General features: G+C 37.2%; 3 protein-coding genes and 3 long non-coding RNA genes across 8 annotated transcripts; 4 read left to right on the top strand and 2 right to left on the bottom strand.

Moving 5' to 3' along the window:
• The first annotated feature begins 15,670 nt into the window (after window positions 1–15,670).
• Window positions 15,671–18,572, top strand: LOC121406084. Its single transcript, XM_041597093.1, has 2 exons — window positions 15,671–17,354; window positions 17,833–18,572. The coding sequence occupies exons 1-2, from the start codon at window positions 15,780–15,782 to the stop codon at window positions 18,478–18,480; spliced, it is 2,223 nt and encodes a 740-aa protein (XP_041453027.1). The 5' UTR covers window positions 15,671–15,779; the 3' UTR covers window positions 18,481–18,572.
• Window positions 18,573–28,912: 10,340 nt separating this feature from the next.
• On the bottom strand, window positions 28,913–59,139 carry LOC121405880 (protein CIP2A homolog). 2 transcript variants are annotated; one of them, XM_041596867.1, is made up of 21 exons: window positions 59,053–59,139; window positions 55,661–55,781; window positions 53,549–53,708; window positions 51,952–52,064; window positions 50,972–51,066; window positions 50,164–50,260; window positions 48,327–48,449; window positions 47,459–47,604; window positions 47,024–47,099; window positions 45,721–45,918; window positions 44,356–44,512; window positions 40,364–40,508; window positions 38,201–38,300; window positions 36,721–36,839; window positions 35,764–35,986; window positions 34,868–34,930; window positions 34,261–34,371; window positions 33,427–33,623; window positions 32,588–32,701; window positions 30,921–31,143; window positions 28,913–29,828 (listed from the first exon to the last, which is right to left on the bottom strand). In XM_041596867.1, the coding sequence occupies exons 2-21, from the start codon at window positions 55,760–55,762 to the stop codon at window positions 29,679–29,681; spliced, it is 2,712 nt and encodes a 903-aa protein (XP_041452801.1). In that variant the 5' UTR covers window positions 55,763–55,781; window positions 59,053–59,139; the 3' UTR covers window positions 28,913–29,678. The 2 variants fall into 2 exon arrangements, with proteins under 2 accessions (XP_041452801.1, XP_041452800.1); XM_041596866.1 differs by lacking the exon at window positions 59,053–59,139 and adding an exon at window positions 56,030–56,079.
• Window positions 59,140–62,824: 3,685 nt separating this feature from the next.
• LOC121406160 lies at window positions 62,825–81,141 on the top strand. 2 transcript variants are annotated; one of them, XM_041597178.1, is made up of 3 exons: window positions 62,825–63,044; window positions 72,039–72,158; window positions 79,358–81,141. In XM_041597178.1, exons 2-3 carry the CDS (start codon window positions 72,080–72,082, stop codon window positions 79,747–79,749), a joined length of 471 nt encoding a protein of 156 aa, XP_041453112.1. In that variant the 5' UTR covers window positions 62,825–63,044; window positions 72,039–72,079; the 3' UTR covers window positions 79,750–81,141. The 2 variants fall into 2 exon arrangements, with proteins under 2 accessions (XP_041453112.1, XP_041453111.1); XM_041597177.1 differs by having other exon boundaries at window positions 62,826–63,044; window positions 72,036–72,158.
• Window positions 81,142–92,925: 11,784 nt separating this feature from the next.
• On the bottom strand, window positions 92,926–137,007 carry LOC121405929. Its single transcript, XR_005968727.1, has 3 exons — window positions 136,218–137,007; window positions 106,877–106,999; window positions 92,926–93,131 (listed from the first exon to the last, which is right to left on the bottom strand). It is a non-coding gene; the product is annotated as an uncharacterized LOC121405929 (long non-coding RNA).
• Window positions 118,441–129,859, top strand: LOC121405930. Its single transcript, XR_005968728.1, has 2 exons — window positions 118,441–118,682; window positions 127,779–129,859. It is a non-coding gene; the product is annotated as an uncharacterized LOC121405930 (long non-coding RNA).
• LOC121405928 lies at window positions 131,708–134,616 on the top strand. Its single transcript, XR_005968726.1, has 2 exons — window positions 131,708–134,161; window positions 134,525–134,616. It is a non-coding gene; the product is annotated as an uncharacterized LOC121405928 (long non-coding RNA).
• Window positions 137,008–144,179: the final 7,172 nt, after the last annotated feature.

Genomic DNA, 144,179 nt, shown 5'->3' with positions numbered 1-144,179 from the left:
GTGAACAGTTTAATTGGTCAGTACTCTGAGATTACTCGGTCAATTTGGCGCGAGCCTCTTCTGACTTATTTTTTCGTGTCGCTATCTTTTTGACATGTATGAAAAGCGGGAACCGTCCATTTCTGTTCGGTTTATCTAAACGACGTTTGCACCGAGTCCATTCGCCATCGGGCATCGGGCTGCGGCCGGCGGCTTGCCTTTCCATAAGCGCTAAAACTGCAGACTTCGCTTACAGGAATTTGACGGGGAGTTTTTACTTGATGACAGGTTATCAAGTCTCGGCCGTGATGAGGCACGAACGTAAGTTTGTTAATGCAACAATGGGACGACGACTGGTTATTATGCGCTGAAGAGTGATCGTGTTTCACAGATTTATAAGATACAAAGCTTAAATTATGCTTTTTAGTTTACCTACGGTGGTATTAATTTTCGTACCCCTCTCTTATTTACATAATCATAATGCATCACCGGCTTTCTGAAACAAAAGGTCTCTAGCCTTGACAATCAAAGAATACGTTTCAATGAATAAGGGCTAGGTTGAGAGGCTGTCTATAGATATTGTAGAATATTAGAATATCAATAAAGATTTATGGTGTTCATATGGGTGTGAAAATGACGTATACAGAGCGGACAGATACATGGGCCCCGTTTCATCATCATTTTTGTCCGACAAGCTGTCAGACCTGACATCTTTTCTTGATATTGATTGGCTAAGAAGCATTGTGACTATGGTTACTGTCGGATAAACATCCGACAACTCCTTACATGAAATGCTCCCACGTACGGACTCTATTCTATGGTAACTCCCGTAAGAACCAGGCAGGACAACTTTTTGCTGGTAAACGCCAAGCTGATACAAGTCAGACATAGCATGCATATAGAGGCTGACCTTAAAGACGACAGTATTATGCACTCTCGGGTCTTTTTATCAAAGTGGGGATCATGGCAGGCCGGGGATTCGAACTCACAACCTTGCGATTGTGAGTCCAATGCTCTAACCACTCGGACAACACGGCCCGGATGTGGGGACACAGAGGATGACGTATAGATAGATGGGTTAACATAGGACGACATGCTGGCAACTGAAGAAAAGTGTACCATGAAAGAATGAGTGAGAGAGAGAAAGAGATACAACCGAGGTTGGGGGGATGGAGAGAATGATAGGACCTTTTCTCTAACTCTCTATCTCCATCTCGTGAAAGTCATCATCATCATCATCGCCACCGCCGTTATCATCATCGCCACCGCCGTTATCATCATCACCATCGTTATCGTTATCATCGTTATCATCATCATCTTCATCATCATCATCATCATCATCATCTTCATCATCATCATCATCACCACCAGCTATCCATCACCAACATTGTCCTCATAACAAAACAATCATTATCATTAAAACCTTGCTTCTTTCCTTCCTTCGCTTCCTCTCCTCTCACCATCATCCCATTCTAAATTATAGATATTTTATTCAATAGTTAAATAAGAGCTAAAGGCCTGGTCACACCGCCCGAGCGTTGTTGGAGCGGTCGTGGAGCGCCGGGGAGAGTGTCGAATTTCGCTCACAAAATTTGGGGAAAAAATCGAAAACAAAATTCGAAAACAAAAAACAAACAATCGAAATCGAAAATGGTGAACGGTAGCGAGCGGTGATGATTTTTTTCTCTCCGCTCCACGATCGCTCCAACAACGCTCGGGCGGTGTGACCAGCCTTAAAACACAATGAATGATTGGATAGACGGTTTGTCTTATAACTACCACATTTTTTTCAAATAATGCAAATGCAGAGGCGTGATTCGTAATAAAAAATGATCAAAATGGCAATATAGCCTAGTCTGCAGGCACAAACCCTGATTGGAACTTTAATTAACAAGTGTGCCTCCACACAAAGACTAGCAAATACAAAACTTGCTGGCCTTCAGTACACAAGGCATGAGTAGGCTGCAATTCAGACCTTTGCTCGAGTGAAGGGTTTGCCCAGCAGACCAACTATCGTGCAGCGTGGTAACAACCTTTACTTTCATGAGTAATTCTTTAATATTGTCTACTTACTCAATCAGTGGCATAATGAGCCAAAAAATTTGATGGGACCGGATAGGCGTATCCAGTTGAATTTATTGAAAAAAAATTGCGAGCGAACGAAGCGAAATTTTTCACATTTTTATTACAAAAATAAAAATTTGTGATAGATTTTGACATAATATTCGGAAAATAAAAATCATAATTCACCCTTCTCTCTTTCCTATTCTATCGTCGTGATTTTTTTTTAATTCTTGGTCGGGATTTTTTTTTTCGGGGGGGGGGCGCCCCCATGTTTACTCCTCTGTTCTAAAATAGATGTACATGTATATCAATGAATGTTCCAGGAATATTTTCCAAACGGATGTACGCATTAAAATGGTAAAGCAATTGAACTACAATGTATAATTCTCCCACATTATTTTTTTTTCGCATTTACTGCTTTGATAACAGCCAACTGACGGCGGGATAAATTCACCTAACAGGCGAGGGGTCTGAGAGAGAAAAGCTTGAATTGACAAGTATCAGTCGAGCTTAACCTGAGCGGTGTCTCACATCTCCTCTCCCCCGACACTTCGGCGCACTCTATGTGGTAACGTGGGAACCATAACAAATCACAATGATATGCAAACAAAGCAAGATATAGATACCTACTTAGCTGGCCAAATGACAACTTGTTGTAGCGACAATGAAGAAATCATTTTTTTTTGCTTTGCTACAGCCACCAGCCACACTAGCCGACTCCACATCGACCGATGATGATACGCCGTCATGGAGATATAAATCGCTATGTACGCCATTCAAAACTTAAAGGGTACTTCGAGCTGATAATAATCATATCTGAATAAATATTAGAGTAAAATTCATTGAGAAAGAACGCTGACTATTTCATCAAAATCTGATTACAAAGTTAATGAATTTGAAAGATTAGCAATATTGTGTGAATAATAAGTTACATTAAATATTTCTCTGAACTAATGCAAAATTTCAAAATACTACAACTTTGTTATTCCCTGTTCGACTTTGATGAAATGTTCATTGTTTTGTTTGCCTGATTTTACCTTATCCGTTTTAATGATAACATTTTTATTTTAGCTGGAGAGCATCTTTAATATATCATTAGAAATAGTGTGCTCGGTCTGGAGTAGGTTTCGTTGGTGTGGCTGTAACCGAAACCGATTCCAAATCGAGCGATAATGTGCCAGTTAAAATAATGTATTATATTTGATCAGTCTGGAGTCGGTTTGGTTGGTGTAACTGTAACCGAAACCGATTCCCAACCGATCGATGATAAGTCAGTTTAAATAACGTAATTTTGATCGGTCTGGATTCGGATTCTTTTTATGTGACTATAACCGAAACCGACTCCGAACCAACCAATGATGTGCCATTGGTAATAATGTAATAGCTTTGATCGGTCTGGAGTCGGATTCGTTGGTTTGACTGTAACCGAAACTGATTCCGAACCGACTGATGAACTGACATTGGTAATAATGTAATAGCTTTGATCGGTCTAGAGTCGGTTTCGGTGGTATATGACTGTAACAAAACCGATGTGCAAACTGTCACTGAAGAATGTTTAACAGGTAGATTGTTTTCACAACGTTGACTAATTTGTGATATTGCCTTCCTTGGGAATTAAGTGTCGGTCTGTGATCGGAAACAGCTCCAGTGCATCGTCCTACACAGAGAGGTATAGTATTTCTCAATTTGCAGGGCATCTAAAATAAATATAATTCTGTAAATTTTATACTCGCCCTAAATCTATTCCTTTTATCACAATCCTGATTTTTCGTTGTAGTACTAATATATCCTTATGCACCACACGGTAAAAACGCTGTTTAAAATTCTATACAACGCCGTTTACTATATTATGAAAATTTATAGTTGTTTAACAGTTCAAATAACCATGCTTAAAGGACAAGTCCACCCCAACAAAAACTTGATTTGAATAAAAACTGAAAAATTCAACAAGTATAACACTGAAAATTTCATCAAAATCGGATGTAAAATAAGAAAGTTATGGCATTTTAAAGTTTCGCTACATTTCACAAAACAGTTATATGCACATCTCGGTCTGTATGCAAATGAGGAACTGATGACATCACTCACTCACTATTTCTTTTGTATTTTATTATATGAAATATGAAATATTTTCATTTTCTCGTCATTGTCATGTAAAATGAAGTTTCATTCCCCCTGAACACATGGAATTCCATTATTTTAACATTTTGTGCTTCAAGCAAGGAGGTCCTACATTGAATCGTCAAATTCGTAAAAAAAGTTGAAATATTGTATAATTCAAACACTATAAAACAAAAGAAACAGTGAGTGAGTGACATCATCGACTCTCTCATTTGGATGTAACTGGCTCGTTCATATAACTATTTTGAAATGTCATAACTTTCTTATTTTACATCCGATTTTGATAAAATGTTCAGCATTGTGCTTGTCTGATTTTTCTCTATTGATTCAAATCAACATTTTTTCGGAGGTGGACTTGACCTTTAATTTGATGAGTATTGAATGTAAAAATAGACTTTCTTGTTTTAAACTGTTTGGACAAATACTGTAAGATTCACGTAATAAATATCTTTGGATAAAAATTTGAAACTGCGTTTTTACTGTGCATAATGCTGGATCATATTGTTTTTGTAAAGCGTAAAGCTTTATAGCATTTTAGGAGGGGCGTCGTGATCACGTGGTTATGACTCTCGTCTTCCAATCTGAGGGACGTGTGTTCCATTTCTATAGCCATGGCGTGGTTTCCGTCATCGAGAAATGTACCCACATTGTGCTGCACTCAACCCAGGTGAGGTGAATGGGAACCCGGGAGGAAGAAATTCCTTGAATGCTTGAGCGCCTATAGGCATGATAGGTAGCCGAGCTAATAGTAGTAGCAGGGCCCGCTGGGAGAACAGTTTTCAGGGGAGCGTTCCATCAATTTTTTTATCGACAAGTTGTCAGATGTGACAGCTTTCCTTGATTATGATTATGGGTAATAATCAAATACTTGTAAGACTTCGTTCCTATGTATTAAAGGAAAAGTCTACCCAACAAAAAATCACCATCATTTACCCTTTATTTTTACCTCTTTCGCCTTTGTGATTTTTATAGAGTGGCAATATACTGCATTGACAAATCATCATCCCTATACTTTATCGTCATAATCTTTTCATTACCGCGCGATTCCATTAAAACACGTAAGGGGGGAAATTCAAGAATAATGAGAAGACGACTCGAGCACGTTGACGGCCCCTATTTTCTGACTCACATTTTCAGTTTGACATGTTTGAGTATGTTTCAAATTTACCCTCATTCAGTTCAAGAGGGGTTGCGCTATGCGAACGTCTATATCATAATGTGCCGCTTTTTAAGCGAGGCAAGGCGCCGAGGTTAGAATGGGATGCCAACGTGCCTCATGAGGAGGAGAGAGTGAAAGAAAGAGAGATGCTTTGGTTGTCATTTTTATCCAAGTCAAAGTACCCCCACCCCCCCAAAAAAAATATTGGGACTGAACATCTTTATATAGAAATATAGTATTTCTATATAAGTGTAAGCTACTTACAAAATCACAGTGTTTGCCCAAGGGTTGAGCGGTGTTGGGTAGACTGGCCAGGCGCGCTTCAACTTACTGTTCAATGTCCTTTTTGTAGGCTAACACCGGTTAAGCTCCGGGGAATTTCTTGCCTCACTTGTCAAATTTTCTCCAGGGGCCCGTTGCAGAAAGAGTTGCAATCAATCGCAACTCTAAAAATCACGCGCAACTTGACTTTCAACCAATTAACAGCACGCATTTGGGACTTGCGATTGATTTTTTTTAATTGCGTTTAAACGCAACTCTTCCTGCAACGACCCCCAGGAGGTGTAAAAATATTGAGAGGGGAAAGATAAACGGGATAGAAAGAAGAAGAAAATCAACTGTGGAATCCTAGTACTGAAAGAGACAAACTGCTTCCTCGCTAACAGTGTTATGAGAGGAATATTTTGACTATCATCGACAGAATTGAAATTGCCCCATTTTCTTGGCATTCTCTAACACTGAGTTTTCATCTTAACATAATCATAACAGTCGTTTGTGAAACACATTAATTTTTTTGTGGGTTACTTCCTTGTTTCATTTGTTTGCAGTGAGATTGTATTTATTTCTTCTCATTATATTAGATGTATTCAGATTTCCTGATTTCTTTTATTGAATGTCGGTGTAGGATCATGCAATCAGCTTTCCAATACCATTTCATAAATACCATACCTCTTTTTCGCAATGACCACTGCTAACGGCAAAAAGATTAGAATATGAACTACATTTCTCAATTAAATCCCGTTAATGTATACCTTAAAGGTATTGTTTAACTTTGTGAGCAGCTGATTTAAAAAAATCTCAAACCAAGATGAAACATGTGTACAAGTGCATGTATTAGAACTAATAAACCCTGAAAACAACCATTATTGAGAATGAAAAGCTAAAACTACAAGGCAAACACCGATTTTGTAAATAGGCGTCTTATAGACTCCTAAATAGTACACATAAATGTATGGGATGAAATTAAGATGGTGTTTCCGGTCACTTTATATTTCAATTTTTGAAGCACTAAATAATTATTTTCGAACGCAATTTTTTCTGGGCTTCATTTTTGTAACATATCACAGACACAGGTGACAAGTGTGACCTTCTAGCTCAAATTTTTTAAAAGTCAAACCAATGTTAACCAATCACTTGAAAGGTCAAGTCCACCTCTAGAAATGTTGATTTTAATCAATGGAGGGCAATCAAACAAGCTCGATGCTTAGAATTTCATCAAACTTAAATGTAAAATAAGAAAGTTATTTAAAGTTTCGCTTATTTTTACATAACAGTTATATGCACCTTTCAGTGATATGCAAATGAGAAAGTTGTTCCTCACTATAGCTATTTCTTTCGTTTATTAAAATTGTTTTAATTATATACAATATCTCAATTTTTACTTAAATGACAATAATGGCCAACTTGACAGAACCTCAAAATGTTAAAACAATGGTAGTTCGATATGCAGGAAGGGAAAAATATTGGTTTCACATGATAATGGAGAGAAAGAGAGAAAAACTATTTCATATGAATGAAATACAACAAAAATTGTGAGTGGATAACAGCGGGGATATGACATCATCAGTTTGTCCTATGAATATTCATGAAGACATGCCTAGAACTGCTTTAGTGGAGTAATATATTAATCCTTTTCCGATTTAGTTCAAATTTTAAGGTCTTTGCTTGTCTGATTTGCATGTCTTTATCTGTTCCAATCATATTATTTTCACCCTGGATTACCCCTTTAATTCTGAAAGTTTAATTTTTGTAACGTCACTTAATATTGCGAGCTAGTGAATTGCGTAAACGTTACCGAATACCTTAATATAAACGTGTGATTTATTTATCCAAGTGTTTCAGAAAAGAGTTTATTATGTTTAAAGTGTTAAAGTATATCGTTTTGTTTCCCCCTCTCTGTATATACCTTTTTCATATTTTTTTTTAGATCATTCAAATTATACGTTTCCTTTCTTTAGAAAAAAATTCAACTGAAATAATGATCGATTGATATCTAAATTTATTTCATTTTTCATTTCATTTATTTTTTCCATTTCCAACAATCATTTACATTTACAATAGTTTTGTTACATACATCTTGATATAATTATAATCAATAAAACAAAGAAACTTATGTATAATAATCAAGATAACAGGTCGGAAACGGAGGAGGCTGCTAAAAAGCGAAGCTTGTAGGATGCAGCCTCCTATAACATACGCATGAAGAATATAAACAAAACACAAACACAACATGGTAGAAATTTGAACGTAAAACTATCTGAATGAATAGTTTAAAAGAATAAAAAGAAAGAAATAGAAATGAGAGAAAATAGCAAGATCAGTGGTCTCCAGATTCTTGCCCCAACACTCACAGCGAATTTACGGATCAACAGGAAAACGAAAAATATCATATTTCACAGCTCGTAGTGCTGAGTATATAATAATAAATAAATTTATTCATTCATATTCTCACAAATATTTTCCTCTTTACCCTTACTTTATATGTATTGGATGGAAAATGGGTACCGTAAAGTCTCATACATGATAATAAACAGTACGAGGCTCTTTCAATGGATTTAATGATGTCCCAAATATTAGCTTTTTAATCTGTATATCGTTTAATTATTTCATTATTTAACGTCATTTTCTTACTATATCTTTGAATGTCAGTGTCAGACATGAGTTATTAATTAAAGTATTGAATAAATACCCCTAGTCGGAATTCCTAATTTACAAAGTTATCTTTGGATTTTCGTCCTTACTTAAACACAGACACACAAACATTTTTTTTCAACATAAGGATTTCATTCAAATGATTTACATGAACTCAATAGATTAGAAATATCCCCAAAATTACAAATCTTCATTTTATAAACTGAAGCAATTATGGATGGAATGAAAACAACAACAACACCCCCACACACGCATCACTCTCTCCGGCGTTTGCTACTTCGTTTTTCATAACTCAAACCTTACTCATTTTATTCAGCTTATCCCGATTCATGCAATGAACCTAACACTACGCTGTATGTCCATTCTAATAATACCAACACTGTCACATCAAGTGTCAAATTCCATTAGCATATCTCACCCCAACCCCACTCACCATCTACCCCCGATAGCCTCCGTTATAAAACTCCCTCCGTTCCGCTCATCTCCCCCGTATTGTAATCCCCCAGATCCCTTTACCCCCGTCGAGCTCTATAACGCCACCTCCTTCGCCCCGGTCCCCCGCGACGGCCCGTACAGGTGGCACAGGTGTACTCACATAGCTAATGAGTTTGCATCGATCGGTTGGGCAGAGGATGGCGACGCGGCGACTTGGCCGGCGCTTGAGTGGATGACGACCGCTCGAGTTTATTGAATCGTGGCTCGCATCGCCTTTAGTTCGCGCCACTAATAACATCGTAACGGTGTTTTAAAGGGAAAGCGTCTCTTTCGGCACTAATGATTTCAGGCCTATTTTCACTCATTCAGCGATGAAAATCTTATGATTTCTGAGGATATATCAAATTTTTTCTCTCTTCCTTTTTCCCCTTCTATCTTTCTGGCGTCCTTATTAATCAACAATTGCAAAGGTTCTTTCAATCTCGTAGAACATACACCAAACTTGTTTAAAGTGTTTATCTGTTTATTTTGACCATGGTAACTGTATTTTTACGATTTCATCGGTTTATATATATTTCGTGTTAAGCTAGTATAGCCAGTGGAAGCATAGTTTAGTGGGAAGAGCATTTATGAAGCATATACACGTAAGATAATAAATACATACAATATCTGGACAAGGAAGGAATATGAAAGTCGTTTTTATTTGTAGCAAATTTCTAACTTATCACTAAAATAATACAAATTAATTCCTTCTCAATCATAATATCAATCTCTGTTTTTAATACAGAAACCTTGAATGAAAGAAAAAATACAGTTATAATTAAAGAAACATACTACAGCTGCGAATTTCAATTCTGATAAAAGTAAGGCTTCAAAACGATATTTGATTCTCATAATATTTTCATTGATATGTTTAAGTGAGTAAATGAAAACTTGAATAATGAAGGACATTGCATATTGCGGTGAAAGATGAAAATAATGATCCATTCGTCTCGGCTATACGCCTCTTTAACCGGATCCGCATACATTCGTAATTCCGACGCTTCGTTATTCCGAAGGTTTGATATTCCGAAGGTTCGTTAATCCCAAACGAAATGGGGTTCGTAATTCCGAAGGTTCGTTAATCCCAAACGAAATGGGGTTCGTAATTCCGAAGGTTCGTTAATCCGAAAAAGAAATGAGGTTCGTAATTCCGAAGGTTCGTTAATCCGAAAAAGAAATGAGGTTCGTAATTCCGAAAACTAAATGATCAAACAACCTTATTTCGTTTTCGGACTAACGAACCTCCGTTACAACGAACCTTATTTCGTTTTCGGATTAACGAACCTTCGGAACAACGAACCTTATTTCGTTTTCGGAATTCAAATCTTCATTGGTGTCATGTGAATGGATTTGAATGGATAATCCATGGTGGGGGATAATGAAAGTCACATGATTTGAATATATTAAGTAAAGCCCCCCCCAAAAAAAAAAATACTTTGATATCCGATGAAAAATAAGGAAATTATGGAGTTCCTAAATTTTACAACATCACTGAAACAGTTCCATGCATGTCGTAACGAACCTTCGGAATAACGCCACAAATGTACGGATTAACGAACCCTTTTACGTTTTCGGATTAACGAATATCGAGGTATAGGCAATTTACGTGTTTCGGAATTACGAAGTGTAACCAATGGATCATCTTTCACCTCATGAAGTATTCTGTCCACTGCTCTCATAAACATTCATTTCTTGAATATTGACGACCGACATCTTTCCGATTAGCAGAAGCAACGTTGCATCTTATGTCGGTAACGTAAAATGACATTTCTAAAAACTTTCTGAATAAGGATTTGGATGCTTAAGGATGATGTATTTCTTATCCATTTGTATCACTGTTGTTTTTCTTTCATTATACCATTTTTTTTATTGAGGGTCGAATATAATGATCAACTTTGAGTGACCCTACACTGTTAGAAAATTTATCTTTGAAATAAAAGAAGTTCCTGCAGCAGAGTCTTGAGAACAATCTTACCAGATTGCGTAATCTTCCAGGAAAGGGTGTATGGGATCTTATAGAATTCCCTAAATAAAACACCCTTTCCCCCTTTTAAACAGACCTGTTCTGTTAAATTGCAGAAAAATTCCTTATGAATTTACAAAATAATTCTGTTATTGCTTTTTGCAAAATTTTCTTTATTTTTGTCTGTAAAATCACGGTTTCCTAAACAGTGTATCAAAATGGCTCGCCTAACTTTGCCTGATATTGGCCTAATATACGTCTATAATCTTAAATCTCATACATTCTCCTGATAGAATATGGTGGGGGGAGTTGTAGCTTTATAGGTTTGTGCCCGTGAAAGATTATGCACATCGTTTATAGTAGTTTTACATCTAATGGCGATAGTCAAGAAGTGTCTTTCTCCCTCCCCTATATAGTGTAATCAGTATTATGTCGGTTAGGTTACGTAGGCGTGTATGTGTAGGGTCGTGTGTATTCTGATGTGTGAGATTACGGGTGCGATGCAGGGTGCGCGTGCGGAAGAGGTTGCGTGCGTACGTGTATGCAAAGGGCGGTGACATTGATGTTTTGATACAAATATAGAGAACGGCGGGAACTAGGAGGGAAAAAGTTCTCCAAAGCTCCCAAGGGCGGAAATCATATCCTTCATGTCAAATATTCTCTTGAATGTGTTGTTAACAAAATGCGATTGTTTATAAATTATCAAGAAACATGACGACATGGGGGAGAAAGGATTGCCGTAGTTCCGCCGTCATGGTTAAACGAGTATAAAACATTTCCCATAGACTCGTGTGTTAACCTGGCACTTAAAAGAAATCCTAAAAACGATTGAAATTGATTGAAATTAGAGGGTCGAATGTTTATTACCAGTGGATAGGATATATCTGACATTCCATATTCTGACCAGAAAAGGGATACCTCGACCAGCTCATTTTAAAAACAAATCGGCATTAATGAATGCATCTCCAGTGGAATCAAATTCATCCCCTAAAACAGGATAATAGTCCTAATTCTTCCGCCAGTCAAAATAGTTCCAAATTCATTGATATATATATTTTTTTATTTGGGTTAAGAAAGTTCAGTAGTTACCCTCCTTAGAATCAGTGTTAGAAGGTCTATCATATTCATACACTGTTGTCAATCAGCTTTATTAAATTGAAAATTTGATGATGGGTTGGCTCGGATGAATATCTTTTGCCTTCCTGTTGTAAATAGGATCGTGCGACCAATACTGCAAAGGTTTGCTGCTCTTTACGTTCGTTGGCAATAACCGTCAAGGTCTCAAGGATGACAGGTTTTATGTTAATTGTTTTTTCCTGAATTACCTTTCGCTATACCCACAATATAATCAGCATTAATACATAGATTACAAGGACAAGCAAAAATGAATGGTGCAAAGCGTTTCGAATATTTGAATTTACTCAAGAGGACCCTTATGGATAAAAATATAATGAGGATTTAAATATGCCTACTTGTTAAAATGAATCTTAAAAAAATCTGCCTAGCGCCATCTCGCGTTTAGAAACGAATTACTCAGTGGTAAACTATGTACAGATATAGGCCTATAGTATGTCTTTTGCCCCCCCCCAGTTATGCCAGTCTTCATTGCTCAACAAAGTTGAATAGTATAAGACCTCGCAGATCAATTTCCCCCTAATAATATGACAAGTAAAGATGTATTTTGATAATGATGACGATGATGTCAATAATAATGATAATAATAATAATAATATCATAATGTTAACAATAATAATAATAATAAATATTTATCCAAGGTACCCCTTCAGTTCTGAAAACCTGTCTCCCAGAGACATATATATATTCGTATAGTTATGTAATGTTGCACATTATGCGAAGGTGAGCGCAAATTTGGTCGGTACCAGTGGAATATAGGCATAGGCCTGTTAGGCATCTTATGAAGACAAACGGTAAAAAATAATCATTACTGTCTTTTACGGTCATAGGAATTTCCCGCCCATTGACGAGGAACGAATTCAACAGCCCGGTAAATGTATTGAAAAAAATGACCGTCAAATGACAATGAACAGCTGGTAGATCATTGTCGAAAATTGTGAACAGTTTCGTCGTAAATTCCATGATCTTTGCTCCGGCGACAATTGCTCCGCTCTAAATTCCACACACTAATCCAATGACCAACTTCAACCCTAGGTTTAACACTATAACCTACCCTAAACCTAACACGAATCCCTTATTTGCAACCCTCGCCCTAACCTTACATCTTTGTAGACAAAATCAAGACCGGAGCAATTGTCGCAGGAGCAAATGTCGTGTTACCTTGTCGTAATTGATTTTCGAAGCTGGCAAAAAATTGCAATCGTTAGTCCAGAGTCCAGGTGCCCGATGCAGAAAGAGTTGCGTTTTAACGCAAGCCAAAAAAATCAATCGCAAGTCCAAAATGCGCGCTGTTGATTGGTTGAAAATCAAGTTGCGCCTAAATTTGTAGAGTTACGATTGATTGCAACTCTTTCTGCAACGGGCCCCTGGTCGAAACTGCTGTTTGGATCCACCAATTTACGACAAAGACTTCTTGGTTGTCCTTTGCCAGGAAGGGCATTTGACAATACATTTTCTATGCTCTTGAAAGCGTTTTGCTTCGAGGTGTCTCGTATATTCATCAAGCAGTCGGGACGTGTGGTCCAGTGGTTAGAGTATTGGACTCATAATCGCAAGGTTGTGAGTTCGAATCTCAACTCTGCCATTGCCTCCACTTTCATGAAAAGAACCGAGAGTGATATCTGTCGTCCATAACGTCAGCCACTAAGACTGATTAACCTAGACGTAAAACGTTTCCTATAGGTAATTGGTTGTGCACCAGATTGGCGTTTACCAGCAAGTTGCTGTCCTGCCGAGCTCTATACGGGAGTTACCTTAAATAGAAACAGAGCATTCCGGCACGATATTTCACATTAAGCAATATTTGCAAATAACCCCATGTTTTGACTGAGATCAATATTTACTTTTAACATGATTTAATGTGTATACTACGTTGCGTCACTCGAAGGGATGGGGGTATTTCTCTTCAGCATGCCACTTCAATAACATTTACATTAATTTACTATGTAATATTCATTCAATAGATTAAATGTTTTAGTATATGTTACAGTCATACCAACGAAACCGACTCCAGACCGATTAAGCTATCACATTATTACCGATGACATACCATCGGTCGGTTTGGAGTCGGTTTCGGTTACAGTCACACCAATGAAACCGACTCCAGACCGATCAAAGCTATTACATTATTACTAATGACATAGGCCTACTATCGGTCGTTTAGGAGTCGGTTATGTTGGTGTGACCGTTATTGTGCTGCAGTCACACTACGGAAACCGACTCCAGACCGATCAAAGGTAATACGTTATTACCAATGACATACTATCGGTTGGTCTGGAATCGCCTTCTCAATGTGACTGACCCTTTACACTAATTGGTTTTGACGTAATACAATCAATCTATCAAAGGAATTCGCGATAGCTTAAGAAAATAAAACATAGTCCAAGTAGGCAATTCATAGCGATTCCAAATATCATAATCAGCATTATATCAATTTATTTATGGAATCTGTTTAGCTCGAAACACATTCAGAAAAAAAGAACAATGCACTCTTTTACATCCGGCCTGTGAATGTTTGCTGTTGCACGTACGACTCGCAAAAGTGTTGCGCAAACAAAACAAAGCATTATAATAAATAAATTAACCTTTGTACGAATTATGAAGGGGAGGTGGGGGATGGGGTGGAGCAAACACCCAACCATGGTATGACGGCTAGTATACCTAAACTAAGACAAAATCTTAATAGGCTTTGGGTATTCAATTACTTGGCAATAATACTTGCGTACTTGCCAATAAAACTGATAAATTTGATTTTTGATAATGGCTAAATTTTGAGAGATTATTGATCGTTTAGTAAGCTTCTGTTTCCTTTCCCAAATCCTTATCATTTAGTATTCTAAATTTATTGTTTATCCTGTATAAGAAATAAGTAATAAGTTTTGAATATACATCTATATACTACAAAATTATTATTACCGCTCTGTACCATTTCTGTGGAAGCCTTCTCGTTGATGTTAACGAATTATTATTCATGCTATTTGTGTTGATATGCTGTAATTACATTGTATGCAATTCTTTATGTATATGGAATTGATTTTGACAATTTGATAACCATCGGGGGTCAATAAAAATATCTTTTAAAAATCTAAGAGTGTAAAAAATCACATACCTTAAAAATCGATACAGAGTGGAGTCGGAACGAGGATATTTTATGGGGGCGAGGGTGCTATATAGACGGCATGAAGTCATCAATTTCTCAATTGAATTTAGGGGTTGTACGTGTTATATATCCCAGACCCCAGTTTGTTGTCCGACAAGTTGGTCGAATCTGACAACTTTCCTTGATTATGATTCGCTAAGAAGCATTGTTATTGTGATAACAGTCGGATAAAACAAGAAAACATCTGACACGTCCTTTTATGAAACGCTCACCGGGGCCAGTTCTTACAAAGATTTGCGATTGATCGGATCAACCACAACTATGGAAAGCCAGCAACGTAAACACAAAAAATGCATGTTTGTTCAAAATATTTCCTAGCTATGCAGTATAGTCATACATTCATTTTTTTCTTGAAAATTTAGTGTGCTTCGCTTGGTTTGCAAAAGGACTATTTGCAAAATTTCTAACCCAAAAATTCTGACATTGATGGATTTCTATAAAGTTGAGATTGATCGGATCAATCGTACGTCTTTGTAAGACCATGTACCTTTTGCTATTGGACGGGACACCGGTTCCGGACTTTGCCCCCTATTCACACATCCATGACGTTTAGGGGAATCCTGAAAATGTACTTCATTTGAACGCTCCTGATAGACGAACTCTGGCGGATGTTTCCCTGGCAACAAAGTAAACAAGACGAAACCAACAGTGGGAAAGGCTCAAAATCAATGGATCAATATTATCACTCTGAAATAGGAACAATCTGCCATTAATCCCCTGTTTATTCTGTGTCGAGTGGGCGTCTCGATCGGTCTCCGCGATTTGCATTTCGAGAGTGGGACACCAAACGGATGATGATGGAGAACGATTTCAGTTCACTTTTGAGGATAGAAGTAATAGATCACGGAGAACAGGAGAGGGGTTGCACTAAAACACGATGTTCTGTGTGCTTGTTGTCTAATTCGATGAAAGCTTCCCTCCTGACATGTGGCCATAGGGTCTGTGACAGTTGTAACGCTTTGGTTAACAGCGGGGACACCACTGTCTTTTGCGTCTCTTGCCAAATTCGAAACGTGTCCCCCAACCCGAGTCAAGAGGTCACATCCTCCGAATCATCTTTTCCGCCGATAAGCTCATCGTCACCGACGTCGTTGTCGAGTGAGAAGAACGAGATCTTGAAGACACAGCTAACGAAGCTTCGCCATCTCGACGAAGCTGTCTACAAACCTCTCGGAAAGCACTTCGACAAGGTGCTTCAGATGATTAAAAACGGTCTCGACAAAAATGTTAAGCTGGTCGAGGCACACTTCGAAGAAATCGTCGACGTCATGGAGAAGAGGAAAAAGAAGATCATTAAGTCGTTGAAACAAAATACGAAGGCGAATAAGATTATGATTGAAAATAGAAAGAAGGCGATGGAGAAAGAGAGAGTGCAGTTAAAAGAGTACACAGGGCGACTACAGAACAGAGTTCGCAATCGGTTGAATGGAAAACGTTCTGAGATTATGCTCAACTCCTTTCTATCTGAGGTGGACGGCTTTCAAAGGAAAGCAAGAAAAATGAGCACGGAGAACTCTGTTACCGAACTGGATGACCTCGAGGTGATCAATAATTCCGATGTAGAGGTTACCATCAAGGGTGCAGTGGAGCAAATGACAACACTGCGTGAGAAAACCCAGCTTCTTAAATCCAGAGTAGGAACACCAACATCTTCTCTTTCTTGGTCTCTCGAAGAATCCTCTTCAAGGAACGGAAGACCCACGTCTCATCTCGTTCCAACCCCGCCTCGTAGAACGAAGAGTCTGTCACCGAAACCTCGCTCATCAAGGGTGCCGGTGACACCTCTGGACCTACGCTCAGAAGCAGATGGTTGCGAGCCCCAGATCCTCCAGAATAATCGATATCTTCCCGATATAGCATCTGTAACACCTCCAGGCACTGAGCCACCCGCCCGAAGACCAGAAAGTGGTCAAACCTTAGCGCTGCCCGCTCAAGATGCTTCTATCAGAGAACTGTACGACGGTCCTCATCGAAGCTGTCGTGGTTCCAAGTCGTGCGAAAGAAGCCTCCAGAAAACGCAAGAACGTTCTGCCAAAAGGACTTTGCCGAATATCCCTCTTCTCCAGGGAGGGAGAGCTGTAGCCAACTCACGTAGGCCTGGAGTAAAGTATCAAACACTCATCCAAGATAATGGTCAGGTAGAACGGCCCTCAGGAATCTGTCGACTTCAAAGCGGTATGGACGGTGCGGTTGCCGTGGCAGACTGCGGACGCGGTAGGATCTTGGACGTTGGATTGGATGGGAGAGTGACGTGTTCGTCATCCGTATGGGAAGATGATGGAGAGTCGGCAAAGGCCCAGGGAGTCTTTGATGTTACTCAGATAGATGGCGGTTGCCTGGTCGTATCAGATTCACAACGAAAGGAGGTAGATTTCTGATATATTATTGATTTGACTTATTCTTTTTAACATTCACACCATTTATGACTGCGATGTCTGCTGATATGGTTGTACAAACAACCTCCCAACCTACTTGAAAATATTTGATTTAAAGGGCTATGAAAATAAACGAAAAGTAATGAGAATAAGAAATAAAAGAGTCCCCGTGACATGGTTAGCTAATGAGGCAACGGCCAGCTCGTGCACGGATTAAGGAGGAGTAGGGGTAAGGGGGGGGGCTTGGTCCCCATCCCAATTTTTACTTTTCATTTTAATATTACACAAACTCATAGATAATAAACCGTTTAACAGTAGCAGTTATTATAGGCGTATGTTTTAACGCTTTAACGCTGCACAAATTGATAGAATATAGACCGCAGTTACTGTGATGCCTAGCTAACAGATGAAGACTGCACAAAGTTGAATTTTAATTCTTCTATTTTCATTATTTTCCGTGTTTCTTCAGGTCATCCTATTTGAGGAAGGACGGAGGGTTCATTCCCTACAACTTCCCGAGCAAATCGACCCTCGAGGTGTGACGTCACATGGTCACCGCGTCTTCATCTGCGACCAAGGAAACCACTGTGTTCAGATGTTAGATCTTCGTGACAAGCATGACTGCAAACCCAAATCCACGGCCATTGCTCTCAGCAAACCAAGTCAAGAGGGCATGGTATGCCCATATTACGCATCAATCGATCAAACTGGTAATCGTTTACTCGTCAGCGACTACGGCGCCGGTGCGCTTATTCTCGCGCGCACTGATAACGCGCAACCTCCGCTCCGCGTCAAACTCGTGGCTTCGCATCTGACGTCACGCCATGGACCACCGAGTACAGCTACCAATATCGAGATCAGACCGACGGGCGTGGCGTGGCTGCCGGATGGACGCGGTGCCGTGGTCGCTGACCAGATCGGGCACCGGCTCGTGGTCGTTGACGAGGAGCTTAGCGTGGTGGGTAGTTTTGGACAACAGGGTTGCGGAGACGGGCAGTTTCTTTTTCCACACGGAGTCACTTTCGTAAGCGACGATATTCTCAGCGTATGTGACATGAGCAATGCCCGAATACAGTTTATCACCTTGTCGTCAATAATGGCTGGCATAAACAAATAGTCTCATGATTGCAAACATTATTTTGTTTTCTCCCCACTAAACATGCTAAAGCAAACTGGACAAGAGAAGAGCATCTTTCATATATATCGACATTACAAACTTGCCCCCTCCTTGATGATTCTCTGAATTTATTTCTCCGTATATTTCGAATTAAGTAATATTTCTTTCTTTCTTATTTTCTTTCTTTCTTTCCTTCATTCTTTCTTTCTTTCTTTCTCTCTCTCTCTATATCTTTCTTTCTTTCTTTCTTCCTTTTTCTGTTTTCATACTTCCTTTCACATTACTTATATACCTCTTCGATATTCTTTGATTTGCTTCTCATTTCCAAATCTTCCTATCTATTCATCACACCTTTACTAAAATATAAAAGTATTGGTTTTCATCACGGAAGGATTTTCTTCTATATTTTTGTAATTTGCGCCCTTTTCATTTCATCAAAATACAATGTAATAGCAGACTGAGGTAAGGGGGGGAGGTACTTAGGCGAATCCAGGATTTTTCAAGGGGGGGGGGGCCGGGGCACACTTGTGTTTTAATCGCATTTTTACATTACAAATTTTAATTGTGCCTCTCAAATGGGGGGGGGGGTGGGCCGGCTGTGCCCTGGATCCGCCTCTAGGGGGGGGGGGGTATTCAGGGCTTGTTTCAGTTACTTCAATGACGTCCAAAGTTAATGTGCTTTGTGTCTAATAAGCCTGTTCACGGTTGAAAAATGCGCACAAGCAGTAAAAGGTCATTTGAGGTAAAGATGAAGGTGGTTTTCAAATCCACTTATACAGGCATTTGTGATTTGATGATTATTCATGTATTTCAAAATATTCTTTTCATCACATCCAAGCTGAAGAGAAACAAAGTCTTCTTAATCACTGGTATTTGACAATAGCCCAAACAGTAGTCAAAATGTGCCCGGAGCAGACAATAAAACAGATTAAAAAAACTTTACCCCTGATATTCACCTAATTTATACAATGGCTTTCATTCTTAGAATTTGAATACTTTGTCGGTCAAACTTACCCAACATCTTCATTTGAAAATGGTAGTGCTCGTCCTAAAGAGAAATCGCAAAGGTCATTTGAGAAAAGTTGATGATCAGCTAACCGTGAACTGGCTTATATTTGTTTGTTTGTTTGCATTTATTTCCGCGTTCAAAAACACAATACAAAATTATTTATAATTACAATATACAAAATAATTCACAATATAAACAATGTGGTCATATTACATAATAAATACAAATAAGGATGTGAGTATAAATTAATCTTTTATAAATGTAAACATATATATATATAATGCAATAAATGAACGCAGGAGACCGCCATCGTGAGCGGTTAGGCTTGAATTGATGGCGGCCTCAAGTTGCAATGACATGATCAGACGGTTTTCTTCACATACTACTTTTTTGTAACTAAAATCATCAAAGATGCGGATTTCACTTGCTCTTTCGGAGAAAAATATCTTCTATGTATATGTATACTCTTAGTATGAAGGCATAATCTAAAGTCACATGTCAATATTTCTATACTTTACTCCCAAGAAATTAATTTTGCTCATGTATTCATATATTTTTTTATATAGCTATATACAACAATGTATAATCGAGCATCTACATTTTAAAAATAATATGGGAGTGTTCATTTCTCCGGAGAACAAATAAATGTTAATATCACGATCTAAATCTGATGTATGAACATATGCAACATGAAACAATGTAAAAATTATGGAAATATCAATGATGCATTAGAGTATTATGGACCATTTACCATTTTGTTTTTTTGATTATCGTTAGAAAATAATGTTTGCAGCCAAATGCAAAAACTGTCTGCCAGATGCTTAGTTAATTTGTCAGAAACAAAATCTTATTTTGATATGGAAAAGTAAAAATGGTAAATGTTAACGAAAAATAACAAGACGATTGGACGTTGCTGATAATTATACAGACCACACAGCAAAAACTGTGGTGTTAACCGGTGTACATACAGGACCACACCTGTTAATTTACACCGGTGTTAAATTGGTGGTGTTAGTTTTACACCTATAAGTGTTATTACAACACCTATGGTTGTTATATTTACACTCTTTGTTATGTTCAATCTCTAGGGTGTTATTTTAGGGTGTTATTTTAACACCTCAGGGTGTGGTCCTTTATTAACACCAATTGGTGTCAGTTTTAACACACACATTTTTTACAGTGCAAAATTTAACTCAAGCTTTCGGCTTCATGACTTCTCGATAGGTTCTATGTCAACAAAATCAAATGAAACATATAAATAGTACAAAAGGCACAACAGATAGGCCTACAGATCGTCAAATCGTCTAAATACTAGTATTTGATACAAGATAACAACTCCGAAAGGAAAGAAAAGGTCACGGTCATATCTTACTCTACTGCACCAAGTGTATCTGATTACATTTTTTGTACATGTTTTAAGAATCAACCGGCATTTTGCTTGCAAATTGTGTAACACCTTTGTACTTTTTTTTTATAAAGCTTGTTTTTCCCTCATACTAGCAATTGATGTGACATGGATTATATGTATTAATTTTGTGACGTAAAAAATGTTGATTATTCAGTTACATATTGTTTAAAAAAAATAAGAACTGGGATTAGAAGAGAGACGGCCTAGAAAGAGAATGAGAGGGAGGGAGAGATGGAATTATAAAGGGGGGGGGGGGTGTTAGAGATAGACGTATAGAAGGCGAGAGTGAGTAGGAGAGAGGGGCAATAAGGGAGAGAATGGAAGAGAGAGAAAGGCGAGAAGAGAGGGGCACAAAAAGGGATAGAAACTAGAGTGAGGAAAAGGGTGAGATAGAAAGAAATAGAGACAGACAGCTCGACAGAAGAGGGGGGGGGGGGGGATTGTTGAAGTGGTGTGTGTATACCAAGATACTGACATTTTATCCCATTTTCTGAAATTGAACCATGATTTTTATCACCCTTTACCAGGGCAGGGATGATAAGTTACGTAATGTTAAACATTTTTAGATATATATACATGGAAAATTACATTAGACCTCGAACAATTCCTTAATCTTCCCACCGTCATCACGTACCCTACCCCTCCTCCAATGACCCTCTTACTCCCTTCAACATGTTCAAGCTTCCCGCTCTTCTCCCCCTCTCTCCTTCCTTCACAACTATTATCATTATTAATCATCTCGACCTTCATTTCATCTTAAAGAATCTCCCTTATTTAATCGTGTTCACACTATCACAGACCCCACTTCTCTCCCTCTTTCATCTCCGTATCAATTTTAATCGTGTTCACACTATCACAAACCCCATTTCTTTCTTTCATCTCCGTATTGATTACAATCGTGTTCACATTATCACAGACCCAGTCTCTATCTATCATCCCCGTATCAATTTTCTGTTCTAATTCTCCTTTCTTTGTCCCACATCTTTTTCCACCCCTCTCTCTTCCTTTGCTTAGTTTACCAATCAGTCCATGTCCCATCTTTTCACCTTCTCTCTCTCTCCTTATTCTTTCCATTCTGTGCCAACACTTCTCGCCAAGCCGCCATCTTTTTACCCCCCTTCTCTCTACACTGCAAAAACTCCGGTGTTGAATTAACACCAATCCGGAATCTATATATGTCCACACCAGAGAATTGTTGAAACAACACCAGTTTGGAATCAAACCAATGCTGTCTTAATAGTAATTGGTGTTAGACCAAAACGAAACTGGTCTTGTTTAACAATATCACCTCTCTGGTGTGGACATATAGGCCCGAATTCACAAAAAACCTACTAGCTCCTGGTTTTTGGTGGTTTAAACCCCAAGGGGGTTTAAACCTCCTTTGTGAATTCGGGCCATATACATTCCGGGCTGGTGTTAAATCAACACCAGAGTTTTTGCGGTGTCTCTCCGTCCTTTGCTAACCAACCTTTCTATGCTTGCGCCATTTTCAACCCTTTAAATTCCCTCTCTCTCCCTTGCCCTACACCTTCGATCAATGCCCCATTTTCTCTTCCTAATCTTCTCATTACTAAGTAATAGCCTACTCATCTGAATCCCCTCCCCCACTTTGTTTTACACACCCGGGGGCCACTTACATTGACGAGTGGATACCATGCGCGACCAAAAAAACACGTAAAAGGGATGTCTTTTTCACGATAGGGCACGTTACGTACGTAACGTGATAAGGGTGTCAAAAACACAAAAATAATGAAAAAAAGGGTATCTATTTCACTAGGAAAATTACGTGTTTAGGGTCGAATTTGAGGGGATGATAAAACAAGATTAAAATGTTTTATAAAGGATGTCCTTTTTGCCCCAACACTTCGTGTTTAGAGTCTGATTTGCGCGAGGTGTAGAAGCTAGGTGGGGTCGTACTAAACCAAAAAAGATAAAGCCGACGACCGAAGGACCCGTAACAATAAAACATTCCTGTACTTGTTTAGGGGTTCATTTCAAGGAATATTTGCTAAGAACGGTTTTGTTTCCAATACTTGTTAAGGGTAGGGTTTCACACGCCAATACTTGTTAAGGGTGCATTTTCAGACTATGGAAATTACGTGTTTAGGGTGCTTTTCGAGACCCCATGGTCGCGCATGGTATTCACTCGTGAATGGATGTGGCCCCCCGGGTTTACACACCTGCCAACCTCTGGCAATGAAAAAATGTATTCTGTGATAAAAAAGTGTATTCCCCTCTAAAAGTGTATTTGATGATAAAACGCGTGGCGCACTCGCTCATCGCGGCGCTCAAGCTGCTAGCTAAAATGCGCACTGCTCTTGCAGACGGAAATAAAAACATTTTAACATGTGTATATCTCTCCCTACATGGTTTTGACAAAATAATTGAAAAAAAGTTTCCTAAAATTACATTGATCTAATAACCATATTTGTGTAAAGTTTCATGAAATAAAGACATATATAGTAATGATATTTCACAATAAATTACGATTTCCTAAAAAAGAAAAATTTACAAAAACATAAAAAAAAACGTTGCATAACGTAATAAATAATCCAAAAACGTACTGGTTGGCAGATCTGGTTTTACCCACCCTCACTCTGTTTTATCCCTCACCATCACCTACCTGCATATATTTGATTTCCCCTCCCTCTTACTCTCCCCTGCACCCATAGGCGGCGGAAGCGGGGGGGGGGGACGTATCCCCCCTAAAATTTAGGTGGGGGGGATGTTCCCACCCATAATTTTTTTTTGATAACTTTTTTTTTTTTTTGCTTGTCAAAAATTTTTGGTTCGCAACTCCTAAAATTTAGGTTGATAACCTTTTTTGGGCACTTGTCAAATTTTTTTCAGTGTCCATCCCAAAATTTCAGGTGGACACCCCCTTAATTTATTGGCTTCCGCCGCCAATGCCTGCACCCCTCCCCATCTCTGGATTCACGCGCACCCACCCCCTCTCAATCTCCAACCAATATTTACCTTAATCCTTACAGGTGAGGTTACACCCTATTGATATATTTACCGATTCAGTCTGGTATGTCAGTATTGATAACAGAACATCGAGACAGATATCACAATCAATTGTCTTGATTGGTCAAGTCCACCCCAGGAAAATGCTGACTTGAATAAACAGAGGAAACTCAAGCAGTGCTGAAAATTTCATCAAAATCGGATGTGTTTATGGCATTTTAAAGTTTCGTCGCTTATTTTTCACAAAACAGCGATATGCACAACTAGGTGAGTCAGTCAATAATGTCCATCACTCACGATTTCTTTCGTTTTTTTATTGTTTGAATTATACAATATTTCATTTTTTATAGATTTTCCAAGGACCAACTTGACTGATCCATATAGTGTTAAACAGTGCTAATTTCACATGTTCAGGGAGGAATTAATCGTTGTATCACTTGACAATGAGGAGAAAATAGAATATTCCATATATCATATAATAAAATACAAAAGAAATAGTGAGTGGATGACATCATAGTCTAATTTGCATACCAGCCAGGATGTGCATATAACTTGTGAAATTAAGCAAAACTTTAAAAATGTCTTAAAATTCTTATTTTACATCCGATTTTGATGAAATTTTCAGTGCTATGCTTGTTGGATATTTTTTCTTTTTATTCAAATCAACTTTTTGTTGGGGTGGACTTGTCCTTTAAGTTTAATGACTCCCACTATAATGATCAAAGGTTAAGACTTATCTTGCATGAGCTACCATTAGTTGTCTTTTTTCTCTCCTATCCCAGAAAAACCCCTTTGGCTACTGTAATTGTAGAGAAATGTCATCAATGCGTATTAAACAGATAACTAATCGATGGATGATAAAGATGTGATGATCCAGTTTTATTGGAAATACTAAGGTGCACTACCCTCGATCCACATGTAAGATCGTCCCCTTTTTATCACCACCCCCCCTCGTTCTCTACCCTCCCCGTACGTACAGTCAAGGCCATCAAATTTCAAAGTGCATAGGAGATCCTTAAAAAGCCCATTTGCCAGGTGTATTTGTAGAAAATTATCGTAAAATAATTTGTCTGCCTTTATTATACTTTGTACACATCCATGTAACCATTTGTTGCTCAGTATGTTAAATTGGAAATAAAGGGGAAAAAGTTCATTGAACTGAATACAACTTTGAATGAATACAGCTTTTTCCTGATTTTTCCTCCTCCACCCAGCTCACTCTTATCTATTTGGCTGCATTGAATTTTAGCATCTGTCCCCTACATATCCCATAAAATTTTTACCCACCTAACCTCCCTCTCCCATTCCTGTAAGGCACGCCCAAACAATAAAGTTAAAACACAACACAAATCAAATACGGACTATCATGACATTGAAATAAGCTTTATTCCTTTATAATACAATAAGAATATGAAAAAGTATTATGTACAAATGAAATCCACAAATTAAATTCTAAGAATCAAAATACAAAATAGAAATTTGACATGTCCGAAGGACACAGATGCCCCCGCTTAACGCCATCAGAAAAAAAAACAATATGCGTAATAATGAACAATTTTAGACCTTTGACCTAAAGACTCAATCTTTCCATAATAATCTTTGACAGGAGATATGACAGTCAGGTCATTTGATGTGACCTGACTATAGCTACCCAGACACCAAACATTTAATATCTGGTGAATATTTCCAAAGTTATCATGCGGAAACCAACTCGCATATATAATGAGCTGTGACCTTTGACCTGCGGACTCCGAATTAGAACCTAGCCTGTATTTTGGTGTCATCTACCTACACACCAAATTTTTTAAAAATCCATTATATATTTTTCAAGTTGTTGCGCGGAAGCCAAGGGGGGGGGGATGGACGGAAGGACAGGGGCAACGCTTAACCCTAAATCTCCCGGGGTATTTTGATTCTTGTCATTCCCGGGGGGGGGGGGGGCCATTATGGCCCCCCCTTAAGATCTCGGCCGCCGATCACGCGAGCGACGCAAAAATTTGCACGCTGGTAGTGTGCGATGTAATCTACAAGGCTGTATGGTAAAATTTTCCAAAATAATGAGATTTTATTTTATATGAATTAATTATGCTAATTTATGCATAAATCATACTTTTTGCTCTAATTCACTAAATAAAGCTCCTAGAATGCTAATTTTTGGTAAAAATTTTCTTTGTAGCATTCTTAACAATCGTAATTCAAAAAAACTTTGGTTTGGAAATAAATTTCTTATGTATTTTATTGTTTTATGAATTTCTTATGTATTTCTTTGTTTTTTACTTTTTGTTTTTTATTGTTTTTTCAATGGAAATTGTTCCAGATATAATTCTGATCATAAACAAGGCAAAATTGATTAAGTTTAATCAGTAAAAGTAGAAATAATGATACATTTATGAATTTTGGCTAAATACGCAATTTGCATTGGATTTGTACATGAAATCACGTTTATGAGCAATTTTGGGTCTGACATGCACTTGCATAATGTTGCGTAATGTCGTAACTGCGTACCCGGGGCCCGGGCTTCACAACTTTGGTCTCAAAATTTGCGCGAGACTTGAATGTAAAAAGTCAGTGAGCTGCGAGGTGAAAAAATTTCGCGCAGCAGATATATCGCGAAAATTGTTGAGGGGGGGGCCATTATGGCCCCCCCCGGGAGAATTAGGGTTAATGCCCCCTCTGGACTTCGACTGTGGGGGCATAAAAACTTGTTTGCCTTGAAGTGGTGATGAGTGTCTTGGTAAGGCAGTGTGAATGGTGGGGTATGGCACTGGATCGATATCAGGTCTGAAAGACGAGACTAGCTTTGGAATCATCATCATGGACCTTGCGAATGCATTGGTGTTTATCCTCCAGGCATGTAATCAAGGCTGTCCTCGAGACCACAGTTTGATGGCCTTGGCCTCGGCCCGAGACACACATATAAATTCTATAGGAAGAGCTTTTCTCCACCTGCCTTGAGACTCTGAAGTACCGACCTTGACTATCCCTTTTATCCTCATCATCGATGATTAATAAAACTTCTCACAGTTATAATCTGGGTTGGGCTCAATCACTTTCGTCAATTACAATTACGTAATTGATGAAATGTTCTATTACAATTACTTTTCAATTAAAATTACACTTTTTTTGCAATTACAATTATTACTTATGTCAATTACAATTGCAACAATATCAGATACTTTCTAGAAAAGTCATGAATGAAACCAATTTGTATTCTGTACATAGTCCCACCTATTTCAACATAATTCTGATTTACAGAGAAACTGACAAAATAAAGGGTACAGGTTATAAAGCAGATTCTGCCTGTTACTCTCTTTGATGTTGAAGCAGTTGACATGAAAAGGACATGGAATGAAATCACAAATTAAGAGGCTGTTCTCACTACGTTCCTAAAACTAGTTTACTGGAAACTAGTTTAGTGGAAACTAGTTTAACGCATAGTGAGAACGGTCAAAGCGGTCTTGGAAGCGATCTTCCAAACCAGTTTGGAAAACCACCTCGCGATGTAGTTTTCAAGATCGCTTTGCCTCGTTAAAGTGGTTTTAGCGTGAGGACACAACCGCTCTTCGGGAAGCGATCTTGAGCGCGCTACTCAACACCACAGGTGTAGAATACCTATGCTGCGGTTTCGAATTTCGCGCGAAACGTGTCACCCTACTGAGAGCGTTTCCACAGCAACAAGAGCGCTTTACGTGAAGTGATTTTGAAAACCACTTTCGTGTGATCAAGTGGGAACGCTAGCAAAGCGATCTTCCAAACTGGTTTCCTGAATCGGTTTCCAGTAAACTAGTTTTAGAAAGCATAATGAGAATGGCCTCTAAGGAAGTTTATTGTATAAATATTGAATGTAATTTATAGTAAATGACAGAAAGTAGTTGAAAAGAATTATTTTTTTGTCAATACTTTCCGTTTTAAAACTTAAATTACCTTGTACATGTGCCAAACCCTGGTTATAATCCATTTGACTCAAGTCTCCCATGTCAAGCACCAAACAACATGAATGGTGTGAACTTGTGCACCAAGACTAATCTAAATCATTTTGTAGATTAATAAGGGGCATTATTGTAAAACCATTTAAATTCATCAATGCATTTATTTTCAGATATTTACATATCCCTTTGCCCCATTTCTTCATTACTATTTTCTCTGTCTCCTTTTTTCCTCCTTCCATCCTTTTCAAAATCTTGAGTGGGTATTAAGTGGTAAAACAAGACATGGGAGTCAGATAAACTTGGGTGTTCTTCTGACTTTGAAACAGAAGGTCGTGGGTTCAAACCCCCCAGCCACGGCATAGCTTCCTTCAGCAAGAGATTGATCCACATTGCGCCACACTCGATCCAGGTGAGGTAAATGGGTACCTGGTAGGAATTAATTTCTTGAAATGCATGTGCGCTGTAGTCATTATGGTCACCAAGCTAAAGCTGGGGTACACTGCAAAAACTCTGGTGTTGATTTAACATCAGCAAGATATCTATATGTCCACATAAGAGAAGTGTTAAACAACACCAGTATGGTTTGGGTCTAACACCAGATAGGTGTTTATACAACACCAATTAGTTTTAAAACAGCACCAGCTTGATTCCAAACTGGTGTTGTTTCAATACTTCTCTGGTGTGGACATATATAGATTCCGGTCTGGTGTTAAATCAACACCGGAGTTTTTGAAGTGTACTAGTATCCAGTTCTTGAAGGCGCAGAGACGTTATAATCATAATGTGATATGCGCTATAAAATAACTGTCTCTTATTATTCTTATTATCAAGCCAAAAATAATTTGAAAATGGTATATTACTAATTCACGGACAGCTGAAGGTTGTTATTCCCATGTTCTTATTCCTATTTTCTGTAGACAACTCGTTAAACGAGAATGAAACCTTTGGAACAAGATAGCTTGTGTGAAAACAGCAAAATCAAAGAAACAGTCCATCAAAGGGAAAGTTGTTCACATGTGACATCACAAATCCTTGTCGCATTGCCATGGGAAGATCTCCATAGCATTAGTGATTGCAATATTCAAATGCTCATAACTTTCTCATTATTTGTCCAATTTTTCTCAAACTTTCTTTGTTCGTATTCTTTTGATTTTTCTGCTTCGACACAAGCTTAATTGTTCCAAAGGTTTCATTTCTAAAGGACAAATATATTTACAGGTAATCTGGTTTCTTGCTTTTTACAATTCATATGGTACAGAATAGGCAGGACAATTCAATGATGTCAATAGTATAACATATAAATAAATATATTACAATTAGCATAATATCTATGTATAAAATTAATCTCTCACTCCTCTCCTCTCCCTTGTTCTGTTTCCATCTCTTTTCCCAGCTCCTCCATTCTTCTGTTGATCCCCATCCTTCTCTGTATAATTCATCCCCAGGAAAAGTGTTATCATGGAGAGCTATCTCTGACATAGCAACAAGCAATGTATGAAGACTTAATCCAGGAATCAATGACCTTCAACTCACACCATGTTAATGGCATAGGCATATCGCTTTATGAGCACACAGCAATGAACATGAACCAAAATTTGAATAGGCCAGATGTCAGTCCTCCCTTCAGGGAACCATTTCATGAAACAAATAGTCAGTGATTTTCACCAACTATTGCTACAAGCTACTGAAATCCTTGCATCTGATTGGCCGAGAGCAAACTAGTGAGTGAAAATCACAATCAAAACTTTTCCTGAAATGCATTCCACTTACCAAGAACTCCCATGAACTTTATACTTATGAGTGAGTCAGGCGTACAGCTAAGGTGGGAGAAATGGGCAAATATCAAAACAATTATGGCCCAAGAGAGCCTTTGTTTGATGATCTATCATTTCTCTTGTTGTTTACTCGTTAAACTGTGTATCATCAGGGTCAATTGCTGCTGTTTATTCAGTTCTTCCTTCTGCTGACTGATGAGGGCGTCCTTCTCCCGGATGGTGCTCTTCTGCTGCCGGCAATCGGTCTCAAGCTTCGACACCTGAAACAAAAAAGATAGCAAATATAGGAATCAAAGCATCCAATGGTTGATTACAGATAGGTGTCCTTTCCAAACAAAGTGTGATATTTTCATACAATTAAACCCAAATCAAGACTAAACAATACTTTTAGTCCTTACTTCTACTTTTCCTTATTCAATTTAATATCAACCAAAGGGTTTACTGAATGCACCAAGAGTGAACAATGAATTGATGCTCAATGGCACTCCAATTCATGCATGCACCTTTAAGCTACGTGCACCTAGCAACAAGCTACTCTTTTAAACGGTGATGTGTCATTTTCTCCTGCGACGATTGCTCCGAGCTTTATTTTGCAAAGATTAAGGGTCACGGTTTGCATTGCAATAGGGTTACATTTTAGGGTTAGTGTGAGGAAAGGGTATAGTGTTAAATCCAGAGTTGCAGTTAGTCTTCTGATTAGTGTGTGGAATGTATAGCGGAGCAATTGTCGCCGCAGCAAATGTCATGGAAACCCTTTTAGTGATCCTGATCAATGAAGGCAGGTGTTTGTCATCCACTTTATAAAATGAGTGTTGCTATATCAGGAAATCCTTTTGGAGTTTTCATGGCGGAGGGCTAAAGATTTTGGTACAAATGGCCTTTATCTGCACATGTCAGTCATCATAAGGGGCCCGCCTTACAAAGATTTACGATTGATCCAATCAATCGCAACTACTCTGTATGGAAAGCCAGCAACGTCAACGTCTAAAATACGTGTTTATACAAAACACTTTCGTGAAATGATGTGTATTCATACATTCAACATTTTCCTGACAATTAAATATCCTTCTGTTTCTTTTCAAAGGACATTGAGCAAATTTCATAAAGAAAATATTATGACACCGATGGATTTCCATATACTTGAGATTGAGCAGATCAATTGTAACTCTTTGTAAGACGGGGGCCCAGGTTTTAAATCCAGTCCCCGAGACTACAATAGTAGCCGGATTCACCTCGCACTCACAGAGATCACCCTCACCTCCTCCCTCTACCTTACTCCTCTTCCCTCATGCTCAGATAATACTTACAAACTCGCTTCAACCATCAAAAGACAATCTAAAATTCTTACTCACCTGCTGCGACAGTTTCTTTTTGGCCTGTTCGGCCTTCGCCAGCTCGCCTCTCAGTTTATCGATGGCCGCTTCAAGTTCTTCTCTCTCCCGCTCCGTCTTCCTCAGCGTTCTCTCCGTCTCTTTCAGCTCTTCCTGGACCTCACCAAGCCGACCCTCCGTCAGGTGGAGCTGCTTTACCGTATTCTTGTGCTGGCTCTCAAGATCTTCGAGTTGACCAAGCGTCCTAGGAAAGAATTAAGATGGTGTTTACGGAAAGTTGTTAGTTTTGGCATTTTATGTCAAATTCTTGGTTAAATTGTCTTAGGCAACTTGTCAAAAGTCACTTGTCTCCACCGGGAGATATCCTGCTATAATGATATTATGCGTCTTTTCATTGCAGATTTCTGACAGTCCCCATTGTATTGTCTACATTGTGACTATGATGACTCGTAAAGAAAAGCTGCTCGCAGGATTCCTGGCAGGAAAGATGCAGCTGTGACTTTAGACAAGGTGACAGAAGAACAGGGGGGCGTTTCATGAAAGGACTTGTCAGACGTTTTATCTGACAAGTACCAGTTTATCCGACAGTTACCATAGGAACAGTGCCTCTCAGCCAATCAGACTCAAGGAAAGATGTCAGATCTGACAACTTGTCGGATGAAAATATTGATGAAACGCTCCCCAGTAATTATCAGAGTCCTCACCTAGCTGTCCCAACGTCAGGTGGAGTTGCTTAAGCATACTCTTGTACTGGATCTCAAGGTTTTCAAGCAACCTTAAAACCATGTAAAAGAATAAAAATTTGTTAATAGTCCCCAAGGTTGGTATTCTCATTAGCTTACTGTGCAAACCCTTCACTCGGGTTAAGGGGTCTAAAATTGAAACAGCAAGTTGTAATTGTGCTAGTGTTATGTGAGGGCCTCCTATTTGATCAAAGTTTCAATCAGGGTCTGTGCCTGCAGACTATGTTCTCATAGGCATAGTGTATTTACCCAAGGTCAACTTAGACGAAAATCATTTCTGGAGTGCCAGATACCTTCCCATTCACCGAGCACACATATTTTTCAATCCTGCTGGGAAACATACTACACATTTAAATTCTATAACAACAATGACCATAATCTGATTATTCATAATGTGCTAAAGACATACATCGTATCGTGCTCACACATTATCATTACCCAGGTTATTGGTTTGAATCAGTCAATGCAGTACACAATGTATACACACATCCTCCACTCCCTGGGGAATATCACAGCCAGTCACCATTGCGGCACGCACAGGATTGTACAGTTTGGTAATGAAATGATAAGAATATGATAATACGAGACCACAATGAAGTCTAGTGGATACATTTTTGTAAGTTCAACAGATCTCTGTGGTAACAAAAAATGTTAGATATTTGATCACAACATACAGAGAAATCTCAAAGAGTTGCCTCAAATTTCCGGCTACTGACTGCAGCCATCCTCAGCGATTTGAGGACTGAGAGCGATACAAGCTTCTGAATGTCAATGACCCGATCATCGATCACTAAGGTCAAATCAAGTCACATGGCAGAGGAAGGTTGCAGTCAGTTAAGGAAAATTCCAAGGTAACTCTTTGAGTTTTCTTTGTGTTTTGTGAACAAAAGTTAAACATTTTGTTATTTTTAACCAACAAAGATGAACTTTCATGATCGTACTTACGTTTCATGTTTGTTTTTTAATGCCTCGCTGTGTTTAGTTAGCATTTCATGAAGCTCCAAGAGACTAGCTCTTTCCCTCTTCTCAGACTCCAGACTCTCTTTCAAAGTCTCTAACCTGTACAGTAAACAGATAATCATCATGTCAAATACATTATTTCAAAAATAAAAACCCCCAAGAAATGTCTGAAAAAATGAAAATCCATATATTATTGTTCGAAATAGACATGAAATGAAATAATGAATAGATGAAAATTTACTTTGCCCAAATGATCGTGCAGCACCAGATCGACGCGGCTCTATCCCTTCAATAGTGTGGCAGCAACTCCAATCTTTTAACATCTTTTGGTCTGACGCGGCCGGGTTTGAACCCCCGACCTCCCGGTTATGAGACAGACGCGCTACCAACTGAGCCAACAAGTTTGGTGTAGCTTATAAAAACATCTTTGTGTGTTAAATCAATTCTGAGGGATGTCTCTCTTTTTTGATAGCCCATATGACATCCACCATTTTCATTCTGTTTTGATTATTAAAGGCGGCATTCAGTTACAGCATTGCCTACAAATAAAGCAGACGCCATCTAAAAGCAAATATGTAGGTGAAAATCATTGGCTTTATTGTTATAAGCTACTGAAATGCTTGCCTCTGATTGGCTCAGATCAAATTTGTCAGTGAAAATCGCTGGCTATTGTTATAAGCTTGTGAAATCCTAGCATCTGATTGGCTCAGATCAAATTTGTCAGTGAAAATCACTGGCTATTGTTACAAGCTACTGAAATGCTTGCATCTAATTGGCTCAGAGCAAATACATCAGTGAAAATCACTCCCCAAAAGAAGCCTCACCTTTGACCCAGGTCAGCATGGGCGGCTGTTAACCTCTCGTGTTCCCTAGCAACCGCCTCCAATCTCTCAATCTGAGCCATCATGGTCTTCATCTCACCCATCATCCTCTCCTTCTCCACCGTCTTCTCGCTGAGCTCATCTCGATATTCCTCACTCCTCTTCTCCGATTCTTGGATCATGGAACGAAGCTTGCGGGCCTGGAAGACAAACATATATACGGTAGATGGGTATGGGATTGCGACATATAAACTGCAAGTGCCATATGTAGGAATTAAGATGATATCATGGAAACGAATGCAAGGAGAGAATTTTATGTAAAAAAAAAAGACAGTGATTTTCACTTTTTTTCAATGATTGTGATGATGATGATAGTGATGATGATGATTGTGATGATGATGGTGATGATGATAGTGATGATGATGATAATGATGACAACAGTGATGATGATGATGTTGAGAATGATGATGGTGGTGATGACGACAATAGTGACAATGATGATGATGGTAATGATGATGATCACGATGATGTTGAGGAGGATGATGATGATTGTGATGATGATGATGATTCTAATGAGATGATGATGGAGATGATAATCACTATAATAATGATGATGGTGATGACAGAGATGATGTTGAATATAGTAAATAAGATGTCGATGATGACAATGATGTTAATAATAAGCATTAATCAAACATATGATTCACTCCAATAATTTCCATAAGATGTTTATGTCAAAGACATACACCTGGAAACACAAATACACATTCACTTGCCCCCTTCTTCTACCGCTTCCCCACCCCTCACAACCTCCATCACAAGAAAGCTATCCATTACCTCGTTATCTGCCTGAGCCTTCCTGCACCTGTACTGGGCTAGCAGTCTGTCTGCTTGAGCCAGGGCCAAGGCTTTGGCCTCCAGGAGATCTTGTAGGTGACTCTCTTTTGTCTGGAAGATAAAGAAAAAAAAACCAAGACAATAATTCTTCAGATAGCAAGTATATGCAGTCTCATAAATAGATACAACTAAATTTTCAACATTCATATTACACATACGATGACCCACAGCATTTATATTGCGCCATATATCTGTTTAAAAACATTCATTTGCATAATGTCATTGGTAAACAAAGAGAAGCACACTGAATTTAAGAAAAATATAAATATACAAATATACATAACTAGAAAATATTTTAGACAAACATGTATTAAGATGTTGATGTTGCTGGCCTCCATAGTTGTAGTTGATTTGATCAATCGTAATTCTTTGTTAAGACGGGGCCCAGGAGCCCTTTACATAAAAACTTAGCATTGATTGTTGGGCTGTTTCTTACAACTGATCATAAACAAAAGTCAATGCAATCAATCGTAGAAATCATCCCCAAGATTTATCACTAAGTTTTGTGATACCTGGCCCAGTGTAAATTAGCATACAATGTACTTACAGCAAGTGCTGAGAGTTTGTGCTCATATACATCCATAATCTCTGATGCTTTGACGTCTTTCAGCTGTGATGGGAGGAAATGAAAAAATTGTAAACTTCGTACAGTCTATTTGATAAACAACAGAGGAAGCCGTACATCCAGACCTCTTTGTAGATTTGTTTAAACCAGCATTGTCTACCTTGGTAACCTTTGACCTTGTGACCTCTTCGTTAGAAACAAAACAAAATGAAAGGAAGTTTTGGATCCAGTAAGCTTGCATGAACCAGCAATGTCTGTCTCAATGACCTTTGACCTTAATCTCTAGGTTTGAAACAAAACTTAGAAAACAATAAATCCAGCCATCTTTGCATTCTAACTATAAGACAGTATAAACCAGCAGTGATGGCTTTTGGTGACGTTTGACCTTATGACCTCTAGGTAAAAAAAAATAAATGGATAATTACATCCAGACTTGTCTGCACTTGACTATGGTGACCTTTGGCCTCATGACCTCTAGGTTAAAAACAAAACAATGGATAGCAACATCCAGATTTGTCTGCATTTTGCTATGGTGACCTTTGGCTAAAACAAAACAAATGATTACTACATCCAGACTTGACTGCATTTGACTATGGTGACCTTTGACCTCATGACCTCTAGGTTAAAAACAAAACAATGGATCACTACCTCCAAACTTGTCTGCATTTGGCTATAGTGACCTTTGAACTCATGACCTCTAGGTTAAAAACAAAACAATGGATAACTACATCCAGGTATGTCTGCATTTGACTATGGTGACCTTTGACCTCATGACCGCTAGGTTAAAAACAAAACAATGGTTGATTACATCCAGACTTGTCTGCATTTGACTATGGTGACCTAGGTAAGAAACAATACAATAACAAAGAAAATCTTACATCCAAGCCTGTCTGCATTCTATCAATAAGCTTGTCTAGACCAGCGTTGTCTGTCTTGGTGACCTTTGACCTTGTGACCTCTAGGTTGGCTGCCATCATGGACATCTCATAGTTGTTGGTTTGTGACTGGTTGAGGTTATGGGGTGCTGCTGAGTCTATCTGATGGTCCTGGTGTGAAGTCTGGATATTGTAGGAGTTGTTAGAGGCGATGCATTCACCAAGACTGAAATTCAAAACAGGAATAAGAGAAGCAAAAGGTAAATAATAATGATGATGGTGATGATGAAGATGATGAGGATAATGAATAAGAGGATGATGATGTTGAAGATTATGTTGATATTAATAATAATAAAACTGCTACTACTGCTGCTACTACTACTACTTCTACTACTACTTCTACTACTACTACTACTACTACTACTACTACTACTACTACTACTACTACTTCTACTACTACTTCTACTACTACTACTACTACTACTACTACTACTACTACTACTACTCTACTACTACTACTACTACTACTACTACTACTACTACTACTACTACTACTACTACTACTACTACTACTACTACTACTACTACTACTACTTCTACTACTACTTCTACTACTACTACTACTACTACTACTACTACTGCTACTACCACCTCTACTACTACTACTACTACTTCTACTACTACTACTACTACTACTACTACTACTACTACTACTACTACTACTACTACTACTACTACTACTACTACTACTACTACTACTACTACTACTACTACTACTACTACTTCTTCTACTACTACTACTACTACAACCTCTACTGCTACCACTACTTTTACTATTTTTTACTATACTATTACATAAACTCATACACAGGTCACAAGGAAGTACACATAATTGAATATGGTGTCAACACCAAAGCTTGTTCAATTAGATAACAGGTCAATGGCTCCATTGGTACTCACATTATCGTGGGGAATTCTTGAAGCGTTGAAGCAGCCCTGATGAGCCTGAGACTAACATGGACTCTCTCCCTGTCCCTCGAACTAAGGCCATGTGCCATAAAAGGAACCAATCGATGATCCTAGGATAAGATCATATAATATAATAATAATCACAATCAGGGTTTCCACAGAAATTTGAAAACAGAATTCCATGACTTTTCCATGACTAAATTGCTGCTTTCCATGACTTCCCGTGAGTTATGTAGAATTTGGGATGTCACAAAGCTGGGACAAATGGAAATCATGAACACCAATTATAATAGCAGAGTATGAGAATTGCGAGACATGGCAAACTGGAAAGCTGCCACAGCCAAGAGATAAATGCAATTCCATGACCTTTCTGTGACTTTTTGCAAATTTCCCAAATTCCCTGACTTTCCATGACCACAAATTTTTCCAGGATTTTCCATGACTGTGGAAACCCTGACAATATAAATGATTACCCATACAAGGCATTTTGGAGACGATAAGTGACGAGTCACCCCAAAACCAACAATTACTTATCAAAAATGAATTATGTGATTCTGATTCAGCTTGAAAAATATATTCTTAGCTTTGCCGTGTTATACAGGGGTGTGAGCAAGAACAAATTAAAATAGCTGAAATTGCAAAAGCTCCTATACTTTTGTACTGACAAAAAACAAAGAATGCTGAAATAAGCTGACAATTAAGAACAAATATAGCTGAAATCAGCTAAATAGCTGAACTCTCACACCCCTGGTTATATAACTTGTCAAAATCAATCAACACACAAGTACTGGACTGAATGAAGAAGAAATTCAGCTAGAGCTTACAAAAGAATAGGGAGTAAACAAGGTTTGAAGTTTGCAGTTCACTCAAGAGTGAGATATACACACTGTACAATTTTGATGAATCTTCCAAGCAATCCAAACAAAAAAAAAAGAGAAAAAAAAATCTGGGTTCAAATGAACACTATCATTCAATCCGTTTTATCATTCGAAAAGAATATAAAGGATTCATTTCTCTCAGATTACTGTAAATGATATTTAAAAAAAAATATATTTTCTGTAAATGAGGTCAATGATGTTTCTCTTTAATTTTTATTCAAGATACAAATGATGTCTATATCTTAACATTCCATAGGGGCATTATTTTAGTTTTTGTTTTTAATTTTTTTATGAATGCTGATTTCGCGCCATGTTTTAGTTCAAACAAATTGCTTTCCTATGATGTTATTTATAAAAGGAATCTGCGCTTCATACATATGTTAATGCTTAGTTCATACTGTGTATCAATATCAATGTTACACTATATTCTGTCAATTTATTTTTGTTATGCATAGTGAAAAACAAAAACAAACAAATTCTTGTTTCTTATCTTTAATTCAAACTTACAACTTTGAATTTTGACAGTATGAAGCTGAAGGATTAATCTTTCAGATAAGCTAATTTCAAATTTGTACATTTTGAAGACCAAATACCTGAAGTAGTTGTATCAATGTAGTCTTGAGCTGCGGTACATTTGATTGCAACGTCACCATCAGGTCGACTATATGTAGAATGGCTCCTACCCCCGCGTCACTGTCAAAGAAGTGATATTACAGATGAAATCCAATTGTGGTATTCGATATACATGTACAAAATTAATTCTAACATACTCCAACAAAACTTTGGCAGTTTCATCCTATATTTCACTTATGTATTGATATTCATATTCTATATCCATGCTGCAGTTGCCATTTTGTGTCATTTTAATTCAAATGTATTGTATGTATTGTTGAAATTTGAAAATAAGAATTGAAATAAAGAAATATTGGGTGATTTCAATTTTTCGAAAATGACTTCTCAGGTTCAAGTAAAATGTTTAGAGTACATGAATGACAAGTAAAAAAAAAAGAACAAGTGGAATGCCTCTGGCCGTCTCACCTGCATCACGCGGTTCAATATAGCAGTAGTGCTGACTTTGAATACTACTCTAACTCGCACAAGATGTTCAGTGATACATGGTTACTCTTATGTCCACTTTTTATGAACTAGACCAATAAACTTACAGAGAGATGATGATTATTCAACAAAAAACCCCAACATGGCCAAAGTTCATTGACCTTACATGACCTTTGACCTTGATCATGTGACCTGAAACTCGAACAGGATGGTCAGTGATACTTGATTACTCTTATGTACAAGTTTCATGAATCAGATCCATAAACTTTCAAAGTTTTGATGGTAATTCAACTGATACACCCACTTCGGCCAAAGTTCATTGACCTTTGACCTTGGTCATGTGACCTGAAACGCGCACAGGATGTTCAGTGATATTTGATTACTCATATGTCCAAGTTTAATGAACTAGACTAATAAACTTTCAAAGTTATGATGGTAATTCAACAGATACCCCCGATTTGGCCAAAGTTCATTGACCCTAAATGACCTTTGACCTTAATCATGAGACCTGAAACTTGCACAAAATATTCAGTGATGCTTGATTACTATTATGTCCAAGTTTCATGAATCAGATCCATAAACTTTCAAATTTATGATGGGAATTCAACAGATATCCCCAATTCGGCCAAAGTTCATTGACCCTAAATGACCTTTGACCTTGGTCATGTGACGTGAAACTCATGCAGGATATTCAGTGATACTTGATTAACCTTATGTCCAAGTTTCATGAACTAGGTCCATATATTTTCTAAGTTATGATGACATTTCAAAAACTTAACCTCAGGTTAAGATTTCAATGTTGATTCCTCCAACATGGTCTAAGTTCATTGACCCTAAATGACCTTTGACCTTGGTCATGTGACATGAAACTTTAATAGGATGTTCAGTAATACTTGATTAACCTTATGGCCAAGTTTCATGAACTAGGTCCATATACTTTCTAAGTTATGATGTCATTTCAAAAACTTAACCTCAGGTTAAGATTTGATGTTGACGCCGCCGCCGCCGCCGTTGGAAAAGCGGCGCCTATAGTCTCACTCTGCTTCGCAGGTGAGACAAAAAAATGAGGGTGGTAATTAATTTCTTTAAAAGACAAGTCCAGCCCAACAAAAAGAATAAAAATTGAAAAATCCAACAAGCATCACACTGAAAATTTCATCAAAATCGGATGTAAAATAAGAAAGTTATGACATTTAAAGTTTCTCTTAATTTCACAAAAAAAAGTTATATTCACATCCGTGTCGGTACGCAAATGTGGAGACTGATGATGGTCACTCAGTATTTATTTTGTGTTTTATTATATGAAATGTGAAATATTCCAATTTTCTCCTTTTTGTTGAGTGAAGCTACGGTTGATTCCTCCCCTGAACATGTGCAATTAGCATTGTTTAATACTATATGGTTCAATCAAGTTGGTCCTTATTATCAAATCTATGAAAAAATGGAATATTGTATATTTAAACAATAAAATACAAAAGAAATAGTGAGTGAGGGAAATCATCAACTGTCTCATTTGCATGTCATCGAGTTGTGCATATCACTGTTTTAATGAAAAATAAGAAAAACTTTAAATTGTCATAACTTTCTTATTTTACATCCGATTTTTATTAAATTTTCAGCGTTGTTTGTTGGATTTTTCTCTATTTTTTCAAATCAATATTTTACTGGGATGGACTTGACCTTTAAGATGAAATACTTACCTCCAATCACAATCATCGTTGATGACCCTCGTCTTACTAACAGCGACCTGGTTGTTATCAAGCTGGTATTCTACGATTGACAGACAGGGGTCAAAGTTCATGACCCGACTCAACTCTGACCTCGTTCCCCCGTCACTGCTCAGGGGTAAAAGAGATCAGTCAAGGATCATCAGACTTTAAGAAAAATACATCTATATTTTTCTTTTCTGAAAGAGCTAAATGTCAAATAAGCAATGTCTCCCTCATTTTCATGATTTTATATCCAGTATCAGTGAGTCTTTTTTTAAAAAGAATTCTGAGATGCTTGTCATAAAGCCGTTTATAAGTTATGCAAGAACGGTGATCCTCTTTTGAGATGAGACACCTCTTATTTTCTGTTTTAACTCATTGCCGCCACAGACGTAATTTCCCCTGCCACAAACAATTAAGGGTGAAACCTTCAAAGACATAAAAAAGGGGTGATATTCACTCTTGAAAAAAGAAGAAGACATACTTAGGCAAGGGAGCTGAGCGAACGAGGGAGGGTGGTACCCCCCTCCCGAGGTAGGGACTTTTTATGGTACAATTTTGAGCATACTTGGAGGAGAAATTTGGGCTTGTAGATCTAGAGTCGACAACAACAAAAAAATCACAGGAACAAGATCCTACATCTTTATAAGATTGAAAAAAAAAACACAGGATCTAGATCTATAACAATAAAAATAGCAGGTCTAACTGTAGATCTATCCAATTTGGCGAAATAATAATCCAAGCTTAGAGCTTGGATTTTCATAAAGCTTAGATTTTCAGAATTGGGCAAAAATGAAGGAAAAACTTGTATGCCTTGCTGGAAAAAAAAAAAATCTGAAATTTGATTTAAATCGGAGGAATATCACCCCTGATAAACGTAACCTTCTTCCAAAGACCCCCAAAACATGAGAAACAAATAGTGAGCAAGCCTTTGCTGCTTGCTCACTTATACTGCTCATTATCATTATATTATTACCATTGAAACCATCATTAAAGTAGAAATATATTGAAAATCGTAAAAATAGAGAATCATATATCAAAATAAAGGAGAAAATAAGGATAACACGATGGTGTACATCATTTATCATGGAGACCGATGAAACTCAGTTAATTGATAGTTTAAAGTTCTCTCCCTGAATGCTTCAAACACGCAGAATTACGTCCGCAAAATTGGGGATTTTTTATGACGTCACTGAATGTACGAGAGGCGTGATTGGCTCTCCCACGTGAAGCTCCACTTGCATGCAAAACCTGTGAGGATACGTTTTCTCCTCATTGTCACTGAATACTTCGATCCCGAAATAAAAAACCCCCCATAATTTTATCTAGATTTGGATTTTCAAATTGATGATTTTGAGATGAAGAGAATGATGATGAAGTGAACAACACAGTCAGTGACATAGTTGGAGATAAATTGGGGGAATTACGCTGATGATGAAAATTCAACTTGCAACACGATCACAAGTCATGTACATGCCGATTCGCTACCAATTCATGCAGCTGGAAGTGCTAGCTACACAGCGCGGGCCAAATTGAATTCATGAAAATGAATAACCCCATCCAGACAGAGTCTATCATAAGAAGGAAAATAATGATATAACTGTACTTACAAACAAGTGAATAATCCGAACCTGAAGGCAAATCAACTCAAGGAATAGCAGCAGACGATATGGCATATGCACCGACAATTAACTTCATGTGGCTGGGATAGATTGTCACTCGTTCTGTTAGATATAACTTTTATCTCATTAATTTGACAAAATTACGAAACTCAGGGAATTATTTATCTATATAAAAATATAGTAACATCTCGTATCATTTTTTAAATTACAATAAAATCTTTTTTGAAGTAATACGTTGAGGTAAACTAAAATTACATGTAAAAGATCATCCCCATCATATGTGATCGTAAACAAACCATCACAACAACACATGCCGTCATTGTTTGCTCACCTTGACTGAGAGAATATATCTATGCACGTGTTGCACAGCTCTCATTCAGCAAGGCGAGCAAGGAAGGAATACCGGTACGGTACGTGCATGTTTGAGATGGTTTGTTTGCAATGACATACAAGCTACGCATGTTGGGCGATGATCTTTTACATGTAATTTTAGTTTACCTAAACGTTTTACTTCAAAAAAGTTTTTTTCGTAATTCAAAAAATTATAAGAGATGTTACTATATTTTTATACAGATAAATAATTCCCCAAGTTTCGTAATTTTGTCAAATTAATGAGATAAAAATTAAATCTAACAGAACGAGTGACAATCTATCCCAGCCACATGAAGTATATTGTCGGTGCATATCGTCTGCTGCTATTCGTTGAGTTGATTTGCCTTCAGGTTCGGATTATTCACTTGTTTGTATACAGTTATATCATTATTTTTCTTCAAATGATAGACTCTGTCTGGATGTGGTTATTCATTTTCATGGATTTAATTTGGCCCGCGCGGTGTAGCTAGCAAGTTGTAGCAGAAGCTGCACGAGTTAGTAGCGAATCCGCATGTACATGACTTGTGATCGTCATGCAAGTTGAATTTTCATCATCATCATCATCGGCGTAGTTCCCCCAATTTACCTCCAACTACGTCACTTTGTTGTTCACTTCATCATCATTCTCTTCATCTTTAAAATCATCAATTTGAAAATCCAAATCTAGATAAAATTCTGGGTTTTCTTTCATTTCGTGATCGAAGTATTCAGTGACAGTGTGGAGAAAACGTACCCACGCAAAAGGTTTTGCATGCAAGTGGAGCTTCACGTGGGAGAGCCAATCACGCCTCTCGTACAGACAGTGACGTCATCAAATTCCAGTCAATTCAGAGACCGATGCGAGGCATATTTCGGAGAGGCATTTTAGCGTTTATTAATCGGCGATTTACACCTTTTGTATTATTTTCGGTATTTTTGAATGACCCACTGATAATCCCCACATCATTACCTTTCCATTGATATATAATAAGACCACATTCATAATCGATACATCTCCTTTAAAGACTTTCAAATTTTAACTTTCTTTTTCTAACATTATCAGTTCTTGGCATTTGGCACCATGCAAAAATATTGTTTTTTGAATTTTGGGGGGCTGCTTATCACGATTTACTGCCTAAAAAACTGCTACATTGGACAAGCTTTAACACTTTCCAAGGCTCCAGGGGAGCGTTTCATCAATATTTTCATCCGACAAGTTGTCAGATCTGACATCTTTCCATGAATTTGATTGGCTGAGAGGCACTGTTCCTATGGTAACTGTCGGATAAAATGGGACTTGTCGGATAAAACGTCCGACAAGTCCTTTCATGAAATGCTACCCTGTTCTCTTTTAATTTCCAGGACCCTTTTAAGGATAAAATCATCTAGAGCACTCGGGCCGATTGCTCGAAAGGGTCTTTGCAAGGACCGTCTTTCGTGTCGCCTATCTTTTATGATGCGCCATGTGAAACGCATTTCAAATAAATCATCTGCAAACATATTTCATTCGTCCGCAAAAATAAACAAAATATTTGTTTGCAAAATGATGTGATATATCATAAAATTGTATAAATTTTGATTTAAAAGCAAGCTAACGAATCTTATTCTTTATCATAAATTTCAGAAACACTCCGCTTATAGCGTATCATAAAAGATGGGCGACACGAAAGACGGTCCTTGGAAAGACCCTTTTGTGCAATCGGCCCCTGATGTACTCTTTTCCCTGGTGGCACTTAGACACTCATCCAAGCTACTGTATTTTTTGTGTTCCTTGTAATAAAATATGCTCTTATGGATAGTGCTATTTGCCTATTATTATTATCATTATTATCATCATCATCACTATAACTACTATTATTACCGGTATCATCATTTTATCACAATTATTTTTTATCATTATTATCATCATAATTATCATCATCATCATCATCATCATCATCATCATTATCATCATCATCATCATCATCATCATCATCGTCATCATCATCATCATTATTATCAAAAGGATATTCATTAGAAGGCACATAACTCTTGAGATCTTGGTGAGTTTATGTTTGGTGAACGGACCCTCTAGCTCATCCAGGGGGAGGATTAATCCCGTTGCCATGGGAATAGTGACATCGGTACGTGGTGAAAGCTGCGTCACAAGACCCGAGTCTAACATCTCCTGGAAGAAGAATAGGAGAAAAGCATCGAGGTGAATGTCGGAAGTATCTACTGAATAGGTCTGTAAACTCCTGCATTCTTTTTGCCTCACAAGTTGTCATATTTTGATTTCACACCAAAAAAATACTCTGCAAACTTCGCTTCAACCAGCTACTACTCAAGCTTTATTCAGCTCATCTCATCTGGTTTACAGTCCTTTTCAGGACTTCAATCACTTTCAAGAAAAGAATTCTTCTCTTTTTCTCTGTTCATTCTATCTCGTCTTTCCATTTCAATTTTTCTGCCTATTTCCTTCCCTTCTTCATATTACACATGGTGAACCGTAAACCTTCTCCACATTACAAACTGCACCATGCAAACCTACAAAGCTCATCAAACTTGGACAAATTATTAATGAATTTGTTTTTAGTAATTTTGAAAAGTACCTTCTAACTTTAGTGTATTATTGTTTTGGTGTGTGTGTGTGGGGGGGGGGGGGTGGGAGAGAGGAGATAATATCAGTAATTTGCTTTCATATTAGCAAAAATTTTGCATATTTGATCTGACTAAAATTCCTGATCAGAAAATACTTGGTATTGACTGTGATTGCGCGAACTGCAAAAATTTGTTCAATTTTGACGAAATTTGACTGAAAAGATGTAACTGAGACATATTTTGCAATTCTTGTCAAATATAATGCTTCAAGTTAGGCAATTATTTGTTATATTTATATTTTTTTTATTTATGGAAGGACAACTTTGGCAGAGTCTACTTCGAGACAGTCATTTTCCATTTCAAACTATATAAAATTGAAATTCTGTTTTGTCATAGTAAATGTACTCAGCTAATACATGAATTTGTTCTTCAAAAGCGAATTCTATGAATTTTTACATGAAAAGATCCAAAACAAATTTTCTGTTTGATTTACCGCCGGTAAACAGAAAATAACTGTGTCTATGTACTGTATTCCTCTACAAGTAGTTTCTTTAGCGCATCATGGTCTCTCGCCTTTCAAACCGCTTGTCGTGGGTTCGAATCCTAGCATGTTTTCCTTCAGCAAGAATTTATCCACATTTTGCTGCACTCAACCCAGGTGAGGTGAATGGTTACCCGGAGCACTGGTGATGGTAGCTCGAGGTAAAGCTGGGGTAATGATAGCAGTTCTTTGTATCCTCAGGCAAAAAGTGCTTTATAAATACAGCTATTATTATCATTCTTTCTACAACCAACCTCATACACCTCTCGTAGTAGATCCAAGGCTAGCAGCGAGACTGTATTATTGCTCTGGACCGGACGTGAGGCCCACTTGATCACGGCAAAGAAGGCTTCTGATTGGTCCATTTCCTGATTGGTCGATGACATGATGCTACGGCAGATCGTTGGGCGGAGTCCCGACACACCGCAGAACGTCAACATCAACTCAAAGAGCTAAAAATATTTAACAAATGATAAAAATAGAGGAATAATTCCTAATTTAATTAAGTCCCTCATGAAAATTACTTGCCCCCCCTTGGAAAAATGAATTGTATCGTATATCCAATATTCAAAACATTTCTTATGCATTTCTTTGTTTTTATTTTTTCATTAATAAAATATATCAGCAACAATAGAATAAACACTATTCATATTGGATTTGTGCATACATTTAAATCATTTTTGTCGTTTTTTTGGCACATTCTTTGGCCTAATGTGCTTATGTTTAACTATACCTGTAGGTGTTATGCGTATTATGGAATGTACTATTATTATCAAATTATACATAAATTTACAACTGCGTGTCCAGGGGCTGCAAATTGCATCGCATGTTGAAAGCACAATTTGGATAGTGTTTTCTAAACTTATTCTGACTATACACAAATAATCCAGATTACAATATAAAGTGCTCATCACCTAGTGAGTGAGTTTCCAGGCCCATCTCCATATTATGTTTGGTGTTATACTCACGTAAAACTTGACCTACAATGTAACACTAACACCAAAAAGTCAACACTGAACTTAAAGTCACCCTTTGTGATATTAAGTCACATAAGGTTAAGTGTTATACTCACATAAAACTTGACCTAACACTAACACCAAAAGGTCAACACTGAACTTGAAGTCACCCTTTGTGATATTAAGTCACATATTAGGTTTGGTGTTAGAATTATGTTTGGTGTTATACTCACGTAAAACTTGACCTACAATGTAACACTAACACCAAAAAGTCAACACTGAACTTAAAGTCACCCTTTGTGATATTAAGTCACATAAGGTTAAGTGTTATACTCACATAAAACTTGACCTAACACTAACACCAAAAGGTCAACACTGAACTTGAAGTCACCCTTTGTGATATTAAGTCACATATTAGGTTTGGTGTTAGAATTATGTTTGGTGTTATACTCAAGTTAAACTTGACCTAACACTAACACCAAAAGGTAAACACTGAACTTGAATTCACCCTTTGCGATCATGACATGCCAATATCCAGAATTAATATTCCACAATATTAATAGAAATTTTTGTTTCCTTATAATACAAACTTATTACGAACCTTGCAGACTGATTCTTCATCTTGTGTCGGCAATAAACCCAAGACCTTGTGTAAACATAGCTGGAAGTGCTCAAACCTAGAGAATGGCAAAATACAAGGTTGCAAATAGCATCTTGGTAAATGTGCTGGAAGAAAATTTGTATTAAGTCAAGAATATGTTACTTCATGAAGGGCGAGTTGAAAATCAATAAGCAAGGTAACAATGCTTAACAGCCAATCAGAATCAAGGATTTCCAGGAAGTGATCAATGGTTGGTAAGGTTACCATAATACAAATTTCAATGAAAAAGGGGCCATAAAGTGGCAAATTTGTACAGAACACAGTAGACAAACTTAAAATGAAATAGGAACCAGTATATAAATAAAGTTAAAAAAGTAGATTAATGTTGCTGTATACCTCAAATGACTTAAATTGAAGAAAATAAAGTAGACTTACAAGAGAAGACTCTGTTGTATCCTGGGACTCTTCAATAGGTCAATCAGGAGGTCGACGGCGTAGCGACGCGTCACAACGCCATCACCGTTGATCAGAATGTTAAAAATTAGCTGAAATGTCTGATTGATGTTTCGGGGATTGAAGAGCTGGAAGATGAGAATTGGAGTTAAATATGATAACTTTGTACATTTCATTGAGAACATTAACGGAAGCGATGCATTGGCCGCAGTTCAAATATCAGATCTGAATTTTGTCCAATTACGACTCTGATAGCCCCTCACTAATGCAACATAAGACAAAATAAAAAATAAACAAGGGAGGGATGTTTTCTCATTGATGCAAGCATGCCGGATTCAGCCTTCTTGCTGCCAAAAGTATGCAATGCAGTTGTGACATAAATACAATTATTGAGTTGAATTGAACCGAGACCAGCCTTCACTTTCTTGCCTCTCCATTCCATCCCTATCTCTGCACTTTTCTCAGTCCTTCTAGGACTCATCACATGGGGTAGTCCTCCATATTACCATGCAACCCCATGCAAGGGGGCATCGTGGTCTAGTGGTTCTGACTCTCGCCTTTCAAACAGAGGGTCGTGGGTTCAAATCCTAGCCATGGCGTGCTTTCCTTCAGCAAGAAATTTATCCACACTGTGCTGCACTCGACCCAGGTGAGGTGAATGGGTACCCGGCAGGATTAATTCCTTGAATGCACCAAGCGCCTTTTGCAGCTGGAGCTACAGCCGGGGTAATATATAGTGTGCCACTGAAGAGGCAACTAGATAGATCGGCGCCTCATAAATGCTGTATATTATTATTATTATTATGCAACCTAAATAAAAAAGTAACAATTTTGTTTCAGATGTTCTTACCTTATCACCAAGTTCTTCATTTAGACACAGACTGGTTAGGATGGAGAGAGAGAAGATGATGTTTGTCCGGCTGCTGTGAGATAAGAATCTTATCAGCGTCTTGCTGATTGATTTTAGATTATCCTGAAACACAAATGATAAAAAAAATATATTTTAAGTGCTACTGTATGCGGATAAGCCAGAATCTGGTTTTATACTATTGGTATTTAGTTGATGTTAGCACTGATAATCATTTCATCATCAATACCACTGGCATAAAACCTGGTGGCACACCTGTTTGGGGGGATGACCTATCGTTCCATCATCCCCTCTTGAATGAAATGAGTTCATTGTTGATACCATCAATTTTATCATCATCATCATCATCACCATCACCACCACCACCATCATCATCATCATCATCATCATCATCATCATCATCATCACCATCATCATCACCATCATCATCATCATCATCATCATCACCATTGTCATCATTATCATCATAATCATCACCATCATCACCATCATCATCATCATAATCATCATCACCATCATCATCATCATCACCATCATCATCACCATCATCATCACCACCACCATCATCATCATCATCATCATCATCACCATCATCACCACCACCACCACCATCATCATCATCATCATCATCATCATCATCATCACCATCATCACCATCATCATCACCACCACCATCATCATCATCATCATCATCATCATCATCATCATCATCATCATCATCATCACCATCATCACCACCACCACCACCATCATCATCATCATCATCATCATCATCATCATCATCATCATCATCACCATCATCATCACCACCACCATCATCATCATCATCATCACCATCATCATCATCATCACCACCACCACCATCATCATTCTCATCTTCCTCATCACCAATATTATTGTCTAGATTCTGCCTTATATTTCCGTCATACAAAGCACCTTACTGATTGATTTTAGATTTTCCTGTAGCAATAACGAATAATTTTTTTTTTTAAGGTGCTATGTGGATAAAGCAGAATTTAGTTTTAGACTATTTGGTTGATGTTAGCACTGATAATGATATCACCATCAATACCACTGGTTTAAATCCTGGCATCACACCTATTGTTTGGGGTGGGGGATGTCCTACCAAATGTTCCATCCCACCGAAATTGAATAATGCAAGGTCACATATTTAAGCTCATGATCATTTTCATCACCATCTTCATCACTATCACCATCACCATCATCATTACCAACATCACCATAATCGTCATCATTATCATCATCATCAACATCCTCCTCCTCCTCATCATCCTCCTGCTCATCATCATCACCATCATTCTCTTCCTCCTTCTCTTTATCCTCCTCATCACCATCACCAAATTCTGCCTTATATTGCTGTCATACAAATTTGAACTAATTTGTGCCTAAGGCATGACTGCAATAAATAAATTTAAATGTCAACGAAGTCATAATCGTACAAGAGTTGCAGTAATATCTATTGCAAAACACATTTTCAATAATCGATATGAGAATTGTTTCATTAACAGTTAAAAAGTTAATTTCATTGAAAGAAGGTTTGCAATGATGTGGCTGTAGCCCGCAGGCAGGCCAGGAAGGCAAGGACTGCCAACCCTGTAGCAGCAGCCAATATTCCCTGTCCACACTGCCAGAGACTATTTAGGGCACAGATTGGCCTGACTAGCCATCTGCGGACCCATCAAGCAAATGATCAAACCCCAGGATGATTTGATGGTCCTCGTCGCATCGACGGACAAACACATAACCAAAACTTTAGTAATCACCGACACCAACAACTACAATTCATTGACTTGCTTACCATAGCTTTGATATGGGCCTGAATGGAAACGTTCTGTCTACACAAGTTCGCAAGAAGGCCCAAACAAGGCATCACTAGATCAGATTCTGGACCAAGACTATCAAAGCAAAAGGAGACAAAAAAATTCATTAGTTTCAAGTGGCTGGTCGGAGGAGAGGGTGGGGGGGGGGTCTTAGAAGACTTAAGAATACACGGTGTAAACCAGTGCTTCTCAACCTTTTTAACTCTCAGATTTTTTTTGAGGCCCACCTACCAAAATTTTAAGAAAATATCAATTTTGATGAAAAAATGTATCATGAAATTGGAACACAAAGCTCTGAATCACATTTGAAACAAACATATTGAGAACTAATCTGCATTCGCAAATGTCCGGTAAATGGGCGACAATTGCATTAAAACCATCCTAACAGTTAGTGTGCATGTGCATGCTTTGCAACATGCATGCTTCAGTTTTGCTTGTAAACTGAAGCAGGGTTATGATCAATATTTCATTTCTATGCATGAAATAAAAGGTGTTATTTTGGGGGTTTAAAATAGAAAATATTTCAAATGATCAAAAACCATTTTTATTTATCCAACCCTGTCATAAAACCTCTATGTGCAAAAAGCAGTCTATCTTTGTGTTTAATAAAGCTGTTTGAAAAGTAATGTGTGACTTTACACATCATTATTCAAAGGAAAATTTACCTTGACAATATTTTCTTTGGTAAAAATTAGCAGAAGAAATAATTAAAAAATATATATCAAATTGAAAATTTTAATGTGGTTCAAGTGTCCCCTTTTGTAACATGTTGAACCACCTACTTACATCTGTGTTAGTAAAAACTGAATCAAATCTTCCACATAGTTGTTTGGGTAGATGATCCTGTAGTTGTATGTCACTCTCTGTAGTAGCTGGACACACTGCAATGGAATAGAAGACAACAAACTTCATAATTCATCATCAATAAATCATGACCGTTATATAAATCTGGGGCCCGTGACACAAAGCTTAGCAATGATCGTAGAACATTTTTCTACGATTGATTCCATCGATTACAGTGTACAATCGATCATGAAAATCCAGTGTACAATTAATCGCTTACCTTTGTGTTACGGGACCAAGGTCTGTGTTTCATAAAGCTTTTCATAAGTTACGAGTGAATGGTTATCCATTGCTAAGGTAAATGATATACACCAGAGTTTAATTATTTTTTTATTTTAACGCCTCAGAACGGTCGTTTGTAAAGGTGCTTATGGACAGCTTTATGAAATGCCTACATGTACCAGATACAATAAAGTCTATCTGCAGAGAGGGAAGAAAATATAACAGTACTATTTTGGCTTGGGTCTAATGAACAAGCTTTCATACAACAGAATGATAACACATGAATAATTATGGTACCACTAAGCAAAACAAGAAGTTTTCCTGTCAAAGAATTTAAGTTTCTCTAAACAAATAAAAATACCTTTACTTTATATTTCTCTGTTTTATTAATTGTCGTCTCAAAAGGTTTTAGACATTATAATAATATCTAAGTCCTTTGGAAGTGCATAGACTACACAAATATAATTACATTAGAGGCATTATTCATAATGTCTAATGTGCTATACAAGAACTGAATATTACTGTTATTAAACATTCATACTATGCAATTAATGAGAGACAACGCTCCCTGTTTAGAATTTCTCTGAATTTTACAGCTCACTCTTTCTTGCTTAGTCCTTCAAATACTCTGATGAAACTCATCCTCTGAATATGAGTGAACACACACTCACTATTGCATGCACACATAAAAAAATACTTACTTGTCCAATGACTGTCTCATTCGGTGAACCCCTTTGAACTTTCAGGAACAGTGCAAGGGATGCGGGGAGGTTGAAGGTCACTTGAAGTGTTTCCCTGACATCACAATCCGCAGCTAGACGTGGAAAAAGAGGAATATTTGAGATGTTGAGCTCCTTCAGGAGGATTAATTACTGGAGTCGTGGAGCGTTGTGGCCCAGTGGATAAGTCTCCTGACTTTGAAACAGAGGGTCGTGGGTTCCAATCCCAGCCATGGCGTAATTTTCTTTAGCAAGAAATTCATCCACATTGTGCTGCACTCGACCCAGGTGAGGTAAATGAGTTACCTTGCAGGATTAATTCCTTGAATGCATGAGCGCTGAAAGGCAGCTCGAGCTAAAGCTGGGGTAATAATAATTACAACGCGCCTCGGAATAGAATATTTCTAGATAGATGGCGCTATATAAATGCCTATTATTATTATCAATAGTATCACAATTCAGACAAAACCCATTATTGTAGGTTCTTTTAGTGAATACATGAAAATGCAAACTGAAAAGGTTGTATTTTCTAACCATCAGTTTCTTTTTTTCTTCATCCATTATACAAAAATTTGGACAAAAATAAATATACTACACCTCTTGTCTCCCATTCAATTGATTCAATAACGGTGTCGGTGATCAAAGCGAAGCTTAGCAGTGTTTCAATATTAACAACGAGGTCGCTCTCTACAACGCACCAATACCTTCGAAAATACAAGTCAAATCAAATTGTCGAAAGTTGGTGGACCAGGACACCAACGTCGTCTCATGACTCTGGACACCAACATATTTGCAATTGTCCGTCCAGTGCAAATCTTTGGATGATCTGCTCTCCCAGTCCACCCAACTTTCGACAAAAGCCTCTCCGATCTCCATTGTGATTTGACTTGCATTTTCAAAAGAACTGGTGCGTCGGAGAGAGTGGCCGCGTATTAAATGCGAAAAAACTCTCTATTGTCATGCCATAGTGATATAACATTTACTCCCACCATCATTGCTCCGGACTTCATTTCATCTCTAAGTTGTAGGGTTAGGGTTGCAATGGGATTTATGTTAGCTTTAGGTCAGGGTACAGTGTTTACATCGAGGGTTGAAGAATTAGCGTGTAGAACTTATTTCCGTGCAATGAAAAGCGGAGCATAGTGTGTGAATATGAGCAAACGTCATGGAATCCATATCATGAATTTATCATGGTTAAAGAGGACCACATTACATGCCAAAAAAAAAATTCTGTCCTTAATTCAATTTGCTTCATTATATACACCTCTACTTTTAATTGCACTTTGTTGCTTTAATGTTATGCTTTTTAGAATATTTTTTCTTTGTAATTGGTTTTATTATGAACACTGAGTATTATATACTTATTTTATCTGTCATATTTTATGCTTTTTATTGTAAGCTCACATTGTTGTAAGTCTTCTGACTTTTTGATGAGTACGTTTTAATAAAACCGAATAGAATATGAATTTGAAAAATTAAACATTCACTTACAAACTACAGCAAACTGATTGCCTTGTATTTTATGAATTTTTACATGTATCTAGAAATTTAATAAATATTCTTTGTATACATAACTCACCTAGATTGAAGAGCAAGACCATGGTCTTGAGAGCGAGGTCAAGCGGGGTCACAGGGTCATTGACCAGGTCAACGAGACAGGTCAAGCATTCGCTGGGAAGGAGCTGACGAGGACAAAAGTAACTCAAGGACTTGTCTCTGGATGTGATGCCAATCAAGACCTGGACAAGATTTTAAAACAAAGTGTGATATCATGAAAAAAAATGGGTGAGTTTAAGTCAGGTGTCGTTGTCGGAAACCAATTTAGACTGCCCTGATTGAAATTCACTGTACCCTCATGTGGAGCGTTGTGGCCCAGTGGATTAGTCTTCGGACTTTGAAACAGAGGGTCGTGGGTTCAAATCCCAGCCGTGGCATAATTTCCTTCAGCAAGAAACTGATCCACAGTGTGCTGCACTCAACCCAGGTGAGGTAAATGGGTACCGGTAGGAATTCCTTAGAAATCTGTGTGTGCTATGAACGCCTAGCTTAGCCGGGTAATATAGTCCTGAGCGCCTTGAGCACCTAACAAGGTGGATATGTGCACAATATAAATACCCTATATTATTATTATCATTATTATATCTTCATTAAAATACTAAATAGGGAGTTTTCGTAATTGACGGCAGGGAGGGATTCTACAACATAGATAATCTATTGTCAAAGGCTCTTCATGACAAAGAAGACTTTGTCAAAAATTGGTTAATCAAAACAGCAAATTCGTCTGTGACTCTAAACAAATGACATACATTGCATTGGCAATTTTCAGTCAGCTATGAATCTAACGACGATCAGCTGTCCCAGTTCGCCAATTATTGACAAAGAGCTCTCAGCTGTTAATTGTAAATTGACAGACTTTTTAAACAGATTAACTATGTTACAAAATCAATCCCTGTTGCAATTCTTATTTCATGATAAAATTAAATTTTGAATAGCTCTCACTGCATTATTACAATTATCTGTTCTTGAAGAGATATATATGGCAAATGGAATTGTGGGTACACATAAAAGTATGGGCTAAGGGGTGTTGCAAGAAAAATATCTGCAATCAAATGGAAATATTCCGGGCAATTTTACAATTGATAAATTTTAATAGTACCAAATCAGATTACACTGCTCGTTTCATGAAGTAGCTTAAAGAGAAATTCCAGTAGTTGCAGTAAACACTGATTCCATGAGAAAGTCTGTAAAACAAGGCTTAATTGTCAGAATATCATCGAAGATCTAGATCTGGTACATTTACATAAACTGAACATTGTGAAATCTTGAAATCTACGCTGAAAAATGTTCAGACTGAATTATTGCTTTGAATGTCAGGCCCGACGCTCTACCCAAATCCTGTGCTTATTTGCTGATTTCTCAGCAATTACACATTTTTTTCCAGAATCCTGTGGCACATACGTTATACAAACAGACACTTTGGTGGTCATTTCATTGGATTCTGTACGAAGTCATTTTGATATCGTTACCAAAACTAGCATTTACCTTTAAACATCATTTGAAAATTTGAAATTAATTGCAAGAAATACTTCTACTTCTCCGACAATACTCAACAGGATAAATAAGTCAGGATGTAGTGCTAAGGAATGAACCGGGGTGCTCATCTGCAGTGCATACTTGTTGATTAGGGGACAAAAAATTTCTTTCAATGCCTCATCATTTAGCCTTAGATTAACTTAACGGGGGAGGGGGGGGGGTACTCAAGAAATAAGGCATACAGGGATTTGCCGCTGGAATGCGTCGCCTGTTTTAAAGAAATCCCTAAATATGAGGTATGGTTTTATGCTGGAAAATCCCTAAAATGGCCCCAATTTTTAGATACTGGCATTAAAAACATGGGTCTATATTCTCCTCCAATGTCTTACGTGCAAAAACAAAATGACGTTACATTTTGTGATAATCTTTTTCTTTTTTTTCTTTTTCTTTGCTTGTCAAATTTTCCAGGGGAAAATGTGCCCCCCATTTGGAAATCCTGGATCCGCCCCTGTAATAAATCCCTAACAATGGGTACCTTTATAGCCAAAATGACCCGTAAATATGGGTTTTGAACGTTCAGCTGCACACCCACGTCCGAACCAAATCTAAGTACTCCCCCCGGAACTAAACCACTGCCATCAGTAATGAGTTTACTTACATCCAATCTGCTTTGTAGATGAGCTAGATTCGCGTCACTCTGATTCCTGCTGTATTGATTGGCTGCTAAAACCACTGACCTAACAACAGAGGTCGCCTCCATTATGAAATGCACTGTGGATCTGAGGAGATAGTAAAGACATCATAAGAAAAAAATACATGTATGGACATCATGATTGCAAGTATACTAAGCCAGAATCTGACTTCAGGATCAGGGGGATGTCTACTTGTGTACGGTATGAAAGGCTCGACTGCATTGGTCAAATCGTGTCATGGGGACGCGCACTTCTGCGTATCCATCAATAAGATCGCGTGTTGCATATCATGTATGTGTCGGCATTTAAGTGCGACTCAAGTCATACATACTTACCGTAAATCTTTGTGAAACACCCCAGGAAGTGACATTAACTGCCCAAGATTTGATATGTTCACCTATCAAAAAATACCAAAAGATTAAAAAACTCCCTACAAAACAAAAACATTATTTTTTTATTTAATAACTTAATCAAAGAAACATCACATCAAATATCTTAGCTTAAATTGAACCTTCACGAGGTTAGTTATCATGTATTTTGTACGTTGTTATTTTTTAAGGGTTCTTCCTATCATGTGACGATTTTGCACAAAGTATTTTAATCCATACATATCATGTAAAAAGAACCGATGGTACTTAGTACCTTTTTAATCGCAAAATTAGCCAATAGCAATCGTGGTAATCAAGTTTGACAACCACTTCGGACCGCGATAGCATTCCCAGTCGACACCCGCCCTGTCTCCAGTGCGCGTTATGATATAATTCGTATAGAGCTCCAACAAGCTCAATAAGGCAACTGCAATTTGCCTCACAACAGCACACGAACATGCAATGGCCGCACTTTATGTGCTACATTTGAATTTGAGGTGTTGTTGTATCTTTCACGTTTTATTGTTTTTTCCGACCGTAGAATTGACTTCCGGAAAAATATGACAGCTGACATCGGCTCACAAGAAGTGCCAGTTTCTTTGTGAGGACATGTTTTCAAAATCCACAAACATTTGGAAAACCACAAATTAAAGGACAAGTCTACCCCAACAAAAACTGATTTGAATAAAAAGAGAAAAATTCAACAAGCATAACACTGAAAATTTCATCAAAAAATAAGAAAATTATTTCCCCTTTATTTGCCGAGTCTGCTTATCATGCAGCATACCAACCCCTGGGCCTGGCTGTGCACCAACGGCAGCAGGGTAACTATATTATAGGGTTTTGTTGGACGGCAGAAAGTGATATTTGTCATAATTATTGCATATTGGTTCAACTCTTCTCCTTCAATTTTCAAAATGAAAATAGCTATATTTGGTCACCCATGGCATGTGATCATTTTCCAAAATATTTTTATTTTTGTGAAAGTGTAACTTTATTTAAAAATATTGCAGAAAAAAAGATTTTAATTTTTTATTCATTTCTACATGATTTCATCATTTCATTTCAATTCACTCACCATTTTTATTGCCTTGGCAATGCTCACAGACCATGCAGATAAGGTGTAAAATAGACCAAAAGCTTCGGTCTCTGTTATGTTGGTTATTCAGCTGAACTCCGTTGGCTTCACTCATCAAATACAGATACCCGAAGTTCTAGCGCGATCTGTACAGGGGACTCAATGGCCATATGTTTATGTACTTAAGATCGGATAAAACGGGGAAGTGAATTTGCACGACAGCGGAGGTATTAAAGTCACTGTTTTTGTTCCTTTTAACTTGATTTTCTCTGTTTTTTGGCAATTAATGCCAAGAGGGAATATTAATTTGCATTTTGATCGCATTTATTCTCAAAATTTTTATTCATTAAAGACAAAAATTGAAGAGCCCCGACAGGGGATTTTGCATTGCATGTCCCCTAAACGGCCCTAATGGCTGCACGATACTAGCGAGCCGTCTGTGTACGAGGAAAAAAAAAATTGTTAAAAACTCCTCGAACAGTAGAGGCGCACGGCCAATATGGGAGACTCTCCAATAGGGGAGACAATCTCCCACATTGGAGACTTCCTTTGCAAAAGGACAAAAGAAACAACACCAACAAAAGCATGATTTTTTCCACCCAAATTTTGTCTCACTCACTAAGGTGAGAAGCCCATTTGTTTTGTGTGTGATTGACAACAAAAATCCTTATCAAAAGTAGACGGTGAATTTTTAAAGTAGACGGTGAAAAGGGGTAATTTTTCATGAGGAATCTGCTTATCACATTTTTATTTGCCGCCAAGATAATCCTCTTGCTGCAAATGTAAACAAAGGAAATTAGTCTCCAAAACTGGAGACTGTCTCTGAAATTGGATACCCAAATTCTTTACAAAAGTCTCTGATATTGGAGATGATTTCCCACATTGGAGTAGCCTGGGGCGTTGTGGGGAGTGTGGGCAGATGCAAATATTTTTTTAATTCAAGTTGGCAGTCAAACCGCCAACCTGGATTAAAAAAATATTTGCATCTGCCGATAGATATCGGGAATCGCAAAATATTTTTTTTTATCGATAAATATCATATAAATTATTTCATGATATTTTTCAACCGAAACAAATATTTTACAAATCGTGATTTTTATTGACAAATGCAAGTATTTTTTAAATCTAAGTTGCAGCTCTGCACGCGTGTGTATCTAGGTATCATAACAAAAGAAATCAAAATGGCTTCGTAAACAGACGGGGGTAAGTGAACGCTATTGCTCTTAATTTCTTTCAATTTTACGACTATTTATTTAATGAAAAATAAAAGAAATATAATCAAATGGGGGTAAACATAAAACTTGCCCATGTACATAACTTTGGGCGAAAAACTATACTAAAATTGGTGATTTAGGTCTAGGTTCACCATGGGTAATCCCAGGCTACACGCAAAGGCATGTACGGTGATTCCAGGCGTTAGTGGGGAGTGAGCTACGTACAGTATATAACTTTCACTCCCCACAACGCCCCAGGCTACAGTACAATGTCTCCGATATTGGCCGGGCCGTGCGCGGCAGTCTACTGTCGAAACAGACGGCTGCCAGCTCCAGCTGTCTAGGTGTAAAATAGCTTGCATGAAACTTGCACTGCAAGTGGATGGAGCTACTCTACCCACCATGGCGTGCAACGCACAGCTACAAATGAAATGCAATTAGGCCTAGCACTAGGACTAACAGAATATAGTCTGAGTGAGAATTTAACGTTACACCAAGTAGCGCGTATGGGACTGCACTGTGACTGTCAAATTGAACGAGCTCACGACAGACACGACTCAGTGACTGACTCATTTTTTTCTTTTGTCGCAGTTGCAATATAACGTAAGACTTCTGCGAAAGAGTAAAATATTTAAAGAATAAAACAACTAAATCTACTACAATAATGTGATATCGACATTTTATGTAGGCCTACTCACTTTGTTGAGGTTCTCCTTCAAAATTTAAAACAGCCGCTAAAAATTTATTGTCAATAGATGGCGTGTGTATTTGAAGAACAGAGGAAATAAGGTACTTTTTTCAAAGTTACGAGATTTCAGACAAAGAGAGAAAAAAGAGCAACATGAAGAGTTTGTTAAAAAAGTGTATCACCTTGTATAGATTTTTCTTTTTGATCTTGTAAGTCTTTGTAAACAATGTCCAGAAATTCATCATGATTTAAACTTCTAAATCCTATTTTGCTTGACAAATTTTCACTTATAATCATTCAATTAAAAAAAAAAACAGAATTCATTATTGATTGTCAACTGAATATTCGTCATTTTTTATGACAAAAGCCCTGGGATCAGCATGCAAGCCGAACTTTATATGAATACTAAGACATAGGCCTGTTAATATTTAGGGGGAAGTTTGGGTACTAAAAACTTATGACAGATACAATCACGATCCTACATAACTAAGTTATAATCATCAATTTATTATTTTTTTACAGATTATATTTGTGCTTCCTATACACTGGGCCTACACTAAATAGGGACGACGGCCCTCACAATTTCTTCAGGGAATTAAAATGAAATAAAAAAAGGAGAAAACTTTAGTAAGAGAGAAGAAAAATATAACATTAAAGGGGAATCCAACCCAAATAAAAACTTGCTTTTATAAGGAAGGAAAAATCAGACAAGTTTATAGGTGAAAGTTTGAACAATATTGGACAAACAACAAGAAAGTTATGAATTTTTAAAAGTTGTATATATTGGTAATCACTATAACCATGGAGACTTCAAATTGGCCGCATATGGGATGTCATAGTGATGTAAGGCAAGGACTACTCTTCCATGTACTCCAATACATATTATGGCTAAAATGTAATTTTCCCCAAAGTTTTATTTCAAATTATATTTTTCTTTCATGAGGACATAAAACAATATACTACCTGGGTTATATTTAGATTACTGCCCCAAGGGAATGAGTACTTAGGAGAAAACCACAAATCCCTGATAATAAAGTACATGGCCTATGAGAAAGTTGTCCTTGCCCCTTGTCATAATTTACTTACCCAGTTGCCAATTTGAAATCTACATAGTATTAGTGATCTCAATTTTAAAGAAGCTATAACTTTCTTATTGCTTGTCCGATTTCTTTCAAACTTTCACCATTCTGTTTAATTTATTTTTCTCCTTTCCAACACAACATTTTATGGCCACGGCTGGATTCCCCTTTAAAAGACGATTACGTCACGTAATCTGTAGGTATAGGGCCTTGTGTCAATTGCGTCCCCGCCCTCAATTGTCGGGTTATCGTCATCATCACTGCCATACAGGTCATCATCATCATCATAACCGTACTTATAGGGCAAGCAGCGGTGCACATTATCATCCTCTTTGATTGACAGATAAGTCTCGCTTTGCCATGGACCGGCTTCTCTTTGCATAAAATTGAACATGACACAACATAATCTTGAGTTTGGAGATTCAGCAAAATGATGGAGAGCAGAAGTACAAAAAAACGTTGTTTATAAGCCTGTCATTCTAACAACAAATTGTTTTAAACTTTTTTTGTAATAACTAAGTTTAAACAGCTCTTTAAAAAGTTTAAAGAGTTGTTTTAAAAGTTTAAACCGTTATTTTAAAAGTTGAAATATACAGTGCGTATCAAAAAAAAGTTTACACTTTGAAAAAATCCTGTAAACTTTTACATTTGTAATATCCTGAAGATTTTTCCACATTTTAACATTGGTACCGATCCATTTAAGCAAATGATGATATAACTATCGAAAAATATTTCCGCTTGAGTGAGCACCACTTACTTTTGAAAAGTTAGTGAAAAATGATTTGCGCAGAACTTTGAAATAGCTATGCGAATAAAAGTAAACCTTTATCATGAAGAACACGTAGAATTTAGCAAGTAAAAAGGATTTGAAGATATCTTTGACCTCTTTTAACTTGTTTTCTTGCCCAATACACTTCGAAGAGTGCATTGCGCCCCGCCCCACTCCCCCACACTCCAAGGCCATCAAGACGATATTTGATTTACACTGAGTTGTGATTTACATAGAATGAATTTGGCTTGAGGTTCATTTTCTTAATCATTGTCAGGCTTGGAAAAGTATTGAAAAACAAGTATTAAATGAAAAATTAAATGTCAACCCACTTGAAATAATAAAAACTTAGTGAAAAAGTGCTGGAGATGTCTGATGTAAACTTTTGTTCAGATTCAGCTATGTCATTAGATCCAGCTGGCATAAAAAGGGTAAAAGTTATGCTTACTAAGTGTTGAAATTTCAATTTGGGTGTCAAATTTGTTTAAAAATGCTTGAATGTATCTGTTTCATCTTCATTGACTAAAAGTGCAGGGGAAATGTAGGAAAAATGTATCGCAGGGTAAGTTTGATTTCGCCCTTTCCCCTTGACACTGCGTGAAAACGAGCATTTCTGCGCAAACAGATTTCTGCGAGCTTTACAAAAATGGGCAGTGCTCATTCAAGTGTAACATTCTGTCAAAACTTTCACTTTCATTGGATAGATGACCCACAAACCCAAGATTATATGTGAAAAAATTACCCACATGTTGTATATTTTTTAATTCCCAGAGATTTTTCAAAGTGTAAACTTTTTTTGATGTGCACTGTAGTTGATTAAAAAGTTTAAACAGGCTGGCTGCAAACAACTTGCTTAAAATTTTAAACGGCGTTTTTATAGTGTACGAAGGGATCCGACTCCATCATGCACCCTTCTGTCCCAGGTCCTGTTCTTATTTCGATGATCCGGTACTAAATAAGCGCCTTCCACATCCTGAAAATTGGGTAATTACAAACAGTACAAGTTAATGTTCATTATGATCATCACCACCTGCACCACCACCACCACCATGCATCATCACCGCCACCATCATCATACATGTCATATCCCCATCATCATCATCATCATCATCATCATCATCATCATACATGTCATAATTTTCCCCATCACCACCACCATCATCATACATGTCATATCATCATCATCATCATCATCATCATCATCATCATCATCATCATCATCATCATCATCATCATCATCATCTTCATCATCATCATCATCATCATCATCATCATCATCATCATCATCATCATCATCATCACCAGCATCACCATCATCATCATCATCATCATCATCATCATCATCATCATCATCATCATCATCATCATCATCATCATCATCATCATCATCATCATCATCTTCATCATCATCATCATCATCATCACCATCATCATCATCTTCATCATCATCATCATCATCATCATCATCATCATCATCATCATCTTCATCATCACCATCATCATCACCACCACCACAGTGTACGATTAAGGGGTCACTCATGCACCCTTCTGTCCTAGGTTCTGGGGCCCGTTCTGGGGCCTGTTGCATAAAACTTTTTACCTGAGAAAATTCTGGTAAAAACTGAAAACTATAAGGATAGTCTGATTTCTGCCATTGACTTTAACACAGGGCAAAAACTCAAGTAAAAACAACCTGAGTTTTCTCAGACAAAAAAGTTTTATGCAACCGGCCCCTGGTCTATATTTCGATGATCCAATGTTAAAATCTTACGGACTACAAATTAGTGCATTCGACATCCTGATAGTTGGGTAATTACAAACATTACAATATAATGTGCGAGGTGTGCCAATGACTGCAAAGGCGGAAATAAAAAAATAGACGAAAAGTTTCCATAGAATTTTATGACGCATGTGGTTCGAAATAGAGCTCAAAGTCTATACTCCCTAGTCATGCTACTAATCTGCAAACTGTTATACTTTCTGTGCACTCTCTTTGTGCCGATTTCAATGTGATAATATCGGGATCATATCATACTCGGTTTCTATACATCAGCAGATATTATATGACTCGTGTGTGCGCTACTTCTTTTCGACAAGATCAGATCGACCTAATAAACCTTATCGCGTAATTTTCCACATATCCTACACAAAAAGGTAAGAAAATGATTTGTTTGCAGGCTTTCTGGCAAAGTTTCTGGTCTATAATTATCAGGTCCTAATATTACATTTGAATACGTTGATGAGTTTGTTGTAACCGTAATAAGCATCTTACTCTGGTTTTAGGTGTTACTGCAGCTGTACAATATAGCTTTGTATGACCTATTATAGGGATTTCAGGGGAAATACAAGCAAAAACTGAAAATTTCATCAAATTTGTAAAATTAGAAAATTATGATTTTTTTAAATTGATAAATATTTTACATCCAATTCGGTTTAAATTTTCAACTATATCCAGTGGCGTACCTAGGATTTTCCACAGGGGGTGGGGGTTGGGCAAAACCGGTCGAAAAATTTGACAAGCAACAAAAAAGGGGGGTCTTCAATCGTACCAGAAAAAAATTTGACAAGAAAAAAAATTAAAAAGTATTCAAGCTCGTCAGGGGGGGGGGGCAAAATAGGCATTCAAGCAAGCACGTCAGGGGGGGGGGGGCAAAATAGGTTTTCAAGCTCGTCAGGGAGGGGGGCAGGGATATGTCATTTGCATGGGTTGTGACTCGTCAGGGGGGGGGGCAAGCTGCCCCCTCTGTCCCCCCGTAGGTACGCAAGCTGCTTTGACCATTTTAAATTAACTTCAGGTCAAGCTATGTTGGGGGTGGGTGGGCTTCGCTTTTCACGGTACCTTTTATAGTGTTTGCACGTTATACGTAAATCATTTTTTTTGCGCTTAAGTTGCAATAAGTTCATTACATTTAGTGTTTACATGATGTCCTATCAAAATTCCGACGTCTTTTCCCCTTTATTTCCCATTATTCATTTTTTAAAGACCATTTCCTCGGGAATATCCGATTCCTGTACGTCGTTAGGTGAAAACGCAGAGTCATTTTATGGATGTCCGGGTTGTACCAAAAACACACAAAGCTAGATAGAGTCAAATACACTTAAAAAAAAATTATACTTATGAACAAAAATTCCTGCACTAGAGTCTCGAGAAAATCATACTGCACTGTGTAATCGTACATGCATTTGTGTAAAATTACAGAAATTTGGCGTTTGGTGTATGTAACCTTACAAATTTATTGCTTAAGTTCAAGTTAATTTTCTTTTTTCTAAAAAATATACATCAATGAAGTAATAATGAATTTGGGTATTGTATGATGATTATTGTCAATTTAATGAATTTGACCATTGTTACGAGTATAATGTGTACCTGGAAATGGAATAAAATAAACAATAAACAATAATTAAAATGCTGAATTGCTATAAGAATATTTTCCATTTTTTCAAAACATACCTGTTCTCTAAAACAATTTTAGAGAAATAAAAAATCTTTCCTGTTATAACAGTTTACAAAATGATTCGGTTATTTCTTCTGTAAAATCCGTTTTTTAATTTTTCTTCTGCGGTAAAATCTTCTTTTTTTTCTTTCAGTGTACCAACGAAACAATTTAACCGACCTATGGTATGTCACTCGAAATAAAGTAATATCTTTGATCTGTCTAGAATAGGTTTCTATTGGTTTATATGACTATTATCAGTGACAAAAACAAAACCGACCTCGAACCGATGATTTATATTCATTTATTCAATAGTTTTTTTTAATACACTGTAAAAAACCATTGAAGAAAAGAAGGGAGGAGGAAGAAGAAAGAGAAGTAGAAAGAATAGTAGACGACAAAGAAGAACATGAAGAAGAAGAGGAAGAAGAGGAAGAAGAACAAGACGAAGGAGAAGAAGAAGCAGAAGAAGAAAAAAAGGGAGAAAAATAAGAAGTAGGAGAAGAACGATAAGAAGTGGAACATGAAGTAGTAGAAGTAGAAAGAATAGAAGACGAAGAAGAAGAAGAAGAGGAAGAAGAAGAAGAAGAACTAGACGAAGGAAAAGAAGAAAAAGAAGAAAAAGGAGAAAAATAATAATAAGAAGAAGAAGGAGAAGAAGAATGATAAGAAGTGGAACATGAAGTAGTATAGAAGTAGAAAGAATAGTAGACGAAGAAGAAGAACATGAAGAAGAAGAAGAACAAGACGAAGAAGAAGTAGAAGAAGAAGAATAATAAGAAGTGGAACATGAAGTATTTAACAACACACTGGTAACCTTTTTTCAAAATGATGTTTAATTATGTCAGCTTTGTTCATGTTGTTCATAGGCCTATCTTTGGTGCAATGATTATTTGCCTAGGACCACCGCAATAAAACGAAAGAGGAAGTTGAGGAGTACGAAACATTTATAGTGGCCACATTTTCTGCAGTTGACTCAATAGATCAGAAAAGGTATTGCTATGTCAGTAAAAACTGAAGCAAGTCTCAATTCAACGTCATCGCTTTTGCCTGACTGAATTGAGCTCTTCAAACATCTCTAAGTACAATCATTATCCACTCGGAAACAATTCATTTATTGATTTCATACATAGCCAAATGTCAGCTATTAACATGTTACACGTCAATTATATTTGGCTTTAAGTGGAAATTGTAAACGTATTTGAAAAAGAGTTATTTTTACATATAAAAACAACTGCTTACGCATTAATACTTCTCAGTTTTACGGATGATTCCTCAAACATTATGTTGAGGATTGAAAATTAAAGGCTAAATTTTGTTATACTAACAATCATATAATTTATTCTTATTTTCATCGAAATATAAGGACATTAGTGATTTCTGACAGATTAAACTAAACTTATTTCATGTTTTAAGATGTAAATTCTAAAGACAAATTTCAGTTGTATAGAACGATCCTAATGTTTTATGTTTATTTGTATTATTTGCCTTCACATACAAAGTAACATATTGGCAACATGACAAAATAATTATCTCAATGCACGTCAGTGTATAATATTTGAATAGAAAATAGAAGTTCAAATCGAAGTGACTTTGTCAAAGAAAAGTAATGAAACTTAAGCAGATGTAAACCAAAACGAGCACAAACATAACTTGAACAAATATAAACGTTATGTGTTGAGTGATCCTGTAATTATTTAAACAATTCACTTAAAAATTTTGACAGTTTCTGTTTTGAATTAATTGTTCTATGGAATCACTGCAACAACGCCTTTTGTGTTTGAGTGATTTCAAGTGCTTGTAAGTGTTCCATGAAATGATCTTGATGTATAATCTTAAATTACAAATATGCAATTTGCTAGGCACCAGCATATCCATCTCGTAAGCTATTCTCAAGGCACACATGTGAAGTGAGGGGGGGGGCAAACAAAATTACAAGTAACAGAAATTAATTGATAATATGAGTTAGGGAGGTAAGTTTCTAACTTAATCTAACTTAATCTTATAAATGTTTCGACACACTTGCTATCCCGGATTTCTCGTTGGAGGGAATTCCAGAGTGAGTATCCCCATGGATGAATGACCTTTTCAACCACTTTGTTTTACATTTTGGAACTGCAAGAAGACCAGAGTCACTGACCGTGAGCGTAGAAGCCTAGGTGGTATGTTAAAGGACAATTAAGTCCACTCCAATAAAAAATTGATTTGAATAAAAAGTGAAACAATTCAACAAAGTATAAAACTGAAAATTTAATTCAAATCGGATATAAAATAAAAATGTTATGACATTTTATAGTTTCGCCTAATTTCACAAAACAGTTATATGCACATCTTGGTTGGTATGCAAATGAAGAGACTGATGATGACATCCACTCACTATTTCTTATGTATTTTATTTTATGAAATATCCTAATTTTCTCCACATTGAAATTTTCAGTGTTACGCTAGTTTGATTTTTCTCTATTTATTCAAATCAATATTTAACTGGGGATGGACTTGACCTTTAACAGTTTAATGGTGTGAATGAGAGCAGTGATGTAATGTGGAACTAAGTGATATACAAGTAAAAGTATTTCATATTTGATACGGTGACAGCCCGCTAGACCGAAGGTCCGCGAGACCGAGGGTCCGCGAGAACGAGGGCCCGCGAGACCGAGGGTCCGCGAGACCGAAGGCCCACGAGGCCGAAGGTCCGCGAGACCGACTTTTTTTTCCTTTCATCGGTACCCGCGGTCAAGTGGTTTAAGGCGCCACGTTGCAGCGACGTTTGTTTTATTGTAAAACAGGATCATGCATGGTCCTTCAATTGAAAGTAGCTAACAATTGAATAATTTGAGCAATGTTTATCTTTAACCAAAATGTTTTTTTTTTCATTTTTCTGGTATACAACTCCAAATTAATTTCGATTCAAATAAATAATTTCCTTTTTTTTCTTTAATTTTGCATGAAAACACAGTATATCCAATAGTCCATCGTTGTTATTAACGGAGGGGGAGACAAATTTTGAATTGCGGGAAACTCCGACGATTCTTTGAATCGTTCCTTGTCTGTATCCACTCTTCTTACGTTTTCTGCCTGAAATGGGGAGGGACACAGCCAAAAATTTTCCGTTATCTGAGTCTAAAATTTTGGGGGTTCAACCCCCCCTTTTTTTTTTTTTGCTTGTCTCCCCAGAGGTCGTCCTGGTCAAGGAGTTATCGGGCAAGCGCCTGATAACTCCTTGGTCTGGTTACGGACAGTTCCCCTACCCAATAATGTATATGACAGCAATAATGAACAGAATCTCATGTTTCCGACGAAAAACACAGAAAAAATTTCCGCTCGCTTCGCTCGCTCCATTTTATTATATCTTTTATTTCCATCTTTTATTTCCGCATGTCGCCGACATGATCACGGTATCGCCATTAACAAGGCCATACATGATTATCATGATGTATACTTATGAATACAAGTGAACCAAGACAAAGACATACGTTTTCTTACAAAATATGTTTTACCAATATGAAAACCAAAATGACGGAAAACGCTAAAATGTCGGTTAGCTCGCTCCGCTCGCTCGTAATAATTTATGAAATTCCATAAGTATCTAGTCTCCTGTTCAAGGCCGTATTATGGGTGTTACGAATAGAAGGACATGTAGCATCGACCAATACTTGATTTACTAACAAACTATTGACAAGAAATGTATGTTTTGACGGGAAAACGCGAAAATTTCGGCTCGCTCACTCCGCTCGCTCGTAATCATTTATGAAATTTCTTAAGTTTCTAGTCTCTTGATCAAGGCCATATCATAAGACTTACGAGCAGAAGGACATGTATCATCAACTAATATGTAATCATTACCAACAAGCTATTGAGAAGAATTGTATGTTTTGACGGAAAAACGCAAACATTTCGGCTCGCTCGCTCCGCTCGCTCGTAATTATTCATGACATTTCTCAAGTTTCTAGTGTTCTGATCAAGGCCATATCATGAGTGCTACGATCCGAAGGACATGTAGCATCGACTATGATACCAACAAACTATTGACAAAAAGGTTATGTTTTCAACGCCAAAACGAGAACATTTCTGCTCGCTCGCGGGTCATGACCGCACTGTTACATACCCCATCCCCACTTAAATGTTATTGTCTTATTTGCAGCGCTGAAAAAAAAAAGAAAAAAAAATCATCACCTCCCCCCCGCTCATCACTTTTTAGAGACTGGGCGGGAGATTTAAAAAAAAAATCAGCTCGAACCCCCCCTTTCAAAAATCCTGCGTACGCGCCTGAATGTAGGATTTAATTTAAGGGGGCGGTAGTGAGCACGCGAAGCGTGTGGGTGTGAAACACTTACTGAGCGCACAAAACGCGTTACCGGGGGTCGGGGATCCCTTGAACTATTTCTTGTCTGCTCTCGCTCGTCTTACGTTCTCCGATACCTTTTTATTTTCTCGCTCACGTCCCCCCCCTTTTTTTTGGGGGGGTGGCGTTTTTTTTTTGCTACGAAGGTGTAATCAATTAATAAACATATTGTTCAATTTTATTCATTCATTCAACTATTCAGTAATAGATTCCTTTTTTCATATCATTTTTAGATAACATTTCAGCTACTGCCAGAGTATTATTAGACTGGGAATAGTTTGTAAAAATGATTTTCATAATACCACGAAATAGGACACCCCATCACCTCTCTCACTTCATCGTCTAACGAAATCATACCATGGTCTCTGAAAAAATCTACACAACGAAAGTGAAACCAAAAAATGTTTAAAAATTAGACTGATGAACCCAAATACAGTGTCGCCGCATCCGAAGTGGGCTGTTGCAATTTTTTTCATAGAAATATCCTTACCATATTTTGCATAGAAACGCACACACTCATCCCACACACTGATATAGACACAGAGCACATTCAAATAAATTGGATATTCTTCCCAATTCTTTCCCTCTGTACTTTTCTCACATCTGTTTTTACTTTCAATTTCTCCTATCGTCCCTCTTGAACCACCCCCCTCTTCTTCTGCGTTCTCTTTATATAATTATGTTAACATCTTATTCCTAAATAATTTCGCTTCTTTTTTTTCTTCGTGATTTTGTCTACGTCTATTCTCTATGCTGTAGGTGAACTCGGCGCTTCTATTAATTGATTTTCCTTCCCTTTTACGGCCATTTTTTTATTATCATTCACCTCACCTACTATTATTTTTCTTCATCTGGATTTCAGAGACATAACTGTAACATACAGGACTGTTTATAAAACGTTGTCTGGTTTTAGAAAATTATTAATCCATTTATTTGGAGTGTCGGTTTTAAAAACTGATTGAATAAACTAAAGTGATGAATAAAACAAAGGAGACAAAATGAAACAAAGCTAAACAAAAATGCCGAATAATGTTAACGATTTAAATGACAGTATTAATAATAATGATTAAGTAGTGTCAGTGAAATAAGGCATCGTAAGTTTATTCTGTAAGTACCAGAAATACCCCTTCCTGCAACCCCCCCTAGAGACGTTTCGTGCGCGCAGTACGTGTTTCGCACATAGAGTTATATAAATTTAACTCTATGGTTTCGCACGATTCGCGTGCTCACCAACACCCATACACTAAATTGAAATCCTAGCAACGCCATTGAAGCTATTTAGTTACCGGGGGCCCGTTTCATAAAGCTGTTCGTAAGTTAAGAGAGACTTTAAGAACGACTGATGATCCTTTCTTACGCGCTAAACCATCGCCAATTCAATATACCACTTACCATAAGAAGGGATCACCAGTCGTTCTTAAAGTCGCTCTTAACTTACGAACAGCTTTATGAAACACACACCTGGAATTATTTCCCCCCCCCGATAACAGGCACCTGTTTCGCCGCTGCAACGAGGCGTCTTAAACCACTCGACCGCGGCAACCGATGACGGGAAATAGTCGGTCTCGCGGGCCTTCGGTCTCGCGGACCCTCGGCCTCGCGGACCTTCGGTCAAGTGGTCGGACCCCGTTCTCTAATGGGCAACCAGTGTAAAGATTTCAGAACAGGTGGGTGTTTCATAAAGCTGTTCGTAAGATATAAGAACGACTTTAAGAACGACTGGTAATTCTTTCTTTAATTTGGTAATGGTATACACCACAGGCGACAATTTCGCGCGTACGAAAGGATCACCAGTCGCTCTTAACTTATACGATCAGCTTTATGAAACGGCCCCCAGGCATGATATGGGTAAATTTGTTACGAAGGGTCACTATGCGAGCAGCGGAATTTCTGTAAAATATAGGCCTATATACCAATTATTATAGATAATCTGATATTCAAAACCTGACACCACAAACCATAACCCATCACCGGCACTGGTGTACGGATGGGGGAGGCTTTGGAGCCCATGCCCCAAAAATTTTACGACCAAGTATTAAAAAATTGGAAAAACAAAGAATAGGTAAGGAAAATGGTAACATATGATACTATATTGTATGAATATTTATATAGAAATTTATTACAAACTTTGTTTTGTATTGAGGGGTCAAAACGTTTGCTCGTTTGGATTTTTTAAAGGACAAGTCCATCCTAACAGAAAGATGATTTGAACAAAAAAGAGAAAAATCAAGTAAGCATATCACTGAAAATTTCATCAAAATCGGATGTAAAACAGGAAAGTCATGAAATTCTAAAGTTTTGCTTTAATTAAAAAAAAATATATGCGAATGAGGAGAGTGATGACGTCATCCACTCACTATTTTTTTGTATTTTGTTATATAGAATATGAAATATTCCAATTTTCTCCTCATTAAGTGAAACAACGATTAATTCCTCCGTGAACGTCTAGAATAAGTATTGATTAATACTTATGTTTCAGTCAAGTTGGTAGCTATTGTTAAAAATGTAAAAATTGAAATATTGTATAATTCAAACAATAAAAAACAAAAGAAATAGTGAGTGAAGGACATCATTGACTGCCTTATTTGCATGTCACTGAATTGTGCATATCATTGTTTTGTGAAAAAGAAGCGCAACTTTAAAATGCCATAACTTTCTTATTCTACATCCGATTTTAATGAAATTTTCAGCATTATGCTAGTTAGATTTTCCTCTATGTATTCAAATAAACATTTTTTAGGGGTGGACTTGACCTTTACAGGAAAAAATGCCCCACGTCAGGCCTCTCATTTTTTGGGCTCATTTTGCTACTGACGCTCAGAAATCATTCTGAAAGGATTATAAGGGGTAATGTTCACGACACACCAGGGCCCCGTCTTACAAAGATTTACGATTGATCGAATCAATCGTAACTACACACCAAATTGTCAAGAAATCAATGAATTTATAGATATTCATTCATATCTAGAATTTTTTTGAACAAACATGCATTTTATATGATGATGTTGCTGGCGGTCCATAGTTGCGATTGATCCAATCAAGCGCAACTCTTTGTAAGATGGGGCCCGAGAGGTGACATACGGGCGACGATTTCTAAATGATTTTATAGTTAAGTATCCATACAATCCGCTCAGAATTTATTTCCTTGTTCACTGGTTTGTCGGACTTGGACTTTTTTTTTTTGGGGGGGGGGCTTTAGGGGCAAGCAGTGTTTTTTTTCCTAACATATTTTTAGATCATACTCATAATTAGATTTACTCGCTAATATACCAGAGAAGAATGGCAAAATACATGGATTTAGTAAATGATCGCCATGAAATTACTTAAAACGTTATCTTTTTTTCACACCCCATCTATTGTTTGTTTCAGGAGTCTACTCCCATCTCCCTAGTTTGTTCCAGATCGAATTCACGATGGTGTCGGCTAGAACTTCATCTGCCATTTTCATTCTATTATGTAGTGTGGTGCACAGTGCAATGGCTTATGAAGTCTGTAAGTATTTATTTCTTTATAACATTTTTATTAAGAATAAAAAACATGACTCAGCCGGTATATATTTTTTACATCATGGCCCTGACATGAAAATATACATAAGCATAATATTATCAAATATAAAACAATAACGTGTCTATAAAGAAATTACAAATTTATCACAAAAACAATAAACAAATTTATCATCATTCTAACATGTCTTACCTAACGTTAGGGTGAGAAACAAGAGGAAGCAAAGAAAGAGAAAAATTGGTTACACTTCGTAATTCCGAAGGTTCGTAATTCCGAAACACGTAAATTGCCTATACCTCGATGTTCGCTAATCCGAAAACGAAATAAGGTTCGTTGTTCCAAAGGTTCGTTGATCCGAAGGTTCGTTAGTCCAGAAACGAAATAAGGTTCGTTAATCATTTCTTTTTCGGACTTACGAACCTTTGGAATTACGAAACTCATTTCGTTTTCGGATTAATGAACCTTCGGAATTACGAAACTCACTTCATTTTCGGGCTAACGAACACTCGGAACACTCGAGAAGGGGAAGGAATACGAAAAGGCCGGTCAATACTTGATTGATACCAAATGTAATGACAATAGAAATCAACAGAATTAAAAATATTTGCACTTAAACAATCGTTTGAAAACAGCGAGGGATTTCGCATTCTGAATGTAAATGGTAAGTTATTCCAGACCAAGTCGCCAGCATACCTATAGTGGTTAAAGTGGCCCTTAAAACATTCGAGCGTGGGCTTTGGTACAACAACATTCAACATTCATTGGCAAGTCTAGTATTTAAAAGATTTTCTATCAAAAACGATTTTCACTTCATTGCACATTGGATCTGAGGCCTTTCCATGAATACTATATACAGAATACAAGCTACACAATAGTCACGTCTGATATCAAGGGTTTGCCACTTCAGACAATAATTATGTTGATTTTCAATTTCAAACAGAAACATGAATAATGGTTGAAAACGAAATTACATTCTCAGAACACAAACACGATCAGTGGTGCAATCTTCAATGTCGACGAAAAAAAATGATGTTTTCTCGATCGTCTTTAATTTTCCCGCCTTTGTCATGTTTTTCCGCGTTTTGAAATAGCGATTTCAATCATGATTCATGTTGCTGTTAAAATTGAAAATGGACATTGAACAAACCGTTAAGGCTATTGATATATCAATCAATGTTGCCTGTTTCTATACGTGCAGCCCTTTTCTGTTAAATTTAAAAGTGTATTCCTATAGTCAAAAGCAGTTTCTTCATACGGAACAAGGATAATAAAAAGTTGGTTATATGGGGCATTTATACATTTCATCAAAAACTTCGTCGCTCAGATATTTAATGATTACCATAAATGCAACAATCTTAGAACTTAAAGATTCAGTTAAATATTTTTGGATATGAGCATCCCATTTTTTCCTATATCGATGACTAGATATCCAATACTTTCAACTTATCAAATTGTTTCATTATCGATAAGTACCCTAAAATTATTGTTTTCCATACGTTACTAGTCAAAATTATGACATAATTTTTTTAAGCCTTACGTAATCTGTTTTTTCAATACTTTCCATTAAAAGTAGTTCTGGAAATGACATTGCCACCCTGCATAAAAAAAACTACAAATAAATTAATAAATGATTAATAGAGTTCAAATCTACTTAAAGCTTGGATGTTATGATATAATATTTTAATCAGACACATTAAATTATAACATCATCAGCGTATCGCAAGTACGATTCTTTAAAAAATAATTTATGGATATTAGATAGGGGGTGGGGCTAAGATACTACCTGGAGGAATTCCTATATATATTTCTTTACTTTTTAGATTGTTTACTACCTTGAGAAAAAAAAGAAAAATGTTTGTTTTCTGTCTGAAAGAACGCTCTTAAACCATAGGGTCCGTATTCTGATAGCAGGTTTAACTTAAACTCAGGTTTAAAGTTATGGTTTAAGTATGGGAGGCCAAAAGTATCACACATTTTATTAAGTTGTATGTTTCTTTATGTTTACCTTACTCTTTCCCGATTTATCAATGGTGAAGACAATCATCTATTTATATTTCCTAGACAATTATGAATGATTTGAAGCCAAATGGACTGAAGTATGATATCTCTACTGTTAGTGATTTGTGTAACAGTTGGCTATCTATATTTAAACCACAACTTTAAACCTGGGTTTAAGTTAAACCTGTTATCAGAATACGGGCCTAGGAGTTCAGTATAAGAACTATCATACTTTCATTGAATTTGAAAAGCAATCAATTATGGTCAATACAATCAAAATATTTAGAAATATCAAAGAAACATGCTCCAACTTCCTATAATATGTAAAATAAATTATCTTTTCTTTCTTTATTGGTCATGAAAGCCTTTCTTGTTGATGGGCATGACGCCACAAGCCCCCCCCCCCGATCTGTACGACAGCCTCTGATATAGAAAGGAATATAAGTGGTGTTGGCTAGATGAGTGGACGAATTACTAATAGACAAACAACGATTAGACTTTACAGCGAATTTTAGCATTCACTCAAACGACGCTTTTGGGAACATCAAGAATCTATTGGAAATGGCCGTCGAACCACTATGGACAGATTAGAGGTCATTGTCGAAAGTTAATGGATCTGAACCTTATCCTATTATAGGATTCGAGCGGGCAGGATAAAAATGTCAAATATGTCGTTTTTCCACCGTCCACGACGACCCTGCTGTTCTAATTCACCGATTTTCGACAAAGGCTGCTTTGTCATGAAGTGTTTTTGGCAAAGATTCTCTGTGTTATAGAAAGAGTCTGCTATGTGGTTGCTAAAGATGCCCAAATGTGCACTGTAAAAACTGCGGTGTTAAAACTGACACCAATTGGTGTTAATAGATTACCACACCCTGGGGTGTTAAAATTACACCCTAGAGATTAAACATAACACCAAAGAGTGTAAATGTAACAACAAAAGGTGTTGTAATAACACCTATAGGTGTAAAACTAACACCACGAACTTAACACCGGTGTAAAATGACTGGTGTGGTCCTCTATGTACACCGGTTAACACCACATTTTTTGCTCTATATGATGACACCAAACGGAAAGTAGTCAAAGCGGATGTAGACAAATAATGATTTTTTTGCCAACTAACGGTATAGACGAGTCATAAAAATATGGCCGATGTTGACTCTGTATCAATATTCAATTCCTTCGCAACTGTTTTGTGTTTGCACAAGAGCCTTCTAAACCGCTCGAATGCGATATAAAAAAGGGCTCACTGCTAAAGGAAGTTTACATGAAAAATTCATTGGGATTATTCTTTGTAAAGAATGGAAATGAGCATCATGAATGGGGCAAGAATCATGGAAATTTCTTGAAATGCGTTTGGGAATCCCCTGTTTTTCCGGAGAGCCGTGGTAGTGCCTTTTTGACAATGCAGATTGTTGAGCCGTATCATGATAATGAACCTCTCATGCACAAGACTATACTTGTATTCTAATGAAAAAAGGCAAAAACAAGTTGTCACCCCCCTCTATCCCTTGCCCATGGGTGTCGATCGGTATTCTTGGTTGGGGGGGATGATTGACACAAATGTTCTTGTGGATGGGGATCTTTCAACATTAACCCCGGGCGGGCCACTTCCATTCACGAGTGGATACCATGCGCGACCATGGGGTCTCGAAAAGCACCCTAAACACGTAATTTCCATATTCTGAAAATGCACCCCTTAACAAGTACTGGCGTGTGAAACCCTACCCTTAACAAGTATTGGAAACAAAACGATACTCTTGGCAAATATTACCTGAAATGAACCCCTAAACAAGTACAGGAATGTTTTATTGTTACGGGTCCTTCGGTCGTCGGCTTTACCTTATTTGGTTTAGTACGACCCCACGTCCTTCTACACCTCGCGCAAATCGGACTCTAAACACGAAGTGTTGGGGCAAAAAGGACATCCTTTATAAAACATTTTAATTTTGTTTTATCATCCCCGCAAATTCGACCCTAAACACGTAATCTTCCTAGCGAAATAGATACCCTTTTTTCATTATTTTTGTGTTTTTGACACCCTTATCACGTTACGTACGTAACGTGCCCTATCGTGAAAAAGACATCCTTTTTACGTGTTTTTTGGGTCGCGCATGGTATCCACTCGTCAATGTAAGTGGCCCCCCCGGGCGTTAACCCCACTAAAATCACATGTTAGGACATTTTGGGAGTGGTTGATAATGCATGGTGTTCTTGGAAATTCCTTCATTGTTGTAGTGTACTGCACTTACATCATTTTTTTTTGAAAATTCAATTTGTGTTAAAACTAAGCCTATTCTCAACTCATACGAAATAAAAAAAAAATGACAAAAATTGTCTTAACCACGTACATATTGATCTGTTTATTGAGCATGATGTATACACAGGGGCGTCGATCCATTTTTCAGATGGGGGGGGGGGCAAAATCATGAATCAACGTTCCAAAGGCGCTCGATCAAACTAAAGGAACAAACTCACCCACACACACCTCCCACACACATAGGCTTATATTTATAAATATATGCACATATATATATATATATATATATATATATATATATAATATATATATATATATATATACATACATATATGATTCATGAGAAAGAGACACATATCTCACCCTCACCAACAATGCGAGCGCAAAGCGCGAGCTGAAATTTATTAATTATGACATGAAAACAGGAAAAATGTACCTGTTTAGGTTTGTTTGTAGTAACTCATGAGGAGGATAGATACACGTATCTCACTAGTAGAGAGCGAGCTAATTTTTTTTTTATATTCTGACCTGAAGCTTGATATTCTAAGCATTTTTGGTACCAATGATTAAGATGGGTATCTAGAAGAACAATAGATGCGAGCGCAAAGCGCGAGCTGAAAATTTTGATATTTCGATCTGGAAACACACAGTTTAATTGACGCTTTTAATAAAGAACAAGATTATATCCAACAAAAGATTATTGCAAATCGAAGCGGGAATTCTTTTGAGGTTTAGAACTGAAAACGGGACATTCTATTCACCTATTTAATCATGAAGAGTATGGGTTTTTGGTAAAGAAATGATGCGAGCACGACGCGCGAGCTGAAAATTTTTATATTCCAATCTGAAAAGCAGACATTTTGAGCACGATTTCAAATCAAAATCGAGTTGTTATCTCAATTTCGCTTGCTGATTTCAGCGTAGTATTACAATCTTATTTTATTATTTAGCTGCACATGCGGAATTATGGGGGGGGGGGCAAAACGATATATTCCCCCCCTATTTTCATCGGTGGGACGATCGCCCCCTTGCCCCCCCCCTAGGATCGATGCCTCTGTGTATACAACTTCTCTCTTTAATCTAACCCGACTGGCAATATCTTTTTTCTTCGTAATGCCTGATGATAAAATGCAGATTCGGACCAATTAAGACTAGCACAAATTGTGTGGCTTCTCGTGCGCAATCGGGCTTACCGTCATTCCTTAGATGATTTATCTTGTCACCCTTTTACTCCCGTTTATTTTTCCACCCTTTTGAATTAATTGATTTATTAAAATTAATTTATTGACCACTGGTGGGATGGAACGCCGTATTAACATAAGTTAGTTTTCGTTGGGGTGCTTTTATGTTATGTGTTAAAAATATCATATGCATTTCATTCTTTTTCATCTTGAACCTCCACCCATCTGTTTAATAGTCCTGAAAATAATAACAATATACACAAATTGCGAGGGAAACAAACTGATTGATGGCATACTATAAGCATCACTATAATCATCATGATCAAACTTTTCATTTTTTCATCATCATTATTATAATTTTTCTACCCTAAATTATTGGGGGGATGATAATACAGGCCATCCCCCCACTTGAAATATGGGGGGGGGGATATATCCCCCCATCCCCCCGTGATCGACACCCATGCCCTTGCCCCCATTCTTATCCATTTTACATCACTCCCACCTATTTATCCGTTGATCACAATAGTTGGGATTTGGATCCACCCCCCAAAAAAGAATGCAATTGAGTTGATTTGTGCGGTATATGCATCATCAAAAAACATTATTTCACACCCTTCTGTAAGAAACATATTCACCATTAAAATGAAATTTATGGAATTATATTACAGTATTGTAATAATAATAATAATAATAGGCATTTATATAGCGCCATCTATCTAGAAATATTCTATTCCGAGGCGCGTTGCTATTATTATTATTACCCCGGCTTTAGCTCGAGCTGCCTCTCAGCACTCATGCATTCAAGGAATTAATCCTGCCGGGTACCCATTCACCTCACCTGGGTCGAGTGCAGCACAATATGGATAAATTTCTTGCTGAAGGAAATTACGCCATGGCTGGGATTCGAACCCACGACCCTCTGTTTCAAAGTCAGAAGACATATCCACTGGGCCACAACGCTCCACAATGGCTTAAATGTTAATAAATTCGGATTGGAAATCAATCTTAAAGATTTAAATTAAAGTCTTTAAGGATTAAATTTAAATCCTAATATCGACTGGTCACTATTTACAGCCGTAATGTGCTTATTTTAAATCCCTGTCATTTTTTTGTGTACTTTCCATAATAAAATACCTGTAAACTTCAAACCTGTGTGTTACAATGTTTGGTAATTAAATTGTGAAAGTGGACTACAATACTATTTTAATATGCTCTAAAATGCGATTTTCGCATATCAATTTCGATAAAAAAAAGTCCCTACCATGCGAGGGGGATACGTCCTCCCACACCATCCCCCGATCGGTTGCTTCGCTCCCTCGCCGGTACGCGAATTTTTTTCCCCACAGTAGTTCTGGAACTTAATATGAATGTTCAATACTTGCATTTTCGGAATAAGAGTACGCAAATTTGCGGTCGTTGTGGGTCGTTTGCGTTGCATGCATGCCATGAATGAATCAGCACCCTCCGATTGCCGGATTTGCCGTCCACGCGCATGCGTACTCTTATTTCAAAGACGCAAGTTGGGGTCCAGAACTACTGTGGGAAAAATAATTTCGCCGCTTGGACACCAATCATACACCCCAATAATCACAAGAAATCGACACCCATTGTTTGATCAAGTTTAATCAAACCACCAATATTTTTCTCTAACATTTCTTATTTAATGAGAACCGACTTACTATCAGGATAAACTTCCTCTTTGTAGCCCTTTATTAGTTTCCATCATATATATATTTTAATTATTTCAGATTACGGTTCTTGGTATCTCTATGTCTGGATCCCTCTGCTAATTATTGCGATTATCCGGTGCTGCTGCTATTTGAACCGGAAGCGAGAACCGGAACAACGAATTGTCTACGTAGATGGCGTCCCAGCGGATCAAACTCAGACGACAATCAACACTACGCAAGTTACTGCAGGAATTAGCGTAGTGATTCCACCGGAACAGGCACCACCCTATGGGCAGCATCAAGGACCTGTCATCAATTCGGCTTACACTCCGGGTCCTGGTGATGCGTATCCACCACAGAAACATGAAGCGGCGATGTACCCACCAGCCTCTGGGGCAAATGCCGCCTACCCTCCTCCTCCTCCAGGGTACAGCGAGGCCGTCAAACTTCCCAACTACCAGTCAAGTTAGAAGTCATTCAACAAAAATATTGTTTTGAATTGATATCCCAGTACTAACGAAGCAGTCTTTAACCGGAAAGATGTAATGATCTTCGGGAACCTTGGAATTATCTGTTTAAGTAACCCCCAAATATATTTTCAAAAAAAAAAATAAAAATCGGCCGTATTCTACTAGCTCCTCCTTCAAACGGCTAATCCAAGCTTGGCCAGGTAGGTGTTTCAAAAAGCCTTTCGTTAGTTACGACTGACTTTACGAACGGCTGGTGATAAAAATAATGATATACATCAAATTTTCATTGAAGTTGATCTAGCGCCAAGGAAGGATCACCAATCGTTTGCAAAGTCGCTTGTAACTTTTGTGGATATTATAGAAGCTGCTTTATGAAACACCTGGCAGGAATGAGGCCCTATTTCCACCCCAAATTCCTGTAACAAGTTAACAATACCAACAAAGGCAAGGAATCGTTCGAATCGCACCACCACCCCATCTACGTCAGGGGTTGGGACCCACTTACTTCATTTTTTAAAACTTAGTTTTCTTGTCTATTTGTACAGTTTGTACAGTATTTCTTCTACGATGGGGCCCTCCTAGCTATTCGCCACTCCATGCCTTTTTATACATTTTATCCCACTATTTATTGGGAATGATTCTGAGCTTGCACAAATGTCTCAATATACACCACCATATAAAGTTTAATTGGAACAAGAATAAATTTAAATAGCGCCCGCTTTGTCAGGCCACTTGATCTCCCCGATTGACTATAATTATCGCTTCCCCCAAGAAAGGGAATTGCCGGGAGCCCTGGACTGTTAATAAAGTAAAAATGCCCGCTCTTTGAGGCGTATACATTAATTCCAATATAATTCCAACACAATACACTCACCGGGTTTAACTTAAAATCTTTTCTCGAACTCATATCGGTATACGATGTACTTCTTTTAGCAAAAATTGTAAGGCAATGTATGTGTACGTTTTAAAATTTGAAAGATGTGTATACATTAACAGGCGAAACCTAGCCAACGGTCTTTTCGAATGAATGCGGGAAAATTATGAAGCAATTTAATATCGAAAACTGAAAACATACGATCAAAATTTTGAAATATTGAAATGTCAAACATTCTCATTCTTACATAAATTGTGATATTCTATTGAGATATTAGCAAGGAGCTGATATTAGGCAGGGGCCGCGGAAACCGTGTACAAAAAACGTAAAAATGACCATATGATTGCAATTTTTGGCATGGTCAGCCCCCCCCCCCTTAGAATACCGAACCGCGGCCCGTGTTGGGTACGTACGGCGGTTAGGGTGCCGTGCCTTAACGTCTGAAAACATATTCTTTCTATATTGTATCATGATAATTCATTCATTCCAGTAACATTTTGACAAAGAATACTTTATTGGTCAGTCAGACAAAAATCTTGTTAAATAACGAAGTGTGTGTGGAATCATGGACTCAACTTCGAATTCCAATTCGGTCACGTTATGCATATTACCGTTTCATGAAAATGTGAAGTTGAAAAATATCGTAAGCTTTATATTCAAACCTTCATCATCAGAGGTCAAGTCCACACCAATAAAGAAAGATTTGAACAAACAGATAAAAAAATCAAACAATCACACCGCTACAAAATAATGAATCAGAAATGAAGGTAAAACAAATATTGCGACCTTTCTGTTTAATCATTTTTTTTAACAAAACGATTTATCATTAACTTGTTATTACATTACATTCAGCTTATCAGTATGCCACTGGGAGAGCCGATGATATCATACACTCATCATTCATTATAAACCACATATAACTTGTTTTTAATATGACAATCAAGGAAGTTCTTCATTGATTCGCAAAACGTTGCAGCAATGGCAATTCCACATGTTCACACCAAATAGTCAAACAACTTTTCAATGTGAATAGCGTGAAATTAAAATGCTATAAAATGTTATGTAATTCGCATGTGTCCTACATATTTTACTGTTTTTGTAAATATACTCAAATATTTGAAAATTCATAACTGAATTATTTTACGTCCGATTTTGATGGAACATTTAGCTAAATCCTTGTTTGATTTTTTTTATTCAAATCAACATGTTGCAGGGGTGGACTTGACCTTTAATATCGTGGTTGGATACATACTTCCTGCCACTTAATTATTCATCTGTAGCTGAATAACATGTCTTTTAGTAAATCTTATGAGGCTGATTTTCTTTGGGTCACCCTGTTCCTGTATCGCAACTGTTTACTTCCAAAATCTACTTTGGATGGATTTATTCAGTGTCAATATGCAGTTTTTTTTTATTCGTAGGAGACTAAGGTGAAAGATTATGTTTCGGTAAAAAAAAATTGAATAGATGAGGGTTGTGTATATTTCGGTATCCATGTGATTTCTATCTCATGTCAAACAGTTTAAGATATTAACCTTAAAAAGGTGTCTTTAGTTTGAATCTGTATCAATATTTTTTTCTACCAATTCTTTTTCAAAATTATATTGTAAAAGGTGTTGATATAAAGTGGATAGAATGTGTATATTAACGTAGATAAGTGCTGCATATTATGTCTAATATGCAATTATTTAACAATTGTCGGTTTGGTATATCAGCTGAAAGATGGCGTTGAATTCAGGTGCGAATAATAAAATATGCATATTTTACGATTTTTTTTCATCAGATGAATACGTAATACGTATAAGCAAATTATTCATACTACATGATATTCTCATGATATTTGAAATCCTAGTCCAATTCCATTTAAAACCTTTACTATTTTACTTTTCTTATTTGCCTTTTCACATAGCTTACATTCTTTGTGGTTTTCACTTTTTAATGTATTTCATTTTTAAAATTTTATTTTTGTTATTTTTGTATGTATTTTTTTACTTATTTATTTATTATTCCTTTTTTGCTTTTTTGGTTGGGGGGGGGGTGGAACTATTAATATTATCCCATCGCAGCACTTAGTAGACTTGTTACCTGCAAAAAAAGGGATGAACGCTGCATTTTTTAGTACAAATGTCCCACTTGGCACAAATGTTCCTTGAGTCAAAAGAAAAGGATTCATCCAAAGAGACACGCTGTATCTATGCAAATAAGCAAGTAATTTGCATAAATTTGCATATTAGGTCGATATAGGGAAAACAAGTATTTAATGATATATATTTAACCAGAACTGCCCTAATATTGGAAATAAAGACTTAGGGTAAAAAAGGGAAAAAATTGACATAAAATGATTGGGATATATCCTTGTTCATTATTACCTAATTTACATGAATTATGCAAATTATAATTTAAAACAGAGTATTTTTTTCATGAATCCTAAACTATTTTATAAATAACAGCAATTAATACACAATGTCAACATTCTACATGAAAGAGAATTATTATCGAAAACATTGATATGCTTAATGACAGTATTAGTGCCTTAATTTGCTTAGAAAGAGGGCAAATAATGTCAAAATATATGACGTGATATTGCGCTAAAACGAGACCAAAACGACCTCTATGTCACAGTCACACTCACGAATCGGACAACAAAGCGATCAATGGTATGTCATTCGAGATATTCTCAACACAATAGCTTCCATCGGCTTCTCGTATCGCTTTAGTTGGTGTATCTGCCCATGGACCTATAGGTCCATGATCTGCCACACCGTAATCTATGGTATATACGGGCAGAATGCATTTCGGTATCGGTAAAACACTATTAATTTTGTTTTATTTGTTTCTAATTTGTTTCTCTTAGTGGAAAATGTACAGGAGTCATTGCTTTGCAGGTTACTGCTTTAATGAAACTCTGGCACATGAATCATGACGAATGTACCCCACCTCAATCCATATTTTAACTTTGTTAAAATATATCTTTTGGAGACCCCGAAGTGGCAAAACTGCATTCCCCCGCGGCATTCCCGCTACTTTACAAAACCAGTTTGACTTATATTATCGACTTGGAAAAGACAGATGTATAAGACATCAGTCAACATGTTTCCTGAAGAATTTTTTTTGGTTTATTTAAGCCTATATACGCCCACGGGAGCCCTCTGAATTTACCCCATCCCCTCCCCGTATTTCGACTTTAAATAAAAAAATATCGTGTTTTAAAGCCATCGGCAAGGCAAATTGCGTTATGTGGTATAATAAAGCAACTTTTGTATCCATATTTTATATTTACATTCATCATTATTGATATTATTATAATTATTATTAATATTATTATTATTGTTCTGCCGTTTGTAATAGTGCTCTAGCACAGTAAAGGCTATAACCCAACAGGAGCATGCCTAGGATACCCTTTCCCTTTTTGGTTTTATGTTATTATCTTTAGAACTCTTAAAAGATTACTTTTGTTTGTATTGATATCTTGGAATAGATTGAGGAGAAAATACTCTACAATTCACATGTAGAAGAGCTGTGGTACCACGTAAGCTCTAAAATACTGAAACCCTTTTATTGGCGTTTATCTACATTTTCCACTCTCGACCCAGGTGTAGTAAATGGGTACCCGGAAGGAAGGAATTTCTTGAATGCTCGATGCGCCCGATCAGGGTAGCCGTGCCAAAGTCGGGGTAATAGTATGCACCGCTTAGAAAGATTTGTATTAAGCGCTATATAAATGTTGCATATTATTATTATCATTATAATTATTATTAATATTAGGTGACTGCTGCATTTGTATTTAGAATGTTCATTTTAAGCGTAATTTTTTTTCATTGACCCTTGAAAACTATCAAATGTCTCTGCATTCTACTATACTTTCTCGAAAATCACTTTTACTCAGAGCCATGAAATCGTGGTATTATCTTGGTTTGTATATAAAGAACGTTCAATAAAATCACGTTTAAAACGCAACAGTTATTAGCCTTCTTTTTGTATTTCTTCAATTTCTCAAAAAAGGAGCTTAAAATATTGTTTTACTATTCTACAGAAGCTTTGAAGTGGGACTTATCCCGCCAACTTGACTTCTGAAAAGCTGTATGTCAGCACCGCGATGTACGTTGTCCAGCAGAAAGACGTTAGATAAATTTCATAGATATTGACATTCAAATGAATCAAGATAACCGAAAATATTGTTCTCATCAATGCATGGGACAATGTGCCCCATGATAACATGAATATACAAATATACGTTTTGATGAGAAGATGACATTTAGAAGTTCATGTTTACCACATGAAACGGGAATGGGGGAGTTGGTCGCACAAAAATAGAATTACTTGTAAATGTAATCCCTCCAACATTTAATACATTTTTTTCATTTTCCAGCCTAATTGCTAATACAGGTAATAACAACTAATTTTTGACCCCTTTATAGTAATTATAACAAATGTACACAAATGCACACCCCATTATAGTACTCATGCACACGCCCACACCCACATTACTAATCCACACACATGCATACAAGTCCTCCCCACACATTACTCATGCACCCACACAATGCTCATGTACATACACACCCTCACCCACACATTTTTAATGCACGTACACATCCTCATCTATTCATTTCTTATGCACGTACACACCCACATTACTAATCCACACACATACATACCCAACCTACCTACATATACCCATGCACAAACACACCCTCACCCACACATTACTCATGCACATACACACCCTCAACCACACATTACCCTTGCACATATACAGTGCCGGCCGCAGGAAACGTCACGCCCGAGCATGCAAACACCCTAGGGGGCTTTCGCGTCTAACCGAGGGTATTCAAGGGGGGCAGACTGGGGCGTTTAGACGGGCCCGCGGTGTCCTGCGTGCTATACATGTATAATATTAGCCGTGCCCGCACTTACCCTAGGAAATCCTAGGGTACGTACATTGCATTCTGTTTACATGTGCATGTACGTCGATTATCTTGTGATAGACCATTATGTTTTTAAACTAGCATGATCGGGATCTATTGTAGGTTGATTTTTTTTTTAGACGTTATTTGTTTTCTTTTCTTTCATTCTTTAATTTATGTTTTCCCTTTTAATTCTTTTCCCTTATTTCCTTTTTCCTTTCTTCCTTCCCTGTTTCCTTTCCGTTTTTCTTCTGTCTTTGTTTTTTTTAAATAGTGAAGGAATCATTTTTCTTTCGTTCTTCCTTTTTTCTTTCTCTTTTTTCTTACTTTTCTCTTTTCTCTCCTTATATTTTTTCTTTCACACATTTATTAATCTTCCCTTCCTTTATTTTACTTCTTTCTTTATTCATTTCAAGTAATGACAGAAACCGTTATATGTCTTTTATTCTTTCTTTCAACCTTTTAATCAAGTTTATGATAGACTTTCAAACTTTCCGATCATTAGATTCAATCCTCGGCTGCCCGGTAGTTTTATCTTGTCCCTTTCTTTATTTCCCAATTTAGAGTTTGGCTCATTCCATTCTACCTTCATTTCCCGCTTTTCTTTGCCTTTAATTATCTTAGTTCATTTCTCTAATCGTGCTATTGTATTTGTATATCGGGGAAAATTGTTCTTTCTCACATAAGAAGTAGACGCGCAAAAAGCGAACACCAGCAAAACTGGTTGTGCTCATCGATTTTTTTATTTGGTTCTTTTGTTATTGTCAACAGTCTGTGAGAGTCTTGCTCCCCGTCCACACCGACCCCCCTCCTTTGATCACATCCACTTACCAATTTATGACAGGATGTTCTTAGAAATGGAGGGGGGGGGGGCATTAATTTGCTGAAGCGTTAACAACAATGAATAAGGATATTCTTTTCAATTCGGTTCAAATCGGGTCTCTAAAACCCCCACCCTGTAGAAAGTATAAATTTACCCCAATGTTGCAGATGTAACAAATTTGTCTTTTTGCTAAAACATCTGATTGCATTATCTGCTCTCGATTGCGGTGTTAGTTACATCGGTAGATATTCGGATTGGGAAGATAATGATAATGAACATAATCAAAGTGAAGATTACTTGTACAACGCATATATTACGCACAATTTTATGCAAAATTATAGATGGGTTTAAAACGAATATTAATATCCTTGATACACTAGCTTATATGGTGATAATAACACGAATAATTGACGTCGAAGTAAAGATTAACCTATCATTTTTACGAACTGCGGTTTTATATTGATAGATTAGTTGGATATCATTGAGCTTCTAGACATTTCTTCAATTATTTCATTTCAGTAAAACAAGATTTTCCTTCGAATATATTTTGTTATATGAATTGGAAATGATAAAACCAAATCACAGCTTGGTACAATACATAATTCAGTGTTATATGGAAGATAAAAATAATAATACATCAGATTTGTAAAGTGCACTTTCCATCTTGATTAGATGCTCAGTTCGCTTCAGAGCAGAACAACGACAAAAACTATTTGCATATATGTAACTAATAAAAACTTTCCTGACGCATTTAGCTTCAATGCTTAAACACATACCCAAGCAAAAGTATGTTTTCAAAAGCTACTATGACGTATTGTATGGAATAGGTACTTAACGAGTTAATTATCACTTGCCGACAAAGCAAGAATGGAGCTATAGAACCATTCTTTTCTTTTGTTCAGAATTTCAGCGGGTGCTCACGCAAACGCTAACTATCAAACCTAAGTATTCTTTTCGGGGAACAAAGGAGTTAGTCAAGCCAAGCTGAAGAATAAAAGCCCGTCCCGGTTCACCTCTATATAATATAGTCGAAAATCCCTTTAATCATCACGCGTGAGCATTACTGAGTAAAACAAGTTTTATAACTAAGTACTGCAGAACTATACATACATGTATATATTACAATGAAACAATAACCAAATAACCAATTCTTGTATTATACGAACATATTTAAAATAATGTTTAATATGGCTATTCATGGCAATATGTTGGCAAGGGATTAATGAAAAGCATATAGAAAGAATACTTTCAGAGAGGGATTGGGAGAGAAAGTAAACGAGTAATTGATAGAAGAATTGATTGCGAGAGGCACATAATGACGGACACTAATAAAGATCCCTTCTCCTTTTCCTCCTTTCTTTTCTTCTTATTTTTTTATATTTTCTCTTCTCTCCCTCGATATCCCCCGCTATATTTTCTCTTTCTCCCTTTCCCCTCCTTTTTATCCCCCCCATTTATTCACTATTTTCTTTCTTTCTCCCCTTCACTTTTTTCTCTCTTTACCTCCTTCTGCTGTCCCTCTATATATTGTTTTCCCTTTTCCTCCTTTTTCCCATTTCCTTTATCCCTTCTCTTTTCCCCTCTTCCTTTTCTGCGCCCCCTTTCACTCCTTGATTTGTTTCTCCCCTTTATTTTCTCTTGCTTTCCCTTCCCCTTCTTTTGTAATACCCTCTCCGTTATATTGTGAAACAACAGTTTCTTGTATTCTATAGAAATGTATAAGTAGCTTAATTTAACATAGCATTATATGTTGGGAAGAGAGAAAGAATAGATTGAGAGGGGGATTGAGAAAGAACTAAACGATAAATGAAAATAAATTTGATGATGAGAGGTGCATATGAAAATGATGTCCACAGATAAAGATCGGGAAAAGACGAGAGCTAGTGGTTCAGATATGAGATAGATAAAGGTAAATCAAGAAGGGGATAAAAAAGGATGAAAATTAGAAAAATTAGAGAGGGGCTCCAGTATTTTGATAAGAATAGTAATATCCTTTTCCTTTCTTCTTTTCTTAGTCCTTTTCCCTCTCTCTTTCTCCCCTTCAAAAAATTTTATCCTCTCTATTTCATCTTTCTCAATTTTCCCTTCCTTTTTAATTTCTCACCCCTTATTCCTTCTCTTTATCCTTCTTTCTTTTATTTGCCTTCTACTTCCCTCTTGTCTTTCTATCTCCCCTTCGCTTTTTTCATCCCCTCTGTTTTCTCTCTCTCTAGCTTCTTCTTCTTGTTTTAATTCCCCCCTTCCTTATCCCTTCTCCATTTTACTTTTTCCTTATTTCTTTTCTCCCCCCCGTTCCCTCTTTCTCTTCTTCACCCCCCCCTTCCTCTATTCTCTTTCCCCTTCTCTCAGTCCGGGCTCTCAGTTTTCTATTTCTCTTATCTCTTTCCTTCTCGTCTTCAATCCATCCCTTCCTTTTCGCCTTTTTTCTTTGATTTTTGCTTTCTTCTCCCTTTTATCTGCACTGATCTCGTAGATCCGCGCCTGAAAGGCATATCAGGATATATAAAAAAGGATGACTATGCAGGGGAAGAATAGAGTAAATAGTTCTAGGACGACCTCCGGAATGTAGGGTCAACAACGACAAATACCGGCTTCTTTGTCAGAAACTCATGTCAGTGAATGAAATAACGGACACCACGGGGAGAATATTCATCGGAAAAGACCATTTACGCTGCTGCCAGTGTGTAATCGAACACAATAAGTCACTCGGTGAAAAGCCTAAAATCCCAGTTATCAACCCAAAACTTTGTAATTTTCATAACAGATTTTATCCACGATAAATGATCAAAAACTTATGGTTGATATGAGATAAATATCACATGCAGTCTTGAACGAATGTGTCAAATCAGACCTCTTTTTCGACCAAGAATGCACGGCCGAACATCCTAGGGAAAACACCCTAGGATAGACGCGGGTGGTAACCGCGGGGGCTTCCCTATAGGGCCCTGATTTTCTAGGGGAGCGGACGCGGGGGTCTTCCCGTGTCCGCTCCCCTCAAATGCCCGCTACGGGCTACCGCGTTCGCCCTAGGGGGCACTGTAACGTTTCCCGCGGCCGGCACTGTAGTATGAATAATTTGCTTGTACGTATTACGTATTCATCTAATGAAAAAAATCGTAAAGTATGCATATTTTGTTATTGGCACCTGAATTCAACGACATCTTTAATTCAGCTGATATACCAAACCAACAATTGTTAAATAATTGCGTATTAGACATAATATGCAGCGCTTATCTACATTAATAAACACGTTCTATCCACTTTATATCAACACCTTTAACATAATCATTTTATTTCACGAAATGGGGAGAAAAAATATATTGATACAGATTCAAACTGAAAACACCTTTTTAAGGTTAATATTGTAGATTATTTGACATGAGATAGATTTCAAACGGATACCGAAATATACACAACCCTCATCTATTCAATTTGTTTTTACCGAAACATAATCTTTCACCTTAGTCTCCTACGAATAAAAAAAAATCTACATATCAAAACTGAATAAATTCATCTAAAGTAAATGTTGGAAGTAAACAGTTGCACTACAGGAACAGTGTGACACAGACCAAAGAAAAACAGCCTCGTAAGATTTACTAAAAATACATTATATTCAGCTACAGATGGATAATTGAGTGGCAGAAAGTATATCCTACCACGTCATTAAAGGTCAAGTCCATCCCTGCAACATGTTGATTTGAATTTTTTTTAAAGAAAATCAAACAAGGATTAAGCTTACTGCTAAATACATTCAGTTATGAATTTTCAAAAAATTTTGAGTATGTTTACAAAAACAGTAACATATGTAGGACACATGCGAACTGTAAATGAGGGTACATGCATATTACATAGCATTTCATAACATTTTAATTTCACGATGTTCACATTGAAAAAATTGTTTGGCTATTTTGTGTGAAAATGTGGAATTACCATTGCTGCAACGATTTATGAATCAATGAAGAACTTCCTTGATTGTCATATCAAAATCAAGTTATATGTGATTTATAATGAATGATGAGTTTGTGATATCATCGGCTCTCCCAGTGGCATAGTGATAAGCTGGTTGTGCAGCATATGTAATAAAAAGTTAATAATAAATCGTTTTGTTAAAAGAAAATTCATTAAAACTGAAAGGTTGCAATTTGGTCAGTGGTATGATTGTTTGATATTTTATGTATTCATTCACATCTTTCTTTATTGATGTGGACTCATTGGCGGCGGAAGCCAAACAAATTAGGGGGGTCTACCTGAAATTTTGTGATGGTCACATGTCAAAAAAATTGACAAGCAAAAAAAAAGGTCATCAACCTAAATTTTCGGGGGGACAAGAGACATTTTAAGGGGAGTCCACCAGAATTTAGGGGGAAGCAGGAAACAAAATTGACAAGCAAAAAAAAAAAGGTTATCAGCTAAAATTTAGGGGGGATCTTTCCCCCCGTCCCCCCCCCCGCTTCCGCCGCCTATGTGTGGACTTGACCTCTAATGATGAAGGTTTGAATTATAAACCTTATGATATTTTTCCATTTCACATTTTCATGAAACGGTAAAATGCATAACGTGACCGAAATGGAATTCGAAGTTGAGTCCATGGTTCCACACACATGCACTTCGTTATTCAATAAGATGCTTTTGTCTAACTGAGCAACAAATTATTCTTCATCAAAATGTCACTGGAATATATAAATTATCATGATACAATATAGAAAGAATATGTTTTCAGACGTTAAGGCACGGCACCCTAACCGCCGTACGTACCCAACAGGGGCCGCGGTTCGGTATTCTAAGGGGGGGGGGGGGGCTGACCATGCCAAAAATTGCAATCATATGGTCATTTTTACGTTTTTTGTACACGGTTTCCGCGGCCCCTGCCTAATATCAGCTCCTTGCTAATATCTCAATAGAATATCACAATTTATGTAAGAATGAGAATGTTTGACATTTCAATATTTCAAAATTTTGATCATATGTTTTCAGTTTTCGATATTAACTTGCTTCATGATTTTCCCGCATTCATTCGAAACGACTGTTGGCTAGGTTTTGCCTGTTAATGTATACACATCTTTAAAATTTTAAAACGCACACATACATTGCCTTATAATTTTTGCTAAAAGAAGTACATCGTATACCGATATGAGTTCGAGAAAAGATTTTAAGTTAAACCCGGTGAGTGTATTGTGTTGGAATTATATTGGAATTAATGTGTAGGCCTCAAAGAGCGGACATTTTTACTTTATTAACAGTCCAGACCTCCAAGCAATTCCCGTTCTTGGGGGAAGCGATTATTATAGTCAATCGGTGAGATCAAGTGGCCTGACAAAGCGGGCGCTATTTAAATTTATTCTTGTTCCAATTAAACTTTATATGGTGGTGTATATTGAGACATTTGTGCAAGCTCAGAATCATTCCCAATAAATAGTGGGATAAAATGTATAAAAAGGCATGTGGTGGCGAATAGCTAGGAGGGCCCCATCGTAGAAGAAATACTGTACAAACTGTACAAATAGACAAGAAAACTAACTTTTTAAAAATGAAGAAAGTGGGTCCCAACCCCTGACGTAGATGGGGTGGTGGTGTGATTCGAACGATTCCTTGCCTTTGTTGGTATTGTTAACTTGTTACAGGAATTTGGGGTGGAAATAGAGCCTCATTCCTGGTAGGTGTTTCATAAAGCAGCTTCTATAATATACAAAAAAGTTACAAGCGACTTTACAAACGACTTGTGATCCTTCCTTGGCGCTAGATCAACATCAATGAAAATTCACTCGTAAAGTCACTCGTAACTAACGAAAGGCTTTATGAAACACCTACCTGGCCAAGCTTGGATTAGCCGTTTGAAGGAGGAGCTAGTGGAATACGGCCGATTTTTTTTGGAAAATATATTTGGGGGTTACTTAAACAGATAATTCCAAGGTTCCCGAAGATCATTACATCTTTCCGGTTAAAGACTGCTTCGTTAGTACTGGGATATCAATTTAAAACAATATTTTTGTTGAATAACTTCTAACTTGACTGGTAGTTGGGAAGTTTGACGGCCTCGACGTACCCTGGAGGAGGGTAGGCGGCATTTGCCCCAGAGGCTGGTGGGTACATCGCCGCGTTCTGTGGGGGATACGCATCGCCAGGACCCGGAGTGTAAGCCGAATTGATGACAGGTCCTTGATGCTGCCCATAGGGTGGTGCCTGTTCCGGTGGAAGCACTACGCTAATTCCTGCAGTAACTTCGTAGTGTCGATTGTCGTTGTCTGATACCCCTTTCATAAACCCCATTAAAATGAATTAGGCGGCTAATAGCAGCATAATTTGGTCATAAAATTGGAGGAGGACAAGAGTTATCCGCATTACTCTGATGCTGCTATTATCCGCATAATAGCAGCATCGGGACAAGATTTTGAGTTTATGAACGCATTTCCAAATAATGCGGATAATTGCCATGGTGCGGTCACAAGGTCACCCTTTTCCAACACAACCGCATCGGAGGGGGCGTGTCCAGTTGTCATGGCGATTATCCGCCTTTTTCAGGACGGTCGCTCGTAAAAATAATGCGGCTTATTTTCGGAGTTTATGAACGCAATTTTTATTGAATTATTCACATTACTCTTAGGCGGCTAATTGGAGGATAGGTTTATGAAAAGGGTAAAAGTTTGATCCGCTGGGACGCCTTCTACGTAGACAATTCGTTGTTCCGGTTCTCGCTTCCAGTTGAAATAGCAGCAGCCCCGGATAATCGCAATAATTAGACAAAAAGGGATCCAGACATAGAGATACCAAGAATCGTAATCTGAAATAATTAAAAAAATATATATCATGGAAACTAAAGGGTAACAAAGAGGAAGATTATCCTGGTAGTAAGTCGGTTTTGATTGAATAAGAAATGTTAGAGAAAAATATTGGTGAAGGCTTGATTAAACTTGATCAAAGCATGGGTGTCGATTTCTTATGACGATTAGAGTGTATGATTCAGTGGCGTAGACAGGTCCTTAGACCTGGGGGGGATGATCCCTAGCTGGGTCATACTTTATATATATATATATATATATAGGAGATAACGTACTCGATAAAAACAAAATATCATGGGCCAAAGCATGCAGACGAGTTAAAGATAACAAAATAACACGATCTGACTCATGGATTATCTCGTGTGTCTTTTAATCACTTTGCTTTCAGCTATAAACAGGGCATCCAGTAATAAACAAACTTTCTTGCACATTTTTCATGGCAGTAATCTTTTGTTTGATTAATGACAATGAGTAAAGATGATCATAGGAGAAATGTCATTTGTCGGATGTATCATCTTGGTCATGACAGTCCTGCTAAACATGATCTAGAATAACTAGTATTCCTTATTTTACTAGTATAGTAGTACTCTTTTAAAAGTAGCGATATTGTTAATGATCAAACGAATGAATCAACAACTAAAGGAATAAACAAATAAACAGCCAAATAACTAAAAAAATATCAATTACAATTATAGTAATAGGGGTAAAATAAAAAAAGCTCAACATTATATTTCTTATCCACGTGCAGATATGCGGACACTAAAATGATAAGCACACTCTGTTTAAAATTACCATGATTACAAAGGCTTGATTGAATTAAGTATGGAAATGAAATAAACCTCACCGGGTTGTCGGAAGTAAACTGTATAGATAGTAACTTGTTATAATTTCGATTCATTTCTTATTATGTACCTTGTTATGATGATTATGATAAAAACAGGTAAGGAAATGTAACAGTTTATAACCTTCAAACCTAGAAGACTGCGCACGTACAGAAATTTTGGTATAAGTAATTCCAAAATACATTGCGCCTCGACTTACTTCTTCTTGAAACTGGAAGACGTTTATTTTCACCCAATATAGTTAACAGTAAAGGATTATAATGCCCAACATGAAGGAAAAACAGGCATACTAATGCTTTATATGGCAGTATCAGGTAACACGCTCGAAAGGAACATACTTGCTAAGTTCCTATTCTCTTGAACGATTCAATAATCAGTACATGTATAAGTACAAAAGTATGAACGCTAACTTAGACCATAAATTAATCTTATCCATGGATTGATTCACTCTGCCTTCGTGAATAAAGGCATGTCTACAGATTGGATGATTCTACCTTCTTTGAAAAGCGCAAAGTACTCTGAAAAAAATTAGTGAAATAGTTCACTCTTTAAGGAGTGAATATATGAAAGAGTGAATGTTGAGTGAAAAAAAACCTCGGATATCACTGAGGCCATCCAAAATTTGCACTTTCATTCCAAAATCATTCATTTACTAATTCGCTCCTTAGAGACTGAAAATTTTCACCTTTCCTTTGCAAAGTAGGGGTTGAGGACATGGCCAGCAGGGAAAAGGGTCAGTGTATGTGTATAGGTAATTTCTTATTAATTCGTTTGAACAGTGTTAATGTGTTATGAAAGCAATTGCTCTGAAAGGGAGTGATTAAGCGACACTTTCTTAAATCTGTAATGAAATATTTTGAACTTATCTCCTTTGCAAATACATAATTATCATAAGGAAATGTACTTGGTGAAACTCTGAATAACGATCCTTAAATGTATATGACGACGCAAGACAGTTGTTATTACTTAAAACTTGCAAGTTGTAAATGCATATAAGATGATTGACTCTGAATAAAAGTCCAATTTTGATCATGTTTGTCATTGCTGTACCTTATGATTATTACTGCTATTATCATTGATTGATTTTAACTAGCATTCATTGCTTTATTACTGTATAGTTTTGCTTCTTCCCCCACAGAAACCTGGGGGGGGATGATTGTACACACCATCCCCCCACCTAAAATTCTGGGGGGGGGATGCATCCCCCCCGCTATCTACGCCCCTGGTATGATTGGTGTTCAGGTGGCAAAATTCTTTTCCCCACAGTAGTTCGGGACCCCAACTTGCGTCTTTGAAATAAGAGTACGCATGCGCGTGGACGACAAAGTCCGGCAATAAGAGATGTGCTGATCCATTCATGGCATGCATGCAACGCGAACGACCCAAAACGAACACAAGTTTGCGTACTCTTTCCGAAAATTAAAGACTTGAATATTCATATTGGGTTCCAGAACTACTGTGGGGAAAATAATTTCGCGTCTCGGCGAGGAAGCGAAGCAACCAAGCGGGGGAGGGTGAGGGAAGAAGTATCCCCCCCTTGCATGGTAGGGACTTTTTAAGAAATTGACATGCGAAAATCGCATTTTAGAGCACACTAAAATCCCTTTCTAGGCCATAGTATTGTAGTTAACTTTCACTATTTATTTACCAAACATTGTAACACAGAAATTTGAAGTTTAGGTATATTTTATTTTGGAAAATACACTCTTTAGATGACAGGGGTTTGAAATAAACCCATTACGGCTGTAAATAGTGACCAGTCGATATTAGGATTTTAATCCTTAAAGACTTAAATGTAAATCGTTCAGATAGCTTTTCAAATCCATATTTATTAACATACTAACCATTAAGGATTAATTCTAAATCCTAACATCGACTGGTCACTATTCGTAGCCGTAATGGATTTATTTTTACTAATCCCTGTAAGTTAGAGTGTATAATTTTTTGGTTGAAGAGTGTTATAAACATGAATTGGTCATTGACTTCATCGCAAACCCTGCTATAAGTGATTGATATCACTATAGAGAAAAGGGAAAAATTATGTTATTAAAAAATGATGTAGCTATATTCTCAACCTCTGTAACATCTGCTAGATTGGTACGAACATATAAGATGTATTTGTTGTTATTAAAGACAATATTGCTTTTATGCACCATCAAAATTAGAAAGGGCCTAAATATATGCATTTATTCATGGCTCGTGAAATTACCCTATATCGGCAAGTTGAATTATCACATACAGATGAGTGCGTTAACTGTTTCCAAAACAGACTTGTCAATATACAGTAAAAAAAAAACAATAATAATGATAGTCAGTTCTTGTATAGCGCATAACACATTACGATTACGTCTCTATGCGCTTCCAAAGGACTTGGATATTATTACCCTGGCTGTAGCTCAAGCAGCTTTTACGCGCTCGGCATTTCAAGGAATAAATTCCTGCCATCTACCCATTCACCTCACCTGGGTTGAGTGCAGCACAATTTGGATTAATTTCTTGCTGAAAGAAACTACACCATGGCTGGGATTCGAACCCACGACCCTCTGTTTCAAGGTCCAGAGACTAATCCACTGGGCCACAACGCTCCACAACAACTTAGGATTAACTGATTTGGGGAACGAATTTTGTTTTTCTTTGTTTTTCTTTTTTTTTTTTGTATAGATTTTTGTGTTGCCATTTTGTATTGATTTTACGTATTTTAATAAATGAATCGATTCTTTTCTGGAGATAAATTGTTTTTGTCATACCCTCGAAACATTTACGGGATGATTGTACAGGTAAACCCCATCCCCGTAGGATCGAAACTTATGGATCAAGGAATCACAGAGTTACAAATTTTCATTTATGTGACGTCTCAATCCTGTAATATAATTCCATAATTTCCATTTCAATGGTGAATATGAATATGTTTCTTACAGAAGGGTGTTAAATAATGTTTTTTGATGGTGTATATACCGCACAAATCAACTCAATTGTATTCTCTTGGGGGGAATGGATCCAAATCACAACTATTGTGATTAACGGATAAATAGGTGGGAGTGATGTAAAATGGATAAGAGTTGAGGCAAGGGATGAAGGGGGTGACAACTTGTTTTTGCATTTTTACTTTTTTCATTAGAATACCTCTTGTGTGAGAGGTTCATTATCATTATCATGATAGGGCTCAATAATCTGCATTGTCAAAAAGGCACTACCATGGCTCTCCGGAAAAACAGGGGATTCCCAAACGCATTCCAAGTAATTTTCATGATTCTTGCCCATTCACGATGCTCATTGCCACTCTTTACAAAGAATAATCCCAATTAATTTTTTATGTGAACTTCCTTCAGCAGTGAGCCTTTTTTATAACGCATAGTCCCTATTACACCTTCACGGGAGCAACACGGATCATCCCGGATTGTCAATCCGGGGTCATCCGTGTACAGTCCGGGACTACCGTGTACACTCCGGCTACTCATCCGGTGCCATCCTTGATGTACCGGCATGTCCGGGAGAAAAATTGAACATGTTCAATTTTTCATCCCGGAGTACACGGACTGATGAATATCCGTGTTCATCCTTGTAGCCTCCTTGTACATCCGTGTAGCTACCGAATGCATCCGGGAGGCTCCTTGTAAGAACCGGGTGATCCTTGTTTATCCGGGGTCAAATGTTTGTATTGTTTGCGTACATGAACAATAGTCCGTATTCATAACCAAGCACGAGCATGCTTCAGATGCTGCAAAAAGGGACGAAACTTCATTCTAGCAAGATGCCGGCGACAAGAAGTGGTAAGGTCCGTGTAAAGACCCAGTAACATCCGTGATCATCCGGGTATTCCGTGTTGGCTCCGGGAGCATATCAAACAGGATCCCTATTGCTACCTTGCCTATCCTTGTAGACTCCGTACTTTTCCGTACATATCCGTGTTAATAACCAGTTAACTCCGTACTCACTCCGGGAATGCTAGGAAAATACAAATTTGGCACCCCGGATCATCACGGACTGAGATCCGTGATGATCCGTGTTGCATTCGTGAAGGTGTAAAAGGGGCTTTAGAAAGCTCTTGTGCAAACATAAAACTGAATGGTTGCGAAAGAAATAAAATATTGATAAAGAGTCAACATCGGCCATATTTTTATGGCTCGTCTACCGTTAGTGGGCAAAAACATCATTATTTGTCTACATCCGCTTTGACTACTTTCCGTTTGGTGTCATCACACATTCGGGCATTTTTAGCAACACTTAGCAGACTCTTTCTATAACACAGAGAATCTTTGCCAAAACCCTTCATGACAAAGCAGCCTTTGTCGAAAATCGGTAAATAAAAATAGCAGGGTCGTCCTGGACTGTGGAGAAAACGACATACTTGACATTTTTATCCTGTCCGCTCGAATCTTATAACAGGATAAGGTCCAGGTCCACTAACTTTCGACAATGACCTCTAATCTGTCCAGAGTGGTTCGACGGCCATTTTCAATAGATTCTCAACGTTCCCAAAAGCTTCGTTGAAGTGGATGCTAAAATTCGCTGTACAGTCTAATCGTTGCTTGTCTATTAGTAATTCGTCCACTCATCTAGGCAACACCACTTATTTGCCCATCAGAGGCTGGCGTACAGGTCGGGGGGAGGGGCTTGTGGCGTCATGCCCATCAACAAAAAAGTCTTTTATGACCAATAAAGAAAGAAAAGAGAATTTATTTTACATATTATAGGTTGGAGCATGTTTCCTTGATATTTTTAAATGTTTTGATTGTATTGACCATATTTTAGTAAATTCAATGAATAAGTATAGTAGTTCTTATACTGAACTCCTATGGTTTAAGTGCATTCTTTCAGACAGAAAGCAAACATTTCTTTTTCTTTCTCAAGGTAAACAATCTAAAAAGTAAAGAAGTATATATAGGAATTTCTCAAGGTAGTATTTTACCCCCCCACCCCCTTTCTAATATCAATAAATGATATAACATATTGTTTAAAGAATTGTACTTGCGATATATACGCTGATGATGTTATAATTTAATGTGTCTGATTAAAATATTAATATCATAATATCCAAGCTTTAAGTAGATTTGAACTATATTACTAATTTATTAATTTATTTGTAGTTTTCTTTATGCAGGGTGGCAATGTCATTTTTAAAACTGCTTTTAATGGAAGGTATTGAAAAAATTACGTATTAATGCTAAAAAAGTATGTCATAATTTTGACTAGTAACGTACGGAAAACAATGATCTTAATTTTATGGTACTTATCGATAATGAAACAATTTGATAAGTTGAAAGTATTAGATATCTAGTCATGTAAATAGGAAAAAACGGGATGCTCATATCCAAAAATATGTAACTGAATCTTTAAGTTTTAAGATTTTTGCATGGATGGAAATTGTTACATATTTGAGCGACGAAGTTTTTGATGAAATATATAAATGCCCCATAAAACCAACTTTTGATTATCCTTGTTCCGTATGGAGAAACTGCTTTTTGTCTCGCCCACCAGAGGTGAAGACGAGACTTACGGATCCAAATGTCGTCCGTCGTCCGTCCGTCACAAATCTAATGACACATAACTCCACAACCGTAAGTCGCTTTTCAACCAAACTTGGTTGGTAGATGGACTTGGGGGACCTGCATGTTATGCTGCAGTCGGAGGTCACATGGTAAGGTCAAAGGTCATTTTCAGGTCAACGTTAAGTTTACATGCAAGACTCTCTTATGACACCTAACTCCGCAACCGCAGTTCGCTTTTCAACCAAACTTAGATGGTAGATGGACTTGAGGGACCTGCATGATATGCTGCAGTTTGAGGTCACATGCTAAGGTCAAAGGTCATTTTCAGGTCAACGTTAAAGTTTACATGCAAGACTCTCTTATGACACCTAACTCTGCATCCGTAACTCGCTTTTCAACCAAACTTGGATGGTAGATGGACTTGGGAGACCTGCATGTTATGCTGCAGTTGGCGGTCACATGGTAAGGTCAAAGGTCATTTTCAGGTTGACGTTACAGTTTACATGCAAGACTCTCTTATGACACCTAACTCTACAACCGTAAGTCACTTGTCAACCAAACTTGGATGGTAGATGGACTTTGGAGACGTGCATGTTATGCTGCAGTCGGATGTCACATGGTAAGATCAAAGGTCATTTTCAAGTCAACGTTAAAGTTTACATGCAAAACTTTCGTATGACACCTGACTCCGTAACCGGAAGTTACTTTTCAACAAAACTTGGATGGTAGATGGACTTGGGGGACGTGCATCATGTGCTGCAGTGAGAGGTCACATGGTAAGGTCAAAGGTCATCTTCAGGTCAACATTAAAGTTTACGTGCAATTCTTTTATGACAAGCGTTATTCCATCCCAGTCATTTCACAATGAAGTTTTGATACAATTATGTTGCGTGCCCTCGCAAATCACGATATTTCTGTTTTTTCATAAGTGAGCGAGACAGAAAATCGCTTTTGCCTTGTTACTATAGGAATACACTTTTGAATTTAAAAGAAAAGGGATGCACGTATAGAAACAGGCAACATTAATTGATATATCAATAGCCTTAACGGTTTGTTCAATGTCCATTTTCAATTTTAACAGCAACATGAATCATGATAGAAATCGCTATTTCAAAACGCGGAAAAACATGACAAAGGCGGGAAATTTAAAGACGATCGACAAAACATCAGCTTTTTTTCGTCGACATTGAAGATTGCACCATTGATCTCTCTCGTTTCAGTTCCTCGGCTGTTTGGAGATCCGCAGGTACAACTGCAAAAAATGAGTCAATTAGTCTGGTAAATGTCAAGTCCAGAGGGATTGAAAGACAGGCAGGTTACTGAGAATTGACAGGTTTAAGAGACAAGAAAAGGACATGCAGCTTAAAGATGAGGTGCAGGGTAGCTTTTAGAATCAAGGCGTTTAGCGGGTGAGGGAGGGAAGCATCATGGGGTAGTAGGATAGCTGCTGTGAATTGGCAGGGATTGCTGGTATTGAAGGAGGTTGCTGAGGAGGGGAAATCCTTTACGAGATTCCTTATCTTGTCTAAGAGAGTGTTGCGTAGGTGGAGGGTACGTGGGCATTTGGCAAGGATATGCTCTGTAGTGTCCTCTTCAAGTTTACACAGGGCACACGTTGGGTCTGTTTTCTTCCCAATTTTGCAGAGCCTGGACTGGGTAAGGTATGTTGATGTAAGGAGTTGTGCTCTCACAGTCAAGGCTTGTCTGATAATAGATGAGGGAGGGTCCTTGGGGTAAAGATCCAAAGGATCAGTGAAGGGCCTCAATGTCCAGCAAACAAGAGAAGGCTTGGAAGTGGCTCCCTGTAACATCTGAGCTTGGACATGATTGTTGATGGCCTTATTGATGGTGGTCTTCCAAGCTCGATATGGGATGGGGTTGACAAGTAGGTCTTCAAGTGGTGGTAGCCCATATTTCTGAAGAATACACCTAAGGGACTTGACTGTTTGGGTGTTGACATGCAGTGCTAGAAGGAAGGTTCCATACTCAAACCTGATCTGATCTAGGTTAAAAAGTTGCCCTAAGAGCAGAAGCTTTTCATAGTCTATTCTAGCACTGATGGGAAGAAGACCGGTTAGCAGGAAGACACATTCGTTAGCTGCAGTATTGGGAATCCCAAGGACTCTCTTGAAAAGATGGTTCTGAGCCTTGTCCAGCTTATACTCCATGGCTTTGGTGAAGTGAAGGATTGCTGAACCGTACAGCATTCTTGGGATGCAGTACACGTTCCAAAGATGAGAAGACAGTGTTGGAATCAATCCCAGAGTATGAGCACCCATGCCATGAAGGGCATAAAATGTCTTAAGGCCTCTCGAGATGATCTGGTCGGTGGGGTCTAGGCGGGTACCAGACTTGGGGATGCCCAGATGGTCGTGGCAATCCTTACGGGAAATTGAGGAGTCGCCCATCTTCCAGACAGTCTGTGTGTCATTCTTCTTCTGTGGTGCATGACCACCACAGCGCTTTTAGTTGGGTTGATCTTGTACCTCCAGCACTGTGAATAGGCGAAGGTGGTATCTAACATCGCCTGAAGCTCTGTTGCAGAGTTGCTCAGAAGGCATACCGGCCATTGATATGGCAGCCAAGATTCTTGACTCGAAGAGTCTTAATAAGTCCATCAATGAAAAGAGTGTAGAGAGAAGGAGAGAGCACTCCGCCTTGCCTTACACCCTGCTGGATATGGATTGGAGGAGAGACTTTGCCGTCCCAGTAGACAAGGCTATCCATACTATCATACAGGCTCTCTGTTGTTCGTAGAATGAAATGATCCGGTTCAGCGGCTCTCAGTTTGCTCAGCAAGCCTCGATGCCATACTTTATCGAATGCCTTTTCAGCATCTAGGAAGGCAACGTAGGTAGGCCTTTTCTCCCATTGTTGAACTTCGATGATCAGTTGCAGACATAAAGCTGTGAGTTGGCAGGAGAATCCTCTTCTAAATCCAAATTGCAGCTGGTCTAGTATATCCTTGGTGGGCAGTTGGAATTCAAGAAGAGGTTTAAGGCACGTCTCTAGCAACTTTGAGATACTAGATGTAAGGTGATCCCACGGTAGTTGCGAGGGTCTTCTTTGCACTTCCCTTTACCTTTGTGAAAAGGAAGTATGATGCCAGATTTCAGAGGCTGAGGGCAGTGTACTTGATGTAGGATGGCATTAAGAAGGACAAGCAGCAGCCTGCGGGCTACTTCACCAAGATGTTTCAGATGCTCAGAGCTGATGTTGTCTGGGCTGCTAGCTTTTCCAGATTTCAGCCTAGTGATGGCATCTCTGAGGTCCAATGAGCTGAGATGCCAGACTGAGCGTGTAGAAAGGGGTGGAGTTTCTTCAGTTACTTGCTCAGCAGGAGTGTCAATCGTGTCAGTATACCCTTCGGCTGCATTGGCTTGATGGAGAGTGGATGGGTCGTGTGCAAGATCAGAGAAGTAGATGTGCCATCCATTGAGAATTTATGAATCAAGGTAGATCTGGTCAGCATATTCTAGGGTGTTCGTTTGAGTTTGATGAGAATTGCTGCCTTTATTCCTCTTGATTAGGTGATGGAACAGAGATTGATTAGAATGGGATGACTTCTCTATCTGCTTTCATAGTGAGAGCTTTTGGGAGGCCCTAGCCTGCCTCAAGCAACTCCGGAAGGCTTTTTTGCTTTGCAGATGTTTATGGTAGCAGTGGCCTGCTTTAGGTCGTATCTCAGAACGCCAGTCTCTCCAAGCTCTTTGAGCCTGGTTGTATGCAGCTTGAACATCAGGGGACCACTCAGGCTTGCCTCTTTTCTTTGTTGACGGATAGCAGTGAGGTAGTGAGAGAGATATCTCCATTATTGCTTCAGTCAAGCTGCATAGGAGATATTTTGTATCTATTCTATCCAGTAATAGAATATCATCCAGATTCTGGAAAAGCTGAAAGGCATATCTCTCAAAAGGAAGGGTATACTTGTCATGAATCTCACTGGGGCTGCATGCTCGCCATGTGATCTTTGAGGTTTCGTTGCACATGATCCCGAGTCATTGCTTGTTGGCGGTAAGTCAGTACCATTAGATGGTCGGATGTGTTGGTAGGATCCTTTCCGGTGATGGTTAGACTCTGATACAGAGCCAAGTCCCTGGTGGGCACGATAAAGCCATCAATGTAAGATCTTTGTCTGCCATCGTCAGTTTGATAGGTGAAGCCATCATGGTGTAGTTCAGAGTTTAGGTAGCAAAGGCCTTCTTGTCCTAAGAAGTTCTGGAGGAGATGCTCAGTTTTCTTGGTGGGAGAGGAGTTCATGTTGTCTGCATTAAAGTCACCCGCAATGATGAAGGAGTCAGGTATGATAGATTTGATATGAGCTATTAAAGCAAGGCAAGTGTGGTAGTCAGCCTGGTTTTTGAACGACGTTCCACACGGCAGATAACAGCAAATCATTGTCAGAGATTCTTTAGACACCTTGAGTTTGACTTGTACGGCTAGCATTCTGGAAGATTCCGATGGGATTTCTTTGTGACTGAGTATTGAGTCCTTTCGAATGAAGAGTGCTACTCCACCCTTTCCTCTGGAATTGAGTCGTTAGAAAGCATCAGCCATTTGAGATGCGGGCTTGCTGACCACGATGTGGGACTGGCTAATATCGTTAAAGCAGTCGGGTGTCCATAAGCCAGTGCTCTTGGATAGCTAAGATATCGGTTGTCAGTAATTTTTCTTGGAGGAAAGGAATAATTGTAGAGGTCCCTCTTGTATTGAATGTGCCTATAGTAAGATTGGATACCTTTGGTGATTTTACGACATTGGGAAGTATTGACTCTCTATGGATACGGTGGTTGGGGCCTCTGTGATCTAGGGTGAGTTGGATGGACTTGGTATGAGAGATATGCTCCCTTCTATGCATTCGATCATTTGATGGTGAAGGAGGCGGGTGCTCATTGAGCGAGTGGATGCTGGTACCTTGGAGGGATACGTCAGAACATTGAGGGTTGTCGCTATCAGGAAGTATGCCTTTTCCAGCAAGGCTATGTGTGTCACACTGGATGCACGGCCATGCCGAAAACCCATCTGGGTGGGCTTAGGGGCTTGTCGCTTGGATGGAGTAGTGTGATGAATGTTTGCTGGTGTCTTAGGTTGAGATTCTGGGCAGCCTCCAGAAGTTTGGTCAGGGTTCCTTGGATTGCTGGCATGTTGGGTGTTGTGTTGCTTTTGTGCGAAGACAGGATCATTTGACTTAGAGTTCAATTGGTGGTCGTCACCGGATCTCAATCCAGAGGAGATTGGGTTGAATGTCGAGTCTTCATCAGCAACAGACACTTGAAGTGGTAAAAAGCTGTCCGAGACATATCAATCAATAGCTCTTCCATGTTGGGTGAGATTGTATGCAAGTGCGGGGGATCGCGTGATTCGTCTGAGGGGGGTAGTCAATCATTGTTTGGGTTTCCAGGGGGCTGGGAACTCTGCAGGGAGATCTGCTGCTTTAGGTTTAGCTGGCTGTGTAGCTTGTCAGAGTCATCTTCATGCCCAGTGTCAGTTGAGAGGATTGGTATCGCCATAGGCGTTGCCTTATTTTGGTCAGCGGTTAGACTAGAAGTCTGTAGCTGATCAGTAGATAGCCTCTTCGGAGAGACAGGAGCTGTCGACATATTGGGTAAAGTCTGGTGTTGGTCATCAGCTGAGCTGCAGTCAGATCTACTTCCGGAAGGTTTTGATTCTTTTTGAGGTTGTAGAAGCTTTGAGGGTTGGTGGTTCAGCAAAGGGGGTTAGCCAGAGGCATGACGGATCTTGTTTGGTGCAGACGTCGGAGCTAGCATTAATCCAATCGCTAAGATTTGGAAGGGGGCGACCACTTCTGTCACGAGGGGGAGAGGTACCAGTTGAATTCGGAGGGGATCTGGTATGCTTCTTCTGGGTCTTGTTGCGAGCAGGATCATGCCATTTCTGGGTACCCCGGCTAGTATTACGATATGGGGACCGAGAAGAGTCATTTAATTGGGATGCTACGGGTTCCAGTCCTCGACTTGGAATGGCACAGTCCTCAAGAGTGGATGAGAAAAAGGAGGCAGGCCCGGCTATCTTCTTAGGCCTTGCATTGGATTTGGAGATGGTGATCAGTTTGGGTTGATGGTCTTTTTGAGGAACCTTGCTTGCAGGCAGTTGAGCCAGTTTAGAATTACCATCGGTAAAGGGGCCATCGGTTTTCGGTTTATACGCAGGTCTATCAGGAGAATTAGGATTGTCAGAATCAGATGATGACAATTCAGAGTCTGAGATAGTCAAAAGATCTTCTAGAGCATCAAAGTCATTAGTAAGTTTGATACGAGCTGGTGGACGACTTCCTTTCGCTTGGAACTCTGGAGGTTGTAAAAATGGGTCGGGGGGAATGTGAGGGTCCAGGAGTTTACCAGTAGTGTCAATGTTGTTGCTGAGGCAGAGGGAGTGTAGGAGATCATTAGAAGATCTGATGGTGGCTAGTTCTCGAAGAAGTTTGACTTTGCACCTCTTTAGATCAGCTATTTGGGCTTCTTTCTCAACAATTGCTGTCTTGTCTCGATTGCACTGGAGCTGCATGGCACCGGAGTCTTTTTTAAGCTGAGAAAGTTCCACCGCAATATTCTCATTTTGAGTGAGAAGAGCCTTGTTGGTTAGTTTCTGGGACTCGAGGTCGCATCTTGAGGTTTTCAGCAGTTTCTCGAGTGTTTGTGTTCTGAGAATGTAATTTCGTTTTCAATCATTATTCATGTTGCTGTTCGAAATTGAAAATCAACATAATTATTTTCTGAAGTGGTAAACCCTTGATATCAGACGTGACTATTGTGTAGCTGGTATTCTGTATATAGTATTCATGGAAAGGCCTCAGACCCAATGTGCAATGAAGTGAAAATAGTTTTTGATAGACAATCTTTTAATACTAGACTTGCCAATGAATGTTGAATGTTGTTTTACCAAAGCCCACGCTCGAATGTTTTAAGGGCCACTTTAGCCACTTTAGGTATGCTGGCGACTTGGTCTTGAATAACTTACCATTTACATTCAGAATGCAAAATCCCTTGATGTTTTCAAACGTTTGTTTAAGTGCAATTATTTTTAATTCTGTTGATTTCTATTGTCATCACATATTTGGTATCAATCAAGTATTGACCGGCCTCTCCGTATTCCTTCCCCTTCTCGCTTCCTCTCCCCTTCCTTTTTTTTAATGTTTTTTCTCTTTCTTGTTTCTCACCCTAACGTTAGGTTAGACATGTTAGAATGATGATGAATATGTTTATTGTTTTTGTGATAAATTTGTAATTTCTTTATAGACACGTGTAATTTCTTTATTGACACGTTATTGTTTTATATTTGATAATATCATGCTTATGTATATTTTTATATCAGGGCCATGATGTAAAAAATACATACCGGCTGAGTCATGTTTTTTTTTATTCTTAATAAAAATGTTATAATGAAATGAATACTTACAGACTCTATAAGCCATTGCACTGTGTACCACACTACATAATAGAATGAAAATGGCAGATGAAGTTCTAGCCGACACCATCGTGAATTCGATCTGGAACAAACTAGGGAGATGGGAGTAGACTGCTGAAACAAAGAATAGATAACGTTTTAAGTAATTTCATGGCAATCATTTACTAAATCCATGTATTTTGCCATTCTTCTCTGGTATATTACCGATTCAATCTAATTATGCGCAAAGTCATCTAAAAATATGTTAGGAAAAAACACTGCTTGCCCCTAAAGCCTGTATAAGAGTTAAGGGCACTAACCTCAAAGCACCCACCCCCTCCTCTGCCCCCCCAAAAGTGAAATTTATGCAAAACTTTAAAATATCATGGCTTTATTGTTTTACATCCGAGTTTGATGAAATTTTCAGTTTTATGCTTGTTGGATTTTTCTCCTTTTTATTCAAATCATCTTTCTGTTAGGATGGACTTGTCCTTTAAAAAATCCAAGCGAGCAAACGTTTTGACCCCTCAATACAAAGTCAAAGTTTGTAATAAATTTCTATATGAATATTCATAGAATATAGTATCATATTTTACCATTTTCCTTACCCATTCTTTGCTTTTCCTATTTTTTTTTAATACTTGGTCGTAAAACTTTTCGGGGCATGGCCTCCAAAGCCTCCCCCATCTGTACACCAGTGCCGGTGATGGGTTGTGGTTTGTGGTGTCAGGTTTTGAATATCAGATGATCAATTATAATACCTCTTAACGCACAAAGCGAGTTAATGAGAGGTTATCTCAGGTCAGACTAGCTGGACAACGACATATCTCGCCAGCGGTACGTAACAGGTGTTTACAAGGAAGGGGCCTGGTCAGGCGAATTCCTTTGCCCTGGTGGAGATATGTTGCGATGCCAAATATGGTATTTTTTCGGACTTCACGAGGAGGCGTGCCCCCAAAAATGTTGCGTTGCGAATTTTGGTAGTTCGGACATCACAAGGAGGCGTGGCTAAAAATGCTACGTCGCGTTAGCTGACGTGGTAGTTTCGGGAGGGGGAAAAATCCAATTTCTAACAAGTTAGCATTCTTCTTCGTGGAGTCGAGTGGAAAGCATCTTTTATCTCAATTCACCTGTTTTGTGCAACATACTTCCTGTATTTTTCCCTCCTCCGCCCCCTTGTCACCCCCACTAATTTTTCAACGTCAAGATGTTTTGTTTCATGTTATTCATTCTAACCTGCATGTGAGCTTCGGGCCTTAAGCCTGGTCGCACACCCAAAGTGGGCCGCAAGGTAATTCCATCCAACCTGTTCACCTACTTTTGGATAACTTTTTGAATTTTACTTTGGTCTACCAGTTAGTTTAGTTCATTTATCATCAGGTGTTCAGGGGGGTGTTTTCGCCCTTGCTGGAGCTCGGCCTTTTCCTGTCACATTATGATTCTTCACTTATTATGGGCATCCTGAGATAATAATTTTCAGTTATTCAGACCAATTTCGTATATTCCACTCCTCAGGTTATAATGTGAACGGGGCTTGGTTCGTCACCCGATTTGGATGAGGCCACCAGCGAATTCCATTTCGGACCGAACATTATAACGTTGCCTCGTTCACATTCTAGTTCGGGGCCGTTGGTGGGGCTTCTGAGCACTAGTTTCTGTTTTAAAAGTTTTCCTGCATAAGCTCGTGTTGCAAACGGGAATCTTTGCTTCGTAGCTTTGCAGATGGATTTTTACGTTTCCCACATTTGGCCAACATGACAAACTGGTGTCTTTGTCATGAATGTGGATGGACTGTTTTAATTTTCAATTGAGGAGATTGGTTGAATAACTTTAATTTTTTCGCATATGACACATCTCAGGAGGCTTTACGGTTATATTATTATGTTTTAATTGTTGCATTATATTATTTTGGCTTTATTTCATGACACATCATTTTACATTTCGGTATACATCATTTGGAAGATGCTTTTCAGAAACAATTTTATTAAACTCCACGGAAACCGCATTTACTCGCCTCTCGTGTATTTTGTCTGGGTTGATCGAGATAATTGGTATATAGGCCTATATTCTACAGAAATTCTGCTGCTCGTATAGTGACCCTTCGTAACAAATTTACCCATATCATGCCTGGGAGCCGTTTCATAAAGCTGTTCGTATAAGTTAAGAGCGACTTTAAGAACGACTGGTGATCCTTTCGTACGCGCTAAATTATCGCCCGCTATGGTGTATACCATTTCCAAAAGAATCACCAGTCGTTCTTATAATAATAATAATAATGATATGTCCATTTATATAGCGCAGTTATTATGTGCATACACTCAACTGCGCTTTGATACTTGGTATCATATTATTACCCCGGCTGTAGCTGAGCCACCATATTAATAGGCGCTAAAGCGTTCAAGGAAAAATCCTACCGGGTACCCATTCACCTCACCTGGGTCGAGTGCAGCTATATGAAACACCCACCTGTTCTGAAATCTTTACACTGGTTGCCCATGAGAGAACGTGTCAAATATGAAATACTTTTACTTGTATATCACTCAGTTCCACATTACATCACTGCTCTCATTCACACCGTTAAACTGTTAAAGGTCATGTCCTATCCAGTAAAATATTTTTTATTTGAATAAATAGAGAAAAATCAAACTAGCGTAACACTGAAAATTTCAATGAGGAGAAAATTAGGATATTTCATAAGATAAAATACATAAGAAATAGTGAGTGGATGACATCAACAGTCTCCTCATTTGCATACCAGCCAGGATGTGCATATAACTGTTTTGTGAAATTAAGCAAAACTATAAAATGTCATAACATTTTTATTTTACATCCGATTTGAATAAAATTTTCAGTTTTATACTTTGCTGACTTGTTTCACTTTTTATTCAAATCAATTTTTATTGGAGTGGACTTATCCTTTAACACACCATCTAGGCTTCTACGCTCACGGTCAGTGACTCCGGTCTCCTTGCAGTTCCAAAATGTAAAACAAAGTGGTTGAAAAAGTCATTCATCCATGCGGGTCCTCACTATGGAATTCTCTCCAACGAGAAATCCGGTATGCGCGTTTCCGTTTTACACCCTGGCGAAGGCATTTTCCGCAAAAATAGCTAAAAAGCGACTAGTGAAAAGTCTACGTTTGTTTACATTATCAGCTGGGCGCGCGATGCAAAAGTCCGCACCGAAGATAACAACAGAACATATTCTTGTGCAGCTGTATTCAGGTTTGCCTTGATCATTTGCCTTTGCCGAATTGCAGGTAATTTGCACCGTGGACCTATTACAACGTAGTAGTACAGTTCAGTGGTAATTTTCCCTCTCACTATCATGGAAGAAGATGATATATGACACTGCATTCTATGAGTATAAAAATAGACCTATTAAAGTTTATTTCTTGATGAAAGAAAAACAATCATTATAGCCTATAGGGTATCCGTAAGACAATGTTTGTTGATCACTGCATTATTAATGTAAGATTAAGATTCATACAAGCTTGATCAATATAGTATGTGTTCAAACAATAATCATATTTTATCTATTCACTTGTTGGCAAGAAATTTTTATGTTATTTTTAAAAACTTTGTTTGATGTAAAGTATACCCAGTTGTTATGTGTCCGGACAGGTTGTGTGTACGGACGATCAATTTTAGAAAGTCATTTGGAAAAATTTACAAGCGAAGTTTCATCAATTTTTAGTAGAAAATGTTAGGAAATATTATAGAGAACAAAATATAAGATGATTCCTTCCATTGAATTGACATTTTTGGTGTAATCCTAAGACAAAAAAAGAAGGCTTCAAAAATAATAAAGTGTCCGGACACCCGACCCCCCCATCCTACTGTATACTGTGTACCTTAATTTGACGATGGTGTCTGGGGCCATGTATTAATGATAAAAGACATATACAAACTCAATAAATAGAGTAAAATTCGCAGAGCAAAATGCTGGAAAATTGATCAAAATCGGATACCAAATAACGAAGTTATTGCATTCTAAAGATTTGCATCATTCCGGTGAAACAATTCTTCATGAATATTCATTAGATGGGCTGATAATGTCATATTTTGTATTTTATTTCATGAAATTGGGTTTATTCAATTGTTTTTTTTCTACCAAGAACTAAAACAATGGGATTGACAACTAATTAAGCGCATTATTTATTTATTGCTGCAACTTATTTCATCATAATGGAGACAAATCATTTACAGATTTATGAAAAAATGAAAAAAAATTATAATTTCAAGAAAAAGGAAAGTGGGGATGTGACATCATAAGCCCACCTTGATGATTTGCATATAACTGTTTTCACAAAATATTAATAAACTTTTAAAACTTGTCCGATTCTGATAAAATTGTCAGCATTTTGCTCTGTGAATTTTACTCTATTTATTAAGATTTATTAAGAAATATTTTCAGCCTGGACGATCCCTTTAAGGGGAAACTAACTGGACAAATTATACTTTGTTGATTACAAATTGCTACAAGTAGTTTTTACTTTGTTTGAAAATTGTAACTAAAATTAGTTGTAGTAGTAATATTAGTAGTCGCCGCATCGTCGTCATAGTAGTAATAATAGTGGTACATTTAGTAATAATGTAGTTATACATTTTGTTATATTAATATTAGCATATTTTTATCATGGTTAGTAGTATAGTAGTAGAAGTATGGTATACTTTATTTTCATTAGCATCATTTTGAAACTGTTATTATAAATTGCATGGTTTGTTGTCAATATTATAATGATTGTTATTGTTAGCGTCATTGTTATGAACAGTAGTAGTATAGTTATTAATTATTTAAGTATTACCGTTCGTCTTGTTCTTGCTCTACGGCTTCTTCTTCTCAGTCTTCTTCTTCTCATTGTTTTCTTTTTTTCTTCTGCTTTTTTCTTATCATCATCACTTTCATTATTATGTATTATTATTATAATTTTTTTATTATCATTATGTGTTATTATTATTATAATTATTATTATCATCATTAGTAGTAGTAGTTAGTAGTGAGTAGTAGTAGTAATAGTAGTAGTATAGTATCATTGTTAGAATTAGTCGTAGTAGTAGTACGTATAGTAGCAGCAGCAGTAGTAGTAGTATCGGTGGTAACTAGTATATTTCAATTCATCGTAACTTAGAATCATTTTGAAACAATTTGAGTCTAAACAACTGGACTTCTTTCTACAAGCTGTCGATTCTCTTTCGTTTGGTACTATTGTTGCTATTCTTGTCTTATAATTATTCTGCTAACTAAATTAATTTTGGCTATTGCCGAATTCTAAGTTTCTCACCTCCCTGAGTACAAGGCCTGTTCGGATTTAGTTCATATGAAAGCTCTGTGTACAGTACATATGAAGTTATGTGGCCGTGTCGCCACTGAACTCTGTGCTATCAGTGGCTGTGTAGATTGCATGCTGTTGTGTGTGGGGAAACTTAGTCTGCAGGCACAGACCCTGATTGGAACTTTGATCAACAAGTGTGCCTCCACGCAAAGACTAGCACATACAAAACGCGAGAGAGCCTTCAGTACACAAGGCATGAGTAGGCTGCAGATTCAGACCCTTTAATATTTCGAGTGAAGGGTTTGCCCAGCAGACTAGGGGAAACTCGCCAGTGTCGGACTCTCGATAACCAGCGACGTGTGTAGACTCTTCACTAGTCGCTTTTTAGCTATTTTTGCGGAGAATGCCTTCGCCAAGGTGTAAAACGGAAACGCGCATCCGGGATAGCAAGTATGTCGAAACATTTATAAGATTAAGTTAAAAACTTACCTCCCTAACTCATATTATCAGTGCTTTTCTGTTACTTGTAATTTTTTTGCCCCCCCCCCCCCCACTTCACTTGTGCGCCTTGAGAATATCTTACGAGATGGATATGGTGCCTAGCAAATTGCATATAATTTAAGATTATACTTCAAGGTAATTTCATGGAGCAATTACATGTACAAGCACTTGAAATCACTCAAACACAAAAGGCGTGGTTGCAGTGATTCCATAGAACAATTTATTCAAAACAGAAACTGTCAGTTATTAAGTGAATTGTTTAAATAATTACAGGATCACTCGGCACATAACGTTTATACTTGTTCAAGTTATGTTTGTGCTCGTTTTGGTTTGCATCTGCTTAAGTTTTATTACTTTTCTTTGACAAAGTCACTTCTATTTGAACTTCTATTTTCTATTAAAAAATTACACAGTAAAAAAAATATACAACGCTGTTTACTATACGAACCTTAAAGTAATTGTTTAAGCAGATTAAACACATGTTTAAATCTTAAACAACAAAGTTTAATTTTTAATATATAATTTTCAATAAATTAAACATGATTGTTTGAACGGTTAACCAAATACTGTAAGGTTCATATAGTAAACAGCGTTGTATAAAATCTTAAACAGCGTTTTTCTGTGTATAACGACTGACGTGCTTTGAGATGATTATTTTGTAATGTTGACAATATTGTGTTACTTTGTGTGTAAAGGCAAAATAATACAAATAAACATAAAACATTAGGATCGTTCTATACAACTGAAATTTGTCTTTAGAATTTACATCTTAAAACATGAAATAAGTTTAGTTTAATCTGTCAGAAATCACTAATGTCCTTATATTTCGATGAAAATAAGAATCAATTATATGATTGTTAGTATAACATAAATTAGCCTTTAATTTGCAATCTTCAACATAACGTTTGAGGAATCATCCGTAAAACTGAAAAGTATTGATGCGTAAGCAATTGTTTTTATATGTAAAAATAACTCTTTTCAAATACGTTTACAATTTCCACTTAAAGCCAAATATAATTGACGTATAACATGTTAATAGCTGACATTTGGCTACGTATGAAATCAATAAATGAATTGTTTCCGAGTGGATAATGATTATTCTTCGTGATGTTTGAAGAACTTAATTTAGTTAGGCAGAAGTGATGACGTTAACTGGAGACTTGCTTCAGATTTTACTGACATAGCAATGATACCTTTTCTGATATATTGAGTCAACTTGCAGGAAATGTGGCCACTATAAATGTTTCGTACTCCTCAACTTCCTCTTTCGTTTTATTGCGGTGGTCCTAGGCAAATAATCATTGCACCACATATAGGCCTATGAACAAAGCTGACATAATTAAACATCATTTTGAAAAAAGGTTACCAGTGTGTTGTTAAATACTTCATGTTCCACTTCTTCTTCTCCTCCTCATTTTCTTCTTCTTCTTCTTCGTCTTCGTCTTGTTGTTGTTGTTCTTCTTCTCCTCCTTCGTCTTGTTCTTCTCCTTTTTCTTCATGTTCTTCTTCTTCGGACGAAGAATAATAAGGCCTTTTTTTTCTAGAGTGCTTGAAACTTCATCTCCTTGGAGAGCAAGAATCACTTTCATTTTAAAAAGCATAACTATGTATAGGACTATTATTTAAGTTCAACAAAAGTCTAGGAAAAATAAGGTTTGACCTCAAACAATTTGCAACAGAATTTTTCACCGCAATGCATTTCCATGATTCCCATGAAGTCTCCAGAATGACATACTAAAAGTCCAGAAAAATCCAAGTGGTGGAAAGACGTCTAATTTGCATAAATCCAAAATGGCGTCCATTGTGAGATATGTTTAAGTTTGTGATCCACTTGGATTTGATGATTTTACGAAGGCTTTACTGAATGAATCAATTATGCATGAAGATAAACAGTTCATCGAAAGCAAAATTAAAAATACATGTATATATATATATATATAACACCGGTGTGTTGGCTCAGTTGGTAGAGCGTCCGACTTACATCCGGGAGGTCGGGGGTTCAAATCTCGGCCGCGTCAGACCAAAAGACGTTAAGAGATGGGAATTGCTGCTAACCTGTTTGGCGTTCAACGATTAAAGGGATAGAGCCTCGTCGATCTGGCGCTGCACAGCGACTGCCGGGCCCACGATCAATTGGGCAAAGCAAATTTTCGGAGTATTTCATTTCATGTCTATTTCGAACAATAAATTATGGATAAATTATGGATTTTCATATAATTCCATATGGCGTATGCTCTCTATTTAGAATGCTTTTTTTATCAATGTTAATACGTTACTTTGTATATTTTTTCCATTTTACTTTGCATTGTATATGTTGGAATGGAAAAATAAACAATTGGAATTGAATTGGAATGAAATAAAGAAATGAATGAAATTGAATACAAGTCAAGAAAGACACATAGATTTTTCACTTTTTCACATACTTAGTTTTGTAAAAGAAACTGGCTATAACCTGTAATGATCAACTTTTTTCCCTCAAACTGATATTTTAACTGCAAACAGCACTGGGGGGTTATCTCACATCAAATTGTCATTATGTAACTTGTTGCCATGATATTATGTCTAAATATGAAAAAAAAAGCCTTGTTAGTGTGGAATTACATCTGCCCGTCCGACCCTTCTCGAAAGCTATCAAAACGTTTTAGGTGTTGTTACCCCGCATACTCATGGAAAAATTGGTCAAAATAACCCATCATGCTTCAGAGAAGAATAATTCTTCATTTAAGAATACCAGAGAAGTGTTGAAAATACCAGTTTGCTTTTGGACTAACACCAGGTAGGTGTTTATACAACTCCAATTAGTATAAAATCAGCAACGGTTTGATTCCAAACTGGTACGTGTTGTTTCAATACTTCTCCGGTGTGGACATTATAGATTCCGTGCTGGTGTTAAATCAACAGAAATTTTTGTATATTCACACCTAAAAAGGGACATTATAATAAAATTTGTATAATCATGATAGGTACCTGCCTCGCTAAACAATGCGAGCGCGAAGCGCAAGCTTAAGTTTTCGTATATTTTGACCCCAATCAGCGAGATTTTAAGGAATATATTTTAGGAATCTATTAAGAGTATGCATATCTCACTGTAACAGGTCAAAATGAACTGTTTATTGAAAATTCATATATTTTCATTACTCTTAATCATTTGTTTGTAAGTAATAGATGCCTTCACAGGAAGTGCACAGGAATTAGTAGAAAGTATAAATGTTTAACAATCTTCATGCTTTTTAAGAAGTACTTCACACTCTTTCTGGGTAAGAGTGATGCTAAACGGTCATTGGGTCAAAACATCACATTCCAGAGCTATGAGCTTGTATGACGTAGATCATTATGGTCAAGGCTTAGCATCTGTAAATGGAAAGTGATAACTGCATAAAAGGGGGAAAGGATTTTACTCCAATTCACTCCTGCACTGCACCCCATTCATGGGGCAGACAGAGAGGCTTCTTCATTTTTGAGTCAGAATTATATAGGTATTTGACATGACATTCGTGTAGCTGGTGAGGCTATCACGAGAGGAAATATGGTCCTCTAGGCCAGATTGCCAGGTTTTTTTTAATTTCTTTATGTTTTGTTCTTGGATTTGGGATTTTGTATATAACGACTCATCGATATTAAACGAACCGAAACACAAGGAATGGTGTCGTGTGTCATCTTTCTACATCAGTTTCCGCGTGTTACAAAGTGGCGTTGTCAGCAGGATCGATGTTCGTCGTTGGATACAACCATGTTCAAACCCTGACAATCTGAGGAGCTCATCCGTCTGTTGTACATCTTAAATTTGTAAATATGAACGTAGCTTTAAGATGTATTTGTGTGTGTGCATAGTGTGAATGTTGTAGCCAAAATGTAGTTTGTTTGAAAGTAATATGAGGCTACAAGTGTATTTGATAGGGATTTGTACTAGTGGGAGGGTATTTTATGAGATACCCTGTAAGATTTTTCAGATGAAATGGCTTTGGTCAAGGGTATACTGAGTACTGTTCAAGGTTAATTTTGCGTTGTCATGGTAATGCTGTATTTTGGAACAGTCCATGCCCCCTTTCTTATGTAATTTTGGCTGGTTGGATGGGAACCACACATTGGGGTGTAGGAGGCCAGAGACACCAGTATTTTATATGTTGATAGGAGGGAGTACAGTATGTGCAGAGAAGCTCTGGGTTTGGCAAACATAATTAACTAATGAATAGTTGAGGCGTTTCTTTGTCTGATACTTGAACTTTGTTAACTTTTTAATTTTTGTTTTGGGTCTTGATTAATATTCGGTTTAATTAAGTTATGGTGTGAATTAATGTTAATTGTTTGATCCAGAATGTGTATTTGATAGTTTTAGGGGCTACTTTTGAAAAAGTAGGGGGGCCCACGTGTTGATGAAAGTGTTTTACTTTTATGTGTCTGTGTGTTATAATGGTTATCATATTGTAATATGCTGATCTTTCTGATTTGTAACTGGGATTTGGCTAGGAGTACTGCTAGGTTTAGTCAGGATAAAGTATCAATGTTAATTTCGAGAACCTCAATCTGAGACCGGGATTGCATTAGAGGGATACTGGAGTGACTATTGGGGCAGTAAGGTTTTTCTCTTTACCTTTGTTTGTCTGTTAACCTTCGAGGCCGGAAAGGATGCATTGGTAGTTGAGAGAATTAGTCAAAAGTTATGAGATTTTTCAGTATGTTATATTGGTGAACCATTGTTCCATTTGGAAATTGCTAAGATTTGGGGGAACATCTGGTAATTGTTGTTACCGGTATTTGTTTATTGTCTTGTAATTCTTTAACAATTTGGATCAGCTCAAAGTATAAGTAGGTAGGCCTATATTTTTGGAGGTTTAAGGATGACATTGTAGTGATTGATTTACTGGCTATAATTATATAATGGTCTGTTATTCGTTGAGATACATGGATTGTGAAGGTCTATGTCGATAACTAAACAATTGGTTGGTATAAACTCTGGAGCTGTTAGGATCAGTTAGGAAGCACTTGGAATGTTAATGCTAGGAACCTCAATATGAGACTAGTATTACATAATAAGTAGTGTACTTGAAAACTGAAACAGTTGAGTTTTTGCACCAGATATGTTTTCTGTGTTTATTCTCGTCACGAGACCAGGAAGTTCGTATTAGTGGTGCGGGTTCGCCAATACCGTGTTATTGCTGAGATTTTTATATTCCGTATCAGGTGATTACTGGCTTTATGTATTTAGTGTCATGATTAATTGTAAATTGATTTGTTCTGTAACTGCGAACAAGCATCTCCAGGTAGTGTTACTTAAAGTAGGACTTTAATTTGTAATAAATTTGGTATAGTGAGTGGCGGGACGTCACTCAATTAAGTAGGGGAGTATGTAACAGGTCAAAATGAACTGTTTATTGAAAATTCATATGTTTTCATTACTCTTAATCATTTGTTTGTAAGTAATAGATGCCTTCACAGGAAGTGCACAGGAATTAGTAGAAAGTAGAAATGTTTAACAATCTTCATGCTTTTTAAGAAGTATGATTCACACTCTTTCTGGGTAAGAGTGATGCGGTCTTTGGGTCAAAACATCACATTCCAGAGCTATGAGCTTGTATGACGTAGATCATTATGGTCAAGGCTTAGCATCTGTGAATGGAAAGTGATAACTGCATAAAAGGGGGAAAGGATTTTACTCCAATTCACTCCTGCACTGCACCCCATTCATGGGGCAGGCAGAGAGGCTTCTTCATTTTTGAGTCAGAATTATATAGGTATTTGACATGACATTCGTGTAGCGGGTGAGGCTATCACGAGAGGAAATATGGTCCTCTAGGCCAGATTGCCAGGGTTTTTTTTATTTCTTTATCTTTTGTTCTTGGATTTGGGATTTTGTATATAACGACTCATCGATATTAAACGAACCGAAACACAAGGAATGGTGTCGTGTGTCATCTTTCTACATCAGTTTCCGCGTGTTACAAAGTGGCGTTGTCAGCAGGATCGATGTTCGTCGTTGGATACAACCATGTTCAAACCCTGACAATCTGAGGAGCTCATCCGTCTGTTGTACATCTTAAATTTGTAAATATGAACGTAGCTTTAAGATGTATTTGTGTGTGTGCATAGTGTGAATGTTGATTTTTGGGGCGTGACTATCCAATATTGAACAAGATGCACTTACCATGCCTACATGTGTCTCAGTTTCGTTTTATGATCGAAAAAACGCATGCGCCCTTGCTAGAAAGGGTGTGGCTACACATGCGTGAACAAACCTCCATCTATTCAACTAACGTGTTCAATACTACAGGCATGTGTTAATTTCCATATGCCTTACTGATAACATTGGTTTGTTAAATATGTTAATGTTGTGTATTTCCAGATATATTGCACATGCGTTGTCTGATCAGAGAAGGCGGGCTTTTTCATGCTTGATTAACGCACACCTATTTTTGCTTTTAACTCACCCCAAAACGCCCAACGGATCAGGTATTTAAATACTGATCGATGTGGGCTTTATACTCGGCTTTAATACATTTCATTATTTCCAAATCAACACGATATCTACGTACACTGTTGATTTTTTTGGGGCGTGGCTATCCAATATTGAACAAGATGCACTTACCATGCCTACATGTGTCTCAGATTCGTTTTATGATTGAAAAGACGCATGCGCCATTGCTAGAAAGGGTGTGGCTACACATGCGTGAACAAACCTCCATCTACTCAACTAACGTGTTCAATACTACAGGCATGTGTTAATTTCCATATGCCTTACTGATAACATTGGTTTGTTAAATATGTTAATGTTGTGTATCTCCAGATATCTTGCACATGCGTTGTCTGATCAGAGAAGGCGGGCTTTTTCATGCTTGATTAACGCACACCTATTTTTGCTTTCAGTGGCGTAGACAGGTACTTAGACCTGGGGGATGATCCCTAGCTGGGTCATACTGTATATATATATATATATATATATATATATATATATATATATATATATATATATATATATATATATATATATACATATATATATCATATATTTATATATACATATATATATTATATATATTTATATATACATATATATATATATATATATATATATATATATATAATATATAAAGAATGAAGGAGATAACGTACTCGATAAAAACAAAATATCATGGGCCAAAGCAGACGAGTTAAAGATAACAAAATAACACGAACTGCCTCATGGATTATCTCGTGTGTCTTTTAATCACTTTCCTTTCAGCAATAAACAGGGCATCCAGTAATAAACAAACTTCCTTGCACATTTTTCATGGCAGTAATCTTTTGTTTGATTAATGACAATGAGTAAAGATGATCATAAGAGAAATGTCATTTGTCGGATGTCTAGTTATCATCTTGGTCATGACAGTCCTGCTAAACATGATCTGGAATAACTAGTATTCCTTATTTTACTAGTATAGTAGTATACTCTTTTAAAAGTAGCGATATTGTTAATGATCAAACGAATGAATCAACAACTAAAGGAATAAACAAATAAACAGCCAAATAACTAAAAAAAAATATCAATTACAATTATAGTAATAGGGGTAAAATAAAAAAAGCTCAACATTATATTTCTTATCCACGTGCAGATATGCGGACACTAAAATGATAAGCACACTGTCATGACTGTTTAAAATTACCATGATTACAAAGGCTTGATTGAATTAAGTATGGAAATGAAATAAACCTCACCGGGTTGTCGGAAGTAAACTGTATAGATAGTAACTTGTTATAATTTCGATTCATTTCTTATTATGTACTAGCCCAGTCATTTTAGCCCAAATTTTGACCAAACTTGGAACAAATTGCAACAGAATTTTTTTTATCACAATGCATTTCTGTAAGGTCCCTAGTACAACATACTAAAAGTCCCAAACTTTCCGAATAGGGGAAAGGCATCTAATTTGCATAAATCCAAGATGGCTGCCAAAATTAATTGATATGCCTTATCCTTAATATTTTTTGTACAGATAATGGAAAAATCTTGAAATGAATACGCAATTCACTATGATTAAGATATCATAAATCGGTTGCAATCGTTTCCGGGACTGTCCGGTTCATATTTTTCGAAAAATGTGAGAAATTATGCCAAAATTTCCGTGTTTTCGGTCAAAAATTTGCATGTGCGTTGAAATCTTTCTGTTTTATCATTAGCATCAACAACTAATGTAAAATATCAGCATTCGACAAGAAAGGGGATATATCAATGGAAAAAATGATATGCTTCATAACAGTGTTGTAGTGCCTTGATGCTCGGCCTTGGCCTTAAGGCCTATTTTTTCAAAGCCTTGGCCTTGAACATTCAAGCCTTGGCCTTGAGAGGGCCTTGGCCTTGGCCTTGAGGATTTTGAGCCTTGAAATTTCAAGGCATTTTCAAGGCATTTTCAAGGCCTTTTCAAGGCATTTTGTATTTTGTACTTTCATTTGTTTTATACAAGTAATTATAAATGTTTCAATTGTTCTGTACATCTAATGACACTAAATACTACCAGTCAGCAGCAGCAGAAGCAGTAAGTGTACTTAGCAGTGCCATCAATTGCAATTATCATCACATAATTATGTAACAAAGAGAAGTGATGAAAATTAATATGATTTATTGGTAATATGATGTAATCATGACTAATAAGGATAATGACAATATCAATAATAATGATAATAATTATGATTAGGATTATAGTCAGTGGCGTAACTACAGGGGGCATGGGGGCACGTGCCCCCCCCCCATCGGCTGACTAAAAAAAAGGAGGAAAAGAGGGAGAAAGGAAGAGAAATGTAGTGGGAAAGAAGACATTAATGTTTTCTGATCTGAATATCAAAAATATTCAGCTCGCGCTTCGCGCTCGCATCATTTGGTTAGTGAACTACGTAAGGTCTTCTTGAATTCCTACAAACAAGCCTTAAAATGCCCCTCTTTAGGTCTGAATTTCCTAAATTTTCAGCTCGCGCTTCGCGCTCGCAAGATTTGATTAGTGAGATGGGTATGTTAATCATGATTACAAGTGCTTTATGTGCATGTTTAGATGTAATTCTAACAAAATCAGCAAGCGCTTATTGGCACTCCCATTAGATGACTATGGTGAGATGTGTATAATCTTAATAGATAAAAGATTCCTAAAATATAGTCCTTAAAATCTTCCTGTTTGGGGTCAATATTTACAAAAATTTCAGTTCGCGCTTTGCGCTCGCATTATTTAGCGAGACAGGTACGTATCACGATTAAAAAAGATTGATTGTAATGTCCCTTTTTAGGTTTGAATATCAAAAATTTTAAGCTCGCGCTTCGCGCTCGCATTATTTGGCTAATGAGATACATGTCCGTTTATTGGCACTGTCCTTATGAAAATATCTCTATTAGGTCAGTATACCTGGCAACTGGGCGCGCTTCCCGCGCTCACTAGGCAATTCCAAGTTTTTGCTGGTGCCCCCCAATGCCGTGACCCACGGTACGCCACTGATTATAGTGATTTTATGACAGGAATAATTCTAACAGATCTGACTGCAATTTTGACAACAATTTTCATACTTTAAAAATAGCTTACTCTAAAGAATGATAACAAGGTTGATTTCTATTCCATTAGGTTTTCCTTGTATTATTTTCTTTGACCAACAAGAATGTTTTAAGTCTTAATGATATTCTGAAAAGATTCGGTATAGTTGAACACAAACTTCAATTTCGTCATTTCCAAATGGGCTATGGCATCAATGGCATGATGAGCCAAAAATTTTGAGGGGCCAAGCATGGCATACAGAGCAAAATTTTAGGTTTCAACTTGGATTGTGCTTGCATAAATTATTGTTGAGTAAGGTTCGCATTCAATTTACACAAAAAAATGCTTAGAATGTCTAGTTTTTAGGTCGGAATATTACAAATTTTTAAGCTCGCGCTTTGCGCTCGCATTATTTGATTGGTGAGTTATGTATCCTATTTATGAGTCACTAAATGCAGTCCAGAACAGCTTCCTTTTCTGGTCAGTAAAAATTTCAGTTTGTGTTTTGTGCTCGCGTTAATTTGTTTAGAAAGATGCACACCTTTTTCATGATTACAAAAACAGCTCGAAATACTTAAATTTCATTTCTTATTACATCTTATTACAACATCTCGCAAGGATGCCCTTTTAACAGTGATTAGCACCATAATTGACCCAAAGTCGAGTTTTACAACTTCAAAATTGATTTTTTTTTTCAAAACCACTTGCTCGCTATGCTTTCTATAGCGGGAAATTAAAGCCTAAATCAAAATATCTGTCTTATCAATTAGAAATCACTTAAAAAAGCTTTGCTGAACTGCACCAAAATTCTCATTTTGACTTATACTGTGCATTTTTGGCTTTGACCCCCCCCCCCAAAAAAAAAAAAAAAATTCTGCCTCCCCTGTCCCAGGTAGAGGAGAAAGACATATGTTGAGAATGGGCATGCCAGGATCAGATCACCTTGGTAATAATAATTATTGCAATGTGAATCGCCTAGAACAATAATTAAATGTACAAAGGTAACTATATATTTATTTTAATTTTATGTCTAAATCTACATGATCTATCATGAAATTATTTTCGTTTTAAATGTACAAGGGTCAAAAATTTTGCTCGCTCACACCTTTTATACATTTGGTCCTGTGTGTCATGTATGCCGCCAAAGCATTGTCTATTTTTTTCCATATATTGTACAATTGAAATGCCTTGGCCTTGGCCTTGAGGTTTTCAGGCCTTGGCCTTGGCCTTGGGTTTCCATGCCTTGGCCTCAGCCTTGGTTATTGAAGCCTTGGCCTTGGGTATTAAAGCCTTGGCCTTGGATGTTTGAGCCTTGACTACAACACTGGTTCATAACAGTATTAATGTCTTAACTTGCTTAGAATAAGGGCAAATACATCCGAATGTATTATGCGATATTGCGATAAAGTGACACCAAAAACCAACCTCCGTGTCCAGTCAAACTTTTATATCGACTACAACGCGATCGCTTGGATGCCTTTGAAGATAGTACAATATACTAAATCGGTCTTGCCTCGCCTTTGTTGGTGTGACTAACACGCGTAAATACAATGACGTATAGCGATACAAAGGTGTATATTACTTAAATTGATATGTGGGCAAAGGGCTTTTTCTTCATATGAAAGTAACTTTTATGTCAATGAAATCTCTTAGAAAAAGTTAGAGGATGCATTGCTCTGCATGCTGTATGCAATTACGTTCAAGAACATCACAGCATAGTCCCGCAATAGCTTGTCAAAGTTACCCCCTTATCCGTAGCTCAACTATTAAAAATATCGTGCTTTTTGGAGCCCCCAATGTGACAACGCGGTGTTTTGCTACAAAGAAAAAACTTTTATTGTCTAGAAATCACTTGGAGGCAAAAGAGCAGGCTTTTCTCTTTGAGTTACATATAAAGAAGTGATGGCACAGCAAATCCTACCCTTTCAGGGGTCTTCCGAAGTCACCAACCCCTTTTTGTATTTTGCTCATTTCTTGGAAAATTCGCACAATTTTTAGCCCCATTGAGGCAATAGGCGTTTCCCCTTTGCAGTAAACCGATTTAATTGTTTTGTAAGCACTTGGGGATGAAAAATAGATTTTCTTCTATCAGCTAAATTTAAAGAAGTGCTGGCACAGCAAAGTCTATCCCCTACGGGGTTCGCTAAAGTCAATCACCCCTTTTCCATATTTTGCCAATTTATGGAAAAATCTATAAATCCGGAGCCCTCATTGAGGCAAAAAGATGTTTCTGCTACAGTGTAAGCCACTTTTATTGTTTTAAAACCACTTGGAAACAAAAGAGTAGCCTTTCTTCTATGTGCTACCTATAAAGAAGTGCTGGCACATCAAAGCCTACATCCTTTAGGGGGCTGCTGAAATCACCCCACCCCTTAAGCGTATTTTGCCCATTTCTTGTAAAATTTTGGAGCCCCAATGAGGTAAAAGGCGTTTCCCCCTTTGCAGTAGACCACTTTCATTGGAGATAACAAAATTAGATTTTCCTCCATCAGCTACATACAAAGAAGTGCTGGCACAGCAAACCCTACCTCTCAGGGGTTTGCCGAAGTCAACCATCCCTTTTCCATATTTTGCCTATTTATGGAAAAATCTATCAATTCGGAGCCCTCATTGATGCAAAAATGTTTTTTTTTATATATATAGAGAGAGAGAGAGAGAGCACACCACTTTCATTGTTTTGTAACCACTTGGAGATAAAAAAATCCTTTATATCGGCTACATATAAAGAAGTTCTGGCTCAGCAAAACCTAACCCCTCAGGGGTTTCCTAAGTCTCCCTACCCTTTTTGCCTATTTCCCCCTCCTTATTTTATTTATAATTCATGGGGGAAATCTGCCAATTTGGAGCCCCTATTAAGGCAAAACGTTGTATCTGCTCTATAGCAAACCCCTTTCATTGTTTCGTAACCACTTGGAGATAAAAACAAGTAGATTTTCCTCTATCAACTACAATAAAGAAGTGCTGGCTCAGCAAAGCCTATACCTCCCTTAGTCTAAAAATCGCAGTTTTTGACCCCCCCCTATTCGGGCAAAAGGCATTTCTGCTATATGGTTAAGTCACTTTTATTTTTTGAAACTTAAAGATGAGTAGGTTTAGTCTATCAGCGCATCGACCCTTCCCTCTTCAGGGACTCCAAATTGACAGATTTTCCCATAAATTGGCAAAATACGGCGCATCGACCCCTTCCCTCTTCAGGGGCTCCAAATTGACAGATTTTTCCCATAAATTGGCAAAATACGGAAAAGGTGTGACTTCGGTATATAGTTAAATAGTAGTAAAATAGGATGTGGCAGGTCTAATAGCTACATCTTATTTTTCACTTGAACTCTGAGATCGAGCAAGCAGAAAATGTAATTATTTTGATGTACAATGTCACGTGACTTGCATATGATAGTTTCCGTGCCTAGACCCTTTCATGTTAAACAATTAATACAGTCCAAACAGAATCGAATTTATGTATTTAATGTTAATAGTAACAATGTTCTTGTGGTATAAATCTTTGCTTACTGATATTTATGATACTGCGATAGTTTGAGAAAGTCAATGTTTATAGTATATCGAGGCCGGAATTGATATGATTTGCAATCCGGTCTGAGCACATAGTATACACTGGCGTCGTCTGCTACGTAAACTTAATGAGCGAATATGACCAAAATTAACCATTACGTTTATGCAAATTAGAACACTTTCCCCTATTCGGATTTTCTGGGACTTTTAGTATGGTCTTCTATGGACCTCAAAGAAATGTTCTGCATTGGAATAAATTCTGTTGCAATTTGTTCCAAGTGAAAAGTTAAAATGACTGGACTATACCTTGTTATGATGATTATGATAAAAACATAGGTAAGGAAATGTAACAGTTTATAACCTTAAAACCTAGAAGACTGCGCACGTACAGAAATCACTGGTATAAGTAATTCCAAAATACATTGCGCCTCGACTTACTTCTTCTTGAAACTGGAAGACGTTTATTTTCACCCAATATAGTTATGCAAAACAGTCCTTAACAGTAAAGGATTATTTCATTCCAAAATCATTTACTAATTCGCTCCTTAGAGACTGAAAATGTTCACCTTTCCTTTGCAAAGTAGGGGTTGAGGACATGGCCAGCAGGGAAAAGGGTCAGTGTATGTGTATAGGTAATTTCTTATTAATTCGTTTGAACAGTGTTAATGTGTTATGAAAGCAATTGCTCTGAAAGGGAGTGATTAAGCGACACTTTCTTAAATCTGTAATGAAATATTTTGAACTTATCTCCTTTGCAAATACATAATTATTATAAGGAAATGTACTTGGTGAAACTCTGAATAACGATCCTTAAATGTATATGACGACGCAAGCCAGTTGTTATTACTTAAAACTTGCAAGTTGTAAATGCATATAAGATGATTGACTCTGAATAAAAGTCCAATTTTGATAATGTTTGTTATTGCTGTACGTTATGATTATTACTGCTATTATTATTGATTGATTTTAACTAGCATTCATTGCTTTATTACTGTATAGTTTTGCTTCTTCCCCCACAGAAACCTGGGGGGGGGGGATGATTGTACACACCATCCCCCCACCTAAAATTCTGGGGGGATGCATCCCCCATCCCCCCGCTATCTACGCACCTGTTTGCTTTTAACTCACCCGAAAACGCCCAACGGATCAGGTATTTAAATACTGATCGATGTGGGCTTTATACTCGGCTTTAATCATGTTAATACATCTCATTATTTCCGAATCAACACGATATTCATGTGTATTAACTCCACATGTTCAGCCCCGTATCTGGTCAGAGAAGGTGTGACAACTCATACATGCATGGATGTATGAATTGCATCTTCATTGATAACCTCATCTATTTTTAATCGATGTAATCCAATTTCTTTGACAAGCAATAAATGAAGGTGTTTATTATCTCTATTATTGGTCTTGATACCAGCTATGTTAAACAATTTGTATGAGAATCAACGCATATATGTAGTTAATTTCGTTGTTCATCCATGGTATGTCATTGATCACCTCAACTTTTTTAAACGATGTAATCCAATTTCTTTGACAAGCAATAGATAAAGGTTCATTATCTCTGTTATTGGTCTTGATACCAGCTTTGTTAAACGATTTGTAATTCAATTGTATAACGATCAATGAATTCTTGTGGTTAATTCCATTGTTCATGCATGGTATGACATTAACACCAGTCGCGTGCTTGCATGCCTCATATACGTACACTGTTTGATTATAGGGGGCGTGGCTTTCCAATATTGAACATGAAGATACACCTACCATGCCTACGTGTGTCTCAGATTCGCTTTATGATTGAAAACACGCATGCGACCTTGCCAGAGAAGGTGTGGCTATACATGCATGAACAAACGTCCATCTATTATGTTCGCTATTATATGCATGGGTTAATTTCAATCTACCCTACCAATAACATTGACTTGTTAAATATGTTAATTTTAACTTGTGTGTCTCCCGACACCCTTGCACATGCGTTGTTTGATCAGAGAAAGCGGGATATTTAATGCATGATTAATGCACACATATTTTTGCTTTTAAATCACTAAAACACCCAACGGGTCAGGTATTTAAATACTGATTGATGTGGGCGTTACACCCGGCTTTAATACATTTCATCACATGTTTTTTTTTTCCAAAACAGCCCGACATTCATGTTGATTATTAACTCGCGCATGTTCAACCCGGCCCGTGTCTGAGCAGAGAAGGCGTGGCAACTCCGTCATGCATGGCTATCAAAATACTCACCAGAACCATGAGAACAGGAATAAAGTGACTGTTTATAGGCCTACACTGTAAGGGCATCAATCTGTAATTGATTGATACAATCTGATTTTTTTTTAATCGTTCGCTAGACTTGTACTTAACTTTTGTATTAAACATCCCCCACATCATCTTAAGACATATTTCTGGGTATACTCTTAATTCATTTCAAACTGACCGTTTATTTTATTTTTTTTAAGTGTAATGATTTTCAAATCTTATATATACTTGGGTGGTTGAGCTCTGCTCTAATGCTTCCAATGATATGTTCTTGCTGACCAAGATGGGTCTTGTTCTTTTTGTACATGTAATTTATATTGATATTTACTGCACATTTGCACCACATACATACATGAACACCCGTTCAATCACTAGCAAAAGCACCTACACGACAAGCACCCTTGCAGTTGACCCCTTTCTTAGTTTATGGTACTTTACATTTTATCAATTTTGATGGAGTCCCTCTCTTTTATTCTTGATAATTACATAGACAATTCACATGACAGCAAATACTATACACCTCAAGAATTTAATAATATGTTTGATAGTAATTCCGATCATATTTCCCTTTTACATGCAAATTTAAGAAGTCTCAATAGAAACTTCGAATATTTTGAAAATCTCTTACACACATTAAATAATTTGAAATTTTCTGTTATAGGTATTAGCGAGACATGGTTGCATGATAATTCCCCAAATTTGTTTAATTTACCAAATTATAAGTTGATAAGGGCAGACCGCAAAGGAAAAAGAGGCGGAGGCGTGGCCTTCTATATTATTGATAAACTAAAATTTAAGATCCGTTCCGATGTGAAACTCTTGCATGCAGAGGCTTTGTTCATTGAAATTGAAAACACAGGATTTAAAAATATCATCATAGGTTTGATTTATAGATCACCAGGCTCTAATCTTGATTTGTTTTGTAAGGAGCTAGAGCAATATTTATATGCAATAGGTAATGAAAATAAACATACTTTTATTTTTGGTGATTTTAATATCAATTTCCTACCCGCGGTCGACAGTGATCACTCAATCAATTTTATGAAACTAATGTACTCATTCGGCTTCCATTCATTCATCAATAAATCCACTAGAATCAACCCAAATTCATCTACTCAAATTGACAATATTTTTTCCAACGTACATAGCAACATGAATAATAAAATGGTAGGAGGAATTCTATGCTCTGAAGTTTCAGACCACCTACCAATATTTTTAACTTGTGAAATGAAATAACCGTGCCCCAAATCAATTAACCAACGCTCATATCGAAAAGAATCTAAACGTAATATTGAATTAATGAAGCAAGACTTATTACTTGAGGGGTGGGAGGATGTCTATAATGAAACTGACGCAAACACATCGTATAATCTCTTAAATAATAAATTACAACATTATTATGAAAAGAATATTCCCATAGGAAAAGTAAAAAATAATCGAAAAACACCCAAACAACAATGGATAACAAAAGGTTTATTAAAATCAATACAGACACGTAATTGCCTTTACAAGTCACATTTACGCAATCCTACTGAAGCCAATTTTAAAAAATACAAAGTATATCGCAACAAGTTAACAAAATTAATTCGTTTATCACGTAAAATGTATTATACTAATAGAATAAAAGATGCCAGTTCAAACACTTATACTACCTGGAAAATCATCAAAGAACTAATGGGAACAAGTGCAGATCCCCCACCTACTGATGACATGACTTTAAATGGTTCCAAAGTTGACTCTTCCCTTCATGCAAACTCATTCAATTCATTTTTCACAAATATCGGACCCGAACTTGCAAGCAAGATCAATAGCCAAAATGCGCATTTCACAGATTACCTCCCCGAACCTAATCCACATTCATTTTTCCTGAACCCGACGAACCCCACAGAAATTCTGAACATTACACGGTCTCTTAATAGCTCCAAATCTCATGGGCATGATAAAATTAGTATGTCTCTTTTATTTGAAATAATTCACCCGCTTGCAAACCCTCTTAGTCATGTTTTTAATAAATCTCTATCACAAGGTATATTTCCTGACTTATTCAAAATCGCCAAAGTCAATCCAATTTTCAAAAAAGACAATCCTCATGAAATAAGCAATTATCGCCCTATATCTCTTCTCCCTATAGTATATCCAAAATCCTCGAGAAAATAGTTTATAATAGACTTTATGAATTTATCAACAAACACAATTTATTTATTTCTAATCAATATGGCTTTATAAAAAATTACTCAACAAACTTGGCTTTAATCCAAATTAACGATAAAATAACAAACGCCATAGCCAACAAAGAGCATGTCATTGGTATATTTTGTGACCTCAGTAAGGCGTTCGATACACTTAATCATAATATTTTACTTTCAAAACTTAATTATTATGGTATTCGCGGTCAATCACTCCTTTGGTTTAAAAATTATTTAATAAACCGAAAACAATATGTCACATTTAATGGCAACGATTCTAGTTCACTTCCAGTTCAATGTGGTGTCCCTCAAGGTTCCATTCTAGGCCCGCTTTTATTTTTATTATATGTCAATGATATTATTAATACATCCTCCATTTTATCATTTGTATTATTTGCTGACGACACAAATATATTTTTTTCTCATAAAAATATAACTTCCTTAAACAACATCTTAAATATTGAATTAATTAAAGTCTCACAGTGGTTTAAAGCTAATGAACTATCCTTGAACTAAAAAAAGACCCACTTCATCCATTTTAAACATTCTCATATTACAGATTCTCCAATTCACTTACAGATTGACGACACACCATTAGAGCGGAAGACTCAATCTAGATTCTTAGGCGTCATCATAGATCAAGCTTTGTCTTGGAATGAACATCTGCACCATATCATTATATGTATCTCGAGAAATATTGGAATAATTTCCAAGTTGAAATTTATTTTACCACACAAAACTTTATTTCTATTGTATAATTCGTTAATACTCCCGTATATAACATATTGTAACGTTGTTTGGGCTAATTGTGGTTCTACAAAACTTCTATTTCTAAATTACAAAAAAGAGCAATTCGCATTTGTACAGGATCACATTATTTGGCTCACACTGATCCTTTATTTTTTAAACTGAAAACATTAAAAATTGCCGACTTATATACTATTCAAATAACTATAATTATGTTTAAATATATTAACAATCTGCTCCCTTCGTCCTTTGATAACATGTTCAAATTTAATAGTTCTGTCCATACTTACCCAACGCGCATATCCGGAAACTTTCATCTCTCTAACCCCAGACTGTTAATTGCCTCTAAATCAATACGACACCATGGTCCTGACATTTGGAATGGTCTTCCAAACAATATTAAAACGTGTTCAACCATATACTCATTAAAAGCCACTCTAAAGAAAACTATCATTCAATCTTATCAACCCCACCCTCCAAATTAAAACATTCACTCAAATATTCACATTCGCTATTTAATATTCTGATTTTACTCAACTGCTATACACAGCACCAGCACCTTGCACTTGCAATGCACCCACTTGGTCAGTAAATATCAATCTTAGTCACGAATCTTTTATGAGGCCGCCATCAATTCAAGCCTAACCGCTCACGATGGCGGTCTCCTGCGTTCATTTATTACATTATATGCATAGCTAACCGCTCACGATGGCGGTCTCCTGCGTTCATTTATTACATTATATGCATATATGCATATAATGTAATGTTTACATTTATAATAGATTAATTTATACTCACATCCTTATTTGTATTGCACATTGTTTATATTATGAATTATTTTGTATTTTGTAATTATAAATAATTTTGTATTGTGTTTTTGAACGCAGAAATAAATGCAAACAAAACAAAACAAATGTTGTAGCCAAAATGTAGTTTGTTTGAAAGTAATACGAGGCTACACATTGTATTTGATAGGGATTTGTACTAGTGGGAAGGTATTTTATGAGATACCTTGTAAGAGTTTTCAGATCAAATGGCTTTGGTCAAGGGAATACTGAGTACTGTTCAAAGTTAATTTTGCGTTGTCATGGTAATGCTGTGTTTTGGAACAGTCCATGCCCCCTTTCTTATGTAATTTTGGCTGGTTGGATGGGAACCACACATTGGGGAGTAGGAGGCCAGAGACACCAGTATTTTATATGTTGATAGGAGGGAGTACAGTATGTGCAGAGAAGCTCTGGGTTTGGCAAACATAATTAACTAATGAATAGTTGAGGCGTTTCTTTGTCTGATACTGGAACTTTGTTAACTTTTTAATTTTTGTTTTGGGTCTTGATTAATATTCGGTTTAATTAAGTTATGGTGTGAATTAATGTTAATTGTTTGATCCAGAATGTGTATTTAATAGTTTTAGGGGCTACTTTTGAAAAAGTAGGGGGGCCCACGTGTTGATGAAAGTGTTTTACTTTTATGTGTCTGTGTGTTATAATGGTTATCATATTGTAATATGCTGATCTTTCTGATTTGTAACTGGGATTTGGCTAGGAGTACTGCTAGGTTTAGTCAGGATAAAGTATCAATGTTAATTTCGAGAACCTCAATCTGAGACCGGGATTGCATTAGAGGGATACTGGAGTGACTATTGGGGCAGTAAGGTTTTTCTCTTTACCTTTGTTTGTCTGTTAACCTTCGAGGCCGGAAAGGATGCATTGGTAGTTGAGAGAATTAGTCAAAAGTTATGAGATTTTTCAGTATGTTATATTGGTGAACCATTGTTCCATTGGAAATTGCTAAGATTTGGGGGAACATCTGGTAATTGTTGTTACCGGTATTTGTTTATTGTCTTGTAATTCTTTAACAATTTGGATCAGCTTAAAGTATAAGTAGGTAGGCCTATATTTTTGCAGATTTAAGGATGACATTGTAGTGATTGATTTACTGGCTATAATTATATAATGGTCTGTTATTCGTTGAGATACATGGATTGTGAAGGTCTATGTCGATAACTAAACAATTGGTTGGTATAAACTCTGGAGCTGTTAGGATCAGTTAGGAAGCACTTGGAATGTTAATGCTAGAAACCTCAATATGAGACTAGTATTACATAATAAGGAGTGTACTTGAAAACTGAAACAGTTGAGCTTTTGCACTAGATATGTTTTCTGTGTTTATTCTCGTCACGAGACCAGGAAGTTCGTATTAGTGGTGCGGGTTCGCCAATACCGTGTTATTGCTGAGATTTTTATATTCCGTATCAGGTGATTACTGGCTTTATGTATTTAGTGTCATGATTAATTGTAAATTGATTTGTTCTGTAACTGCGAACAAGCATCTCCAGGTAGTGTTACTTAAAGTAGGACTTTAATTTGTAATAATTTTTGTATAGTGAGTGGCGGGACGTCACTCAATTAAGTAGGGGAGTATGTAACAGGTCAAAATGAACTGTTTATTGAAAATTCATATGTTTTCATTACTCTTAATCATTTGTTTGTAAGTAATAGATGCCTTCACAGGAAGTGCACAGGAATTAGTAGAAAGTAGAAATGTTTAACAATCTTCATGCTTTTTAAGAAGTATGATTCACACTCTTTCTGGGTAAGAGTGATGCGGTCTTTGGGTCAAAACATCACATTCCAGAGCTATGAGCTTGTATGACGTAGATCATTATGGTCAAGGCTTAGCATCTGTGAATGGAAAGTGATAACTGCATAAAAAAGGGGAAAGGATTTTACTCCAATTCACTCCTGCACTGCACCCCATTCATGGGGCAGGCAGAGAGGCTTCTTCATTTTTGGGTCAGAATTATATAGGTAAGATATTTATCTTATTTTGTCAATTCTATTAGTTTTGAACGATAGTTTATAAAGTTGGTTAATAATGTATTTTCTATTGTTCGGAATAAGAGGTTAGGTTATGTATATTAAAGTATGCTAGCATAGCATATTTGTCTTTATTTGAAGGGGTTTTGTGAATTAAGTAATTAATTAGTTGTGCATCCGTCTTTGTCACTTCAGATGATTTTTGTGGTATTTTATATTAATTACTTGTACTTGTATACTTGATTGTAGTATGTAGATAAACATAAAATGTGTTCGGTTCTAATCGTAAAGTAAAACGATTTAGTAAAATGATCTTTAGAGTTGAAGATTTTGGTTATTGAATTGTAAATTCAATGTTTCTGTTTTGTGTTTTCAGAGTAAAGGGTCACAATAATTGCTTACTATGTGTAATAATTGTTACTTTCATTTTAAAGGTATATTTGACATGACATTCGTGTAGCGGGTGAGGCTATCACGAGAGGAAATATGGTCCTCTAGGCCAGATTGCCAGGGTGAGTGGTTATCATTTATAAACCACTGTATTTCAATGCTAATTTGTTGGCATATTTTAATTGTTGTTTGGTAAATTTCACTTAATGGATGTATTTCATTTATTTGTTAGAAGAGTTATCCGTGACGATGGAGGAACTGAATTTGTGATTAGATGAGTTGAATTCAGGCAATATTGAATGAGTTTTAATGACTGGATATAGACAACATGTTTATCATTTATTATTACGAGTCTACTTGACGTCATATTGATGAATGTTTTATCTTAGACTCACAAGCAAATATGTGTAAATTTCTATTTTGTGTGTTTTTCAAACACATATCATCATTCTAGTTAATTGTTTTATTCTCATTGGTTCTTGCAGGTTTTTTTTTATTTCTTTATCTTTTGTTCCTGTACTTGGAAATTTTGGAATTTTGTATATAACGACTCATCGATATTAAACGAACCGAAACAAAGGAATGGTGTCGTGTGTCATCTTTCTACATCAGTTTCCACGTGTTACATCACCATAGTCATATAATGCGCTTGCTGATTTTATTAGAATTGCATCTGAACACATGAAACACTTTTTGCAGTCATTGCAATCATGATTATCATACGCATCTCACTAATCAAATATTGCGAGCGCGAAGCGCGAGCTGAAAATTTAGATAATTCAGACCTGAAGTGGGGTATTCTAAGGTTACTTTGTAGGAATTAACTAGAACCATACGTAATCCATTAACCAAATGATGCGAGTGCGAAGCGCGAGCTGAAAATTTTTGATATTCAAATCAAAAGAAGGGACATGTTTAGGACTGATTTTAGGAATTCATGAAGAGCAGACATATCTCACCAATCCATTAATGCGCACGTAATCACGGACAGGAAATGTTTCATATATACGAAGACCTTAACATGGGGCAATCACTTTTTTGAGTCATGAAAAAGAAGCATATGTCACTACATAAAACAATGATAACTCAAGTGCTATAGGAAATATATTTGGTTTATGAAAACGGGGTGTTTTAGTACATCAGGATTATATATCTCGTTAAACAGACAATGCGAGCATCAGGAACAATGAAGACGTAGGCCCTGGGCAAATGTTTCTTATGTAATTTAACATAACATAATTATAATATAATATAACATTATAATGAATATTTTTTTCTTTCCCACTACGTTTCTCTTCCTTTCTCCCTCTCTTGTCCTTTTCCCATTTTCCCCGTTTTTTTTTTTTTGGGGGGGAGGTCAGCTGATAGGGGGAGGGGGCACGTGCCCCATGCCCCCCCCGTAGTTACGCAACTGTATGTCCATATGGCGAATACCCCTCCAATATTATTATCGTTTATACCCCATGATGGTTTAATGGTTTTATTAGAGATTACATTAAAAAAATTCGACATTCCATCATAATCCCTTCCCAAAGACCCCAACATTGATGAATAAGATGAAACGGAGGTTTCTCTTCAATGTTATAATAAGGACATAAAGTATTTCGTTTGGAAATGGTGAACTGGCTCTTTATTTATATGCAATAATATTGTTTCATTTGTTAAGCGGTATTTCAGAAACAATTATCACCAACAAAACAATTATCTCTTGTGATTTTTTTTTTCATTTTTTTCCTTAAAAACGGGGGGGGGGGGTGTTTGTACAGGCCATCCCCCCTTCTCGAAAAGTGGGGGGATATATCCCCCATCCCCCCCGGGATTTACGCCAGTGGCTTGACCTGAAGTTAATTAAAAATGGTCAAAGCAGCTTAAGTAGGATATAGCTGAAAATTTAAACCGAATTGGATGTAAATCTTTATCAATTTAAAAAAATATCATAATTTTCTAATTTTACAAATTTGATAAGATTTTCAGTTTTTGCTTGTATTTCACTTGAAATCCCTATAATAGGTCTTACAAAGCCATATGGTACAGCTGTAGTAACACCTAAAACCAGACTAAGATGCTGGTTATGGTTACAACAAACTCATTATCAAAGTATTCAAATGTAATATTAGGACCTGATAATTATAGGCCAGAAACTTTACCAGAAAGCCTACAAACAAATCATTTTCTTACCTTTTTGTGTAGGATCTGTGGAAAATTACTCGATAAGGTTTATTAGGTCAATCTGATCTTGTCGAAAAGAAGTAGCGCACACACGAGTCATATAATATCTGCTGATGTATAGAAACCGAGTATGATATGATCCCGATATTATCACATTGAAATTGGCACAAGGAGAGTGTACAGAAAGTAGCTAACTTCATGGAAGAAGTATGACTCACTCCAGCCCCAGTCCCTTGCACAGAGCATCACCACACCCCCTTGATACCAGAGAAAGTTTGATAGACAGTGACCTGTAGACCAATCAGATCAAGTTTAGATCACTCCCATCTTAAAATAGTTACACCCCCAAAACAAATGATATAAATAAGACTTCTTGATTATTAGAGAAGACGAACGATAGAATACTAGACCCACACTCATCCAGATAGACTGACTGACTTCAAGACTTAGACGTCCATCGAATATTATATTAACTTCACTCCGAATCTTAATCTTTAATATACTTCGAAACTATTATATTCATCGTCTCCTGTTATATCTGAATCTTCATGTACTTCAAAGTGTGAATTGTCAACTGCAACTGATGATTAAATACTTTGTGATTTGAACTGTATAACTTTCTGCAAAGTTTCCTTTATTACGCTTCCCTAATTACCGATCCCAACACGACATGGTGGAGAACCCGGTTTTCTAATCGAGAAACGCTTAATTTTTATCATGGATATGTGCTTTGAGAAAAGACTGAGAATTGCTCTCATAAAAAAGACAGTTAAAAGATATCATTTATCCTACGAGTGTTAGCACCGGCATAAACTCCTGTTAGAACCTGAACTACAATGGATGACAAAAATCGACGACTACAATTACCGCACTACAGAAACACACAGACGGACGACAAAGACGGATGAACAGACGGATGATACAGACGGAGGAACAGTATGGACAAGGACATCGATTACAACACAGATGACAATGAATCTAACTGGAAACATCACAAGACGCCATCGTCAACGCCAAAGACGTAGATCACCACTACAACAACATAAATCTTGAATTATAGAATGAATAACTTTGACTCTTCCCCCGAATATATCAAACACCGGACATTACTTTAATTGTGCTAAGACTACATTTTAATCATTCTTTTGAGTTATATTCTTCATCTCTGATCGGTAAGTGAACCATTTTCTTTATTGTTCCACTGGCATATGAGAAAGTGCGAGAGGCTATATTTAATTCAATGTCCATTACATGCGTATAATTGTATTTTTTATTGTACACAGTTTCATTAATTTGTATAATAACATTTTCTTTATCCTTTTGATTTGACATTGGAAATAGCAATATTTGACAAACACTGACTCTAACCAGTCTCATTTAAAATTGACCACGATGAAAATTAAACAACTTTTAACACTTAAGACGAAGTCATTGACATTGACAATTCCAAATACTGAGCCAGATAAGGATTAACTAAGTTTATGTAACATGTGATATTTCATTATTTCTCAAACAACATTGGATGTGATGTAATCAAGGTAGATGATATTATGAAGCAAGAATGTTCTATATTTCAATCAATATCATGATGATGTTGTATTTGGTTAACATTAACATGTAAAGCAAAGCATTTTCCAGTGATGAATGATACTGGACTACACATAGGCCAAGTGTGTCAAGAAATACGATTTTATTCTGGTTTTTGTCTCACCTGCGAAGCAGAGTGAGACTATAGGCGCCGCTTTTCCGACGGCGACGGCGGCGGCGTCAACATCAAATCTTAACCTGAGGTTAAGTTTTTGAAATGACGTCATAACTTAGAAAGTATATGGACCTAGTTAATGAAACTTGGCCATAAGGTTAATCAAGTATTACTAAACATCCTATTAGAGTTTCATGTCACATGACCAAGGTCAAAGGTCATTTAGGGTCAATGAACTTAGACCATGTTGGAGGAATCAACATCGAAATCTTAACCTGAGGTTAAGTTTTTGAAATGTCATCATAACTTAGAAAATATATGGACCTAGTTCATGAAACTTGGACATAAGGTTAATCAAGTATCACTGAACATCCTGCATGAGTTTCACGTCACATGACCAAGGTCAAAGGTCATTTAGGGTCAATGAACTTTGGCCGAATTGGGGATATCTGTTGAATTCCCATCATAACTTCAAAAGTTTATGGATCTGATTCATGAAACTTGGATATAATAGCATTCAAGCATCACTGAACATTTTGTGCAAGTTTCGGGTCTCATGATTAAGGTCAATGGTCATTTAGGGTCAATGAACTTTGGCCGAATCGGGGGTATCTGTTGAATTACCATCATAACTTTGAAAGTTTATTGGTCTAGTTCATTAAACTTGGACATTAGAGTAATCAAGTATCACTGACCGTAATGTGCTCGTTTCAGGTCACATGACCAAGGTCAAAGGTCAATGAACTTTGGCCGAATTGGGTGTATCTGTTGAATTACCATCATAACTTTGAAAGTTTATGGATCTGATTCATGAAACTTGTACATGGGAGTAATCAAGTATCACTGAACATCCTGTTTGAGTTTCAGGTCACGTGATTAAGGTCAAAGGTCATGTAAGGTCAATGAACTTTGGCCATGTTGGGGCTTTTTGTTGAATAATCATCATATCTCTGTAAGTTTATTGGTCTAGTTCATAAAAAGTGGACATAAGAATAACCATGTATCACTGAACATCTTATGCGAGTTAGAGTAGTATTCAAAGTCAGCACTGCTGCTATATTGAACCGCGTGATGCAGGTGAGACGGCCAGAGGCATTCCACTTGTTATTATTTTCTTTTAGTATTTCGCCGCTTTGTGTATAGCATGAAACTTGTCAAGTTTGAATGTACTTGAAAATGACCATTAAGACATTATTAGAGCAAATTAGGAGTGAAACTCATATAGAAGATTTGGTGTGTAATCCTATGACATAAAATTACTTCAGAAATAGAAGTGAAAATAGAAGCACATTTCCCTATGATGAGGACGCCCACCGCTCACAAATTGATCGATTAACATACATGTAATATTGTTGCGGAGTGTATAGAAACTACTTTGGTGACATCACTATTTTCTGGAATCTTACAAGTGTGAATAGGCCCTTATCCTCAACACAAGGCAAGCTTTACCCCTATCCACCTGTTCTATTACAATATCCAGACTAGTTGACAGGTACAATGACATTAATGACATAAATGACCATTACAGAGAATTGCCCTATGACCTTTAAATTCCATCGAGACCACTAAAGTTTACTGTGACCTACTGACCAACTTTTCAGACGGATTTTTCAGACAATTGTATTTGATGTAAATAGTAATTTCTTTATGTTTAATGTTGTATGTGATTGAATAATTTTGTTGACAATGTGTTTACTCAAGTTTAGAACAGTATATATTTTATTGAACAAATATTTATCATGGCAAGGTTGATTACCAAGATAAGTTTGAATATATACTTGTCATATTGATGATATCTATCAAGTTTGAAAGTACATGTACTTGTTTATTTTGTTCTTTTATAACATGAATAAGGAAAGATATTCTCCAACAGGATAGGAGTGATAGTAATAATTGAATTCTATGTTGATTGCTTCATTTGAAGTACATATTTGGCCTTCCTAAGGCCAAGTAAAATAAGAAAGTAGTTGATCGTCCTCGCGCGCATCACTTTTGGCCGCCGCATGAAAATTTTTGCTATTTACTATTTTCTAAAAAAAAAAAAAAAAAAAAAAAAAAAATTGTGTTGTTTCTCGTCCTCGCCATCTTCCCTTTTTAATTGCAGCATCAATTTTCTTGTTATTAACTATTTTTATGGCTGCTGAATAACGAAAAAATTCACAAGATTACTCTGGGATCTCTCTCACAACTTCAAAAACAATTGCAAAGTCCGATATCGCCGTAATTGCAAGAAAGAAAAAAATTCTGATTTGTTTTTTTATTGGATTTTGAAGATACCATCATAAATTAGCGAGGAAATAAAGTTTGCAAACTCGGAAAAGATCGCGGATTTCTTCATTTTGAGTGCATTTTCGGGGACTCCGCTTACTGAATCTGAACTAATCCGTCGCATGCTCTTGAAATATGGCGCAGATAAATCAATTCTAATGATTTAATTTGTATTTCAGCGGGTATTTTTGGTGAGTGATAGCGCCTGTACTTAGATGTGTGTTACGGTGATTGTGTGCTTGTGACTCTGTTGGGTGAACTGCATGTGTGCTAGGATGATGTGATTGACTGTGCTGGCGTGACATGTGAATTTGTGAAATGCATTGAATTTTCTGGCGAGTTTTCTAATGTCAGGAGGCAATGCATCGAATATTCAATGAGGGATTTAATATTCAATATAATATATCAATTTTAAAAATGAATAAAAATTGAGCAGTAGTATTAAACATTATGTAAACGAACAAGCACCCGAAAACTGCGATGCGAAACCATACCCAGAGCTAAAAATGAGATTGGCTCTGGAAAATTGAACAAGACTCCATGACAATAAAAAGACCCCCCATGCATTTTTTTTACCCTTTAAAATGTTTAAATTATTCACTTGACATGAACATTCTGTTTAACAACAATACAGTACCAGTATACATCAGTAATAATACATCAATGGATTTTATTTTCCATAGATTTCCAATCAATCGTAGATATTTATACATACATAATAATATGTATATATATATTTCTAATCATTTATTATTACTATTGAGCATACATCGATCACATAATTCAAGCTTGACATGGCCTGACAATCATTTGAATAAAAAATAGCAAAAAAAATAGTAAATAGTAAGGACCTCCCTCATCACTGATGTCAAAAATCGGACCGAGAAAATGCCTCCGTGTTCTTAAAAAAAATAGGGAGATAGCAAATAGCAAGGACCTCCCTCATCACCGCTCTCAAAAAACCCGGACGATCAACTACTATCTTTTTTTACTTGGCCTAACATAGAGAAACTGTCATTTCTAGAGCGCACCTGTTAACTTTCCACTAATTATTATGTTGATCAGATGCTAGGATTTATACAGCATAATTTTTTTCTCGTTATTACTGTTATTGCTTGAACTAATTTAGTGTTATAGTTAGAGTGAAATTGATCTGTATTCTTCATTTGATTTGAAGGAGTTTGTACTATGTAATTAATGAACATTGATTTAGTAATATTTGCTTTTTGTTTCAAAGTGCATAAGTCTGCATGAGTTAATGTGTTTAGTATCATCATTGGTTGATCAGTTGATTAATTTACTTTATTTCAATATATTTAGTGAATGTATTCGATGTGTTAGTTATATCTTTAGTTTAAGTTGAAATTAGTTAAGACGTAGAATAAGTTTAATCCTCTTAGTATAAATAGTATGTGTGAGAGAGAGAGAGTGAAAGTACAGTGGACAATCGAGATACACTCCCGGGGGGGGGGGGGCACTCAGTATATAATGCATAGTGGGTATGTGCCGCGGAGGGGACCCCCATTTTCACACTCAAATTTCCGTTCCAAGGCATAGCATTTTTGCCTTGTTGAGAAAAAGAACAAAGAAAGCCGCTCCAAGGCATAGCATTTTCTTCTTATCGAGAAAAGAGAAGAGAGAAATCCGCTCCAAAGCATCGCATATTTTTCGTTACGCCACTCCGATCGCATTGAATGAGCTGCAATTTTGGTGAAAAGCGGCCGCAGAGCTCCCCCGGCGGAGGCCGCGCTAGCTGCATCATGCACGCATGACCGTTCCGTAGGGATGCATACGCGCTCACACGCTCAGCTGGCGATCCGTTCCAAGGACCCCCGTTTTCACAAACATTTGTCGTTCCGATGCCCGTTCCGAGGACCCTCCTTTTTACAATAAGCCCGCTCCAAGGCCCCCGTTTTTTGTCTCGCCCGCGGCACACCCCCACCACTTTTTTGGTCGAGTGCCCCCCCCCGGGGATACACTATTCTGGTTTCACTCACTTTTCAAAATATCCTTTGTAATCTATTTGTATACATTTCGTTTCCCAAATGAGGAGAGGAGCCTCATTTTCCAAAGAAAGGGGATGTTATGTAGTATGAATATAACTTCCTGTTATCCTTTCAGTCATTCACCCTCACTTGTTTACAAACTCCCCCAATGTCATCTTAGAATCCCAAACCCCCCAATACCATTTAACTGCTAAGCCTTGACCATAAAAAGACCAACCCTCAGTGACGTCAGCTAACTTCATGGAAGAAGTATGACTCACACTCCAGCCCCAGTCACTTGCACAGAGCATCACCACACCCTTGATACCAGAGAAAGTTTGATAGACAGTGACCTGTAGACCAATCAGATCAAGTTTAGATCACTCCCATCTTAAAATAGTTACACCCCAAAACAAATGATATAAATAAGACTTCTTGATTATTAGAGAAGACGAACGATAGAATACTAGACCCACACTCATCCAGATAGACTGACTGACTTCAAGACTTAGACGTCCATCGAATATTATATTAACTTCACTCCGAATCTTAATCTTTAATATACTTCGAAACTATTATATTCATCGTCTCCTGTTATATCTGAATCTTCATGTACTTCAAAGTGTGAATTGTCAACTGCAACTGATGATTAAATACTTTGTGATTTGAACTGTATAACTTTCTGCAAAGTTTCCTCATTACGCTTCCCTTCAATAATCACCGATCCCATTCCCCAACACAGCAATAAAGTTCTATGGAAACTTTTCGTCTATTTTTATTTCCGCCTTTGCAGTCATTGGCACACATCGAATTTATTTTGTAATGTTTTTAATTACCCAACTTTAAGGATGTCGAAGGCGCTAATTTGTAGTCCGTAAGATTTTAACATTGGTTCATCGAAATATAGACCAGGGGCCCGTTGCATAAAACTTTTTACCTGCGAAAACTCAGGTTGTTGTTTTTTTGATAAAGTCAATGGCAGAAATCAGACTATCCTTAGAGTTTTCAGTTTTACCAGAGTTTTCTCAGGTAAAAAGTTTTATGCAACAGGCCCCAGAACCTAGGACAGAAGGGTGCATGAGTGACCCCTTAATCGTACTTTCTGGTGGTTGTGGTGGTGATGATGATGAAGATGATGATGATGATGATGATGATGATGATGATGATGATGATGATGATGATGATGATGATGATGACGATGATGATGATGAAGATGATGATGATGATGATGATGACGATAATGATGATGAAGATGGGGATATGACATGTATGACGATGGTGGTGATGATGCATGGTGGTGGTGGTGGCGCCTGGCGGTGATGATCATGATGAACATTATCTTGTACTGTTTGTAATTACCCAATTTTCAGGATGTGAAAGGTGCTTATTTAGTACCGGATCATCGAAATAAGAACAGGACCTGGGGCAGAAGGGTGCATGAAGGAGTGATCCCTTCGTACACTGTAAAAACGCGTTTTGAAATTTTAAGCAAGTTGTTTACAGCCAGCCTGTTTAAACTTTTTAATCAACTACAGTGCATATAAAAAAAAAGTTTACACTTTGAAAAAAGCTCTAGGAATTAAAAAATATACAACATGTGGGTAATTTTTTCACATATAATCTTGGGTTTGTGGGTCATCTATCCAATGAAAGTAAAAGTTTTGACAGAATGTTACACTTGAATGAGCACTGCCCATTTTTCTAAAGCTCGCAGAAATCTGTTTGCGCAGAAATGCTCGTTTTCACGCAGTGTCAAGGGGAAAGGGCGAAATCAAACTTACCCTGCGATACATTTTTCCTACATTTCCCTTGCACTTTCAGTCAATTAAGATAAAACAGATACATTCAAGCATTTTTAAACAAATTTGACACCCAAATTGAAATTTCAACACTTAGTAAGCACAACTTTTACCCTTTTCATGCCAGCTGGATTTAATGACATAGCTGAATCTGAACAAAAGTTAACACCAGACATCTCCAGCACTTTTTCACTAAGTTCTTATTATTTCAAGTGGG

Source organism: Lytechinus variegatus, chromosome 19, assembly GCF_018143015.1.
Source record: "Lytechinus variegatus isolate NC3 chromosome 19, Lvar_3.0, whole genome shotgun sequence".
NCBI lineage: Eukaryota > Metazoa > Echinodermata > Echinoidea > Temnopleuroida > Toxopneustidae > Lytechinus > Lytechinus variegatus.
Note: the sequence above shows the minus strand (reverse complement) of the source record. Positions and strands in the feature narration are given on the sequence as shown.

Excerpts from the sequence above, each read along its gene's own strand:
- LOC121406084 (XM_041597093.1), top strand. The coding sequence starts at position 15,780 with ATGATGATGGAGAACGATTTCAGTTCACTTTTGAGGATAGAAGTAATA. Across the intron at positions 17,355-17,832 it reads CAGATTCACAACGAAAGGAG|GTCATCCTATTTGAGGAAGG; the intron begins GTAGATTTCTGA and ends GTGTTTCTTCAG.
- LOC121405880 (XM_041596866.1), bottom strand. The coding sequence starts at position 56,064 with ATGTCACTTCCTGGGGTGTTTCACAAAGATTTACG. Across the intron at positions 55,782-56,029 it reads GTGTTTCACAAAGATTTACG|ATCCACAGTGCATTTCATAA; the intron begins GTAAGTATGTAT and ends CTATCTCCTCAG. Across the intron at positions 29,829-30,920 it reads AAAAGAAACTGTCGCAGCAG|GTGTCGAAGCTTGAGACCGA; the intron begins GTGAGTAAGAAT and ends TTTTTGTTTCAG.
- LOC121406160 (XM_041597178.1), top strand. The coding sequence starts at position 72,080 with ATGGTGTCGGCTAGAACTTCATCTGCCATTTTCATTCTATTATGTAGT. Across the intron at positions 72,159-79,357 it reads TGCAATGGCTTATGAAGTCT|ATTACGGTTCTTGGTATCTC; the intron begins GTAAGTATTTAT and ends TAATTATTTCAG.